Source organism: Gymnodraco acuticeps, unplaced genomic scaffold (assembly GCF_902827175.1).
Source record: "Gymnodraco acuticeps unplaced genomic scaffold, fGymAcu1.1, whole genome shotgun sequence".
Taxonomy (NCBI): domain Eukaryota; kingdom Metazoa; phylum Chordata; class Actinopteri; order Perciformes; family Bathydraconidae; genus Gymnodraco; species Gymnodraco acuticeps.
The window spans coordinates 2,636,992-2,764,587 of record NW_022990335.1 but is presented as its reverse complement, the minus strand read 5'-3'; the positions used below and the strand labels follow the sequence as shown (position 1 = coordinate 2,764,587).

Sequence of the window (127,596 nt, the reverse complement as noted above, 5' to 3'; positions counted from 1 at the left end):
CATCACAGGGAGCAGAGCAAAGCTGCACTGCAGTGAGGAAAGTTAAATATTAAAATGGATGCAGTAGATAATGTGAGGCTCCCTATGGTTTATAGATGAGTTGGATAAGGACAGACTGTGTGCTGCACCTGTTGGTGGCTTCACTAGACCTGGCGTGAACATCCATTAGTAATAAGGCCACTCTGATGTACCTGACATCCTGTATCACACGGTGATCACTGTTCTGTTCTGCCCACAAAGACAGGACATCTCCTTGTGATATATATTCTGGATATTTCACAGTGAATGTTCATAATGGTGCTGGCTGGCTGCCTGCCATGGCCTACCTTCCCTTCTCTCGCTCCACCCATCCATCAGCGCTGCACCGACATGTCCGTCCATACAGTGGCTTGTTTTAATGATTGATGAGGTGAGCTAAAATAGTCCACCTGCACTTCGGCTCTGTGATGTGCCGCACTCTCCCGCCACGCTCCATGTATTAATAAGAGAGTGTCGTCATGCAGTTCAAGTGAGTCATGCTCACTTTTTCACTGTTCCAGTCTTAGTTTATAACAAACAAATATTCAGCAGACTTTGTGTACTATTGTTGACCTGCTCTAATTTGGCTCTTTGCGATCCGAAAAATATTGCAGCGGTTTGGTTTCGAGAGTTAAAAATATATATATATTAGGGCCGGGACTTTAACGCGTTAATTAAGATTAATTAATTACACAAAAATTAACGCGTTAAAAAAATTAACGCATTTTAATCGCACTTATTTTTGCACCGCAGAACGTTTCTCACTGGATGAGTTTCAGGCGTACCGATTATACTGGAGCACCAACTAACGTTCATGACTTCAGACAACAACAAACCACAGTGAACAACAGTGGGAAATGTTGTTTTAAAAAACGGACGGATGGAAGCGTCGATAAGAGCACGGTTGTGTGCAAATTATGCAAAAAAAAATTCGCATATCACCGCAGCACATCAAGCCTCAAGTATCACCTCAATGCAAAACATATAGCAGCTAGCGTGGAAGCTAGCGTGGACGTTAGCCTCTTTTATAGCGTTCACACCAAAAAGAGCCGGTACTAAAATTAGTTCATGAGAACCTTTTTACCCCCACGAAAGTCCCTGCTAGAGAGCAGAGAGCTGCTAGAGAGCAGGGACTTTCGTGCGGCTCTCTTGTGAGAAAAGAGCTATATTTCTGATTGGCTGGGCGGATTGCAAACCACGCCCCGTAAAACTCCCAAAAAGTTTTGTGAAGCCGCCATTTTATTATCCTCGCATTAGCATTATTAGCATTAGCCCAGCGCAGAAACGCAGAGAGACTAACTTATGGCAACACAAAATAAAACATGGGAGCGGTGGAGATGAGGAGGTTTTCGGCGTTCTGGCGATTTACTCGGAAGGCTTCAGTAGAACTCTGGGGACTTCCGGCCGGGGACTTTGGGCGGCAGTATACGCCGTGAAGTGGTTTGCGGCCTGCCAGTAAACCCAAAGCAGAAGAAGAAGAAGTGACGTCAGTGGCTTAATTTGCCTAATCCACCCCCAGGTTCAAAGAGTTCTCATGAACTAAGTTCTCATGAACCTTTGTGGGAAAAGTACTGCGGTGTGAATGCGCCTAATGGTATACTAAAATCCATGTGAAAAAAATTGCTTCTCACTGTTCTCAGGTCAAATATGTATATGTGATTAAAAATGCGATTAATTTCGATTAATTAATTACAAAGCCTCTAATTAATTAGATTAATTTTTTTAATCGAGTCCCGGCCCTAATATATATATATATAGGCCTACTGTATGGTTGAGCAAAGGACAACATAGGAGTTAAATGTTTATCATCTTTTTCATAATAATGTTAGCAATAATGCTAAAAGGCACATCAAATCTGCATTATAAGTCAAAAATATAGACATACCGTTAATTGTTAGTTCTAGCGTCGCTTCAGAAGAATTGTATGTACAGAAAACTTTTACCAAGTAGAAGTGAATGAATCAAATTGAGATTAAAAGTGTGGGAAATGAAGCTATTTACATTCATAAACACTTGAGATTCACAGCTAAATTGTTGTTATTGTTGTTCCTGTTTCCTGCAACCTCCTTCATTTGTGTCCACCTGCTCAATTAAATCTGACAAAACCTTCCCTGACCCTGATATAATTTAACACACTTAACGCAGCTTTCATCACCAATGCCAACCGGTCCATGTTATACAGCTTTACTGAAATGTAAATCCTAATTTGCCTTCAACATCTACATCTGTAGTAAAGCTATTTATTTTTAAATATTTCCATAGTTAGATAACCCTGTGCCCTATAATTACAGCACCCAGATGTGCATGTTTTAGAAACCTCAATACAACCTAATGGGGCAAACTGGACATCACCCCCCTCTTTTCAAACTTCTCAGAAACTGCTTTCTTCCTTCCATGTTTTGTTATCATAGACATAGGGCCACCCATTTGACCCCTTTAATGAAGGCAGAATCACCAAAAATAAAAGGAGAAACGAGTGGGTGAGATTGGTATGAAGATAGATCAAACTCATTTTATTTTTGCGACACAGGCAGATGGTCTTATAATAGGTTAGAAGAAGAGCCACTCTAAAAGCTCCTCAACTGGAGAGCCTGAGAAAATTGATCTTTTATCTTGTCATCAAAACTAATAAAAAATATTTCACAGCTCATTTTGAGTGGAAACTATTTCTGAGACTGACCTTCGACCCCCCTTTATGGTTAAACAATTGGTGAAGGGGCACAGAGAGGAGCAGATAACAGAAGGCAGCACAAATGGGGGAAACACATCTTTGGAATTGGGGAATTTGACGAGCAGATGGTGATGTTTCTTTGCCTTCCAGGCACACGTTAAAGCCCTGAGATGAAGAGGGGAAAACAGGAGAGGAAATAAATGTACAGCACTGTGAAGTTTATATTATGACTGTAATTGCAGTGTTAGAGAGGGAGAGAGAATGAAAGCAGAAGACACAAAAGCGAAGATAAGGCAGCGGAGGGAGAGGAAAAATGTAAATTCTGTGGTGAAAGGAAGCTAAATACATTTATTCAAGTACTGTACTTATTAAGCACATTTTCAAGTTCATATTTGTATGTTGTGCCTCTACTGTGACATGTTAACATGCTTTAATGTTCAAAGAGTGCTTTATTTCTCTCATACTGCCTGTGCTGCAGCACCTCTTTTCACCCTCTGTCTGAAACCAGAGCCCAGCGCTTTTGTGATTGGTCAACTGCTTAGAGATCTCCCGCCTCTTCGCCTATCACATACAATGTGTTGGAGCGCTAGCCAATAGAAACGTGAGTGTTACAGTAATGTCATTATGTCAAGGAAGTAAATAAAGGAGTCCAATGGAGGCATTTTAGGCGGGGGGGGGGGGGGTTGTGTGGGAGAGAACGTTGGGATTTTAGCCTTTACAGACCGTTTACATTTTAAAAGTGCCTTTGTGTGTAATTATTGCTTTTAGCTTGAGCAATTTAAGTAGGCTATATTTCAAAGCCAATCTTTTAGTACATTAAAAAAATGCAATGCAAGACTTTTACTTTGATCAGAGTAAATCTTCACTGATGTATTGTTACTTTGCTTTTAAGTAGAACATCTGAGTATTTATTCTACCTCTGTGTAACTCAGACTGAATGCTTTTGGGAAATGCAGTACAGCCAGATGGCTATGGGCTCCGAGCAGTCTCATGGTCCCACAGCGCGGGACATTCTGCTCCCCCAGGCAAGAAATGACGGGCCGGGCAAAGGCACAGTGGGAGAGGATCAAACTCTGAGGAGGGAAGAGGTTTTATAGGTCAAGGACTACGGAAAACAGAGAGGTGCAGGGTAAGCGAGCAAGAAAAATAGTTGTTTTGAAACTGACCTGCATGCGTGCACTTTTCTTTGTTTTATTTTTATTTGGTTGTTAAACAACAAATGGTAAAAATGGCACTTGAGATTTTTAAAAGCATGTTACGTAACATAATTATGTGAAGTCACAGCATATGAAAACACATGACTTAATATTCCTGCTTCAAGCTTCAGGAACCTTGTGCATCTATCATGTGGAAGGGCAGTGTGGGGAATAAATAATCGTTTTCTCACCACGCTATATGGAACAAGTCCATTAGCTGTTCAAAGTAATGCAGAGAATCCATCAGAGGGAGAATTATTCTGCACACCTCTGCAAGATATTCCTGCCCTCTATGCATTTTATATGGAGGAACGGAACTTTTGCTTCCTCCTCACAAAGAAGGGGCAGTGACGTGTTAGCCGTGTGTTGTTCCCGCTCTTCATTTGATTACATTTTTTGTAGCTATTCAGATTGTAGTTTAAGCAAATATGCCTAAAGTGCGATGTATAAAACATTCGAACAGCATCTACATTATGAGGATTATATAGATGAACAATGCTTGCTGATCAGTGTGGTTTTGGGGATGCAGGAGGTGTTTACCATTTGTATCATCGCAACAAGAATCAGAATAGACCGGAAACTATTATTTTACCGTTTTGTTTTAATTTCACAATAAATGTAGTAGTAATATTTTGTTTTGATATTATTGTTTTTTATTAACTACTAGACCTCTGGGTCATGTTAATCAACTCTCAGCTAGGAGAATCAACTCTCAGCTAGGAGAGCCAACTCTTTCAGTGCAGTCTTTTTATTTCAACAAACAGTAACATGAGACAATCATGTGGTCTTGACCAACGCCTTATTTGTTAGTGTGGATCTTGTGACTGTCAGTCATGTGAATCTGTGTGTGTGTATGTGTGCCATTTTAAACAGACTCTTCTTTGTTCCTCCATTAACACTCCTTGTAACACAGCAATGAGAATACATTATGAAAACACAGTTTATGAAAACACTTTTATCCTTCAATAAACTCTAACATTCCCTCCTGTTTTTCATAATTACTAGCTGGTTACAGTGTCTTTATAGTCATTAGCGTCAGACCCAGCAGGGTCACTACACACAACACCTCTCCCAACATAGTCTAGTTGTGATAGTGGTTCTGTTGTTTTCTTCACCGGGGTTGAGACCAGTATTTCCTAATGAAACACCGCCCTTTGTAGCCGGACTTCCACCACTTATCCGTCGTTAAGTTGGAGAGGTATTATCTTTTTGCAGTGGCTCTGATGTATCCACGTAGTTGTTTCGGCGATTTTTAGTGCAGTCGGTGTTGTCAGCAGTACCGTGTAGGGACCGTCCCACCGTGGACAGTGCCAATGCTTCCTCTTAATCACCTTCACGAGGACCTGGTCACCAGTCTGCACTTGAGTATCCTGTAAGGGAGTAGAAATGTCTGGCAGGTTATTTGTTCGAGCCATCTCATTACTTCTGAAGAGTCTGCTCATCCATTCAGCTAATGTAGTCTCTGCCTCAGCATCATCCTCCTCCCTCACCTCGTCTGTGATTGGTAGTCTGAATTGCCTTCCTGTTATGATCTCAAAGGGAGACAACCCTTTTGCCGTGGGTGTGATTCTCATGCATGTTTCTACTTTCCTCTCTGTGGTCGCTCATTGCCTTGAGCATTGTCTGCAACATACTACACAGGCTCTACAAAAGTTTTTAGAAAATGTAATATATGTATGGAAGTGTTCATTTATTATTGTCACCATCCCCTCCTGTTGAGACATGGCACGGCCCATGACTCAAATGAGCTGCTGTTTAATAGAGACTAACAGGGAGTACTATCTTGTTGTTTATTCTGAATACTTCAGAAAGGTCAATGTGATGTGTGTGGACGTCCTCTTCTTCCTTTCTACGTCTAGTCAGTTGTCATAACTATGTAGGTTATGTGAAGGGGGGGGGCCCCATGTCTTTCGTCTTTGTACTGTCCCTTTTGTCCCCCTTCTTTGTTCTGTGGTATCTGTTCCTCAGTCCCTCACCATGTGCCCCTCCTTTCCGCACCTGTAGCAGAGGAATTTTCCTTCTGCGTTTCTGCCTCCTCCTCTGCCTCTGCCTGTTCCTCTACCATTCCCTCGTCCTCTGTTAAACCCGCCTCTCCCTTGTCCTGGTCCCACAAAGAAAATCTGATTTTCTTCCCCATCTTCTCCTATGAAGAAAGCTGATGCTGACGCTTTCTTATGTCTTTTTTCTTTGATCTGGGCTGCTGCATGTTCTGCATAATTTAGGCACTCTTGTAAGTCGCATGTCCTATGGTTAACATTATGCTTGCGGATAAAGTCAGCAATACCTGGGTGGAACCCATTCATCAGGCTTTGTTTCAGCTGCTGCACATATGGGGAGTCAACAGCATTGCTGGGTGGAATTCCGCTATGGATACGGAAACAATCTTCCATTCTGATTCTGAAAGTCGACAGACTTGCGGCGTGTCTTTTCCCTCCTCCTTCCCGTCACGATGTATTGGAATCCGGCTCCGAAGGACCAATTAATTGGTGTATCTCTATATTACTTTGTAAGGGTAAACCCCAGCTCGGTTCAAATATACCAAAACCCAGTGAACAAAGATAACAGTACTCGAGTTTCAAGTTTACTTGCTGCAAGGAGAATCAGCGAGTGACATGTCATGTCAACTCCTTAACCAACTCCCAGCTAGGAGAACCAACTCTCAGCTCGGAGAACCAACTCTCAGCTAGGAGAATCAACTCTCAGCTAGGAGAACCAACTCTCACCTAGGAGAACCAACTCTCAGCTAGGAGAATCGGCCCTCAGCTAGGAGAACCAACTCTCAGCTAGGAGAACCAACTCTCAGCTAGGAGAACCAACTCTCAGCTAGGAGAATCGGCCCTCAGCTAGGAGAACCAACTCTCAGCTAGGAGAACCAACTCTCAGCTAGGAGAACCAACTCTCAGCTAGGAGAACCAACTCTCAGCTAGGAGAATCTCAGCTAGGAGAACCAACTCTCAGCTAGGAGAACCAACTCTCAGCTAGGAGAATCAACTCTCAGCTAGGAGAATCAACTCTCAGCTAGGAGAATCAACTCTCAGCTAGGAGAATCAACTCTCAGCTAGGAGAACCAACTCTCAGCTAGGAGAACCAACTCTCAGCTAGGAGAATCGGCCCTCAGCTAGGAGAACCAACTCTCACCCGCCTTCTCTCAGTGGAGTCTTTTTATTTCAACAAACAGTAACATGAGACAATCATGTGGTCTTGACCAACGCCTTATTTGTTAGTGTGGATCTTGTGACTGTCAGTCATGTGAATCTGTGTGTGTGTGTATGTGTGCCATTTTAAACAGACTCTTCTTTGTTCCTCCATTAACACTCCTTGTAACACAGCAATGAGAATACATTATGAAAACACAGTTTATGAAAACACTTTTATCCTTCAATAAACTCTAACAGCACTTGACAATCACCTTCACTGAATTTCACTCAGGTGTAACTAAAGTCTGATTTAAGGGTTGTTTATATTTCACATCATTAATCCAGATCTGTAAAGTAACTAAAATAAATTAATAAATGAACCTTAAAGAAAGCCCTCAGAAAGACACCGGACTCAGCCCTCAGAAAGACCCCCATCACCCCAGCCACAAACTGTTCTGTCTGCTGCCGTCTGACAGGTGGTAGGCCTACCGCAGCATCCGGACTAAAACCACCAGACACAGAGACAGCTTCATCCCACAGGCCATAAGATTATTAAACACCTGAATTTAGAAACAACATCCATAACATTCATCTGGCTGCTACTTAGAAATTAGGTATCTAATATATCATTTTCCAATCATTTGTATACTCTTATTGCACTATTTCACTATAGTGTGGGGGGGGGGGGGGGGGGCACGTTCGATTCCTGTTTTGAATAGTGTGCCGTCGATGGGTTTCATTCCAATTTCAAAGTCCTTTTTGACGCTCTGTGTAAACTTAGCGCACTGCCACTCCAACATCCAATCACAGAGGTTGAGGACTGATCACGGGGTTTGTCAAGCTAAGCACATGGTGTAGTCCCAAACGATAGCTGAGGATTATGGGTAGTGTAGTGTCTTCGGCCATCCTAAAACTCCGAAAAAATATTTGTTTCTCCGAATCGAAGGGGGAAAATACAAAAGCATTGTACACAATTCAAACCAATCAATGTTGTGTAATTAACAAGGATAATCTGGTGTTTTTGAGTTGATGAGTAGTGCAGATATCACTGTAAAATCAATCGACAGTAAGGAGAATACTTACTTCCGGGTGTACAATTCTCCGTTATCCAATGGGAATGGACGTTCGTAATACAATAAAGGGGACATGATCATTATCTTTTAAATAACGTTAACTAAAGGGAACAGTCTATTTGACACAGCTGAAGCTCTGGCCTTCCTTAAAAACTAACTAATTTAATAAAAATCACAGTTGTATTGCACACAACGCAGTTTTTTGAGAACACAAATTCGTAACTAATGTAATTTTTACATTCTGACGAAAAATAAAAATAATTATGAATACAAATAAAATAAAAGCAGCCTCCCGTTGTAGTATTGCGTGTGTGCACCACGACAAAGCAGCCTCATTCACTTAACATAGGGGTTGTTTGCGTGGTGCCTGTTACGGTTATCTGAGAGGACCCATTACATATGCTACCCTAGCCCCATCTGTGTGATAAGTACTAGGCTGCTGCTCAAAAACTAACGTACACTGGAACAAAAAGGCTCTACAAATACCCAAATCTCCAGCGTATCGCTCCGGTGTGGGAATGACAGCCTCTCGTAGCTGATGGAGGGGGGGAGGGGCTGTCGGCTGTACAGCGGGCTGCGGGGGAAAAGCCTGTGAAGTGAGCAGTTCTACCTGCGTGCGGATCCTTTGCACATTAGCGGAGAGGTTCCGGAGAGTCTCCACTGCCTCACGGAGAACTGTATCGTGATGCCCAAAGAGAGCGCCTTGATTGGCCAGGGCTTGGCAGAGTTCGTCCGCAGTCTTGGGCTGGTAGCCGGTGTCCGCTGGGTCCATACTGGCCAGATCGTTCTGTTACGGTTATCTGAGAGGACCCAAACGCAGGACACGGCAGAGTGTTACAAAGGTTTTATTTTGAGGAGAAGGAGCGTGGAGAGTAATCCGGTTGCTGGCGGCTGTTGAGGTGGAGGCGCGTGGAGAGTAATCCGGCTGGAGAGTAATCCTGGAGCACAAGAAGAACAGGTAAGAAGAACATTCAAGTGTAGCGGAAATAGCTAACTAATTCTAAGAAGGCTGAGAAGGCTGAGAGTGTTACCACTGGGGTTTAAACAACGATCTGGCGCTGACAGGTTGTGGAGCCTCCGCTGATATGCCATTAGTAATGGCTGATGGAAATCAGGTGTGTAGCAGAGGAGGGTGCCCAACTGATTGCAGCAGGTGGAGGTTGAGCCGGGAGCCAGGAGTGACACAGCCACCACGCCCACACAGACAGGGGAAGGGAAAACACACACAAGGGAGGTGGCTGGAGAATACAACCACCACAGGTGCCGACCAAGCGGCAAACTGTGGGGTAGAGCCGGGAAGCCAATACGGAAGTGCCACACACTGCAGTTCATATATTGGCCGATAGGCGATGGCTGCAGAAAGGAGCAATTTCCATAGACCCCCATGTTAAAATGCCCAACTTTACAGCAGAAAAAAACATGTTTCTACCCCTGGCTCCATACATTTTATTATCGATATAGTTAGATTCCACCTTCATGATTATGGATCTGTGAGTGAATTGTTTTCTAACGCGACCCTTTTATTTATATTAGGTCTTAAAGTTTGTGCATAAATTAGGGCGTGGTCACATTGAGTGACGGCTCTGTCAAGTGCCTGCCGCTGTTAGCTTCTTGTCTCTCTGCTAGCTGCTCCGTGAAGCTACAGGGACTCTGCCTGCTTAGCTCATCCAGGAAACACAACTTGTAGCCGGCCGTGGTTGTTTGTTCTTCATGCTTATATATCGGACTATTGTGACTCGCTCTGCGGTTAAAACAGACGGTGCATGAATGCGGTTTTGCGGTAAGTGAAATTCTAGTGCTTTATTTATGTGTTAATGATTTTAATCAGCTACGTAATGAATGGTAAGGCTTGGGTTAGCATGTAAGCTAGTGGTAGCTACATCGGTGCTAACGATTGTAATCGTAGCCTCCAAGTTAAAATCATAGACTGTATATATAAAGGTTAAAACTAAATAGACAAGTGTTAAGTGGGATAATACTGTTGAACAAACGGCTTCTGTTTGAGGTTGATAAAATAAGGTTACATCCTTGTATCTTAGAGATATTTTATTATGTAGGTAGAACTGTATGCATCTAAGGTTAATTTAAATTGGCTATGCTCAAGTATGTAGACAAGCTAATGTCGAAGTAGTGTATGTGAAATCAACCTCACAATAAGATGTGTGTATATTACAATTATTAATGTCATATTTCAAGATGATTACTTAGATATTACAATATGGTTAGTTGAGCTGGAGTTCATTATTGAGCTTACACGTTAACGTCACAGTCATCTGAAGAACGAACCCAAACCTTGTTTTTATTAATTGTATTACCAAATGGGTAGCAAATAAACAGTAAGCATTGGTAACACAACTTCCAAAGTTACAGTAAAATAAAAAGGCCCCTGACTCGGACAATACACAATCCAACATGTTCAACAGAAGAGAATTAGTTATATTGTTTGTACACATGGTACTTTACATACATATATATATATACACATACATATATATATACATACATATATACATATATATATACATGTATATGTACATATATATATATATACATACATATATATATATATACATACATATATACATATATATATACATATATATACATACATGTATATGTACATATATATATATACATACATATATATATACGTACATATATATATACATACATATATAGACGTACATATATATATATACATATATATATATACACATACATATATACATATATATACATACATATATACATGTATATGTACATATATATATATATATATATATACACATGTATATGTATATATATATATACACATGTATATGTATATATATATATATATATACACATGTATATGTATATATATATACACATGTATATGTATATATATATATATATATATATATATATACATATATATATATATACACATGTATATATATATATATATATATATATAACACATGTATATGTATATGTATATATATATGTATATATATATATATACATGTATATGTATATATATATATACATGTATATGTATATATATGTATATATATATATACATGTATATGTATATATATATGTATATACGTATATATATATATATATGTATATACGTATATATATATATATATATACGTATACGTATATATATATATATATATACGTATATGTATATATATATATATATATACGTATATGTATATATATATATGTATATACGTATATATATATATATATATGTATATACGTATGTATATATATATGTATATACGTATATGTATATATATATATATATATATACATATATACATATATATATACATATACATCTATCTGTTTGTTTAAGGTGTCCAGGTGATGCAGACAGGCTGGACCAGAGAGTGAGAGACAGCACTGGACTCCTCACAGCAGTGAACTTCAGCACAGGTACAAAGACTCTTTTTTTCATACTGTACAAAGAATCAAGAAATATATTGGTTTAAATGAATGAAGTATTGACTTGAATACACTGATATACATTCCATTACACAATACTAAATACTAGATCACCTACATATCAGTTAAGTTGAGGGTTTTTTCCATGCAAAAAGTTACATTTAGATATTTAGCAATATGACTTTGTCAGCTTTCTAATTTAATGTATTGAAGGCAAAGATATTTAACACATAGTGAGAACTGCTACTATTTATCTCTCAATATTGTCTGTAAAAAACATGGTAAACGTTATTATTTCAGTGAGACAAGCTTCTACAGTTGCACTACGTTTTGATAACAGTTAAATATTATTTTGATAAACATATATTTCAATGTTGATGAACTTCATACTGTTCATTCATAATCTGATTGTCTTTGTAGCTCATTGTTGAAATTAAAAAAAAAACATTACAATTACAAAATAATTATATCTACAGCCCCTAAACACACAAACACACTACTTTCATAAATAACACACTTGTTCTGCAATAATATGTTTTATGTTTCCTGTAATTTGTGTTAGGAAAGGACATGCCTGAAAGACACGACATTTTCTCCTTCTCTGAGGGTCAAGAACAACATCCAAGAGGAACATTAAAAGCTGATGTTATGAGATTTTAAGACCAGACCAGGACATTCACTAAGAAACTACTTTTATTGTGAAAACACAGTCAGCTGATCGAATGCAGCTATTTCCACATCTACACTCCATCAGCTGATTATTTCTATTTGCCTCACTTTATGAGCTTCACAACATGTACCTTGTTTTGCAACGTCACAAATAAATGGGGCCAATCTTCAGTCAGATGTGAATGTGTAATCTAACATTTTCAGTAAGAATAATGGACAAAAGGAGTGCAAATACAAATACAATTTATTGAAATGTGAACCAAAAGTTAATCAAATGTTTTAAATAAAAAGCACATATGGACAGAAGGTGTAAACCTATTAAATGTATTAAACACATTTAGTCAAATAAAGTGACCGACTAGGCCTGTGCAGTTGGCATCAGCTTTGCCCAGCATGGGCTCCTCCATCAGGCCTGGTCCTCCTTGCAGAGGAAATACCCTCTGTCCTCTCCAAACCAACAGACAGGACGTCCATCACACGGAGGTTTCTCCCTGAAGTCTCTGCTGCTCTCTGGACACCATGCTGTCTCAATCCGTCCACACTGAATATGAGATTTGGAAAATGAAAATAATAAATGCTTTAGACAATACGAAACATAAAGTTGACTGTTGAGTTGCTCAGTTTTTTTAGATTGTCAATACTATTACTGTATAACTAATATCTCAGGTTAAGAGGCACATTCAAATAAAGATTGGTCTTTAAATACATGTTGTCTTTTGAATTGTTTGTCTAAAGTCAAGGATCTATAACTGGTACTTAGTTTTAATGATAGTCTGGTTATTATGCTGTTTGGAGGAGGCCTCACAGTTAAGAGCGCTAACTAGCTACCATCACATGTACCTTAGCTTGACTTAAATGTATTAAACGTATAGTTAAGTGATATCAAAATATAAATAACTAATGTCATGCAAACATATTAATATTTGCTTGATTCCAGTGTTGAATTGAGCACAATTGCATACAAACGTTAAGGGGCTGTAAGATTCTGAAGTATTATGCTAAAAGCTCAATAACTTAGATTATTATTTATAGTTTTGCTGAATAGTTTCATGTCCGCTTACCTTAGAAACGTAAAATGCGACGGCAGCGTTCAGATGGGGAGCATGTTAGCTTAGCTTGGTAGCTTCAGCTAGCTCTGGAACTTCCAGCTCGGTGGCAGCAGGTCCCGCCTCGGCTCCGCCTCTTTGCCCTTATTTGGAGCAGGCGGGAGTTGAACTCTGGCGTCACTGTCGAGCCGTTAGTGGCCGACTCCGCCTACTAAGGGCTTCACGGCAACTCTGCAGAATCCTATGGGTGACGTCACGGACCCTACGTCCATTTATATATACAGTCTATGGTGCCGACACGTAAATGTAACAAAGTTCGTGACTCCACCACGCATTGTGGTATTAAGGAGTCGTGGTGGAGTCACGCATTCTGGTGAGATCAGGTTGGTACAGTTTCTTAATGCTGTGCATGTATATGTGTTGAGTAGGTGAAGATGTTATATATTGCATCTTTGAAGCTACAATAATAACTAATTTAATAATAACAATAGATCCTTAAATGGTGTACAATTAACACTTTCCAGTTTGGCTTTGGTCTGAGTATGTGACATAATATAGAGCAAGTTGATGGCTAAATGTAATTAGCAACAATTTGCTAATCAAGCAAATATTTCAGGAAAAAATTTCAAAGATTTCGTGATCATGATTCACTTTGGAACTAAATGTTCAAATGTCCAGATTGTCTTAGTCCCCTCTGGGAGAAAAACTAAATATATTTGTTTTCCACTGTTTGTAGTCAAAACAGGAAATTTGTAAATGTCATCTTCGGCTTTTGGATGTTGCGATTTTACAATTGTCTGACATTTCATAGAATTGGGGGGGGGGGGGGGGGGGGGGGGGTCACTAAATATACCAATTTTAGGAAAAGTAACGAAGTTAGAGCAGTGTGGGTTTTATATTAATAGACTAGAGTTACACATATTTCAAAACACGAAGTGTAATAACTGCAGTTGCCTTCCTGTCAGAATGACAAAGATCCTCAGTGAAGCACAAGCCCATGTTTCTCACTAAATTGTAAGTACAAGTTATTAAAAAGATCAGTTCAATGTAACTAATGTCGTCTTAGTGTTATTGCATGCTGTTAAAATTGGTTTGCCATGAATTCAGTGATGGATTGTAAACATTTGAAATGTAGCATTGAAGTGTTTCTCAGTTACAATGTTGTTGTTTTAATAAATCAGACACTGATGGTGCAGCACTGTACCTCTTTATATAGGCTTTTTCCCCTAACAAATAGTTTTTGCGCTGATCAGGGGGTACTTGGTTGAATTTTTTTTTCAAAGGGGGTACATTATTGAAAAAAGTTTGAGAATCACTGCTATAAGGGACATGCATAACACCTGCATAGCAGAAGCTCACCTGAGTTATAGAACAGATGAGATTCTGCTGCAATATGTCCTGCAATCGAAAGGGTGTGTTTAGAGCCACTAACTAAAGTCTCCTTGAGGATAAACAAGCTAAGTTGCCCCTACAAGTCCCCGATGGAGTTGTTCTTTTGCTTTCACAGACCTCTCTCATCTGAAGTCCACAGATGGACAGGCAGCTCTTTCTACATCAGATGGTTCTCCCTCAGGTTTATTTTAGAATCATTAGTTCTCTCTGTCTGTGAAGTTGTGCCAGTTTTTTCTGTCTGGAATGACTGTGAATCACACGTGTGTATATGTGTGGGTGTTTAGGGTGCATGCTGTCTATCATGAAAGAGAATCCAGCACTGCAAAGTGTCATGTAACGTGGGACGAGGACATTAGTTGCTGTTGTCAGAGTGGAGCCAGACGACATGCCCGCAGGCTGGTAAACAGATAAGCAACGACAGAGACTCCACTGTAAGGAAGGATGACAGGAAAATATCCAAGCTATGGTGGAAATAATTCAACTTGCACGGAATATCAGCTCAGCAGGGTTTACTGCATGAGAACAATGTCTTTCACAGAGAAAGTGCAACATTGACTTCAATACACTTTCTTTTTACTCTTTCACACATCCCACAAAACTGTGACTCAGGGCTCCTCCACAAAGCTCAAAACAAAAACTAACACAAAGTCAGGGACTCAAAAAAGGCCAGATTGCAAGATTAATAACAAAACATTGGCACTAAATGGTAAGAATAAATGTCATTGAACATAATTCTGTGTTTTGCAAGATTGCCTAATAAGGATGTTAAATGGGTAGAATAGATGGTTTGAACAATGCTGATGAAACAATTAGTCGATAACTTACAATTGTGATAATTCAGTTTTTTTAAAGGTAACCCCACCAGATTTACACAAAATATAAATGTTATAATCAGGATTTTTTTTTGTTAAAGAGCCCCTATTGTGCTTTTGTTGGTTTTCCCTTTCCTTTAGTGTGTTATGGTTTTAGTGCATGTAAATGGTCTGCAAAAGCGAAAAACCCAAAGTTCACACCAAAGGGAGTTTCTATCCCACACACTCCCCACCTGCCTGAAAAGCGTAGATTGGACTCCTTTGTTTACTTCAGTAACATAGTGACATCACTATGAAACACCTGCGCTTCTTTTGGGTATTGCTCCTAAACATTGTATGTGATAGGCTAAGGGGCGGAACATCTCTGGCGCATTTCCACTGCAGGCCTCGCTCGGCCTCGCTCGGTTTGGTTAGGCCTTATTAGGCCCGGCTCACTTTAATGCTGCGCTTCCATTACAGTTTAGGAACTGGGGTAGTTACTATAGTAACGCAGTGTAGGCGGAGCCGTGACGTCATCTTCAATGAGAGCCCCAGAAAAACAACACAGCCGTTAGCTCTTAGCACTCAGAGCTCACAGCTCTTCATATCTGTTCAGAAACTAGACAAAAGTTAAAGTACAAACCACAGACTGCCTGTGTCATGGCGAATACAGTCGCTGGTTTATTTATGTCTGTATAGGCCGTTGTTGTGAGTGTGGACGGTCGGAGCATATATAACGTTAGCTTAGCCAAGCTCCATTTAGAAAACACATTTTAAAAGGGTTTTTTGCCTGCCGTCTGTCTGCAGACTTGTCAAAGCATTAATTCATGGTTTTTACTAACCGGTATCAGTATGTTGTTACTTCGGCATCATTTTGAAAGGTGTATTACAATTAAATCACGGTCAAATATGTTCATCTTGTTGTAGTTGTAGCCCCCTTGCCAGCGATTCTCTCTCTAGTTTAGCATACTCAGCCCGACTCAGCCTGGTTGTTCCTGGCCCTAGAACCACAATTTTATGGGGCCAGAAAAACTGTGAATTAGGACCCGCTAGCCGGTACTAGGCCAAGTGGAAACGCAACCAAAAACAGGCCCCGCACGGCTCGGCACGCTTAAAGCGAGCTACCCGCTGCAGTGGAAACGCGCCATTATGACAAGTCACAACAGAGCCGGCCAGCTAACCAATCAGAGCAGACTGGACTCTGGTTTCAGACAGAGGGTGAAAAGAGGTGCTGCAGCACAGGCAGTGTGAGAAAAATAAAGACTTTTTTGTGCATTTAAGCATGGAGACATGTCGCAGTAGAGGCACAAAATACAATTATGATCTTTAAAATGAGCATAATATGTCCTCTACAAAAGTTATTTTGTGTAAAAATTAAAACATTAAAAAAATTCCCTTCAACAAATTAATCAAGAAAGGATCCACAATTTATATCATTATGATAATTAAAAAGAATCATCGGCTGTAAAGAGGGACTTTATTATTTGTCAGGCATCTAAAAGTCATCCAAAAAGGTGACACTCACATGATGACAGCTTTTTGTTTCACTTCTTTTACACACTGCCATTTCTCTCTCCACAGCAGCCTTACATCATAAGTTAGTTTAATAAAAGGGAGTGCAGCCCGTGAAAGGGTTTATCCACCTGGTCCTGGCTCGCCCCCAATTCGAAGCAGAATTGCATTTTGTGTTGTTCTCCCATATGTTCCCTGGCTCAGAGAGGTGTGTGTGTTATTGTGTGTGTAAGTGTTTGCAGTGTCCTTTTACCGCTGCAGCACTCTGCTTCTTTCTCTCCTCTGCTCGCTAGTTGGCATGTAAGGTCACGCACGCAACACACTCATATAAACACATCTAGTCATCCACACACACACACACCAGCTGTTTGGTTTTTTTAAAGACAAAGTGCCTCTCGCACAGCCAATTCCTCCATTCCCTCAGCAATTAGCTCAGGATTAGATTGAGGTCAATACTGTCAACTCTATTTCATACCCATTCTGTGTAAAGTTTCAATCAATTCCAATTGCTTTCCTTCTTCCACCTTTCTCAGGTTTTTTTTAATGCCTCATTTTGGACTCAAATGAAACCTTCTCTTATCTGGCAGTTAAACTGAACACTGGGACTTTATCTGAGCTTCTCAGACTATTCATCTTCTGATGGCAGCTATTTTCTGCTCTCGTGGGAGGTAATTATAACGTCTTTACATGGAACAAAGTTTATTACACAAAGGTAACGCACAAACCACTGAATGCCATCACTAGCAACCATCTATTGGACACAGGATTTAAGCAGTTGAGGCTAATAATAATGATGATAGTTATAAACACGACCGTGATGAAGATGATGATGATATGGGTAATAACCCTGATTGGTGACAGCGCCAAACCGATTTCCTCCCACTATTACTCGAGGGATATAAGGCAGAGTGTCCATCGCAACATTTCACAGTCCTAGGGTTTATGAACCATTACTGACTGCCACTGACGGGCATTGAACCAGAGGTCATTTGCATGTTGTGCTACTGCATTAGCTCGATGCTGTCAGGTTTGCATCACATCTCAGAACATGTGGCTGACAGGGATTTAACCAAAGGTCATCTGTGTAATTGATAACATCAACTTGTGCATAGCTTCTTGCCGTTAAGCTGGAAATGAAAGTTGATACACAACAAGCTCACTAATCTCATATTCAAATAAGGTTTCTTTCCGGAACATAAGGAGAGACGCTGTATATCTAACAGCTGGACATTTTACTGCAAAGCTCATAAAGTGCCCAATGCAAGATATACAATCAAGTGACCTAGAAGCGGCAAAACAGTAACAAAGCCTTTAATCCCTTAAAATCAATCTGGTCTGGTTGTGTAATGTCCTGTTTTACTGCAGATAACCATTGACCTCCATTTGAGAGGTTAACTAAATTAATTGATAAAGAATAAGCCGCATGTCTTTCTATCACATCACTAGTGCTATTAACTGTTTTTGGTGAAATGTTATCTTGCCTTCTGATTGGCTAATTTGGCATTTTACATAGTTTTGGTGGGAAATAACCGCTGTACAGAAGTAAATAAATATCACATTGACATACATCTTAATACATTGATATTTCATGAGACAAATTGTCAAGTTTGGCTTGTTACTGTAACATACAGTACGTTACATTGAGATGCTAGTATTGTACAAGTAGCATTACCTGTTCTTTCAGGGGAACTGCTTATTAATCTGAAATCGCCTTAATCAGAGAAATGTCGCATTAGACAATTCATTTTTTTATTCTAGTATTCCAAAAACAAACATCCATTGTTCGAAAGGCACATTGCCCCGATTGTCCAGTACTTATTGCATCCATTATTTGGGTTGGTTTGGTATAGACAGGAGAAGCGTAAGAATATCAATAAGATTATCAGGGTATGTCAATTAGAGACAGACTGGGCGAGACATGTCTTTGCCATGAATCCCTATGCATTATAATAAGCTTTTTGCTTATTTCCGGAAAGTCTGTATTTTGCCCGAACAATGGACATATGTTTACAGGGTAAAAGAGACTATTGACCATTTGGATTAGTGTGCATCAGAAAGATGGCATGACATTTATTTAGGATTGCAATCCTGGCAGAACCATTTTAAAGAGGCCCTGTTATGCTTTTCAGGATTTTCCCTTTCCTGTGGTGTGTTATAAAATTTTTTGTGCATGTCCATCCAGAGGGAGTTTCTCTCTGAAACCCTCCCGAAACTCCTCCATTGTTTTGCTTCCGTAACATAGTGACATCATTAAGTAACGGACAAGCTTCTTTGGTCTATTGCTCCAACACATTGTACATGATAAGCTAAGTGGCGGGACATCTCTAGGCGGTTGTCCAATAACAACAGAGACGGCCAGCTAACCAATCAGAGTATACTTGACTCTGGTTTCAGACAGAGGGTAAACTAAATAAAGACCTTTTGAACATTAAGGTATGGAAACATGTCAAAGTAAAGGCACAAAATACAAACATGAACCTGAAAAGTAGCATAATAGGTCCATTTTTAGCTACTGGACTCTTTACATTCAAGTTATCTAAGGAAAGCTAATTCATATGGTTGAAGTCACTTTGTGTCTTCAAATTCAGTTGCTGAAATCTATTGGGCCAGAACTTGAATGTTATTAGCAACACTAGTTATGGAACTGTGGTCCTTGTCAGTGTTGTCATGTCAGTAGAGAAAAATTGCAGAGAATAATGTAATAATTGGTTGCTTGGAAAGTAAGCGTGACAAGTTGTGAAGCTGACCAAGCAAGGAGGCAGAGGGTCCAAAAATATAACCCGGTGTGGGCATTTATTAAAACTTGAGCACAGGACACAGCCTCAATCTTGCTGTTCCTGTGCACACAGCCACCAGCCTCAATCCTGCTGCTGCTGTTCACGTGAGCCCAGCCTGCAGCCACCAGGATCTCACACACACACTCCCTGCCCGCCTCTCAACAGACAGGGAAACAGAGCCTAAATACACACACTCTAATCAGCACAACAAGACACAGGTGAGGGGGGAGGAGACAACACAGGGCACCAGGTGCACACAATCAACGGCAACAGACATGGGGAAAGGGGAACACATTTCAAAATATAATACAATAAACACTACATCAATAAATAGTATAAATTGTATAAAAATGCCCGAAGCCGTCAGTTCACAGTGACGAAGTTACCTTCGTCACATTTTCTTACCGCTCTCCCCAGGAAGCACAGTGTCTTAAAAGTCTCGTCTCCTCCTGCTTGTCTCGCGTCTCCTGCTGCTTGTGTCTCGTCTCCTGCTGCTTGTGTCTCGTCTCCTGCTGCTTCAGCAGCCGTGGCCCCCCTGGTCAGTTTCCAGGCATAGCCACCCCCAGCCGCGGTTCCTCTCTTTGGTCCCTCTTCTTCCTCTCGTCATTTTCACCTCCTCACTTGGTCGAATCCCACTTCTGACACCAATTGTGAAGCTGACCGTTGAGCGGCCCAGACCAAGCAAGGAGGCAGAGGCAGAACGTCCAAAAATATAACCCGGTGTGGGCATTTATTAAAACTTGAGCACAGGACACAGCCTCAATCTTGCTGTTCCTGTGCACACAGCCACCAGCCTCAATCCTGCTGCTGCTGTTCACGTGAGCCCAGCCTGCAGCCACCAGGATCTCACACACACACTCCCTGCCCACCTCTCAACAGACAGGGAAACAGAGCCTAAATACACACACTCTAATCAGCACAACAAGACACAGGTGAGGGGGGAGGAGACAACACAGGGCACCAAGTTCACACAATCAACGGCAACAGACATGGGGAAAGGGGAACACATTTCAAAATATAATACAATAAACACTACATCAATAAATAGTATAAATTGTATAAAAATGCCCGAAGCCGTCAGTTCACAGTGACGAAGTTACCTTCGTCACATTTTCTTACCGCTCTCCCCAGGAAGCACAGTGTCTTAAAAGTCTCGTCTCCTCCTGCTTGTCTCGCGTCTCCTGCTGCTTGTGTCTCGTCTCCTGCTGCTTGTGTCTCGTCTCCTGCTGCTTCAGCAGCCGTGGCCCCCCTGGTCAGTTCCAGGCATAGCCACCCCCAGCCGCGGTTCCTCTCTTTGGTCCCTCTTCTTCCTCTCGTCATTTTCACCTCCTCACTTGGTCGAATCCCACTTCTGACACCAATTGTGAAGCTGACCGTTGAGCGGCCCAGACCAAGCAAGGAGGCAGAGGCAGAACGTCCAAAAATATAACCCGGTGTGGGCATTTATTAAAACTTGAGCACAGGATACAGCCTCAATCTTGCTGTTCCTGTGCACACAGCCACCAGCCTCAATCCTGCTGCTGCTGTTCACGTGAGCCCAGCCTGCAGCCACCAGGATCTCACACACACACTCCCTGCCCACCTCTCAACAGACAGGGAAACAGAGCCTAAATACACACACTCTAATCAGCACAACAAGACACAGGTGAGGGGGGAGGAGACAACACAGGGCACCAAGTTCACACAATCAACGGCAACAGACATGGGGAAAGGGGAACACATTTCAAAATATAATACAATAAACACTACATCAATAAATAGTATAAATTGTATAAAAATGCCCGAAGCCGTCAGTTCACAGTGACGAAGTTACCTTCGTCACACAAATCAAGATGATAAATGTATACATGCTTGTACCCCGGTATGCTTGTAAGGGCAGGAAGAATTGTAATGTATAGTAATTCAGATATTTAATTTAGCGAAAGATGATTGATTAGGTTGCTAACAGTATATAAATAGCTGCAATGAGATTTATTACGTTTTAAATAGGTTTTGTATCATTACATGCCATGGGCATCATTAGCAAGCTGACCGTCAAGAGCTTTTGAAAGTATTCTGAATGACCTATGTCTTTTTCATGACCATAGCAAATCCATAGCGAAAAATTGCTGAAACCAAATTACAAGTACTATTTATTTCATGGCTATAATCACAGCTTCAGTTTCCATCTGTCTCTGCAGGAGGCAGTGAAGGTGCTATTTAGCTGCAATGATACCGAGTTACACCTGAGCCAGCCGCATCTGCTCACTTGCGCACCGGTGCAATATTAGTCATAAGGTTTAATACTAAATCAAAACACAGTCTCATCCACACATATATCTCTATATTCTACTGTACATTCAGAAACTCTGTTCCATACTTTCTGTTATTTCGCAGTGCAGTGAGTTTGCTGTGTGTGCTCCTCTGTAGGATAGTCAAACTCCAGGCACAGATGTTGAGAGTGCTCTTGAGATACGAAGGCAGCGGTGCCCTCCCCTGCCTCACCCTGAGGGAGATAACTGATGGCTGGAGGGTGAGAGGACAGAGGAGGAGATGAGAAGGGGGGGAGGATGAGTCAAGAGCAGAGCATGGCTGAATGACTGTGAAGTCTTGCAACGAGAGGCTACGTGGCAGGGATGGGAGGACAGGACATATAAGAGGGAAAAGATGATGAAACAAGAAAGTGGGTTTAAAGGTTACAAAAAAAGAGTGTAAGAATATTTCAATGTTTATTCTGGCAGTTTTTACTGCAGCTTGTACCAAAGTCTTTGATGATTTAAATGGTTTTAATGTGATTTACAGTATATGTTAATCATTTCTCCTTAGTGCCACTTTGATGCCAGTTCTTGAATGATTACTGCATCATTTCTGTGTCTACACACTCTGGATAGTCTGCTGAGAGGTGTTTTGTGCAGTCTCATGGATAATCAGGATTCTCACTGATTGACCTTGGATGTGCTGCAGAGGAGCGAGAGAGTTTAAAGGACTGAGTGAGAAAGAGAGTGAGGAAAGGATTTTTGTAAAGGCACTGAAAACCTAGTTTTGCTCTTTCAGCTTTGACGGATGTCGTGCTACATGAAAGCCAAGTTCTCACACCTTTTGGTTATTTCACATAAAATAAGTCTGTCTATGTTGTTCTCACTTCATGTTCCCTCACCTTGAAGGGAATGGTTGTTGTTGTTTTCTGTAAGATGCCGGGAATAAGAAATGTGACGGTAAATTAGTGTTGGGCAAGTTACTTCCAAAATGTAATACAGTACATTACTTATTACTGTCTTTTTTAAGTAATAAGTTACATTACAATATTACCTTCTCTGAAATGTAATGAGTTACACTACTTTTATATTACTTTTGAGTTACTTTCACCAAAATAACCGCAAAAGAATGGCTAAGTATTTTAAATGCTAAAATGTAGTTTAGTGCAGCTCATTATACATCCAGTGAAGGGCAATGTGGTATAGCTACTAACAACTTTTTACATTTTATTACACGGCTTGGTCAGGGTGGAATCGAGGGGTAACACGTTACACCCAACACTGACGGTAACCAAAAACAAAGTTAAAAATATAGTGAGCGTGCATCAGGGGCACAAAATCACGACTGCTGTATGTAAATGAACAATTATTTGCAAACATATTTGCCTCCTGGTTGTGCTAAAAACATTACTTGCAAGTTTTCGGATTTGAAACCCATTTTTTCAATGGATTTAAAAGAAATGGTGATGAGGCTGTAACTGTACAACCTCACCAGCACATAGCAAGCACACAACAACAACAACAACAACAACAACAACAACAACAACAACAACAACAACCTTGAAGCCTTTACACACTGGAAACATGATGACAAAACACGAAAACTGCTAAATACTTGGATTTATTTTTTCATACTTACATCTGTTTATACAGACAGTGATGTTAATTCGCAACAATTTATTTAATGAAATATGTGCGCAATGCTCAATCTTCAGAAGAAATAAGAAGAAATTAAGTTCCCTCAGACATGTATGCAGTGTATATGTCTAGGGCTTTTATTTTGAAAGGTATTCATGTTACAGTTAATGGGCGAGCCTGACCATAAAATAACAGTTTTTCAATTCATGAGGAATATGTATTCCTACTTGTTTCCTCATAAATGAAAAAATACAAATGCATTCTACAGCTTGACTGGAATCCCTCTCACACCACTGTTATTTGAGTGGGGCTGCCAAACTGATCTTGGATCTTCACCAAATCTAATAGTTTTTTTGCTCTGCGACATGCCGATGAATGGGAAGGTAAGCTGAGAATGCTTTTATTGGTAATGGCAACATGAGAGCAGGAAGAAGAAAGGCAGAGAGTACTGGGGAGGTGAAAACTGGCCAAGGATGAAGATGGTATAAAGGAAAACAAAGGGAAGATATGAAGGAACATAATCATTGATTAAAAAAGGTAAAAGGAGATTTAAAAAGCATTTCACTTACTGCGCTCTGCTGCTCCTACAGTTTTGATATACGAGACAATACAGTGATTTTCACATTTTGCTGTCACTTTGAAGTCCATTATGTTAAAATAAATTAAGGAAATATAACTAAATTGAAACGCTATCAGCAAGGCCTTGTTCTCCATTGACAATGCCCTTACCCTGACTAACATGGAGAGTAGGAACCTTCTGCTTTTACTCACCTGCATGCTCTCAATGAGTTGGTAAAGCAGGACAGAAAAAACTTCAGCAGTCCACAGGGAGAGAGGATGTCGCTATCATCATCGACTTTGCAGGATGTAATGGATAACAGTCATGCTGGAGTAAGGTCAAAACAATACATTCATTGTGGTTATTAGCGTAAGGGATTGGTTGGCGTTTACATAGTTTTGTGCACTCAGTGTTTTCAGTTTTCACAGTAAGATTTTAAGATAATAACCAAAAAATCTGTTTAAAAAAGTCCAGTATACCTACAAATTACATACACAATCGACATATCTGAACATCACAATGAATGCCAAAACAAAAGGACAGTGCCAAAGCAGAGCTTGCCTTATATGGTGGGAGATAGAGGCAAGGGTGGAGGGTGGTGAACAAAAAACACAACTTGTTTTTGTTTGAAATAATACATTTCAACGTCACTTCGCCTTTGACTTTTTGTTTGGATGTCATACTACACACTGGTCAAACACAAAAGTAGAACACTTAGTCACCGAGTACACACACACACACACACAAACACACAACACACACACATACAAAAACACACACTATCACAGAAGGGATGCCCATAGCAGGTCCTCTCTGCTGGTAAACAACTCCTCGACCTTTTGCCCCCTTAACATCCTCTGTGTGACTTATCTGCCCACATGGAAAGCGTGCACACACACATGCACACACACACACACACACACACACACACACACACACACACACACACACACACACACACACACACACACACACACACACACACACACACACACACACACACACACACACACACACACACACACACACACACACACACACACACACACACACTGGCTTTGTCTTCTGTCTCTGTTGCTTTCAGATACATGGCATGGAGAGAAAAAGAGCTGGAGACATTTCTCCTCCCACATACCTCTCTTTCTCAAACAGGCGCCTCTCCTCTCCTCTTCTCGTATCATTGCGAGCCTTTCTGGACCTCTTGTTGCCCGTGTGAATTATTGACTATGGCTCTGCAGGCCCAGACAGGCTGGTGGGGAGGAGGGCGTCTCTCAAACACTTAGCTTAAAAGACGAGATCTTCATTTTTGTTTTAAGCTGCGCTGCCCTCTCACTTTGCAGTCAACCATGCAAACACTTGTGGAGAGTCTGCTGCTGAGGGAATCCTCCTGCTCTCTGCCGGCTAACTAACTACTAGCATGCGTAGGAACACGGCTCATGCAGCGTTCTCTGCTTTTAATGTCAATAATGCCAGCGTGTGTTCTTGTGCATGTGTGTGTGTGTGTGTGTGTGCAGTGGTAGGGATTATCCAGTTACTGCTGCACTGCTTTAAAGCATCCCTCTTTGATTCCCCAGCATGCTGAGGTTGAAAGACTTTTGGACTGCTTCTGTCATGCTGTTTTAACTCTGAGTACAAGATAGCAGCTTATTGCTCACTGTGACCGCAGCAAAGCTCCGTAAATGTCTTAAACGCAACAACAAATCCAGTTTTAGGGAAAGGAATGATACCGAAGGCACATGTATCTTTATATGTTCTATTCACATTGCATATTCCAGCTTTAATTAATTCCCGAAATGCATCACCAAGTCTGTCAAGGGAAAATGTATCCGCAGCATGCAAAGAGCAGACTGTATGAAGAGATGAGGGGCCTATAGGAAGAGACATCATGTACAGCTACATGATACATTCTCTGTGGTGGACCCAGACACCATCAAGGCCACAAAGTGCAAACGCTGCGTTTACTGTATATGTCACAGCGAGCCTCTGGTTCATGGAGCGGAAATCATTTGATCATCTGATTACTATGGATCCCCAGTCCCTTTCAACGTGTCATTTCAAGCGTGTGATGTGTGACTCTTTGCCTGTTCACAAATAGCCTGGAATAATCAAAGAGGGATGTGACCCACAGACCAGGACGGGGACGTTGGCTGGTTCTGCTTCAGATTTGTCACTTTGGTTTCACTGAATGTGTCGTGGTTGCTACAGTCTGACATTTCTGCTATCACCCCTATAATACTGGTGGTTGAACTACTTCAGCTTGTTCTTTGGATTATCTAGATACAATTGTGACGTTCTTTCTGGTTCAGATGTGTTTAGATTGAATTGTTCATTTCATGTTTCCATTGTACGCAAAATAAACAATATTTGTCAAAATCTTGTGATTATTGAATACCTTTTACATACAAAAATGTTTACCAAACTCTCCTTGCTCTTTTATGCAAAACAAGAAAAATATGAACACCTTTTTCGGAGAGGTTAAATAATGGAAACATTAATACAAATATAAGCAATATTACGATTGTTTAAGGATATTTTTCTGATAACCTAATTATTAGAATTTGTGAATTCCTTCAAGCCGCTCTAATGTCAGGGTCCTGGTTGTGTGCACTCTCCTAGCTTGTGTGTGGTGTTAAAACATATTTTAATTTCAGATGGCAGTGGTGCAGCACAAAATGAACAGATGATGTCTCTTTGCTTTCTTTTGCATGCCTGCTTAAATCTTGTTTTCCAGAATTTTCCAAATTGTTGCTCTGCCACTACTTGCGATGTATATCATTTAATGCAGACATTGTTACAGATGTAGAAGGAAAGACCTGCTCAAAATGGCAATGTACTGTTATTGTTATTTCATATATACAATTACTCATTCTTTGTGCTTGTGTTTTATATCTCCTGTTTTTCCCGACGGACGCCGGTTATTTCTGCCTCAGGCTAGAAGCTTGTTCAAGGCAGACAGCTCATCATGATGAGTGACAAACACTGGGGCAGAAACCTGACCAACTGAGGGGGCGGAGGGGCAGTGCTAAATATACCTCCTCCCTCAAAGTGAAAAGTTGTGATTCGCACATTAATGGGAACTCCACTGGCACCAAACGTGGCTTTCGGCCAGCTTGTTTATCCTTTATGTAACATCTGCACAACGGCTTTGAAAAGAGGAAGTCTGTAGATTGAACTACAGCGATGCTACGATTTAATTTACAGTTGCATCTTTTGATTGGCTGTGTGATGGTAATTCCTGTTTCTAGAGGCTTTAACTACACCCCTCAAACACCAAGCAGAAGAACACAGATGTAAAGCAGAAAGTTGCAAATAAGCCAATTACAGTGGTCTGCAGGTTTTACTCTGAGATATTGTTTGCTTAATGTGTTTGGAAGAGGAACAAGAGCTAATTTGCTGCGTGAATAAGAATGAAGGGATTAGAAATGATGGGAAAGTGCTGCGAAAGTTGTTGACTCATTAAAACTTTCTTTCCGATATTTCTTTACTAGTTATGTTACAGTATATCCTCCCTTTCTCTCATGAACCAGCTAGCTTGCCTGCAGCACTGCTCCCTTCTTTAGACTCTCGCATGACAATTAGAGAGAACAGTTGGCCTTTTCTGCCTCCCAGAACAGCCCTACCCATCCATATGTTAATTCATCGTGCAACATCGCTGTGTCACTCAACAGTGAACAATGATTGTAGGTTAATTGTAATTGAATCTGCCCCTTTCATTGTTGTGTGCACACTCTAATTTCAGTAATTGAGAACAAGAGTGGCGTGAGTTAAAGGTGGATAAAAAGAGAAAGGAACAACCTTAAAAGCAGGAGAAAAGAAAGAGGTATAGATTAGATGGAAACAACGACAGGAGAGACAGACCGATGAAAGGATTGAGTATGAGTTCACCTTTCACTGTATATCTTTTTTCTAGGCTTGCCTTTTGCCGCGTAAGGAATTCAAGTCATGTTTCATCACTCTCTTTCCTTCTCTCTCTGGCACACACACACACACACACACACACACACACACACACACACACACACACACACACACACACACACACACACACACACACACACACACACACACACACACACACACACACACACACACACACACACACACACACACACACTTCTGTTTATGTCAAAAAGCTCTGGCTAGCTTTGAACAGCTTCCAGTGCCTGAGGTCGAAAGAGCACACTTCAAACAGAGAAAAAAGATCGTGCCCTTTGTAATGCAAGGTACTGTTATGCATATAAACTCACAACAAGAACAATATGGCTAACAATTCTCATAAGGTAGGTGTTTCAATTGAGTGTTTTTGCATTCATTTCCATGTACAAGAAAACAAACACAAATCCCCCCTGAGCTTGAAAAAAAATTATTGATTCGAAAATAATGATGCAGTACAGTACTATTACGTCTGGGTCTCTGTATTTCATCAAAGCTCGGCTCTGTGTGTGTGTGGAACGAGCCATTTTGTGTGCGAGAGAGAGAGAGAGAGAGAGAGAGAGAGAGAGAGAGAGAGAGAGAGAGAGAGAGAGAGAAGAGAGAGGCTGAGGAAGAGAGATAGAGAGGAGAGAGAGAGAGAAGAGAGGAAGGAGCGAGAGTTGAGAGGAGAGAGAGGAGAGAACGGTACCGGAGATCGTTGTTGTTTAGCTTCTGCGTGCTAGCGAGCTACCGCTAACGGATATAAGGAGTTTTTTTCAACAACAAAGTGGAGGAGAGTCCTCTCCTGTCAGAACTGAGAGACTCGGTGAGCCTAAAGGACTCTCTCAGTGTTATCTCAGTGGGTCTCAAATGTTTTGGTCACCATTAATGTAAACAATATTTCCGAGGCACACCATTTATATGATCTTTATAGTTATAAAAAAATAAGAGAATAAATGAAAAACAGCTATGAAATACTATATGACAGTAAAACAAGAATAAAGTTTAAAAGGGTGATTTGTAAAATATCCATAAAGAAAAAGTAAATCTGTTTACAGTTCTGTTTCAAATGGGTGTTGAGAGAGGTATCCATAGATCTCTTCATTTTGCTCTCAAAGTGCACCAGATTGATGCATTTAACTTCAATATTTAAAAAAAATTCTTTCCGGGGAGCTTGCCCCCGGACCCCCCTATGTGAGGTCCACACACCACCTGTAAAAATAGCACTTGACCCCTGCTTACACCTATATGCCGTGAGCTGATTTTCGAGCCTTCATTGTAACAGTTGCGGGAACACTGTGTATATGTGCGTGGTGATTGTTGCAGTAGAAGATTCCACTGTAGCGCCCGGTACATTAATGGGAAACCCTAAATGTTTGAGCACCCTCTATGAAACGTCAAGCTACCCCACAGCACCCCCAAAATAAATCTCTGGCGCCGCCACTGAGCCTGACTTGTGTTGGGGGGGTCCGACTTTTTTTTTTCTCCAAAGGGGGGGCCTCACAAAAAAAATGTGAGAACCACTGGCCTAGCTTAACACAAAGACTGGAGACGGCTAGCCTTACTCTGTCAAAAGACAACATTGTTTTCCACATAATTAGACCAGCTGTTTCTGTTAGGCTTCACATGGAATGACTGGAGATGAGAACCCGCTATGCAAGCACTAAGACTGAAACAGTGGTGAAGTGTCAAAAATTGGCTTTATTTTAGACCAAGGCACAGTCTATGAGTTGGAGAGGACGCTGAAGGAGAATCCTGGAACCGAGGTTCAGACCGGGACGAGGAGCTCAGAGAGGGGAGACGAGGAGCAGGACAGACCAGGGAGGTGGCTGGACGTGGCAGGTGTGTGGATCACTGAAGAATAAATGAAGAACTGGCGAAGACTGAGGATGAGAACCAGGGTTTTAAGCCAACAAGTCCTCCAACTCATACGACCAAATGGGTCGATTGTTCAAGCCCTTATTACGACCAAATATGTCGTTTGTTCAAGCGCTTAATACGACCTATAATTACGTTTTAAAGTTGTCGGCCTCGAGTGCTCCCGTTGAATGCAAACGTTACAGAGGGTTGTTTATTCACAAATAACCCTCTCTGTAAAATCCTAAATTGTAGGATAGTTTGGCCATTAAAACGCTTTATGATTAGATTTCTAGCGAGAAGTGTATATATTGTACTTTTAGAATCCACGTCCAGTCGATATGTAGGATCTATAGTTTGATAGATATTACGAAGATGATTTGAGGTTTCGTCAGGAGAACGTGTATATGCGGCAAGCTTCCATGTAAAGTTACGGGTTGAAAACAGTATTTCCGGTCTCGACGTTTTCATAATAAAACCAATGATCAAATTATTTAACAGTGATATCTGCAGTACTCATCCACTAAAAAACATCAGTTTATCCTAGTTAATTATATGACATTAATTGGTTTAAATTGTGTACAATGCTTTTGTGTTTTTCCCATACGTTTTTCTCTTTCGATTCTGAAAGACACATTTCTTTTTTCAGAGGTTTTGATAGGCTAAAATCACGCCGCAATGCACGTCGGGATATGGTGTTTATGTAATATGAAATCGGAAAACATTTTAAAAAAATAAAATAATAATACTTTATTCAGAGTGTTCTTGCTTTTCTCTTTGAATGTCATCACATAACGGCATTGTAATACACGGTTCGGCTGCATTAAATATTACATATCTGCCGTAGATATTTATTTATAGAGCCCTGATCAGAAGACCTTTTGACAAACTGGAAGAGATGCCGTCAAAACTGAATACGTGACGTGGACCATAAATATATCAACAATTAAACAACATCTTCCATTTCTTTTCACACAATACGTCTCCTTGCAGTATCAACACTAATTCGGCTGACTATATTTGATCCAATTAGTAGGTAGTCTGTATTTACACCATAACGGTGCACAGCTGATAGAAAGGGACTTTTTTGTAGTTTTTAAAGATATTACTGATTTTCTGAACTACCTTTCCAACTCCTCATGCAGTTGACTGTTACAGGTCTATACAAGTTCATGGTACAATGCATAAGCTTCATATCGAGAGACTGAAACTGTATTTTCCTTTACCGTCCTGTTTTAATTTGACAATAAAGTGAATTGTCATATTATGTTTGATATTATTATGTTTTATTAACTAGACCACTGGTTTTTTAAACCGCACCTCCTAGTGGTTACATTTACATTTAGTTGTTGAATAAGTTATATTTGATGAAAACATTTAAATATTAAGAGTAGCCTACATACAAAATAGGGGTCAATGATAGAAATATAGAATAGAAAATATCAAGAAGGTACTGTAGTGATCTCTACAATAAAACAGTTTAGTGCAGGACGTCCAAAGATATTAACAGGAGGATGTGCAAAACAGACAAACTGATAAGGCTGCATTTTACTCAGGTGTAACTAAAGTCTGATTTATGGGTTGTTTATATTTCACATCATTAATCAGAATCTGAAAAGTAACAAAAATAAATGTAGTAGAGTAAAAATACCAGGTTAACCTCTGAATTGTAGTGGAGTAGAACAAAGTAGTACATGCTGCTGTAACAAAAACATTTCCCAACTTGAGATCAATAAAGTATCTTATCTTAAGATGATCGATGGCTACTGCCATATTTGCTAAATGTGCATCTGAACCTTGACAAGTGCATGTTTCAGGCTTATCAATTAATGTAATGTAATGTTATCAATTAACAACAGGAGGGGTCACAGACATAAGACCAGCTGCTAAATAAGGCTCTTCTGACCTTAGCTGTCATGTGGGTATATTAATGCTGTCCATTATGGACACAAGCAATTTTCACCCATGTATTAATTATATGTTTTAAATTTGATAACACCAATGTGTTTCGTATCCCCTAAACCTCCAGGGATGTATACAGTTTAATACTGGCAACTTCTAATTGTGGGAAATACGAAAACGTCTTTTAAAACTACAATTCCCAGTAGAGACGTGCCATAGAACATGTTGGGAAACACACAAGTGCCAGCATGTGTAATTCTGGGGGGGGGGGGGGGGGGGGGCTGGGCTGGACCTGTCCAAGTCCAGTTTTGGATAGTCTGGCGTGGTTCCATTCCATTTCAAAAAACTGTTTGACACTCGGCGTAACCTTGTCGCACTGCCACTCCAACATCCAATCACAGAGCTTGAGGGCTACTCACGAGGTTTGTAAAGCAAGGCGGATGTTGTAGTCCCAAACGATAGCTGGGGATTCTGGGTAGTGCAGTGTCTTCGGAAACTCTGTAGTGTCTAAACTCCGAAAAAATAATTTGTTTCTCCGAATCGAAGGTTAAAAACACAAAAGCATTGTACACAATTTAAACCACTCAATATTGTGTGATTAACAAGGATAAACTGATGTTTTTTAGTGGATGAGTAATGCAGATATCACTGTGTAATCATTTGACAGTGTGGGGAATACTTCCGGTTTTATTATGAAAACTTCGAGACCGGAAATACTGTTTTCACCCACGCTAACTTTACATGGAAGCTGCCCCATATACAGTACACGTTCTCCTGGCGAGACCTCAAATCATCTTCGTATATCTATCAAACTGTAGATCCTACACATCCACTGGACGTAGATTATAAAAGTGCAATATACACTTCTCGCTAGAAATCTAATAAAAAAGTATTTTAATGGCCAAACTATTCCACAATTTAGGATTTTCCAGAGAGGGTTATTTGTGAATAAACGACCCTCCGGAGCGTTTGCAATCGACAGGAGCATGTTGTTTCTTACACGACCACTAGAGGTGCTACACTTTAAAACGTGACTCTGGGTCGTATTTAGCTGCTGAACAATCGACCTATATGCAGGGCTGCACATAACTGGTGCGCAAGTGCGCATGCGCACCTCCGCCAAAAAAAGAGCACCGGGTCATTTGAAACAAAGCGCATTTGCGTACCAACATTGAGAGAGGGAGAGAGGGAGAGAGAGAAGGGAGAAGAGAAAATAGAGGAGAGAGAGAGAAAGAAAGATATTTGCGAGTTGCATATGAACCATGATATTAACTCAGGGCCGGCCCGTAGCACTGGCTAGATGTTCGCCTTGGGCGCCAGATCTGGGGAGTCGCTGCGCTGGCAGTTCTGGGAGGGAAAAAAACATTTTGACCGTTGGGGTTCATCCTAATTTTCGGCCTTGATGTAACAATATTCATAATTAAGTAAATGTAACACCCTTTTCACCCTGGTTACACGTTTCATTTGCCCTATACAATGGGCGCTGTAAGTGATGAAAATGGGGGATGTTGGCTTATCTGGCGCCCGCAGCTCACAGCCAAAATGCGAGGGTGCACCGGTACCAGCGCTGTTGTTATTATAATCTGGTGCCGTGCTAGCTGCTCTAACGGATATAAGAAGAAGATGTTTCTACAATAATGTGGAGGGAGAGTCCTCTCCAGTCAGACTGAGAGGCTGATACTACAGCTCAGTGAGGTAAGCACTCTTAGTCTAAGTTCAAACAGTTTGGTCACAATTTATGTAAACATATATTTCCAAGGCACTCCTTTATAATTATTGGGATAAACAGGTTTTAAATCATTCCAATGTATACTATAGGACAGTAACCAAAAATATCCTTTAAAACTGGAGAGCTAAAAAAAAATGCATAAATAAATAAATGTTAAGGTAAAATAAGATATATGAACAACACAAATAAAATAAGTTACATTCATTTGTTATTGGCTATGGTAGGTTATTGGTTATGTTCACATACTTTTTTGATTACATCCACTTGTCTAAGATGACAACAGAGACTTTCGACCCAAAACCAGCTGTTGACTTGTGGATGCAAGCAGCTAATCACAGACTCAACCAGAGAGAAAGAAGTAGGCCTACATCATCATCTACCATGTCTGACAGAGAGGAAGACAGTGAGGAGAACAGTCAGGAGGGTAGTGATGACAGCTTGTAGGATTACTGGTCGTGCTAATGTTGTCTTGTGTTCACCACTGCATGTGTGTTCTGTGTTCACCTCTGCATGTGTGTTCAGTGCCGTGTGTCTGGCAAATAAAGTCAAGACCCCCTCAAAGGTTACGGTTTATTTCATTTTAAGGATGAGCACCAAGCAACATCTCCAGGTGCTCCTTTGAGAACCAGGGCAAAAAAGTTATGTGCACCCCTGCCTATATGGTCGTTTTTTGTAGGAGGACAGGCTGTTTTAAGCAGGTGCAGGTGAGCAGTGGCAATCAGTGAGATGAACAACAGCAGAAGCGGTGTGGAGTTTATATATACAGTCTATGGTGTGGAGACGGAAATCCAAATGTAGGTCAGCCACGCCCAGCCAGGAAGACAGACAGACAAAAACACAGAGGAGGAAAAAGAGGAAGGCCGCACTGTGGATCCTCACAGTTTCCCTGTTTCCTGTCTTTATGCTACGTAAGCGCCAACAAGCTTCTGATGGTAGCATCAAACACACCCCCCCTGCCTGAAACGTCTCGATTGGACTCATTTAACTTCCGTAAGATAGTTACATCACTAAGCAATTCTCGCATTTCTGTTGGGTAGTGCTCTACCACACTGTACGTGATAGGCTAAGGAGTGGGACAGAGCCAGTTGACCAATCAGAGCAGAGTGGGCTCTCGTTTGAGAAATTAGAAAAATAAAGTTAACATGCTTTTATCACCTCCAGGCTGGATTATTATAATCTCCTTTTATCAGGCTGTCCAAACTCATCATTAAAGACCCTTCAATTCATACAAAATGCTGCAGCACGGGTTTTAACAGGAACGAAAAAGATGGACCACATCACTCCTGTTTTAGCAGCATTGCACTGGCTACCAGTTAAGTCCAGGATTGATTTTAAAATACTTTTACTCACATACAAAGCGCTCAATGGTCAGGGACCATCCTACCTACATGATCTTTTAATCTCCTATTGCCCCTCTAGGGCATTAAGATCCCAGAGTGCAGGTCTGTTGGTGGTTCCCAGAGTCCACAAAAAAAGGTCAGGTGCTAGAGCTTTCGGCTACCAAGCCCCGTTCCTGTGGAATCAACTTCCAGTGACGATTAGGGAGGCAGACAGTGTCCACACACAGAAGACTTTCTTCTTTAGTACAGTATATTGTACAGTTAAGACTGGTTTTAAACCTCCTTTTATACATCCTCATGGACCCTTCGTTTTATGGAATTGTAATTACTGTACTCTAACTGTATTTGTGTCATTGTGTTATGTTCCTTTTTAAATTGTTATTTTCACATTGATCTTGTAAGATAAGTTTGTTGTTTTTACATTGTTTTACATTGCCAATTGTGTTTGTTGACTTGTGAAGCCCTCTGAGACAAATATGATTTGTGATATTGGGCTATATAAATAAACTTGAATTGAATTGAATTGGAGTCGATGCTGATTGAACGATACCCGGTCCGAGACGGAAGTTGCTCTTGTTCGTCTTCTTCACGATGTGATGCATCAAACAGCGCTGTTCTGCCTGCTGGATGGGAGAACAACCAGTGCAAGGGCTGACTGTAAACATATTTAACAGAAATAATACCACAAATTCAAACACATTTGACTAATTTTTAAGTCAAAATGCATCTGACACCCAGTGAAGATTGTAAATCCATTCACAAAAACATAAAAGTACACAAAGGTTAACCAAACAGTCGAGTAGCGAGGGAATTTCTCAGAGGAATAACCTGCTTGCTCAGGAAAATTCTATTGGCAACGCTGGGATCAATTGTTTCCGCTCTGCAGCTTCCTCTCATACATTTAGATACAAGGCTATAGTTTCAAGCTACAATACATTATTGATGGCTTGTTCATGAGAGACTTCAAAACATGAATTGCTCTCAGAAAGAAGCCTGTTATCGTCCATGAACATTGCTTTTGTCGCTGCTCATTAATTGTTGTCCATGTTGATGTCGAGGCTGCTGCTGATCCGACTGATGACATGGTTTGTGTGTGAGGCTGTCAGTGCCGCATGAGAACAATGGAGAGAAAGCAGGCTTCATTGTTCCTTCCCACTTTTCTGCTTCTTTCTTGCCCTTATTATTCTGCTCGCTGCTGACACGGCTCCCCCTGCTCGTTCTCCACTCCTCACGTTGTGTTCTGGAGGGGGATTTAAGTCATGCGCTGCTTGAGTTCGGGATGAGAGTGAGGATGGATAGGGAGCTGGGGATGCTAAGAGGAATTGATGAGAATGTATGGATGTGGATGCTTGTGTGTGTGAGTGTTGTCCATACAACAATAATAGACACTTTATTGAGTCAGGAGGAAAGTGTGTGCGCAATTAAAGATCTTAGCCCTTACTTGGGCCAATCATGCTTACACACACCTTTGATTTGCTAGACTGCTTTGCCTTGATTTTAAAATTGTACTTTGGGAGAAGCATAGGGTTAAAATAGAAGGACAACACAATTATCACGCCTGTAAAGTAGATATGGAACCAGATCGAGCAGCTGCTAGGCTAAGCTTAGCATAAATACTCAATAATACCTTTTGAACATCAAGTTTTCTTTTTTTACAGTGTTTTCTTTTTGATCAATTACTGGTATGTGGATTTTGTTCCATTGAAGGAAGTTTGCTAGTTGTTAGCCCTTGCTACATTACCGTATGGACATGAGAGTGGTATCAGCAGTGGCGGCTGGTGGAATTGTTTCTAGGTAGGGCTGTGCCACATGCAATCAATTTCAGCAAACATCCCAGTATGACTTAATGCAAAAAAAACAGGAGTTTTCAGTGTTAATTTACCAGTCTTACATTTTAATGCCTCCCTGTCCTCACTGTGCAGCTCCTTCAGCGACAGGCTGCTGCACCCCGCTGTCTCACAGAGAGTTACCGCAGGTCCTTTCTTCCTGCAGCGGTCAGACTATACAACCAGCACAACCCTTATAAAAATATTATATATATACATATGTATGGAAATATATATGATATATATATATTTCCATACTGTAAGGGAAACTTCTGTGTAGCAATGCAGTGGGAGTCACAGACTCAGGAAGGAGACACGGTGGAGCAGGAGCTTTGATGTCAAACACTGATGGTTTATTTGGAGTTTCGGCCGAAGAGATTCACATCACAAGTCCAAGAGCCAGAGGTTCTGACTTCACGGTAGAGTTGCCACGTCAATTCTAGAGCGCCTCTCTCTTGTTAGCCCATTTAACTGGTTTCACAGAGAGTAATCAACATATTTTGATAAGATAGCTTTAGACAGTTTGGGCACACTGAGTTACTTGCGTCCGTCATTTATGGCCTCGAAGATGTCATACCTTGGAGTCCACAAACAACAAAGAAGGAAATGTCCCAGTGCACCCACAACAACAGACCATCTGTGACCTAGTGTTGACCGGTCACAGAATGGGAACAATAACATTATGGCTGAAGCAGCCTATGTCCTTAAAGGAGATAAACAGACGTCAGGGTTGGTCCTGTACGTCATATCTAGGAGTCTATGATAATTATTTCCCTAACAGTCTTCTCTTTTTATCATTTATGATAACCTAAAAATATTAGTCTAATAATAATTTGGTCAATACTTAACTCAATAGGCATCTCCAGATTTGAGTGTGGTCTCACCTTACATTAATTACATCACAATGTAGAATAAGATTGAAACATTCAATCACAATGATTGATACAGCCAATCATAATAGGAAAAATCATCTCTCATCAGTGTTTGATCATCTTTTGTCAAAAGCACAATAATGAACTCACATAAAACACAAATGCATAAATAGCTAAATATTTGTTTTAAACTAATATCCTTTATCATTTACCATTAGTTAATTTCATTCATCAAACTATAAAATCAAAACCAGCTTGCCGCTTTAAAGATTTACTTGAAGGCAATCACTAGTCAAAAGCATTTTAAAACTCAGGATCGTAAGAGATCCAGCTAAAAATGTACAGTTAGAGTATAGAATTCACAATGGTGATTTGATCAATCTGTAATCTGCAAAAGTGCAGTGTCCTCAACTTTAGGATTACTTTAAGAGGCAGGCACTTAGTCAAATCAATACATTCATTTTAGTCAAGTACATTGTTCAAAATCTGAAAAGGAAAAGTTAGGCAAATATTCAAAGACTTTTGTAAAAACCTTGAAAGGAAGGATTAAACATTCTTAAAACTTGAATTATTACATTTGTGAATGCTACCACTGATCTGTACCAAATTAAGTCTATCAATTATTCCTATTAGCCATACTTACCTGAGCATCTACTTATGGTACTTGGAAAGGATTCTTCTGTGTTTATCTAATGTTGAATGTATAATATCAATTTCTTTAAATTATACTTCTCTAATTTGAGGATCAAATATGCTACATAATTGTTATATGAAATATTATAAATATTAGTTTTGGGCCAAAACTGAAATTAATCCAGTACTTGAAACATCATTGTAGGTCTTTCTGTGCATGGATAATACATTAAAGAGTAGTGTTGTTAAGCCTGATTGCTGGACGATTAAGGATATTAACATTAACTGTGATAATAGTAGAAATAACTTATGATTTAATACTTTATAATCTGAAAATATTAATTAATTAATTTTGTTAAGTGCGAAAGTGTAATCTGATACGGCAAAAATATATTAATCACCACTATTCAACACATGTCTGGTCATTGGAAATATAAAGACAGTCATTCATTGTACATCTGTAAACATCCAAGATATAAAATCAATTCAAAGTTCATCTTTGTACGAGAGCTGGAAGAACATGTCCTTCAGTCTTTCTGACTCGTTCTCCTCCTCTCTTTATGACAACGAGTGTCTGGTGTGTAAAGGCATCCTGATACTGTAGATTAGCACTGAGGTGCTGATTGGCTCAAAACTCTTCTTCATCAGAGCGCCATATTTAAACCCCCCAATTGCTCTGCTTTTGTGTGGCTCATTCAGTGAGCACTGTAGTTGATCCCCCAGTGAAACGGAGGCTCATCTGCCTGCATTCCTTCTGCTATCTGCTTGAGAGCAGTGCCAGACAAAACTGCGTATTCCAAGTGGCGCATCCAGGTCTCCTCCCGTGATGGGAAAGATTAAGAAGACATCTGCTCCTCCAAGAAACAAGGAACCTTGTATGAAGCCTCTGAAGTCCTCGCTCGTCCCGCAGGGTTGTCTGCCTGAGCCCACCGAGCAGAAAGGTGAAGAAGCATCCCATCTCCTCAGAAAGTTGAAGATTAGAATCCTCTCATCTCGAACGACCTCGTGCCTCCTTGCCCGTGGCTGGGGGTGCCCTCTGCAGCCGGAGAGTGTGATCCTCTCTCTCTGACCCTTGGCCTTCAGAACTGTCCTAGTTATTGGGTAACACTTGATAGGGATGTTTTCCTGAGTGAAGACAACTCAAAGTAATGGATTAGCACATTATCATTTAATTACAAAAATAGGATAGGCCCCTCAGAATTATTTGGGAGCCTTCCTGACACATGCACATGCATAAATGTAAGTTTTGTGTTAGTCATTTTAACATGCAAGAATCATATACTCATCAGTCCAAAGTAGATAAATGTTATTGTAATTTAAAGGTGAGCTAGTCCCTGGATATAACCCCTTCTCAATGATTCTAAATGTTATATTAATTCACCATTTGATAAAATATTAGTTTATCAGAAATATATATTTTTCCTCTTCCAAAAAACAGGTTTGAGTAATAAATGTTCCCAATATAACATCAATTACTCAATATAATTGACTCTTCCCTCCCTTTTCTTACATATGTCACATATGAAATAATAACTTAGGAGTCTATTTAAGCATGGTGTAGTTTATAATCTATTACTCGAGAAGACTCAGTATCACCTGTGTGCAGCTTGCAAAAAAACAAACAATTGTGAGACACATATTATGCAGAAAATGTATACCTTTGTTGAAAAAACAAAGCATATCTGATTTGGGAGGAAAAGCTTCATCCCCCCTAACATCTGAGTTATTACTGATGGCATAGCATGAATGATAGTGGGTGTCTGAGGGTGTTATTACTGAGAAATGTCAAAACAAATTCAAAACCTTATATTTGAAAACAGGTTTGCATTCCTCCACTTAAGGTGACGTTATCATTGGAAACAATAAAAGCTAATTGTTTTGATGTAGAGTCTATCAATTGAATCGTTAAAGCAGAACAGAATGGTCGTATTGTAGCCTGAGTACCGTGCAGCCTTTTGTTTTACCAGGTGGAAACATTGTCCATATAATGTGAATACATGTAGAACTAAGAGGCCCCTGACATTACGCCTATTTTTAAAAATAGTAGAGGCTTTTAACAGCTTGCCAACCTACAGGCATCCTCTGCATAGCAGTATGAATAGCCTTAAAAAAACAACCCACTCTGCGGTAACGAGAGTCATGTGTCTGACCCAAATGCCCTAAGTGAAGCCGTTAGTCCCATCTGACTGACCCAAGGGTTGGTGCTGGTGTGACAGGGAGGCTTCCAGGTGTTCAAAGCAGATGTCAAGCTTTTAGTTCATGGCTCGGTGGGGGGAGCATTGTCTCTGGGAGCAGGGAATGGTGTCCATTCTCGGACCAGACCATTAATGTCATTTCCTGTAGAGCAGCCATAGCATCTCTGTGACTGCACTCAGCCGGACTGTAGCAGGGTAGAACTGGGTGACTCTTAGTGAAGCCGTCCATGGCCATAGACAAAATGGAACCACATACTAACAAAAGGGACACAAGGTCATCAATGTCTCTCTTTACCATTGGCCTAATTGCACAATAAAAACTTCAACAAATATATTGATCCTGGCTTAACCAGCGACCTTTACTCTATTGTCCATAAACTCGGTTTCAGAAAACTTGTCAGTAGTTTAACAACAATTTTAATCTTAGTAATGTCTATGAAGACCAATTGGTTGATACGAGAAATAATTTGAAGCAGTTTAATAAAGAATGTTAAACTATTTTTAAAACTGTAATTGAACTTCAACTTATATTAATTATCTGATTCCAGTGGCCAGTTGGAACAGACAATCAACAAAGTTTCCATTTTGCAACAACAGCGCAAAAGTTTTCAACAACAATTAGTAGTCTGAGTCTAGTTCTGTCTTATCTGCTTTGTTTCGGAATGTGTTCAATACATTACGTTTTTATTCATTATTACCATACAATATATAGATTTAAGAATAAATTAAACAAATAATACAACATTGACCTAAAAAACAAACAGATGTTGCAACCCTGATCTCCTCAGGCAGGTCTCTGAGGGTCTCGGGCGCAGGACGGGGCATAGGGTTTATACAAGGTCACAAAGATATCTTAACATACCAGCAATACCATTTAAGAATGGATTCTTAAAGCAATATAATCTTAGTTTCTTCTTACACCTACAGCGCACACCCTGAACAGTGGGCTTCTTGTTTACATTTTCCTCTGCATACTCAGATGCAGGACATAAAAACACTCTTTTGCTATTTATTTTCATTTTGCAGCACATTTATACGACCAGAATTTTGCTTTACATCTTCATATTATTTATTTTTCTCAAGTCATTTACTTTTGGTGAGATAACTAAAGTTTAGTTCATTTTACCCTGGCTATGGACTGATTCATTATTAGTTGTTACAAAACATACACAAGACGGCGGGACAAACCAATATAGACCCCCCATACAAACAATCAGACAAACAAAACATTAACTCGTAATAAACACCAGCGCGACAGCAAAGCTCATCCAGCTCAATTTAGTCCGAATTAGGAGGTTTCAGAGGGGGTAGGGAATTATAGAAATGGAGCACCTACTCGCGCATCCACCCTTGTACAAGTGCTAAGATCGTGCCTGAAGACTGTCCAAAAGCGATAACTAGCTTATCCTCTTGCGACAACCACTACTATATTCTAGTGGCGCTATGATCCCCCGACCAGGAGAACATAGACTTTTTTTCCGTTACCCTTTCTCTCCAAAAACAGCACAGTTAACTGTAGTCCTACACGACCAACCTATACATCCGCCATTGAGTTCACCCCAACGATGAAAACACAGTTTTGTTTCTATGCTGGCTTGCCACTGCCCACCTGTGATCAATTAGCCTATAATTTTATGTATACACCCCGGACCGCCACCAGCACCTCTAGCCATTTATAGGGAACTGTGGCGCATCGGGTGATGCACGCATCTCATGTTGCCCCGGCCTTGCCAGCAATGTAGAAGACGGTCACAAACAACGAGTGCTTTTAGACCATCTCGCTTTTAATAGAGATGGCGGTGGTGTGAGTTAAAGATATAGACAAAAAGGCTGTGACTTTCTTCCTCTCAGCTGTACGGCTGCAGTCACCCAAACATGGGGAGGTATTTACACACACACCCCCGGCTGCTGCTGGAGCCGTGCTCACAGAGGCAATGGAGGGAAATATCTCTGGCTGCTTATTTTTAACTGCTGTGTTTGGCCGCTGAAACCCCCAGAATTCGGCGATTTGTTCAATACAAATCTTTACATTGCTTTTAAACAGAAGTTCCACTTTACTGATGCCTTTCTTTAAGGTCACTTCTAAACATGAGCTGTGTATGCTTGTATGGCACTTCCGTCCCGAGCAGCACACACAGAGGAAATCAGCCAGGACTGAGTCCCCAGACACTGATCTCCTGGGTTTATTATCCCCAAATGTTCATTAACCAAAAACGAAACACAGCCGCTAGTTTCACAGGTAATTTTAGGATACCGTCAATCACAGATTCTGGTAAGGCAATGTCCAAATGTAGATTTGAAAATCACACTTACCAGTTCTGAAGATTTGTTGGCAATCATTCCCATTCATCCGTCCCAGTGGAACATGTTCGGCATCAGGTGGGAGTCCAAGCTCTACTTCGCCGTCCGCCTCACTTTCGGGTGCAGGAGCAGCCCATGCATCTTCAATTCCTTCTCCGAGGCACTCTGCTGGATCCTGCTGAACGTTGTCAGAATCCCATCCGTCCTTCACCTGCTGGATGATTTCCTTCTCATAGACCCCCCACGGGATAACTCAGGCGCTTCATTGCTTAAATTGAAAAACTGTTTCCAGGAGCTAGGCGTCCCCCTATCCCAGGAGAAAACCATAGGCCCCGACACAAGTCTGGAGTTCCTGGGCATCACACTCAACTCCATAGAGATCAAAGCGTCTCTCCCAAATAACAAACTGCAGCGCATCACCAAGTCCTATTGCGCACAACACATCATTACTAAACAGCAGCTGCTCTCCCTCCTCGGGCATCTCAATTTCGCTATGCGAGTCATCCCACAAGGATGCTCATTCATCTCCCGCCTCCTGGACGCAGCATCAGCTGTTAAAAACCTCCATGATCACGTCCCTCTAGACCAGTGTTTCTCAAACTTTTTCATACCAAGGACCATTTGACCAATAAAAAAACACTCGCGGACCACCTAACTCCACAAATATCCAAAATCACATCGTTTTTCTAGAACAGATTACAAATCGCCTGAAAATGGTACAAACAAGTGGCAACATGTGTGATGAAGGTGTTGCGCTGGGCTATATCATACGATCAAACTTAAGCTCGCTCCATTGCGGAGATATTCCCGCGAGAGTGCGTAAAACTTTAATTTATTAATTTATTTAAAATGTGAAATTGTACCAATATACTCACGGACCACTAGGGGGTGCTCACGGACCACTGCTCTAGACGAAGGATGCCGCTCAGACCTGCGCTTCTGGTCCCTTCTGCTCGACCAATGGAACGGCGTCACCTTCTTCTACAATGACATAGTACACTCCTCAGACTCAATGAGGCTTTTCACGGATGCTGCCCCATCCGCTGGTTTTGGGGGTTTCTTTCAGGGAGAGTGGTTCGCAGGTCCCTGGCCCCTCTCCTTCCCTAATCATATCACATCCTCCGCCCTGCATGAGATCTACCCAATCGCAGTAGCTTGCTACGTGTGGGGCCACCTCTGGCTCCGGAAACGCATATCAGTGCTATGCGATAACCAAGCAGTAGTCGGTATCATTAATAAAGCGCGCTCTCCATGTCCCGATATTATGCCATTCATGAGAAGCATCACGTGGTCCTCCATCATGGCCACAACTTCATAATCTCAGCCCGTCACGTTTCCGGCCACCTCAACGTAATCGCTGACTCCCTCTCTCGCTTTCACTTTCAGACGTTCCGGAACCTCTGCCCAGAAGCCAGGCCGCAACCAGTCGGGATTCCCCCTCTCCATCTCCTCTCCCTCTTCTAAGCACGAGCCCCTTAGTTAGGCACCTCGAGTCCGCCAGGTTATTCATGAGGAATGGCTTAGTCGCTTCCACTCTCAAAACCTATGATTTCATCTGGAGAACCTTCGCCTTATTTTGCTTTTCGCTAGGCATTCCCCTCAAACCTGTTCTCATCCACACCGTGTGTGCCTTCATGAGCTACTGCTTCACCGACCGGCACCTTAAACCCCAATACATTCGGGGCTTGGTAGCCGGGGTCCAGTTTAACGTTAGTTGCTATGATCCCAGTTTTCCTAGTTTATTCTCTAACCAGGCAGTCAAGCTCATTTTCAAAGGACTAACTAAAGCTTCTCCTCCTGCTCCAGACTGCAGACGACCCATTACCCTCTCCATTCTGCGCCTCATGCTTTCTAAACTTAGAGAAGGGATATTTTCTCCATATATAGACTCACTACTCGATGCACTATTTCTTTTAGCTTTTTACGCTTTCCTCAGGCCCGGCGAATTCTCCACAGCTTCCCTCTCGTCTCGTTCGACCCCCACCGAGACATTTGCTTTTCCGACTTGTCTTTCTACGCCAGTCACTATAGCCTTAAGCACAGGCGCTTGCTCCGTCATTGCGGCTTGCATCGATTCCCCGTTTTGCCCCCACAAATCTATGATCAATTACCTGCGCTTCAGATCTTCCTCTAGCCCCCTCTCACCATTATTCCTAATTTCAGAGAATATTCCCCTGTCCCAATCCCGGTTCAAATACTATTTAAAGCAAGTTATCAAAAGTGGATTATCACCCCAATTTTATTCAGGGCACTCTTTTAGAATAGGCGCAGCTACTTCTGCGGCTAATCAAGGCATATCATCCTCATCCCTGCAAAGACTCGGGCGGTGGTCCTCCGCTGCCATCACATCCTACATCCGCCCCGACATCAACTCCGTTCTGGCAATTCAAAAATCTCTCAAGCCTTAATTGGGTAAATATGCATATAACTGGTGGCGGTGTTTTAATATGACTCATCATATCACTGCTTGTTCATAAACATGCGTGACATTTCATGTCGTTACCCATGCTCACATTCATGTGCATTTCAATCCTATTCATGTCATCATCTCCTTCCCTGTTAAACCCCCGGTGCATCCCATGTCATGCATGCCGAGTCTCCTTCCCCGTTAAAAACCCCGGTGCATCCCATGTCATGCACGTCGAGTCTCCTTCCCTGTTAAAAACCCCGGTGCATCCCATGTCATGCACGTTGAGTCTCCTTCCCTGTTAAAAACCCCGGTGCATCCCATGTCATGCACGTCGAGTCTCCTTCCCCGTTAAAAACCCCAGTGCATCCCATGTCATGCACGTCGAGTCTCCTTTCCTTGTAAAACCCCTACGTGCATTTTAGGCACCTCAGCGTCTTATACATTCATGTGTCTCCCCCTGTATAACTCATCATTTCCCATATATCTCTGCATCCAGCCCACATGGTACGAAACCTGTACATTTCATTTCTTAATACTATTTCGTTTTGGGGGGTTTCATCGGATCGGTTCTACCCTCCCGAATGATACTTCCTGCACAACGGGGCCTAAATCGCCAAAATTACCACTACATTCATTTGTTCATCCGTGCAATAAATATGCATCACTCAAAACCGTCTCTCCTGATTGAAATGAAGCTTAGCGCAAATTCAACCAGGAAGACCGTCTTTCTCATTCATGTATACGTTATTACTCTCTCTCCTCTCAATAAGTGACTGGGGGCGTCACTCTTCAGTCTAACCAATCACTTCGCTCTATTACAAGAGCCTATCATAGCGCTCTGTAAAAACCTTTTTAATCTGCTCTTTCCCCCTCTGAAAGCTGTAATTTCAGGTGACTCGACACAACCCTCCTCCACCTCCTTTTCTCCTCCCGTCCCTCTGAATCCAGGTTCAAGCTAAACCACTCCTCTTCGGACCGACCCCAACTATCCATTCACCACCACCAGTGTCTAGACCCCAGGGGGGTTTCATCGGATCGGTTCTACCCTCCCGAATGATACTTCCTGCACAACGGGGCCTAAATCGCCAAAATTACCACTACATTCATTTGTTCATCCGTGCAATAAATATGCATCACTCCAGCTAAACCTGTTCGGTTTGGACTGCAACATCGAATAGGGGAGAAATAAAAGGCCAGTGTGTGTGATCAGTCTCATACCAACCAGCTGTGGGCATACTGTAGGCCACTGTGTCGTGATAGAGGGCTTCAATAATTTAAAACTGTCTCCGTCCTCACCTCCTGTTCTTCTTCTCTGTTTCTCCCTCTGTCATTGAGACTGATTGTCCGCATACCTCTGGCACTGATAGTATTGCTACATTCAGTCACCATCCGGAAACCCAGGGGCAGCTGGGGTAAGAAATGACAACTCAAAACGAGTTAGCATGCTGACATGTACCGAGTGGATGCTCTGATTAACAATGAGGGCAGCTGACTCTAACACACCAAGCAGCCATGATTAAACAGGCAAAAAAGCAAACAGACCATTGGCAAGACACCGCAGCACGCACCAGAGCCACTGGCCAACATGCTGGACCATTAGCATAACACAATATGTGCAGACAGAGAGGGCCTTTCACACTGTAGGTCCATGGAAAAAACAAATAAAGGCTATGAACAAATCAGAACTGGAATGTGTTAAAAAATATATTATCACGCTTCAATGGACACACATACAACTACATCAATTCCCAACAGCAAATTAGACTCAAATTCTGCATGAAAATTTAAATAAAATATTGATATGAATCTCTTACATTGTCTTTCCAAGTCTCCCTTTCTTTCTCTGCACTCCCATACTGTACTTGGGTGTTTGTATGTGCGGCTAAATCAGTATGTTCCCCCATAAACAAACTCAGACCTCTCAAATGTTACCTGTTGCAGTTTAAGGTATAAATACTATTTATAAGTATATGTTGTATGATCCCACAGAGGGTAACATGCCCCCTCTGGGCACTGAGCTTAACTTAGCATAAATTCCAGTAAAAAACAGTGAAGAAATGTCAGAATGAAAACAAAAAAACCATTAGGTAAGGTGATAAATTATATATATGCATAATATATATATTTTTTCTAATGTGTTCACTTACTAAATTAAATATACTAAGGCAACAATTTGCCAATCAAGGTCTTACCAAACCCCACCGGTTTAAAAAATACCGACTTCTTACTTTTTGAATCTGAGAGTCCCCAATTTGTATGTCCCAGCTCTGAGTCTAAGTGAAGCTACCATAAGGGATTCACCTAAAGAGAGCAATTTGATTTCACAAAGATGGAATTCAAATGTATCCTTTACTTTAAAACCATGTTGCCACAAGGACTAGGATAAGGGAAAAGCAGACTATTATGCATCTCACAATAACTGAAAATATTGTGACATGATGCTAGTGTAGAGGAAGCCCACAGACACCCAGGATGGGGCAGGCTATTACACTGTAGGCAGAGGCCAGCTGCCTTATATCACTTGATGGCCCAGCTCCAAACAACCAGGAACAATACAACTAAAGCCCTGGCAGAGGCCTGAGGGGAGTCACAATTCATGAAAACTGTTTTACTTTTCTCACTTGCGTTGTTTAGTTTATTTACATTTGGTCATTAGGACACAAGAAGTGAGGTTAAAAATATGTGGTCAGGTGTGCTTTTGAGAAAAATGCACCATACAAGATAGTAGTTCACTATCTTTGAATGTCAATGGTTGGGTAATTTACATTCATTTCCAGGGTGTTTCTGAATGAGTTTTGAATTAAAAATAAGGAAATAACTGGTATAATTCACAATTCTACCCATTAAGCATTTCCATTATATATTTATAATCCCAGTTCAATTGAATTGTATGGAATTGGCTTTGAATACGCAGATTGTATCACTTCAAACTCACCTTTATTGTTTAATGTCATACACTAGATTACACATAATATACCAAGTCTGAGAGGTTGAGATATAAACCCTTAATAAAGAAATTGCAGGAACATACCTGACACACACTTGCACAAACAGAGGAACTCACATGTATGGGAATGTTAAGTAACAGGAGCAACGTGCTGGCCTGCAGAGTCGTGCCACTAAATGTAACCCGCTCCTCCAAGATAATCGATAACTATCCAATTAAGGTAATGCAGAGGGATATTTGGTGACTGATGTCAGGCTGGCCAGATTAGGTCCTTCTCCTTCTCGCCACAGACATTATCACTCTATCAGGAGCTCTATTTTGATCCCACGGCCCGATACTGTGTATTCTGTTACCCGTAATAAGATGGAGAGAAGAGAAATATACCTGAGTGAGAACTTGAGAGCGTAATAAGAGTAAGCAAGGATAGTGTTTCCAAATGTTGGGCTACTGTTTCCTTTGTCTAGGCAAGGCAAGGCAAGGCAAGTTTATTTATATAGCACTTTTCAAAACAAGGCAATTCAAATTGCTTTACTCATATAAAGGACATTTCCAGGATCAAATCAGGGCAGGGAGGAAAAAACACTTGTGATCACTATTCACCAAACGGCTGAACTACACCCACTAGCCCTTTTGATACAGTCCCATTGATGGAAACTGTTTTTTTATATCTCTGGTTTTGGGTTCAAGAGCATGAGAGTTCTGGCTGCTGCTGTACAGAATTCACATTTACACTGCCTTAATGAATAATGAGTTCCCAACCCTTTTGCATGGGATTTGTCTTCATCTAAGCAGTCTGGACTTAAGCAAATAACTATATGTAATACTGTTCCAAATTTCATGAAAAGGTCAAGAGTATTTTCTCAGCTTCGCCTTCTTTAGCTGAGAAATATCTCCAGAATGAGATTATTCATTGCACTTGGCGGAGTACAAAAACGTTTCAACCCTTTTTTATCTTCTATTTGGGTGATGGCAGCTGCCTTCATTCCTGCCATAGTCAAAAGCTCCTCACATCTTTAGGACTCTTAGCAAAAAAGCTTTCAGCCAAAAGCTGAGACACAAATGGAGCGTTGAGTGTTTTTCCAGTGGTTGGCTGCTGATAGTTTCGGAGCAGTCTTCTTAAAGATATCTGGCGTCTGAGAGGGAAAGAAAGGAAAGGGATGGCTTTTTGATGGGTTGCTTATTATTTTTCCATTAATTTTAAGTGGTTTTAAAGAGGCCAGCCCCTCCAAACAATACAGTTAAGAGCTGAAGACACACATTTGAAACCATTTAAGTATAAGTTATAAAGAAAAAAATGTTTTAGTTGAGTTTGTAAAACATGGACTTAGATGCGTTCATAGTATGAAAAGAAAAAACATCTCATAAATGACAGAAAATACCAAATTGAAGGGACTACCAGGTGGACAGCACTGACTGCAGCCTGTATAAGATTCCCGTATTCCAAAAGGGATTTTGAAGTCACCAGGGAGCTTTGTTGAAAAGCTGTGAACCTGCTTTGGATATGAATTGTGTACGCCCCTATACGATATTTTCCTGAATCGATGACGCCATAGCCCCGCCTCTCCCCACCTCTGCTTACCCCCGCGTCATTGCTGATGCGTTTCGCCAACAACAACAACAGAGTTGCGTTCGTGCTCCAGACGCTACTGACCATGATACAGATTTTAGTGCAAGATCTACAGCTCCTCTACCACAACCATCAGCAACAAGTAGACATGGAGAACTACATGAACTACCTTGTTTGTTTGTTTTTGCCTTATGCCTATGCTCAGGGGGTCTTATTAGCTGCTTTTGGTGTATTTTGTGGCGGAAGTACAGCGTACGGCATATGTACTACAGCGTCTCCAGCGGTTTCGAGCGGTTTTGTTTGGACGGACACATTTCTTGAGCCGATTCTATGGGCTTAGATATGTCTCATAATTATTTGTGTGAACATACAAATAATTTGTGTGTAAATATGTGATTTGTAAATGTAAAACAACATCCATAAATGCATTTAAAAGATTTGCAAACTCACAAATAAATTTGCAAATGTAAAACGGATCTGCATAATACGCAAAATATTTTTACAAATACACACTTACAAATGATACTTTCGATCAGGCATTTGTGAATCCATTTTGTATTTGTCGACCAAAAATGCGCTTGTGGATCTCACATTTCTTGATTTGTATTTAATGTTATTATGTTTATACTTGTTTCCACATATTTCACAATTTGGGATGAATGAACTATCTATCTATCTATCTATTGGGACTACGGATGGAAATTAGCTCAAAGCTCAAATCCGGCATGTTTACGTTTTAAAGCATTATTTGTTTTGTTCATCAATATGCATTGTCCCTCTTCAAATAAACGATTAAATAAAAAATCTACCTACCTACCTACCTACCTACCTACCTACCTACCTACCTACCTACCTACCTACCTACCTACCTACCTACCTACCTACCTACCTACCTACCTACCTACCTACCTACCTACCTACCTACCTACCTACCTACAGATAGATAGATAGATACTTCATTCATCCCAAATTGTGATATGTGTGGAAACAAGTATAAACATAATAACATTAAATACAAATGAAAGCAATAGAAAGGAATATATGCATTTACATTAAAAAGGACACGATGAATATTATAACATTTAATGTAGCCTTACTATGAAGGCTAACCTAAATACGGTGCTTTTCTACAGATTACTTTACCACTGCACTGCTAAGGTAAAACTAGGCCGATTAATAAGATGTGAAGTGCTTTGTAACTTTGACCCGCTTGACTGAATACACAAAAAACAATGAAGAAAGTTAAACTAATAAACTAACACAAACTAACTGTATCACTATAACATGATGATGATGATGATGATGATGATGATGATGATGATGATGATGATGATGATGATGATGATGATGATGATGATGATGATGATGATGATGGTGATAAAGAATGCATCTAACGTTCCGCTGGTCATTAAAAAAACAGCGCATTAAACAAATCATCATGCTCTTACTTTGAAAACCATGCGGACATGTCGTCATCAGCAGGCTATCACGTGGTTTCCGAAAATAACCGATTGACACGAGTAGATTTTAGCCGAGACCGGGGGAAAGTTTGTCTCAAAACTCTGTGTGTGTAAAAAGACGATCCACGAGCAGAGATTTGAGATCCACAAGCGCATTTTTGGTCGACAAATACAAAATGGATTCACAAATGCCTGATCGAAAGTTGTAAATGTTAAAGAGATATTCACAGATCTTTTTTTTATTTGTAAAAATAGTTTGCGCATTTGCAGATCCGTTTTACATTTGCAAATTTATTTGTGTGTTTGCAAATCTTTTAAATGCATTTGTGGATGTTGTTTTACATTTACAAATCACATATTTACACACAAATTATTTGTATGTTCACACAAATAATTATGAGACATATCTAAGCCCATACAATTCCGTGTGGACGGAAGACTTTTTTTAAAATCGACTTCGGTTCGAAATCGGTTTTGTCTCCGTATGGACGGGGCCTAAAACAGCCATCATTATAAAGACAGAGGTTACTTACGATTATAAAGACCCCGCATCCAGTCTAGTTTTGTCCAGTTTAAACACAGCCAGGATTCCAGTTATAATACAATATATAAAGTATAATAATTCATAAAATAAAGCTTGGAAAATGCAGTGTTGTTTAAGTTTTGTCGGAATGTACATCTCTGGAAACTGTCATGACATCTACTGAACACAGGATCAGTGCACTCAGTCTCTTATTTCCACACCGCCTTCAGTAATACTCATGAGCATGCAGTCTTTCTCCATGTCCTTCGACAAGTCTCTAACACCACTGGCCCTTGTCAACATTTAAACATTCAACATTGAAACTGGAGTTGCATACCATTCCTATTAGCCAGGGCCGTTTCTTCCTATATGCGGACTATGCGGGGGCATAGGGCCCCCGCGGCCACTAGGGGGCCCCCAAGCTGAAAGTATTTTGTTGTTGTTGTTGTTGTATTCATCCGAAAAACAAAAAAAGTTTAATTCATACACACAAAGATGAACAAAATTAGTAGAAGCGGGAGGGCTGAAGCATAGCTTGTGGAAAGTAGCCCTCCCGTGCATCATTCTAATACAGCGGCATTATTGCGTCAAAAATGTATAGAAATGAAGGAGTACAAAAAAGTAAAGAAAACAGGAGAAAAAATTAAATAAAAGTTAGGGCAGGTAAACAATAAATGCATATATATATATATATATACGAAAACTAGATATAGGGTCATTTTCTGCACATGTCAATAGCAGTTTCAACTATCTTTTTTTGGAAATTAAAATACTATATATAAATATATACATAGGTACACATGCACTTGGCAAATGAATAATAATAATAATATATGCATAATTGCATATAAACATTGTGAACACTTATTTTCAAGTGACTTTTTTTACATTCATATGTCCACGCTGTGGTTTGGAACTGCTTTTGAATGTTATTAGGCATTTTGTTATGGAAAATGTTGTGCATAATCAGTACTGTTTTAAGCTCAACACATTTTAATAGATTGAGTGTTTTAAAATATGGGAGTTGTGTGTTCATATTTACCAACACCACAGACTATTCGTAATACTTTTTTTTGGGATGTTATTATTTTTTGTAGATTTGTTGAGTAAGTGTTTCCCCATATTTCGGAGCAGTATTAAAGGTAAGGGAGAAATAGACTGTTATAAAGAATATATTTTCTTCAAGAATGTTCTTAGTATGATACAAAATACCTATTGTTTTTGACAGTTTAGTCTGTACATAATTTATATAGTGCTTCCAATTGAGTTTTTCGTCAACAAGCAGTCCTAAAAATGTACATGCACCAACTTGTTCTATCTCTGTATTGCAAATCCGTATAATGCAGTCATTTCTACTCTCAGACTTTGTATTGAATAACATGTCATTTGTTTTGTCCACATTAAGGGATAATTTATTAACTGCAAACCAGTTACATAGTATTTTTAATTCTGCATTAACAATTTTAACAAGATCGCCAAGATTATGATGGGAGCAGAGAATTCAAAGTTCAGGTTCAGCCTCAATATATTTGGGGAGAATTCAAATGAGCCGTCTTTATTTGTAGACAGCCAAGCCCCCTCCTGTGAGTGTTCGGTGAAGCATTATATGCTTACAAATCCAATGTAGGATATAAACATGACTAAACTGCAATGGGAGGAACAATGCGGATTCCGTCCTGGTCCTGGAACGACGGATTAGCTTTTTACTCTCGCAAGGATCCTGGAGGGGGCCTGGGAGTACGCTTATCCGGTTTACATGTGTTTTGTAGACTTGGAGAAGGCGTATGACCGAGTTCCCAGGGAGTTACTGTGGGAGGTGCTGCAGGAGTATGGGGTGAGGGGGTCTCTACTCAGGGCCATCCAATCTCTGTACTCCCAAAGCGAGAGCTGTAAGTCGGACCCATTTCCGGTGAGGGTTGGCCTCCGCCAGGGCTGCGCTTTGTCACCAATCCTGTTTGTAATATACATGGATCGGATTTCGAGGCGTAGTCATGGGGGAGGGGGTCTGCAGTTCGGTGGACTAAGGATTGCACCACTGCTTTTTGCAGATGATGTGGTTCTAATGGCTTCATCGGTCTGCGACCTTCAGCACTCACTGGATCGGTTCGCAACCGAGTGTGAAGCGGCTGGGATGAAGATCAGCACCTCCAAATCTGAGGCCATGGTTCTCAGCAGGAAACCGATGGACTGTCCACTCCAAGTCGGGAATGAGTCCTTACCCCAAGTGAAAGAGTTCAAGTATCTCGGGGTCTTGTTCTCGAGTGAGGGAACAATGGAGCATGAGATGGGCCGGAGAATCGGAGCAGCGGGAGCGGTACTGCAGTCGCTTTACCGCACCGTTGTGACGAAAAGGGAGCTGAGCCAGAAGGCAAAGCTCTCTGTCTACTGGGCCATTTTCGTTCCTACCCTCACCTACAGTATGGTCATGAAGGATGGGTCATGACCGAAAGAACGAGATCGCGGATACAAGCGGCCGAGATGGGTTTTCTCCGCAGGGTGGCTGGTGTCTCCCTTAGGGATAAGGTGAGAAGTTCGGTTATCAGGGAGGGACTCGGAGTTGAGCCGCTCCTCCTTCGCGTCGAAAGGAGCCAGTTGAGGTGGTTCGGGCACCTAGTTAGGATGCCACCTGGGCGCCTCCCTAGGGAGGTGTTCCAGGCACGTCCAGCTGGGAAGAGACCAAGGGGTAGACCTAGGACCAGGTGGAGGGATTATATCTCTTCGCTGGCCTGGGAGCGCCTTGGGATCCCCCAGTCAGAGCTGGTTGATGTCGCCAGGGAAAATAAAGTTTGGGGCTCTCTGCTGGAACTGCTACCCCCGCGACCCGACCACGGATAAGCGGGAGAAGATGGATGGATGGATGGATAAACTGCAATGATAGCAAAGCTGTGGCTTGGGTTTTTGGGGTAATAAAGTCCAAATCATTGTTGGGCTGACAGCTGAGAAAATGCTGCATCTCTTGCATTTATTGACATAGAGGAGCCTTATTGTTTACCTTTTTAATATCATTTTTTGTAATTTTCAATTGCTTGGTTTTCGTGAAATTAGCCTGTTTTCCTCAGGTGTAACAGATTGATGCATCTCCACAGATCATCTTAAAGGCTTCGGAATCCCCTCCATTGTAGTTAAAAAACTGTCAAAACTAGGGCCCCCAAACAGCATCTTGCATAGGGCCCCCAAAAAGCTAGAAACGGCCCTGCTATTAGCCATTTACTTATTACTTCCTTTTTGGCTTCGGATCGCCCAAAATATATTCAGAAGTTTATCTAAAGCTAATGATAATCTGTAACAGAAGTGTGAGTTAGACACAAGAAGTGAGTATCTATAACAAATATATTTGATTTATTTATGTTGAATTGAACATATCTACAGAGCAATGGAAGGCAGGTCATTTATAGCACATTTCAACAACAAGGTAATTGAAAGTTACAAAATAAAACAATTATAACAGCATCAACACATACTGCTAAAGAAACTCAACCTAGAAAGTTTCACACAGACCAAATATGTATTAAATCACAGTAGGTTACTAAAAGTATGAAAGACAACTTTTCTTAAAATTCATTTAATATTTTGTATGAATTTTGGCTACAAACATCAAGGCTACATACTAAAGCCTGGAGGCATGCTGACTCAGCTTCAAGATGGTACCCAGTATCCTGCGGTTCATTGAACCTACATGCTGTGTTATGGTGTTTTGCTGCCCAGAAATAACGTAAGGGGTTTGAAAAGAGCGAGACTCCCCCCTCAAATTTTCAGTTGTTTTGTAGAATATCTTCAATTAGATAACACAACATAAATTAATCTGACCATAGAAAACATAAAACACAAAAGACCTATCAGACAACAACCCAAAATCAAACATCTTCTTCTCCATAGGTCTGTCTCTTTGACTTGATTTTCTAAGATCTTCACCTGCCCTTCAAGATATATAATTCTAGCAGCCATGGTCCAATCCCTCCATGACCTGATGGCAAATAGGATGCAGATACACCCCAGGCACATAACCCTAAACACCATGGTTTTTGTGTCGATACTGTGGTCGTTGAGGATTATTCCGAAACAGGCCAAAGCCAATGCCACTTTCAGCAGCCACCACAGTTTTCTCAGAAAGAAGGTGAACATTACAAAGGCAAGGGCGATCACCGCGTAGCATATGAGAAGCAGAAGAACCCACTGGACGACAAAGAAGACCCCATCTGGTGTCACTGGGTTTACAGGAAGGTCAACTGTGGAGCCATAGGAGATCATCACATCATTACAGGGAATTAAAACAATTATTTCAGATGAAGCTCAAAGATGATTGATATTTGCAATGAATCAAAAACCAACATCTACCGACATGCTATTAACCTGGAGGTTTATGGCCCTGGGACGGTTATCAAATATGTCATGTTCCTGATACAAAGGTATAAAGCACCCACTTCAAACACTATCAGCTGATTAAATGGCCGTTATTAAAAGGCTGTGGGAGCATAAGAAACAATAAGTCAAACACTGTTCATCCCGGATACCAGTGTTTGTTTACTGTGTGAAACCAAAAGTTCATGCTGACTGACTGACATTGCTTATGTGAACAAAGTTAGGCAACACATGTAATTCACCTGATTGGAAGTTATGTTAGGTACCAAATGTAGGAATACATATTTATTGCAAACCATTATCTCTTCTTACCATGTAGATTTGGCAATACAACTGTGACTCTTTCATAAAGTTTCATATTCAATTTCTGGCTCACTGGTGGGTGAAGTATGCATTTTCTGAAGCATTGAGGTGGTACAAGTGATCCCTACCATTAGAACCAGGTGCATAATATGTTTTGAATAGCTTATGTTGCGCATCTACCCAAATGCAGCTCAAACTTAAAGGGGCTCTATTATGCTAGTATTCAGGTTCATAATTGTATGTTGTGCCTCTACTGTGACATGTTTACCTGCTTTAGTGTTAAAAAGTTTTTTTCTGAGCCTATCATGTACAATGAGCACTAGCCAATAGAGGTATGAAGTAAACAAAGGACAATCAAGGCTTTTCAGGTATGGTGCGGAGTGTGTGGGAGAGAAACTCCCTCTGGAGGGAACTTTGCGATTTTAGCCTTTTCAGACCATTTACATGCACAAAAACCTTAAGAAAACACTTCTGGAAGGGAAACCCAATAAAGCAGAATAGGGCCGCCTTTACGTTAACTTGAAGTCTCTAAAGTCAATTAAGACTATTAGCAACCTGTGAGAGGTGGAAATACAATTGTATTTTCACCACAGAGATGTAATCTTAATCCCCTCAACCAAATGGAGCTGTTGGCATGTAGTAGATCACAATAGGACTGACTGTGCAGCTAAAAGGACTGCCATGCAGGGCCTTATATAATATTACATTGTTACATAACTATGACATATATATTAATGAAACATATATAATGTCCAATTTTTGTGTCTCTTGGGATTATTGTCATTTTAAACCACAATGGTACAAAAGTTGATTTGCAAAACATGTACTTTACCCGTTTTACACTGAGAAATAATCTCATTGGAATTCATTCAAATAAATTACATTATACTTTAAAGGATTTGTTTTACCTTTGATTCCAGTAGCATGCAGGAAGTCTGTTACATACTGTAAGGGCGCGTTCAGGCCATTGGCCAAACTTCCTGCAACAGCATCCAGAAACCAGTAGAAAGCCTGGGGTGTTTGGTGCATGGATACAAAAACTTGATTTAATGGAGTTGTCTGAACCAGGAAGTAGCCACTCAACATTGCTAATCTTTTCACTTACCTTTTACACTGACATAGCAGGATGTACCAAGACTATACAAATACAATACCATGTGTGTATGTAGGGACAATAAAGCACAACAGACTGACATATATTTCCACATTCTATGAAAAATATATCATTAATAATAGTGTGTAATAGTTTGACCTTACCTAGACACAATGAAACAAACATTGTTTTATACCATTAAATCTCAGTTGGAACTAAGTTAAAAACCAGATTTATTTGCTACCTATATTTTAAAAGTTTATCCAAGATACAAGTTTTTGATCCAATACATTAAATAGTTTAGAATACCTGCAAAAGCAATCATATTCTGCATAAATATTAGCCTATTTCTATCTCTTACCTGTTTCTGGGAGAGCCACAACTGCTCTCTTTTCTCCTCTTCTGCCTCCTGGTCTGTGAAAAAATATGAAATCATTGCAGCTAAACCTAAGACGAAAGCCATGATAAACAATTCTGCTATTTGTTTATCACTTGGAACCTCGTAAGTAGCCATTATGATCAAAATAACTGTTTCTAAAACATATATGACGAGATATTCCTCTGAGTACAAAAGTAATAAAGCACACAGGCTGAATTGGAAAGTTTTCCTTGTGTTGGCAACCTTACTAAAGAGAGGCGTATGCCATGTCTTTATTGCCAAAACCCAGTGACTCATTGATGTGATATTTCCCGACCGATACTCAGCTGGCCAATAATAAAACCACACATCGGATTATCACAAATATAATGTATCCACATACTCTCTATGCCGGCAGGTATATAATTGATTATGAGTTTTTGAACTTTTTATGTAAACCTGTTTTTCAGACAGTTGAAGAACTTAATAAGTAAAAGATCAAAGTTTAGTTGATGTTGTGTCACAACATGTGAGAGCAAATAATGACACAGTGATGAACTGCCCCAAGGGAAGGAGCTGAGCAGGGTAGAAATGTGATCAGAGACTGGTTTCATTCAATCAGTCACATTAATTCTAGTAAATAGATCTATAAAAATAAGGGCTGCAGTTTATATGAGTTCTCACTCTGCAGGCACCTCACACCATAGAGGGAAACAACATATCTATCAACTCCCCCCAATGAGTAATTCAAATATACTCCGCAGTCTATCTGACATGCAGGACAAGTTAAGACGCAGTAAAAGAAGTGCAGAGAGAAGAGGAAAAATAAAACCACAAAGTCTGTGCAGTAATATGTTGCGTGGGAGAGTCCCTGTCAGGTCACTCAGCTGAGAGAAACATATCATGGAAGCACGTGGTTCTAAAAGTATCCACTAGTAGGCTTATTACGGTAGAATAGGTTAGACCTAGGGGTACTCAAACTTTTTTGTTAAAGGTCCACTTGTGAATTTTATACAAGGTCAATGGTCCGGATCAATGCCAGTAAAGTCTGTAACCAATGCCTTGAACCTCGGCAAAAATGACATTAGAAGCATTAGAAAGTCAAGGTAAACTTGCGGTTAACTTGCGGTCTGCAATGTGTGTCACGCTCGCGCACACAAGTAAATATATATGCACGTTCATTCTCACAACGCGTCAGACACAAGAAAATATACATTAAAGGGGACCTATCATGCAAAATGCACTTTGTGATGTCTTTTATACATAAATATGTGTCCCCGGTGTTATGGAAATAATTATCATAAGACGCCAATTTGTAACATACAGGACAAACCTCGATGTCTGTTTACCTTCTTTAAGGACACAGGCGGCTTAGCCAATAATGTTATTGTTCCCATTCTGTGACCGGTCAATACTGGGATACAGATGGTCTGTGTTGTGGGTACACTGGGACACTTCCTTCTCTGTATTTGTGGACTCCAAGGTAAAATCTTCGAGGTCATAAGTGTCCGAGGCAAGTAGCTCTGTGTTCCCACACTGTTTAGGCTATCTCCTCAAATATGTTGTTTACTCTCTGCGAAACCAGTTAGATGGGCTGGCAAGAGAGAGGCTCTCCAGAATTGACGTGGCAACTCTACCGTGGAGTCAGAACCTCTGACTCTTGGATTTGTGATGTGAATACTCTGGTACCAACTCCAAATAAATCACAGTGGTTTGACATCAAAGCTCCGACTCTTCCCGTGTCTCCTTCCTGAGTCGGTGACTCCACTGCATGCTACACAGAAGTTTCCTCTACACCCGGTATGTCGGGGAACTCACGCAGCGTCAGAAAATAAAACCCTCTCTCTTTTCCTCCGTACCCAAATCTTTTAAAAACAGGGGTACAACGAGCGGATACAGATTTGCTGCCAATCTGACATCGGCAGCGGACCCACAGAAAATTGCTATCAGAAACAATGCCTGACGTGTTTTGGGCGTAATCTTGTCTTTGTTTACATTAGCAGGCCTCGCTAACACTCAGAGCTAACCTGTACTGGAGAGCACATGTGTTTAAAAAGCAGGAAATAAAAAAGGAACTCACCTTGTGATAAACCTGCAAGAGAAAAAGCATTTGAGCTCCGTACTGTTTCAGAAATAATCCTTGATGTGGTTTAGAACAGGATGGCGTTTTATCACAGCAGAATTTAACTTTATGTAACCGCGGCCGCGCACACGGCCTAAAGTGTAGCTGTTCTACTGATCAAAGTTGCCCTCTGACTCAACTTGATCAAACAGAAAAAACTCCACAGATTCAATTTAAAGAAAACACGATACAGTTGGCAGTCAACAACAAGGCTTAAGACAAGGATTTTCTCCCAAGAGTATGACATTTATTATCAAATAGACACATTTACAAACAATATTTTAACCAGTAAAAAACAACAACAATTTATTAGGAATTCATCTACTATGCTATTTAAAATGGTATCCAGCGTATAAAAACCGACTAAATGAGCGCAGACAGTTACTGTTGGGAGGGGGAAACAAGCAGGTCAAATCTGAATAGGCTACTACTCACCGCCACCCTCACGTGCACTTCACTGCCTCTTAAATGTGTGTGTGTGTTTAGTTAATTTTGCACTTTTCTTAATTTATCACTTTCTTTTCAGTTGCTGTGTCTGTACAGGGCACGTGTGAGTGGCGGTGAGTAGTATTCAGATTTGACCTGCTTGTTTCCCCCTCCCAACAGTAACTGTCTGCGCTCATTTAGTCGGTTTTTATACGCTTTATACCAGACTGCTGGGTAGCCTGGAAAAAAGGTCGGCCTCTTCAGCCAAGGCACGGGGCTCCGTAATGGACGTGTTGGCTAGCGCCGTCTGAACCCGGGAAGGCAAGTGGCGCATTAACTATGCCATGAATTAATGCTTGACAAGTCTGCAGATAAGACGGCAGGCGAAAAACCTTTTAAAATGCTTTTTTTCTGAATGGAGATCGGGTCGACCAAGCTAACGTTGTATATACTCCGTCCACACTCACAACAACAGCCTACAGACATACATAAACCAGCGACTGTATTCGCCATGACACAGAAAGTCTGTGGTTTGTACTTGTTTAACTTTTGTCCCGTTTCTGAACAGATATGAGGAGCTGTGAGCTCTGTGTGCTAACAGCTAACGGCTGATGTTTTCTGGTTGAACGTCAGTGACGGTCACCGCTGATTGGCTACCGCGAGTGAATACGGCGCTCGAGTTGAAAACATTTAACTCGAGCGTTTGTCACGGCCCCCTTCAATCGCCTCAATCGCGCCGCGGAATTCGCGTCCACCGCTTCATGCTTGCCGTCGGAGCGAATTCGCGTCTGTCCGCGTCACTGCATTGACTTTACATGTAATCACGCCGCCCCCAAACATCGCATCACGTCCGGTGTGAACGCACCATAAACTCAACATGTACTGTAGGCCTACTAATAAATGTGGCACAAGTCCTGGCACAGTCATCCTCTGTGCCCAGGGCCCAGGAGTTCAAAACTTTTAATCTCAATCAGATCCGATCAGATTTTGAAATCCCATTTTTTGTGATCCAGGATCAGACAAATCGGCCAAATGTTGTCCCTGGAGTTCAAAGCAATTCAGGATAGGATCACCCTGATCCAGATTACGACTTTTCAAGATGACTATCCTGAATATCAGTGCTTTAATCCTACCGATCGCCATCTAGTGGATATGAAAAATAATACAAGGAAGACAAGAGACCACATTGCAGAGACATCTATTGTCCGCAATAGGCTACATGCACTAGGGTCTGAGACGTACTTCCGCCTTAGCCGTTATACTGCTCGGACGCTTCCGGGTTGCTTCTGGTCTGCGTAGCTGAGCGTCCACAAATGTTTTACTGTTTAAATCTGTGGTTTAAATATGAGTCGACGGAAGATTTTCAAAACGGAGCATTTGCAAAGACAAGTAAAGAACTACTCCGAACACTGCTGTGTCCCACTTTGTACGGCGTCAGCTAAATTCAACGGCGTCCTAAGTTTCCATGGCTTTCCGACCGAACTCGAGCTGCGAAGACAGTGGCTGGTTAAAATACGACGCGATAACTTTACAATCTCCTCTCACTCCAAGGTCTGCAGTCGTCACTTCGCTACGGATCAACTAATAGAGCCAAAAACCCTTGATGGCCGTAGGAGGCTTGTGAAAGGTGCTGTCCCAACTCTGTTTGAGTGGAATCACTTCACTGCTCAAACACCGCGGGCTAGTGTTTGGGAGAGAAGGGAGCGGCCCACTGAACCAGTCTCTCGGGAGGAGCAGGAAGAGCACATCGATGTCCGTGACCATGATTACTGCTCAACCCCTGAACCAGCTTCACTGGACATGTCCTCTCAAGCTACAGAAGACAACTCCAAAACAGTGGAGGATCTGCAGAAGCAACTGCAGGAGTTAAGAGTCCAGCGAGAGTTTTGCTTACAGCGGTTTTCTGGCTCCGACGACAACATCCGATTCTATACCAGGTAATGTTTTGGCTAAATTCTATCCAAGTTTTTGAGATGGGTTAGCTTATAAAGAATCCTCTTTACCTGCCGTTTGACTGCTGACTATTTGCATGCAGTGTTGGAATAAGTAGGCTACTCAACTTAACTGAAGTATAAGTACAAATACTATGGTTTGAAAATACTCCTGAACTGAACATGTAGAATCATAAATCATGTGTTTTCATAAGTAACTAGAAACTATGAAGGTTAACTAAATGTGGTGGAGTAAAACATACTAATACTAACAACATACTGATAATACTTTACTACAAGTGGAAATCTTCAAAACCTTACCAAAGTAAAAGTACATGTCAATATCCACTGCGTTTCTCCCAGTTGCACACTTAAGAATGAAGAGTAAAAGTAGTCATTCTGTGTAAAATGTTCCCTGTATGTTTTAGATTATTATTACTGCTGCTTTAATGTAGTTGTTACATGTTACTGCTGTATATTACTATACCTGCACCAAGTGCCTTCTTAATCAGTCTATTTGAATTGTAATGTATTATAGCAAACAAGAGGAAAGCATTAGCCCATGTGTTACAGTTAACGAGTCAATTAATGACTGACATGTGTCTTTTGTGTACAGATTCCCGAGCTATAACCACCTGATGGCCTTCTGGTTTTTGATTGAGCCTTCCATTTATAAAATGGTTCGTGTTACAAGAGCGATATCAGCTGCCAAGAGGAATGAAGAAGTGGTTACACACGCACGTCCATCAACGGTAGGCTACGTTTCTTTTAACACACAATCTAAACACAAACTGAAGGGAAAATGTTTCTCCAACATTTCATTGCTTTCGTGTAGGCTAAAAGGCTATAGTACTCAATCCTTTTTGAATACATCAGAGAACTAAAACAACTTAATGTTTTTCCCATGGTGTGCTACACTCAGGGGCGGACTGGCCATCGGGAATACCGGGAGTTTCCCCGGTGGGCCGGTGCTGTGCATGGGCCGGAGGGCCAAAACAATAAATACATTTTTTTTTAAATATTTTTTTTTTTAAATTTTTTTTTTTGCCTAAATCCTACCGGCCCATATTTGTGAGTATACCGGCCACTCCCTTTTTTTTTTTTGCTTAACTAAATCCTACCGGCCCACATTTGTAAGTGCCCACATTTGTAAGCGTTCCGGGCCGGCCACTCCCCATCAGGCCCGTAGCCGCTGTCACTGCGCAGTGAAAGATCAGGAGTGAGTTACTGATGGATAAACAAGCTCCAAAGCGTAAAGGAGGTGCACAAAAACTTAGGGATAAAAAAATGAAAGCACTTGAGGAAGGTTCAGCAAAATAAAAATAAATTACAGACTTTTCGTTTGGTCCTGCAGCTGGTTGTAGTTGTAGTACAACCACCACCGGAGAAGCTGATGTAACGTTAGCCGACACAGCGGCCATTCCCAGTGGCAGTGAGTCCAGCAATGAAACTGACACAGTACAGCGGCATCTAGAGCCCAGTACCAGCAGTGATATGATGGTAAGTTAATGTTATGATTGATGCTGAAAGTGAAAATCCTCATTTGGCTAATGCTAGCTTGCTTTTTAATGTAGCAGATGAGGTAATATTAGCTAGCTAGCCTATTTCTAGCTAGCTAGGCTATTGCCTACAGTACATTGTGTGTTCACAGGGACAGCTAATGCATTAGCTAGCTAGCCTATTGCCTACAGTACATTGTGTGTTCACAGGGACAGGGTAAAATTAACAACATTCACTGACCAAATTCTGGTGAAATATGCAAGCTGCTGGTAGATTTGCTTCACTCATTGACAACGGTAATCTATTTGAACATTATAGCCACTTGACTTGGGCTGGTGAATCAATGAGACTACGATGATTGCTTATACTGTCTTTTGTTTGATTAGCTTAGACGTTAGGTTACCTTATTAATACTACAAATAATAAAGGGTCCATTATTTGTCAACCTGCAACTAAAGTTACTGTCTGGTGGAAATTAGCCTGTTACTGTCTTTAAGACTTTACTTGGTTTACATACATAATAATAACATGGTGGTAACATAATAACGTAACATACTAATCAATACTAATCATTTATGTAGGCTGAAGATGATCCTGCTGCTGACACTGACAGAGTTAGTCAAGGCCAGGATGTCAGTGCCACCCCAGTTGATTATTTCACCAGGCCGATGTCAGGCACATTAGACCTATTCTTCCGTTTTCACCCCCAGCAGAAGGCAGACAAGGCTGTAGTGTAGAGGGCTTTTTTTTGCAAAGACGGCACAAACAGGAAATAGCTATCATACAGTGAAGCCAGAGAAGTACTCTTCTGCTCCCTTTGTATGGCTTTTGCTAATCCTAGAGATAGCAACTCCTTCATCACTGGCATGACCAACTTCACACACATACATCAGAGAGTCGAGGAGCATGATCAGAGCCATGCTCACAGAGGTTGCGCTGAGGCATATTTCCTCAGATTCTCAAAAAACACAATTCAGGACCTTCTCATGGGACCTCAGATGTCACGTCACAGAGAGGAAGTCCGCAGGAAGCGTCAAGTGTTGGAGTGCATCATAGATGTGTTGAAGCTCATTGGTCAAAGTGGTTTGAGCTACAGGGGCACGCAGGCGGAGGTATTATATACACAAGATGATGACACCATTGATCATGGTAACTTTTTAGAGATGATTGTTTTGCTGGGAAAATATGATGTGTGTCTCAAGGAACACCTCACTCTCTGTACAGAGAGGGGTTCAGGTGGAGTGGCTGCACCCGTAGGATAGAAAATGGGGAAGTGACGTCTGACTCAGAGGTCGCACGGCTGTGGAGAAGAACGTTCATTCAGAACCCACATTCTGTTACTGAGTTTAGGCTAGTTAGCTAGCAGGTTTATTGTTCTGGGTGCAGTCACTTTTGCCTCCACTTGCTGTTCAAATAAATGTTGAAAGAAAAAGTAAATCTGTTTACAGTTCTGTTTCATATTGGTGTTGAGAGATGTATCCATAGCTTTAGTCCCTAATTTTGCTCTCCAAATGCACCAGATTGATGCATTTAACTTCAACATTTTAAAACAAATCTTCCCGGGGGAGCTTGCCCCCGGACCCCCCTAGAGGAGGTGAGGTCCACCACCTGCCCACACCCCCTGTCAAATTGTCTCACCCACATTGAGGATGCTTCCTACCCCCATGTTTTATTCCATGCGTCAAGTCAGGCAAATTGGGTCCAAATGTTATTGCATCAATGATCTGTTAACATTAAAATCACTAAATATATGCTGTAACTATTTTGCTTAGGCAACTCAAGGGCTCAGGTAATGTGATGACTATATGAATAATGGTCCAAAATAACATAAAATGCATAGGGTTTTTTGTTAAGTAACATACTTTCGTCGCCGGCCGGCCGATACATGCCGCGCATTAAGTGGGCCTGTCTGTCAATTAATCCCCGGGCCACTTTTTCCCCCCAGTCCGCCCCTGGCTACACTCATGACATTAATATAGTACCCTTTTTTTGTTTATCTTCCAGAGACAGCTGCTTCAGCCAATTGACGAGTTCTTCCTTTTTCTCTGCTTCCTGTCGGTGGGTTTGAAAGAGAGGGACCTTGCAAACCGCTTCAACGTACACCATCCACTGTGAGCCGCATCATTGCAACATGGACGAGTTTTCTTACAACTTTATTGGGGTCACAGTGCATCTGGCTTACACCTGCAGAAGTTCAAGCCCACCTCCCAGAGGCATTCAAAGATTTCCCAGACACACAGGTGATCCTGGATTGCACAGAGCTGAGGTGTCAAACACCATCCTCACTCCTCCTCCAAAGTGAAATGTATTCTACATACAAATCTCACTGCACCATGAAAGCCCTGGTTGGCATAGCCCCACATGGCGCAGTGACATTTGTTTCCAGTCTGTATGGTGGTTCTGTCAGCGACAAGGAGATTTTCAAACAATCTGGAATAGCTGCGTTGTTGACTGACAACATGGCAGTGATGGTAGATAAGGGCTTCCTGATCAGCGATTGCTGCAAATGCAAGGTGTACTGCCCACCTTTTCTGTCAAAGCAGAAGCAAATGCCAGCCTATCAGGTGAGGGAGACACAGGCCATTGCCAGACTGAGGGTTCATGTGGAGCGTGTCATTAGGAGGATAAAAGAGAACAAACTTTTTGATGGTGTCATCCTCCTGTCCCATGCCTACAACATCAACCAACTGTTTGCAGTAGCATGTATGCTGTCAGACTATCAGAACAAAGCACTGGTCAAGAAATGGGTGAAATAAGACAAGATGATGACACCTGTGCAGGTAGCTGTGATTAAGCTGGGTGAGCACACCGTAATCCCGTGTTGCCTGACACACGCTAGTGTTTTGTTTGAATAAATGGTAAATAGCAAATTACAATGTGTTGATTTCTTACAAATGCACTGATTTACTATTCATTACACAAATCACTTCACTTTATTGTCTTTTTAAATACAATTGTATAGGTATTTACATATATGAAATGTGACAAACAATATATATCAAAAACAAAATATTGAAATCACATTTTGTTGTCATTCAGAACACATGATTGAGGGATTGCCTCCTAAAAACAATGACGGCTGAGCCAGGGTCTAGCAGCTAACTGCTTACAGAGTTAACAATGGCTACAGTGCCCACTACTTTTTTAATGACAGGTACTTCGGCATGTATGTGTAAAAAAAAAAAAAGTCTACTTTTTCTCTGATTGCTCTTTGCACTTCTGGATCTGTGTATATTCTTTGCACCAGGTAGTCCTCTTGTGCCCACACTACAAAATCACACCACTGCATCCCAGATACAAGAAGTTGACCCTGTACTTGCCAGTAATAGGCATGGCTTTTCTTGAGCTTAGGGGAGCCACATTCCATCTGCACATATTTGCAGTCGACATAATTTGGGACATTTGAATTCAACAAGGCCAAATTGGGGATATTCTGTTGGGTCAAAAACAACTCCATCAGGGGAGGCACCAAGCCAGGGCGTAGAGGGGTGAATGACAAGGCCACAAGGGGAGTAGTTCACGTTTGCCAGTCTACTGTATTCAGCTGCTACTGTGGCCTCCATCTCGGCACCTCTCCTCATTTCTGCAGTCTGCCTTGTACCTTTGAGTATTCGCTCTGCAAGAGAGTTAGCAGAGCTCTCACCTCTGACGTGACAAATCTCTCTAAACCTAGAGGCAGTAACCCTGGGTTTGCGGAGCAGATGCCACTCTGAGCTAGAGCTTTGCTCACGGGTAGCCTCCTCAATTTTGTGAGACATTTCCAAATCAACAGATAAGCTGTTCATATGTAGTTGCTCCTCTTCTGAGCACACCAGCGGTAAATCACATGGCAAGATCACATACCCCTCTATGGGCAAACTGGGGTGTTGGTGGTGTGTCAGTGTGAAGTGTGGTGTACCGAGACGTCAAAGCAGGCATCTGATAGGACAGAACACTGCCCTCCTGAACAATCCCGAAGGCACTTTCCACAAGGGGCTTGTCAGGTCTCATGTTCATTGTGGTCACAAGCGGCCTGTCTTCAATGCTGAATGCTGAGTATGCCTCCGTAACTCTGAACAGGCAGGGATCTGGTAATGGCCCCACCATGCCTCTGTAGAATCCACTCCTACAAAGAATGGCAAAGACAATATAGCGCATTAATGTGACAATAAAGGTTAGGAATACAGCACCAGAATTATGAATTTTAAAAACACAGGAAAATCCAGCTAAAATTACCTTACTCCAGTCTGCACCATCCTATTTGGTACAGGCTTGGTGAAGACCATGGAGTTGATGGGCCCTGGCTTCACACCCTTAAGGAAAAGACAATTACTGTTCGTTGAGTCACTTTAACACAAAAACTCTGTGAAAGATTACAAGTATTTGAACCTCATTGAAATTACCATTGTTCGCGGCTTGTGCCATTGCTGTTCCGATTCAGTACAGCTATGCACAGGTGGCACAACTGGCATGTTCAGTTCAGTGTAGTGTGCTGTTTGGAACAGCAATGCTACTGTGTGATTGCACAAAACAGTTCCTGCAACACAGGAGCACTGGTTGTGCGTGAGCACCACTGGTGATGAATCACGAAGCGTTATCTAAAAAAGAGAGAAGAAATACTAGTGATTAGTAACCTCACTTGTTACTATGAGCCAGGAGGTTATTATGAGTAGAATTATTGGTTATTTTTACTGACCCATTATCCTAGAAGAAGCATGTATTCCTGAATGCTTAGTGTTACCCTCTTACCCTACAATACCACAATGAACTTTCTTTGGAAACTAAGATGCCTTGAAAATTGTATTAAAGCAGTTTTTACTATATATTTTAACCCCCAAACTTACACATCCATAATCAATGTAATAATATCTGACCAATCAGCTGTGATAAAGCAGGGAGAAGTAGGACACTGTTGAGATTCCCTTAAGGTAAACTAATGTTTAACTGAACTGAAACTCAATAAACAGGGGGGAACAGTGTCAATGCTGCCTGCCTACACTCAAACTGTGTGCTGTCTCGCTCTTCCGCATTGACCTGTAGCACAAGGCTCTCACGCTGACCTGCCCTGTCAGCCTGTCTTTATTGGACACTGAATGAAGAAAAACAGAGCAACAGCGTTAGATCTATACTCACGTCAACACATCTATGGCAACATTGCTTTACAAAAGCTGATACCATTATGCAGTGTGGCTAACAACAAGATAACCTTGGCTAGGCTATAAGGCTATTAAACGATAGTATTTGTTAGCAAAATGGCTAATGTTTTAAAGAATTAACACCAGAAACAGTACATAGCGTTACCCAGAGCCCTATAGTAGTCTACTATAGTAGTAGTATAATAATAATAATAGTAGTTATACTATAGGGCTCTGGCGTTACCTAGCTTTTGACAGCTAATGTTAGCGTAACCCGGAGCATAAGCTAGCTGGTTAGTACCGGTTACCTTCTTACCTTCATAGTTGTGTATATATGACGCAGCATATAATTTGAAGACTTTATCGAGTTTGCTGGCTGGGGTTTTAGTCGTCCGGCAAATCCGATGAACATCTGACATTTTTAATTTCGGAAGCTCTTGTAGGCAGCGGGTGTAGAAGGTCGTCATTTTCAAACAGGAAATGAATCGGCCGCTATGAGTAGAATGCGGAAGTGACTGTGCATGTAGCCTATTACTTTTGAAAGGTGATGACAGATGATGGACTTTTTTTATGTTGAAGATATTTTTAATTGAATCTAAATTACATTTGTGATTGACAATCTTTGTTGTGATACTTTTATGAGCATAAACATTTATGTCATCAACATTTGGTTGAAAACAAAATAGGCCACCACAAACGTGAGCAAAAAATGGAAAAATAAAATGTATTTCCCATGAAGGCTAAAAATTGTGTATTATTTCAGTTAACAAACTTTGCCATCTAATTTAAATTGAAACATATTTTAAAATAAATTGTACAGTACATTTTGCCCTGGTAATCTACTGGAAATCCACCCCTCTGGTGGGATCAGGATAATCCAGTTTTTTGGGATCAAACTGATCCCAATCCTGTGTTGTCGGTTTGAACTACCCGTTTTGAAGATTTGATCCAGATTAAAGCTTGGATTGGATTTCCTGATCTGATCGGATATCAAAGTGATCCTAATCCTGTTTTTTGGTTTTGAACTCCCCAAAATCCAAATCTGATTTGATCAGATAGGGATTCAAAGTTGTTGAACTCCTGGGCCCAGACGATGTATTTCAATGTAATTCTATTGATTTTGGTGATCCCCTGACACTTCAGTTACAGGATGGGTTGCTGTGACTTTTGCTACATACATTCAGTGAATTGTTATCACTTTGATTCCCTGGAGTTGCACATATACCCAAATGATCTAATCACATGTTTAGTTAGTGCTGATCAGTGAATGTAAGCATGCTATCACACAAAACTAAGATGGTGAACATGGTAAACATTACTATCTTAACATCAGCATGTTTTATTATCATTGTGAGCATGTTAGCAACATGTATCTCAAATAGCTGTAGCAGAAGCATAGCTGTAGGCTCTTATTTTTCTTGAAATCCTGTTCAAATTCCAGCAAGGTGATTGTTAATCGGTCTATTTATTCAGTAAAGATAGCCACTCATACCAAGACCATCCAGTTAGACTGTGTCTTTAAGCTGTTTGTCAAGGTCATTGTGGCTGAATGTGTTAAAAACTGTGTTTTTGTCACCTTTGCTGTGAATCCTCATCTGTACAGCCTCGTAGTTGCTCGATACTGTGGCTTTTACAGTTTGGCCTGGCATTGTACCAGATCAGTCTTCTGTAAACCGAGGGATTTGGTTTTAGTCTCATGTTTTTTTTGTCTACAGTGACAGTTTCAGGTGAAACACAGATCAGACAGCGTTTGGACGTTTAATTAACATGAATATTAATTAATTAATAATTATCTTGTTGTCAGAGACATATAGTCTTCTTGTATCACCATAGTGTTTTATCAACCTGTCCTGTCCTTTTAATTTCACTCCTGCGATGTTCCCCCGTTGTCATCCTTTTCCCAAACAAATCCCTTATCCCCTTCACCTCCTGTATTCCATGTTCTGCACTCTCTTTTTGCCTGAGCCCCCTCCCGTTGCTCTTTATTCCATCCCGTCCGTCTACTCACAGCGTCCTCCGAGAGAGCAATTAACCTGATCAAAACTTCCAAGTGCTGAGATCAAACATATCCCAGCACGGGAGGGCGGTAAAAGAATCACACAGAGGGATGAGACACTGGGAAATGTGAGGAGAGGCAAAACAGAGAGTTTTAAGGTGGAAAAACCATCGAGGGGGACCTTAAGGTGGCCATTGGAGTGAAAGTGTGTGTGGAAACAGCTGAGTAAGTCATTGCTCGTCTCCTGCACGCACCTCACACCCTGCTCATCTGACTCGGCTGCATGCCGGCTGCTGCAATCTCATCTCAGCCCCTCTTGCCTGTGAGGGATTAAACTCTTAATCCGCTAGATTGAGGCTCGCTATTAGTAGCAACAGGGCTGCGGCTATCTTTGTGTGTTTTTTTGTGTGTGCTGGTTTCCGGAGTGTGTACCTTTATACCTGCAGCTGCCATCTCACACACACACACACACACACACACACACACACACACACACACACACACACACACACACACACACACACATACACACATACACACATACACACACACACACACACACACGTGTGTGTGAGATGGCAGCTGCAGGTATGGGTGTGTGAGAGATTAATACAAAACAATGAGGCAGGGAAACAGAGAGAGTGCTGGGGGTGGTGCTACACATAAACCAGTTAGCCGGTTCAATGTTGGAGGAGCGGGATGTTCCCTATCTGCCACCTGTGCAAAATCCAGATTGAAGAAAATAACTGTCTTTGTGTGAGTGTTTCTTTCTTTCTGCCTGTGGGTAAATTTGTTTTAAAGTGTAGGAAAATGACAGACAGAATCAAAAAGGTGTATGTCATTACTGTCTCAGTGAGGGGGATTAATGGGCTCCTAAATCCCCTTTGTCAAAAGCAAAAAAAAACTAAGAGCCCAGCGTGTGTGATCTGTCTCACATTGCATACACTAACTAGCCCAGGGCATATGCTGCACATAGGTTAATGAATAGTGATGGAGGGATTCAATAACTCTATCACACACACACACACACACACACACACACACACACACACACACACACACACACACACACACACACACACACACACACACACACACACACACACACACACACACACACACACACACACACACACAGAGACCCCCACCTCTTCAGTTTCCATCTCTACCCTCACTAATGTGTTGTCTGCTCCGTTAGCAGCCATAAGGGCCTGGACAAAGTGTTTGCTTGTTTTAGCGGTTCCCTCAGGCGCATGGAACCTAATGAGCTGCCTCTCAAGAACAAAGTGTGTGTGAGTGTGTGTGTGTGTGTGAGGCCAGCAACGTAGACAAATCTGCAAGCATATTGATAAGTTATTCTCAACTGTTAGCTATTTTTTGTATTCAGGGTCAGCCTTGCAGAGGTTGGCATGATATAGAGCAGGTGCTGATCTGGAACTGACTGTGTTTTTCAAAGTCAGCATTGTACACTGAGGTCTATTGACTTGAGGCACAGCCAAAAGTTTGACCAGCTGTTCAGTGTCACTTTGATATATCACTGCCCTGATGATTCTGTGTGGACAGAGATCTGTGCATCTGTGATCCAACACTGTATCTGTGGCAGCTTATATTTCTGTGCCATTGGGCGCAGCAAATATGACACAAGACAGTATGTTGCAACTGTACATACATGAATTTTCACATACTACATTTACAGAAGCTAGAGATGATTTAGTAGCATAAAGTAAAGGTATTATATTTACTTTGGAAAATGTCCAGACAAAGAATACAATGAAAAGAACTGCTGGAAGTAGATGTTTTATTCTGACTAAGGACATTAATATGGTGGCTGACCATTGCAAATGTGCAACAATGGCCCAAAACATATATTGGAAGTAATCATAAGCCAATTTTAGGTCAGTTTCCAGTGACAGTTGGCCAACTTCATAATCCCCGAACGTCGACAAGCGCTCTGGTGCCAGCGGTGTGCATCACTTTTTAGTGTGCCCGTTTCCGTTGTGTTTTGAGCTTCTTGCAGCGTTTTGTTTATACAGCACTTTTAGTATATCCCAGCGCATGTATCAGCAAGTTGGTGAATGTTTTCTAAATGCTGCACATCTCTCGTCTCTTCATTTGCATGTTTTTGCACATTTGTGTTTTTATATTTGCATCGTTTTTAATAGTGCAGTGTGTTTAATGGAATTGTTTTGGGTTGTTGTAACACATGTGCCCCTGTCATCCAATGTATATTGTCTCCTCAGATAAGATAAAATAAGCCTTTACTGATTCACAGAGAGGAAATGCAGGTGTTGCAACAACAAATAAAGACAAGTAAAAACTTAAAAAGTATAATCACAAATGAAACACAAAGAAAACAAGAGCAAGTCAACCCCATAATTGAAAGGGAGTTAATACATAGGACAGAACACATCTCATAGAGAATAACCAACTCAGTTTACAAAATCCATTTATTTTAGTACTGTGCAAGTCCCAGGGAAAATGACAATGTGGACACTTTATTACTGCATACTTTTTTCAGACTAAAATATTAGAATTAAGTTTAAGAGTTATACAACGAGACATTAACTGACATGGTGTTTTTAGACATGTTTCCACTATTTATTTATATTTCTACTTTCAATTGTAACGCTGTAATGCCCAAGTGTATATGTAACACTTGCTTGTACGTAATGGGGAGGTAACCGCGCCCCCTGATCAGGGCAGGAAACATGGTTGAGAGCATCTCCTCAGTGTCCTTGAATTTCAGATTTTCTAAAAGGAAAGGAGAGAAATCGAGTGCACGCTCTCTGCCCATTTTTGGTAAAATGCCACCTTTGTCTAATCTGGAGCTCAGACACTCACATAGGCTACTCCTGGTCATTTGTGTCACCTTTACGCAAACTTGAACTCTCCTGTGTTGTGCCCCGCGGCTCCGGCTCCCCCCTCCCCTGCTGCTCCCCCTCCTCCTCCTCCTCCTCCTCCTCCTCCTCCTCCTCCTCCTGCAGCGCCACTAACCGAGCTGTAACGGGACACTTTTCAGCGCACCAGACCTGTACCCGCTTCCATCTCTGGTATGTTCAGACTCCGTGCGCACCCTGCACCGGCTCGGATAATGGGGAAGCCGGAGAGGTATAGCTGTTATTATTACAACATGTGGCGGTTGGGAATGATCGCGGACACCCTGATTTAGTGTTGAATGATCGGAGGGGACTGCAAGGCGGCACAGGGATTTCACAGCGAGCTGATTTGGCCGTTATGAGGGACGTGTGCCGGGCTCAGGATGGTAAGATGCACTTCATAAGTTACTGGGGGTTTGAAGGTATTTGTCTGAAGTTGTAATGTTGTCCCACTACTTAAAATAAGGAATGCTGTTTTCTTTTCATCTCCACAAATACAGTAGAATAATAAAGATACAGATAGACATTTGATTTAGCAAAATGAGAAAGCAATAATGGTAATAGGAAGGGGTTTAATGATGCCCTTTAATAACATGTGACTACTGTCCCATTTTATGTTTTCTATTCACTTCATCATAAACACAATTAGTTCATGAAAAGCACATTCATTGCCCATTATTAACCAATCGTATTAAGGTCCAAGCTTGATAATGGAAAATAGTCCCTGTGTGTGTGTGTGCGCGCGTGCGTGTGCATGGGTGTGTGTGTGTGCGTGTGCGTGTGCATGTATGCGTGTGTGTGTGTGAGAGTTGAGAGAGAGAGGGAGACGGAGAATCCATAAGAGACGATGCTCTCTAGCTTCTGACAAATGCAGTTTGCCTATGAATATAACATAAGCTCTCAGACTGAATGCATGATTCAATCACAAACTAAATATGTACATAGAAACATAAATACATGTAGGAAAGATAATTGATTTGATATTTGTATTTGCCCATACAAAACTTAAAATGTGATTTTATTTGAGATTCCAATCAAATTAATATAAACTGCTGAGGGGGCAATTTGCAGAGGACAGTATAATATAACAAAAACATATTAAAAAAGCAAAGAAGCAAAGTTTAGTTCCATACTATTTTGACTGGTTCTTCTGTATACTCAACTGTAAATGAAAAGTGGGCTGGATGCTTTTGGAAAAAGTGGAAAAAGCAGGATGGCGATCAACAATGAAGATGGGTATTTAAAGAACCTTTATTTTAGTGGTTAAATCATTAACAAGTCAACATCTTTCAACCACTCTTCTCTGTCAGGACTAACTGAGTACTTTTTAAATGTATATATGTTCGAAGTAAATGAATCTTGCAAAACGTTCCACCTTCACATGTTATAACAACTCCAATTATAAAATAAAAAAGCAAGTTTACTCTCCACTTCCTCTGTTATCCTCGCTTCACAGTCTATTACTTGTGTCCAGCGGAGAACAGGGGGAGGTATAGCAAAGCTGATAACTCAATTAAATGTCCCACCGCGAAAAAACGGCCACATTTACAGGGAATACAAATCGATTAATACATTCTTTATCATGCTCTCTCCTCCACCCGGTGAGATGGAAATTAAGCACAGCTCTTGTGACAAAGGTGATTTATTGGTTCCTCCAGTACAGGATCCTATTCTCCTGGATCTGAATAAGTGAAGCCTGTTGGTGCGGCCCAATGCTTCAAACTGTCGCTGCTGTCCAATCACACATTCAATAAGCCTGTGGGTACAACTGTAAATAGTCAATGAGCAGAATAATCGCAATACTGATGATAATATTCCTGCTCTATATAAGCTGTTGTGAACAGAATATGTAGTGCTACTGTACTTATGACACGCACAGGCCTGTTAGACTCTGTATTCGTCTTACAGGACACCTTCAGGGCTGTGAGTCACAGCTGGCAGTGACAGATGAGTGTTGTATGGGTGCCTGCCAGTGGTGGAATGTAACTTTACATTATATTCAAATACTCTACTTAGGTTCAATTGAGATGTGCTATGACTTTACTTGAGCATTTTATATGTTATACAACTTTTTACCACTATTCCACTACATCTTAAAGATTAATATTGTCCTTTTTACTCAACACCATTGATCTTAATCAATTGATCAATAAAATGCTGTTTATTTAGGCCACTATTACAAATTACACATTTGTTCGGAGGGGCTTTACAAAGTGTACATATGTCACCCCCTGTCCTTAGATCCTTGCAGTGGACCAGGCAAAACTTTTAGAGAAACCTATCAATTACTTAGGAAAAAATGGAACATCGACATCGACAATTCAAATGAAAAAAAAATAAAATGTGAATGTTATATTTATATTTACTTATTTAAAACTCAGGGCATTATGCGCTAGATGCTGAGTTAGTACAATTATTTTATGGAAAATAAGTGCTTATAAGAGCCGAGGTTTTGTAAAAGTACTCTGATTTTGTACTTCAGAAAAACTAAGTATCAAAGTCTAGGAATACTCTGTTACAAGTAAAAGTCCTGCATTCAAAATGTGACTAAAGTAAAAGTACAAAAGTATTAGCATCAAAATGTACTTAAAGTGGACCTATCATGCTATATTTGAATAATATATTGTAGGGCCATACCTATATAAAATATATCTGTGAAGTTTTTTTTTTTCAAAATACCAAACAGATCATGCATTTTAGCCATGCCTCATTTTGCTCTTTCCAGCCCTGTTTTTGCAAGGGCTGATTCTGTGGCAAATGAGCTGCAGCTGATCTCGCCCCCCTGCAAAGGAGGCACGAGCGTCATGTTACCATGCTGTTACCATGCCACACAACCTCTCATTCCCCTGATAGGTGGAGAGTTGCCCATATAGGCGGAGCTCCTTGTTTCTGACTTCAGAGATATTTCAAATCTGTATCAGTCTGTATCAGCTCTGTTGCAGCCCCGTTTTTAGAGATTTGGGCAGTGCTGGAATTGGGCCGGTACTCACCGGTACGCAGTACCGGCACTTCTGGTTCTGACCCATGGAGTACCGGCACTTCTTGCTCAGTACCGGCATGCTGGCGGTACTCCGGTACTCATGCACCGTGCCAGTACTCAACACTCTCCCGCCGTTCTTATTATACATCCATATATATATATACAGCCGCCCGGTACTCAGTAGATGCGTCATGAGGTGCCGAACGGACATTCTCATCGCTCTAACCGCTGGAGTTTCACAGCGGCTGTCAGCTGTTTACTCCTGTCATTCAAACAGAACGTGCTGGAGAGGGGGCGGGGCTTATCTTCTCCATGTATATACTGTGGTGGAAACGACTATGTCAAAATTAACCTATTTGACCGTGATTTAATAGTAATACACGTTTCAAAATAATAATAATAATAATAATAATAATGCCGAAGTAACAACATACTAAAAACTGTTAGTAAAACCATGTTTTAATGCTTTACAATTTACATACCTAGATGCACGTGTGTTGTGTTTATGCAGTGCAACTCCCACCCAGTGGGTGGCTATGTAGAGTGATAGAACAGAGCAGGCACGCCCCCGAGAGAAGGAAAGCAAGTCACGTCACAAATTAGCATTTCTAAAATGTTAGCGTGGATTAATAAAAGTGCAAAAAGACAGCGGTTGTCGCCGGAAGAAACTTCAAATACAGAGAATGCTGTGCCTGTGTTGGAAATTGTGTCTGATGGGGAGCTTTCTTTGGTTGATCCTCCTGCTCCAAGTTCTAGTGCATTAGCATTAGCACTAGCTCCGCCGCCTCCTCCAGAGCCTCTAACGTTAGCTGCTGCTGGCTCAACTGCCACCACCAACACCGGGCAAAGCGATGCACCTGACTGCTGGACAACGGACCAGGTGCAATATTTTTGCAAGACCAATGCATGGCTCCTTCTTAAAGATAAGAAGCTAGGATGTCGGATATGCAGAGATGTCAAATCTTTGGGAATACACACTGGACAAGGACTGAAACTGTCAACTGAATGGGGTGAGTGTGCAGTGTCTCATTTCGGTGTTGACAAGGGCAAACAACAAGCTAGCCTGAGAAAAAAAATCAACATAAAGAATCACAAGCCCATGTAAAAGCTGCTGACATCCTTACATCTGCTTCATGTGAAACTATTCAACATCAAGTGCAGTCTATGCATAAATCTGAATTAGACACCACTATCAGAGTTTTTCGAACGGCATATAAAATTGGCAAACATAGCCGGCCATTCACAGACATGCCAATTGATTTGAATGTACAGAAATAGAATGGGCTGAACGTGGGCAGGGTTTTGCACTCCAATAAAACCTGTGGCGAAATCATCGACCACATAGCTCATGAGCTGAAGAAAAAGATGGCAAAAGACATTACAGAAAACCAAAGAAAACTCTGTGTTTTGGTCGATGAATCTACCACTATTAGTGGTAAAACGGTGCTTGTTGTGTGTCTACGCTCAGCATTAGCTGATGCTGAGCCCGAAACGTTTTTTTGGGAGCTGATCGAGTTGGATGGAACAACGGCTGATGACATCGAGGACTTTTTAGGTCAGTGTTTCGTTTCTTTTGCATGTGATGGGGCTTCAGTCATGCTAGGGAAGAGAACAGGCGTTGCTACCCAGTTGTGTAGTAAATTCCCAAGCCTGTTTGTGTGGCACTGCTCCAATCATCGTCTAGAGCTGGCAGTTGGGGATGTGGTCAAGGAGGTCTCAGGGCTCAATCATTTCCAGATCTTTTTTGACAAACTCTATTCCTTGTTCCATGCCTCCCCCAAAAATCAGAGGCAGTTAGCGCAGTGTGCGCAAGCAGTCGGACAGCGTCTCCTGGTGATAGGGCGTGTTTTGTCCATCCGCTGGGTGGCTTCAAGTGAAAGGAGCGTCAGAGCAGTCTGGGAAAACTACAGAGTGCTTCATGATCACTTCACAAATGCTGCAAACGACACGAGCAGGGATTCCAGAGACAGAGCAAAGTACAAGGGCCTGGATGATGTGCTCACATCTGCAACGTTTGTCAGCAATCTGGGACTGATGTACGATGCGCTCACAGAGCTCAGCGACCTCTCTCGGCAACTCCAAAAAAGAGAGATGACACTGCCTACAGCAGATAGGCTCTTAACTCGAGAAATACGAGTTTTTGAATCCATGGTCACCATGCCTGGCCCACACATGACTACAGTTCATACAGCTCTAGCTGAGAAGTCCTTCAAGGGTGTTGCCCTGCGTGAGAATGGCAGGCTTGTACAGATTCATGCAGGTCAGTTTTTCCGCAGTATGGTAGAGAATCTGAGACACAGAATGACTTCCACAACCTCCTCTCATGTCAGCACAAGAGAAATCCCATTACATGGCCGGGAGGCCCGGGACAATCAGCTAATCCAGGACATGAAAGTTATCCATCCTGGAAGTTGGCCTGAAGAGGAGTTAGACGTACAGTATGGGGACGTAGAGGTGCTACGTTTGTGCGAAGTGCTGAAAGTGGACAGAAGAGAGACTGTTCAGGGCTTTCGCGAATACAAGGAAACCAGGGCATCCCGTACACCTGCTGCCATGGAGCCTCTACTGAAAGCAGTCCGAACCATCGCTGTCTCCACTAGTGAGTGTGAGCGGGCATTCAGCTGCATGAACGATATCCTTACTGCAAAAAGGAATGCTCTCTCTGTCAGCCGACTGTCCAGCCTGGTTTTCATTAAATGTAATGGACCATCACTAGGACAGTTCAATCCGGAACAGTATGTGAGGTCCTGGCTGGCAAAGGGAAGGAGCAGTGCTGATGAAAGAGCCTGTCCAGCTCCAGCCCCTGATACTGATGTCCCCAAGGCCTTCTGGAGCCTTTTCTAACAATGTGAAGTATATTGCAAAGCAGCTCACCCAGTGAGAAGACTTTTGGCATAATGTGCCGATTTGTACAGATCCTGGAGATAGAAGGACTTCAGACCAACCAGGGAGTTATCTGATCAGCTTGGTGTTCAATGTAACTCTTTACCATGGCTCAGACTTTGTTACTTGCAGTTACAGTTTCTCATTTTAGATTGTGCAAATTTTGCATTTGTTTTTACATGTTCTTTGTTCATGCTCTTTATCATTTTTCTGAGTTGGAAAGTTAAATTGCATCATAGTTTACTTTATACATATTTGTATTCTTCAGTGGTGAAATATATTGCAAAGCAGCTCAGCCATGTGAGAAGACTTTTGGCACTTTTTCGTTTTTCGTTTTCTGAGTTGGAAAGTTAGATTGCATTCAAAATGTACAGAAATACTTAATTTTGTTAAAGCTTTTTATAAAAAATGCTTCTGACCAGAGCTTTGTTTCCTTGTCATTAATGTTGAACACCACCAGAGGGGCTCTCACCTGAAAGGTCTCTGCTTCATGTGTCTTCAGCAGAAGATCTAGACTTTGATTGCTATATTTTCAGTTAATATTGACCTTACTGAGCTTTAGCCATATCCGCTGCCTATCATAAAAAATGTTAAGTACAGTGAACCTTTCTAAAATATACAGTAGTAAAGAGACAAACCCACCAGCATTATAGTAGCCAAATTCTTGTTTGTGGGCTGTATATATAAAATTGACTTGAAAAAGTTGCTGATTTTAGAGTACTGGCACCTTTTTCATTCCAATTCAAGCACTGGATTTGGGTATGGAGGAAAAGAGAGAGGGTTGTGTTTTCTGACACTTGGTGAGTTCCCTGACACACCGGGGACACATATTCATGTATAAAAGACCTACAAAAGTGCATTTTGCATGATATGTCCCCTTTAAAGTACCAAATGTAAAAGTACTCATTATGCAGATTGGCCCATTTCAGAATCATTTATATCATGTTTTTTTATTATAATTATTGATGCATCAATGCTGCAAGGTATAGCTAGTTTTAATGACTTGGTATGCTGCAGGGAAGCTTTTGAATTGACTCCAGGTGGAACTAAAGTCTTATTTAAGTTTAGATTATATTTCACATAATAAATCCATATCTGCAAAATATAGGTATTAAATCAAGTTAAAGTACACGATTTACCTCTGAATTGTAGTGGGGTAGAAGTACAAACTAGAAACAAATGGAAATACTCAAGTAAAGTACAAGTACCTCAAAATTGTACTTAAGTACAGTACTTGAGTAAATCTACTTAGTTACTTTACACCACTGACTGTCACGGTGTGTGAAGCAGGTAGGACCCAAATGCAGATTAAAGTGACACTTCCTTTATTTCAAGGTGAACAACAAAGACAAAACAGAACACTCACCGACGAACTAGTCATGACAAAAGACGAACCGACAAAGATAGACAGAAAAACCAGAACTTAAATACACACAAGACTAATCACAGAAACAAGACACAGGTGAGGAGGGAGGAGAAAACACAGGGATACCAGGTGAACACAATCGGGTAAATTAGAAACACCAGGGAAACTAACGACCGGGAACCACAGACAGATTTAAACAAGACACAACGCAGACAGAAACAGGCAAGACATGAAGTGAATACCTTTCAACATAAAACATGAAACAAGACAAGACAAAACACCATAAAGACAGATCGTGACACTGATAAAGTAGAGAGGAGAAAGGTGAGCTTCCCAACAGTCTAAGCCTATAGCAGCACACAGCATAACTAGGCATCATAACAAAGCTGAAACTATGGCTGTATTTCTTAGCTCATGAAAAGTTAAATATTAAAGTTGGGGTAGGTCCTTTTGGAGAAACCAGCTCGAGTGCGCTAGAATTTGAAAATACACAGCCGGAAAAAATCTGCCACTTCCTTACAGAGTCCCTCCTCCAACACACAGGAACGCGCACATGACCAATGAGGGCACGAGATAAGTTTGTGCACAGATGGAAGGCTGACAGGCAGGTAGGCCATCCAGTTATTTTAGCCGTGCCGGCTCAGATGATTGGTCGTGCTTTTTACAGTACTACGGCTTCCAGAGATGACTTTTTTGTATGGATTTTTTGTCAAAGCACTTCAGATATTCATTGCTATCGGGATGTTAAGAGCATTCCATGGAATATAACAAAAAGTGTATCTTGAGCCGGTTTTTCAAACTTACCTACCCCACCTTTAAGTGATATAAGGTTCTCATTGGATTTTCTGACGATACAGAAATATGAGGATTTTTTTAGAATACGATACATGGCCGTAGATTTAACTCCTCAAAAATAACTACAGCAGCAACATTCAACAAAAACAGGAATTCAGCAGTATTATTGCAAGAAAAACTCAATGACATACTTTTATATAAGTGAGGTTTTGAATGCAAGACTGTATTTTCACAGTGTGGTATTGGTACTTGGACCTCAGGTACCTGAATATGTATTTACAAACAAGTAGAAAAGTCTGTAATTGTCCTTAGAGATTCTTGTGTAGAAAATCTATCATTGCTTTTTTTTCACAAAAAAAGCTGGCAAGAGAAAATCACAGGGTAGCCACCCAAATGTTAGTCAGCTTTATCGGGAGAAGCTATATACAAGAAGAAAGGAACAATGAGTCTCTAAGGATAATTCCAGCTGTTTCAACTGGGGTCTTATTCTTTCATCCTTTGCCACCAAACCACTCAATACTAAAACAATTCTCACCCACTGCCTCACAGAGTGGCTTTTATCTCAGATGGTTGTCGAGCTGGTCGATTGTACTGCCACTCGCACAAAGTATTATATCTATAGATCAAAACACACCTCAAAAAGGTATGCATTGACATGTCATAGCAGCCCAGACACAAGTGAAATTGATAGCATCAACAATGGCTTCCTGGAATGCAGCCTGTGCTTTTTCTACTATGACCATTACAATGTCAGCTGTGGAAAAGGTCTATTGTCCTTTTTTTGTTGTTGCAGTTCTTACTTCTTTATATGCTGGCAGCTGGTATTTTTGTATGTAACTCTGCAATAGGAACATAACGAACTATGAGTTATTCACATAATAAATGACAAATACTGTGATAAGAGGACCCAGCTTGATATTAGCCACAACTATTTAAGGCTTTGATACTCAGCGGACCATTCTGGGCAACTGTAACATCTAATGATGCCAACAAGTTTCAGGGCAATTGTAGTGCCAAGAAAAATATTTTGGACCCTCTGTTGCTTGGATCTCTGCCCATTTACAGCGACCAAAACTCAGTCTGAGCGTGAATAACACCACAGACCTGAATGTTCTTTTCTGCTTAATCTTTAGACTTTTAAATACCCATACTAAATAAACCATCCATGCTGGCTGTATTGGATGTTGAGTCTAAATACCATAACTATCTGATCAAGTTGTGTGCGTACCATACTGGCCATTTATAGCAGCAGATCTGATGTGTGACTGGGATCAAGTGAAAGAGGAGGGTGGAGCCTACAGTACTGCAGTCTCATTGAGGTGTACTATTTCTTCCTCACCCTTTTTTGTCTTTGCACACATCTCTTTCCTAGTCTTTGTCACGTCTTAACCTCAGTCATTCTCATAGCTCCATTCTGACATTTCTCTTTCTCTCTCAGTAGCTGCGTGCTGCCACTACGTCTCCAGGTCCTCCCTAATCCTGCTGCAGCAACACTGAGGATCCTGCACAGTCCCAGGACACCTCATTGACTCATCCAGCTCATCCTCTGCAGCTTTCAGCCACTGATCAATCCTAACCCACTCTCTATCGGAGCTCTCCTTTTCCAGACTCTCACTACAGACCGGGATTACCCACTGATCTGATGCTGAAACGTGATACGCTGTCTATTGAAGACCTCTGATGGAAATGTCAAAACTCACCCACGTTCAAATGTGACAAAAGGATTCCTGGTACTCTTCGTTCCTCTCCTTTTCTGTGTTTTTCCTTTTTTGGTTGGAAGCCAAAGCCATATCGTATATGTCATTGGAGAACATCTTGTTATGAAGGGCTCTGAGGCTAAAAGGACTGAAAGATACAGAAATGTTTATGATCTGCTCGTCTACAATAGACCTGGGCTGTGGCAGGATCTCTTTTCTCTTGTGCAAGCTTTGACGTGAGCTGTTGGAGGTTGTGATTAAGGAAAGGACTGCTGTTTCCTGAGGCCAGAAAGTTGGCCTGGATCAATCTGTAGACTCGTTCTGCCGTCGTTACCTGGTCTGAGCTGCCCAGTCCGGAGCAGCGAGCTTTCCAGATGCTGCAATGCCCATCATCAGCAACGCCAACCATGACTTCAGTAATCTGTCCCTCAGTGATGACAGCAGTTTTGACCGGATCTTCACAGAGATCCCCGAGACTGAGACCATCAAGGTATGAGTACGACTTTTACTACAATCAAATATTTAAAAAAATTGAAGAATTGTTTCAAATAAGTTGTCAAAATGTCACCTTTTCATTGTCCACTCTCCAGGGTGTGTACTACCAGAGGGCTCAATTAATCCGTCGGCCGGAGGACCTGGTGTCCATCGACCACGCCCTGTTGGCGGTGATCAACGTAGGGGGACACCGCTACACCTTCCCCTGGACCACCCTGGAGCAGTTCCCCCTCACACGCCTTGGACGCCTCTGTGGCTGCCGGTCTCCTGAGGACATCGCCAGCATCTGCGACGACTATGACGAAGCCTGCAAGGAGTTCTTCTTCGATCGCTCGCCATCTGCCTTCAGGGTCATCCTCAACTTCCTGGCTGCGGGTAAATTGCGCATTCTGCGGGAGATGTGCGTCCTCTCCCTGCACGATGAGCTCACCTACTGGGGGGTGGAATTGACGTACATGGAGCGCTGCTGCAAGAGGAAGATGTACACGCGCATTGAGGAGATGAACGAGCTGGAGCGCCACGAGGAGGAGTGCAGGCAGAGGAACGCCATGCAGCGTATACCGGTGGAAGAGACCAGATACCGGAAGGTGATGAACTGGCTGAGAGATATGGTGGAGAATCCGCAGTCTGGCATACCAGGAAAGATCTTTGCCTGCCTGTCGGTCATCATGGTCGCAGTGACGGTCATCAGCTTGTGTATCAGCACCATGCCGGACCTCAGAGAGGAGGAGGAAAGGGTGAGTGAAATAGTGTTTTAATGTTCTGAAAGGAGCACAGGGCTCTGAACCAAAGTCAAACAGATACTAAAAATGTAATTATAATCCTTAAACTGTAATAGGGCCTATAAATATAGGTTTCTTTACTGGGATGCCTACAGCGACTGTCAGCGAGATTTATCATGAGTGGTGTGACGGATTACAGCTGTCAATTCTTACAGTTCTCCCTTGCTCAAAGACAAAGTCACCATTAAGCAACAGAGGTGCTCATAACTTAACATGACAAACTGGATGCTCATCATCTCCAACACTAACTTTGTTTCCTGGAAATTAACATTGAATCGTATCACCCTTAGGTGTTTGTTATGAGTTAGACAAAAAACAAATGTGCGAGAGTCATGTTTTATTCATTTTAGATCGTGGGAGACATTCTGATGCTGCAAAAATGTGGTCTTAAATATTCGCAAATATTAAACTCCCTGTTGTGGCACCCTCTTAAATATCCCTGTGGGATGCTGCTGTGTGTGTGTGTGTGTGTGTGTGCGTGTTGTTGTTGTGCATGTCCTTTTCTTTCTCTACCCGTAGCAGCGTGGGATAATGAAGCTAGAACTGCTCACTGAGGCCTGTCCAGTATCTGTCAGTAAACACTAGGGAATAATGAAACTGGCTTACTGTACCTCAAAGCCAGTGGCGAGCCGTCAGGGCCCGGCTAAGATATTCTACAAAATAATATTTAAAAACATTAAAAAAAAAAATATATACATTTATAAATATTTTTTTATAAATATTTTTCATTAGTTTTAACAACAAAATAACTTGATTTAATTGTATTTAAAATAACATTTCCAAATAAATAAATCCTTCGAATCTGCCTGTTCAGTTTCTGTTTGAATGTGAAGGGTTAAATGAAAGAAGCTCCTTTAGCCGTCTCTGCGAGTTACTGTGAAGACGGGAGAGCTTGGTGGTCCTGCTGTAAATTCACAGAGGGCCCGCTATAGTAACTGAACGAGAGAGTAATGTCAAATGACAGTACAATTGACCAATCATATATTTCCTCTAAATGGGTAGGTTTTGTTATCGCAGACTTTATGACAAGTTCCGCCCGCTGTGAAGCTTTTCTTGTTTCCTTAGCAACAACAACTTCCTGTCAACAGCGTAAACTCGCCTTCAAAATAAAAGCATGCCAAATTACACTTAAGACATACAACTGCAACGAAAGTAACAAACACAATGCAATATCCTTTTCAATTTCAAAGAACACAAATTGGGTTATTTACAGGTGTTGTTGTGTGTGGTAGAGGGTGGCTTTCATTGATGCGTTTTGCACCCCGGGCCGTTGTTTTTATATTCCACTGAAGTATATGCTGTGACGTAATAACTATAATAATTTTTCGAGGGAAGGGGGGTGGGGGTCAGAGGGCCTAGGTATAAAAGTCACGGCTCGCCACTGCTCAAACCAAAAACTTGCGCACACACACAATTGTACAAATCAGTCAGACGCACTCACACTAGCAATACATTGCACACACATAGAAGCACTGGCAGTCACATGCATACAATAGTAATGATCTCATCCACTATAACCGACATGGCTCTCTCAGAATTTTGCACACATTTACTCTGGAGTTTTATTTATCTTTTGAACTAATATCTTACTTCAGAACAAACACTTTTCATTTATGATGCGTTTCCTTATTACTTTTTCACCTGCAGGGGAACATTTTATCTTCACACAACTAAAACGTTTTCCATCTTATCGAATTGTGCCCTTGAATAATAAATAGTATGTATATGTGTTCTATGTTTGTGCTGGATGAAAACTGCACATACCTGTTCAACAGATGTTGAGAAGTCATCAGCAGCAGCGCCCCTGTATTGATTTTATTATGAGCAATCACAGTCAGCCAAAGGATATTGTGTAGGAGGGTGATGTTGGAGAGTTTAGTGAGGCTGAGGAGTGCCGGTTGCAGAATGCTTGATGAGTGGAGCTCGCTGCCAGGGGGGAGGCCAGCCATTGGTGTCAGTCAGAGGAACACAGATGGACAGGATCAGACAGAGACTCTGGTTCTGATTCATTCTGTCTGTGCAGGACTTAGATATGGACCTTTTACAGCCTTTATCATATCTCTAAGAATGGTCCTATAGTTAAAGTGGAGTCAGAAGCTCCTGTAGATGTATGTTCTGTTTGCTGTCAGCAGTGACAAGGTTCATAACAAAAGGATCAGATCTACAGCGGGAGGCAGAAAGCGCCCAGATATTCAGACAGAGACACAATACAAGTGTTGCGGGATTGCAAAGAGATTGTATTTCTTGATGGAAATGTGGCTTGTAAATCACCCAGGAACACTGTAGCAGTCATGGGACTCCTCTCACTTTTACACACACACACACACACACACACACACACACACACACACACACACACACACACACACACACACACACACACACACACACACACACACACACACACACACACACACACACACACAAATTATATTTAACCAACATATTGTTGTTGCGTGGGTCCTTGCTAGTGAACTAGTTATTATTTTTTGAATATTGCAAAGTAGCTAAATAGCTTTCCAGTAAGATGACTTCCCAATTTCTTCCCCTTTTTCCAATCTGTGATGTTCACATAATGACCTGTGGACATTTTAGTTTTGGTAACTCACTTGATGACATTCACGGAATACTACTCTATTCAAACTGTGATTTTGAGGTCATAATGCTGTTTAAAATGTTAACACATGCTAACAAACCTTTTAATCAGGAACATTAACGCCAACAATCTCCCCAGGCAGTTTCTAGCAGACGGCTTGGTGTGTGTGTGTGTGTGTGTGTGTGTGTGTGTGTGTGTGTGTGGTGTGTGTGTGTGTGTGTTGTGTGTGTGTGGTGTGTGTGTGTGTGTGTGTGTGGTGTGTGTGTGTGTGTGTGTGTGTGTGTGTGTGTGGGTGTTGTTTTTGTGTGTGTGTGTTGTGTGTGTTGTGTGTGTGTGTGTGTGTGTGTGTGTGTGTGTGTGTGTGTGTGTGTGTGTGTGTGTGTGTGTGTGTGTGTGTTGTGGTGTTTGTGTGTTGTGGTGTGATGTGTGTGTTGTGTGTGTGTGTGTGTGTGTGTGTTTGTGTGTGTGTGTGTGTGTGTGTGTGTGTGTGTGCCAGTTGTCTCCCAACCTTTCAAGGACATTGCAGGTTGTAAGGACATTTGGGGTAATTCTTGGAAATAGGATGGCAGCTCCTTCGAAAATTAAACAACTCCATCTGCTGTGTTCATGTGTTGTCTCTGCATGCTCCTGAGTGTCAGACCAGCCTTGTGTATTCGGCTCCTGAACTCCATCCACACTGTCTGGCTAGCCCAGCCATGCAGGAGCTGCAGGACTCCTATCTTCTTTAATTCACATGGCCCCTGTGTGTTTCTGTCTCTTATCGGTTTGTGCCAAAATCCCCTGGTCCACTCATCATTCATCTCCTCCTCTGCCTGCCTTGGTTAGACTTCTGAGTGTTAAAGGAAAAACCAAATAAGTGGAAGACAGAGGAAGACAACACATACTGGAAATGTCTGAGAGAGCATTAGAGATGAAGTGAAGTTAATGTTTTGGTAAGATAATTAAAAAGGGGAAATGGATGAGATGCTGGTGAAAAAAAAGGCAAGAGATAAACAGTGCTTCATTTCCCCCTCCTCCTGCTCCCCTCTGTGTATATCTTTGTAATGTGTTTCTGCCGTCCTCAGTCGATCCTTACTATCCGCAGACCCATTCTCACAGCGTTAGAATATATCCTCACAGATAAGGATGTGGTAGGAAGGGGAATGGGTGAATAGAAGGGAAAAGGGAAGGGTGGTTTGTGAGAACTGGGACAAACGAGGCCGGATGTCTTGACGGTATATGTATCTTAGCAGGTGATAAGAGGTGTGGTTGAGGCGTGGCCCTGCTCCTGAAGTTAATTGTGAGAACAAAATAAAATTGCTGTGGAAAATATTTCTGCATGGCATCAATAATATGGAATAATACTGAAGTCAGATGTATGCAACTATCCGCTGCTGTGATACCATTGACCTTGATTTCATTATTTCCATGTCTTTTCCCTTTATAGTCAAGGCTTCTTAATGTAATCCCTGTGTGTGTGTGTGTGTGTGTGTGTGTGTGTGTGTGTGTGTGTGTGTGTGTGTGTGTGTGTGTGTGTGTGTGTGTGTGTGTGTGTGTGTGCACTCTAAAAACGAATTCAGGCGACCTTTCACCTCCACTTAATTAAATGCATGATAGTTGCAAGATAAAAATGTGAGTTAATTGATTTAGATAAACATTTTAAGTTGCAAACATTAATTTATAAGTTGTGTTGACGTAATAATGTTGGTAATTACATCAACTTAATATTGTGTGTAATTTGAACTCTGATTTCTGCGTTAATTGACTTCAAACAAAATTCAAGTTGTAGTAAGTAATGCAATTGGCTTGATAACTTCATTGTTCTACACCTTGAGTTAAGGATTTCAAGTCCACTCCCACTTAACATGCCTGGACAAGTTCCCACAGTTAAGACAAATAGAAATATACAAAGGACATTTTAAGGTGAGTGTCATCTGTTGTCATTCAAATACAGTAGACAGCCTTGTAGTTGCACTGTATAGGCAAATTGCTGTTTGACCAAAACTAGCAGCCTTTGAACTGTGAATAGCTCCGTGAGAGGATACAAAGTAGTAGAGGCTACTGTGAGCGTAAAAATACTGGTTACTATTGTGATATCGCTTTTTATTAAAAATGAATCTCGGTGAAGCAGATCAAGGACATGCTTCTTGAGGTAGGATCGTTATTTAGAGTTGTCATTGAAATGCAAGTTGTTGGCAGTCATCCATTCAGAATATATTCATTTAGGTCATTTCTCTTGTTTTCCTTTTTAAAAAATAGCACAATACAATTGAAGTACGCAGAGAACTATAGCCATCCGCTGCCTTGTCGTGTACCTTGGAGAAAAGGAAGAGGACCTTTTCAAGGAGTTTAGCGACGTACATTTTGAAGCATATTGCACTTTTGGCCACACCCCAATCAATAATATCTTAGCAACGTTCAGCATGGATAGGTGTTGACAGCAATGGCATGGGAAAAGGATAGTGTAACATTTGAAAAGTGGCTTCTTCACTTAACCAGTTCAAATATTGTATGGAACCTGCAAAAAAGATGAGAAGGTACACTAAAACTTGCATGGTTGTGATTGACAAAATCTGTCCACATGCATTTAAACACTAGGCAAAGTACTCAAAAGCACCTCTGTGTGTCTTCAGGACCACATTGCCATGACGACACACACATGCAGACTCAATAGGTGAAAACAATACCAGCGTTGCTTTAGCAGCTGGTAATAATGGCTCTGAATTCGCTAAGAGTGACAGTTTAAAAAGAATGCAATTACCTAATTCATTATCTCTTATGCGCTAACCTATTATTTAATGTGCTTCAAAACGACATGAATATCGCCTTCATCAGTGACCGGCCCACCCCAGGATCTGACCATACGATGGCAACCATCGTGGTCGAGGGAAACAAATGAATGAGCAAGCATTCTGCGTTAAATGTGTTCATACTGTTTGAAATAATGACTGTCAGCAGTGCAAACATCTTTGTTACATCTTTTATAAAATTGATGTGTGTGATCTGCAGATTGGTGGCCATTGAGAGTTTGTTTGATTTGACATATTTGGCACTGGTTTTAAATATGCAAAGGCCTCTAGCTTCGTTGTGATGGCAGCATGTATTTGCTGTGTCCCCATGTCCCATGGTAATATGGCTAATGTGTTTATTTATTATTTGTGGGGCAATTTCAATTTGTGTTATTTATCTTTTTTTTCAAGATTTAAATGAAGCTCAGCGCAAGTTCTTTCAGGAAGACTGGGTGTATATACATTCACTCCGCAGCTGCATATAACCAGCTCATCACAGGCGTTCTCTTTAACCTATTACATTTCACCTCATTCTCCAGCAGCCAATCAACGTGCTGCAGCCAAACTATAAAATGGTTCTCCTCTCTCCTGCAGTCAGCTGTGATTTCAGGTGTTCATGCACCTTATCATATGACATGTGTCAATAAATGTTCAAACAAAATGAATTCTCTCCTGATTGAAACATCATGTGTTGAAATAAACAACTGCAGTTCAAAATAAAAAGTGAATTGCCTAATATTTTTGTTGTGGAATCAATTAATTTCTTTCTTTAAAAGCAAACACATGAAAAAGCTAAGAAAAAAAACTATTGAAAACAATATATTTGGAGCAACTTAATTTATAAATGGTTGTCAACTTAAAAACGTGTGTTCACAATGATGGTAATTAAGTACATACAACTTAAAATTCCTTTTAAATCATACGGTAAAACAAGTTAGAACAACTTAATCTTTTGAGTAATCAACTTCAAAACTTGTGTTTATGCTACCAATTATTAAGTAAGTGGTAATTAAAAACACCTCTGATTGTAGAGGAAAAGCCTTCTCCCCTAACTCAAATAACTTTGTTGCTTTAAGACAATTTCATTAGAAGTTGTCTTAACTCAATAAACATCGATGCAAACTGTTGCGTTGATTTTCTTTGTTGAGCCAAGGCATTTGTTTTTAGAGTGTGTGTGTTCTCTCTTTACCATGAACATCTCACATTGCGATAGCAATATCCAATAGTTGATGAGACACATTTCCACAGTGACTACTGTCCTGACCCAGCGCTGACCGTGGTAATCTCTGGGAGGATAGCATCAGTGTTTAGATTGGAAAGAACAGGGTATATACAGTATTTTAAATCTCTCCGGAAAGCAGCAGGTCTCAGCACACATTGGTACCCTGCCTGAGTCTACAGTACATACTGTTTCTGTTCCAATGACATACACCAAAGGACATTGACTTTCTATCTACATTATTTCAGATTATAACTTTTCAGCAAAGCAGACATTTTCTCTGAATTAATTTTCATGCATTTACTGCGGACACTATAAATCAAAGTATCGCTCAGATTCATGCCTCTTATATTCACGCCGGATGATGGAGTATTTTTAGACAGCCTCATCAGATTTGCTCTCCCTTCCTTAATTTAGTCATAGTCTGGCCTGGGGAGTAATTCAAGTGGCCGTTTTATGCTCTTAATGCTATGAATTGGAGAGAGATTTGCTGTTCAATAATTACGTCCCAGGGCATCAATCACAAGTCACTAGAAAGCGACTGTCGAGTAGAAGATTGTATGACTTCAGCTTCAGTTTGTGGGTTTTGATACGTTTTCTGATTGACCTTGTTCTCAAGTATAGCCTGGACATCTAACTGCCTGGACAAGTGATTAAAGAGAGGGCTGATTGCTGTTCTTTTATGAGACAAAAAAAGTGAGTGAGACAGAGATAATGTGTCTCTTGTGACGCCTGAAGCGGAGATAAGGTGTTTCTTTATGCATTAGAGCGGTAGCATGAGAAGTCTGGGTCATGGAGAAGGAGTGTAAGATAACAAGAGAACACAGTAAGAGGGAAGGAAGTACACAATAAACCAGCCCTGAGGACTTTCTATCCTCCCTGTCCTTCATCTTTCCTCCCAGAGGAGATGCTCCAAGTTTTAAGACGAGCCAATATCACCTGGGTACAGAAGGAGGAGGTGACTCACATACTGTACAGTAAGCAGAGCATACATGCATTCATAACTTATTTGAGAAACTAGTCATATTATTTTTAAAGACAGCAATTAGCACAGAATTATTGTTGAATAAATATATAGGATGTTATGCAACTAAACAAAGAATTGACTATTAAATAGATTCATTATAACATTTATTTTCTCTTAGAGAGATCAAACTGTCTATTAATAACTATAAGGCCAGATAGATCATAAATAAAGATATATTTTTTTAGATTTCTCTTCATGTTTTTCCCTCATCTGAACAAATAAATAGATGCTCAGCAAAGCATGAGGAAAACAGTTTAATTCTGTGATCTTAACAAGCTGTAAAAACAACCTTTTTTGTTGTCATATTTTCTGCCGATCACTGGAAAACAAGGTTTTGTTGGATCAGGATTAAACCAAGCATGCATGTCTTCTGCTGCTGTCTAAACAACAGGCAGAAGTCTCTTGCACTTTATGTATTGATGCTGCTGTATTGTATTGCCATGTCATAAATACTTGGGTATTCTACTCTTACTCTTGCGCTTTTCTTGCATTTTATGTATTTGTATTTGCTATGTTTGTAAATTTCATTTTCTTAATGTTTTATGTGAGGGACTGCAGATGGAAAGTAGCTCAAAGCTAAATCTGGCCTATTTACACTTGGCGCATTTATTGTTTTAAGTGTTCATTAATGTGCAATTTCCCGACCACATAAACGATTGAAATAAATAAATAAACAACATGAACACTGGGAAACCTAATAGTTATTTGTGATAGTGACAGCTAATTCACTGCAGAGGTTAAAGAGGATGGGTGAGATAAATTGTCCATGGCACAGCATACACCATATTACATTACAAAAGCTAATTTCATTAAGATAAAGTCATTTTGTAATAATGTGTAACACCAAGTCCGTCAAATGATCTTCAATCACCGTCTTGTTCAACAGAGCTGCAGTGATAATAATAACCTGAAACCAATCACTATCTGGAATCCAATTCTCAGTGTAATTGAAATGCAAAACTAAGGATAGTCATTAATGATATGATCACCGAGTTATTTATAAAGAATGGGGACTGCAATTTTCCTGGGTGTTTGACAAGTAAGGAAGATATGTTTTGGACATAGTACAATCTTTATTCACTCTCCATGTGAGGTCATTTACAGACAGACTGCAGAGCTGTTTAATAATAAAGATAATCTAATGACCCCAGGGAGTTTTCTCATTTGCCGTATACAGTATACATTATTCTGATAAAGGCAGGAAAATATTTTCCATTATAGTTCTGCTTGTCATATCTCCAGCACCCAAATTCAGGCAGAGTTTGTTCTCTTATCTGTTGTGTTGCACTAATGTCCAGCTCCAGAGAGATTCAGTTTGAAAAGATCAAAGTGTTGGTTGAGATAAAATCTCAGTAGAATTTCAGCTTATGCGTGCGTGTATGCTGCTTCTGAAACTGCAGAATTATATTATGTGAATCCACAAAGCAAGTGTCCACATTTTGTGTCTCTGAGGGGGAGTTGTGATTTGGTGTCCAACACTTTTTACTATCTGGATTTTGAAAACATGAATGAATTTCCCCTGCAGCTCAAAACAACACTGCCAACAGTATGAAAGAAGTGAATACTGTTGGCGTGATACAATTGTATTGTAGGTCCTCCCAGCATATCATTTTATTTATTCAATTCCTGGGATGTGTAGTGACATAGCAGGAGATGCAAAGAACTGTGTGTGTGTGTGTGTGTGTGCACGCACGAGTGCTCTCTTTGTCTTTCCATACACAGAGTCAGCTGGCTACATCTGCTGAGCCGAAAAGACAAAGCACCATCATCAATCATGAGCCTCGTTGGAGTGTGTTACATCAGGGGCAAAATTAAAAATGCATTCTTCATGTGCCATCTTCCCCTCCTCATAATTTCACCTCCCTTTAAAGAACACAAAGGGAGCTACGTGTCCAAGTCTGTAAACGATGTTGGCTCAGCGGGGCGGTACTAAAGCTGGCAGTCGGTCAGAGCCACTACATGTATAAGTCAAATCAAGTAAATAGGATTTTAGGCATGCTGGCAGCTGGAGCGGGAGTGTAAAATGAGAGGAAAGATAATGCAGAGATGCATAAAGCAAGAGAGGGGTGGTGAACCCATTGGAGGCCATTGGGGTTTTCATAATGTCTCACAAGGGGCTGACCTTACAGCTGCATATGACCTTATCATCAGGAATGTGAAATAGACCATTCAAGGTGATCAAGAGTCATAAAAAAAGTCCAAGATGTTTACAATTCTGCTCAGGTTTCGACTGCATAGAAGAGATACCATCTTTAACAGCCTCAAACCACAAGAGATTCTATATGATTGAACTATATGCTAATTACCAATATCCATTAAATCACTAAATCCATGTGTGTGAATGTACATGCTCTAATAATTAGTATTCACATGTATTTCCTGTGTTTATGTCTGTGGGCCGTTCGACCATATCAGTGTGGAGCAGATACCATGCCTATTGCGGCCTATCTGGTTACAAGCTGTATTCCCCCTGTCTGATGTGCTGCATGGCTGCCAAGTGGGATTATGGGAGAGAACAGCAAAGTATGAGGTGTTTATCCGGACCTTGCCAGAAAGGGATTGAACAGCACAGCACAGCATAGAGGAGCACAATATGGAGGATAACCATCTTACATCTGATGTTTTAGTGATGGCTGTTTGTGTTACAGTGAAATAGTGATTGCGCAGTTTACATTGTGGTTGATAAATTACCGTTATGACCTTTTAAGCAAAATGGACATACCCAAATATTCATCCTTTTTTTTTACAAGTTACTTTGTGCTTTTTTAAAGATCATCATTAAAAATAAAGCAAACATTTATCAAGGACACAAAGTTCCATAAATGTCAGCCATCATTCGTAGTCGTGAAGTTCTGCCAAAAAGGAAAGAAAGGTGTAGGAAAAGTGTGTCTTTATAAGGACTTAAGGCCAGTGGGCTGAATCTGCACCCTATTGATGAAGCCAAAATAAGACTTAACACAATAAACCTATAGGTTACTTACGTAACCCCAGTTCTCAGAGTAACATGAAGTGAGCTGTCTCACTATGGGATGCGCCTCATCGTGGAGCAAACAGAAGCATCAATCTCATTACGCCAATCCTGATTGGCTGGTGATCTTGACGTCAGCGTCAGGGAATTCACCCCCTATAAGTAGCTTGCGCCACGACGCATGCGCCATTCAAAATAAGCACCTCTTCTCGCTTCACCATAGCAAGGAGGGCCGTCTGGTGAGACATCTCACTTCATGTTACTCTGAGAACTGGGGTTACGTAAGTAACCTATAGTTCTCATTCATAACACTCCATTCGATGTCTCACTATGGGAAATTGTAGCTCCCGTATTGTCAGACGAGCTTATCTCGAAAATCACCAAACCAACCAGAACTTAACAGGTAGAGCTCTGACTCAACCAGGTGCCCAGCACTGCTTGAGTCACACTGGGAGCAGAACGTCCAGCCTGTTAAGAGGCGGACAAAAGTGAGCGGCGAGGACCAGCTCGCCGCTGCACCAATGTCTTGGATGGGAGACATCCTGGACAGAGCCCAGGATGCAGCCAGACCCTGAGTCGAAAGAGCTCGCGGACCCGAGGGTGCCTGCGAACTCTGACAGCTTCATGTCACACTGTATTCAGATTGTACCACTCACGGGCCAGGCCCATAGAGCCAAGCGTTCTGGGTGTGGGTGAAAGATCGCCCCCCCCCCCCGCTTGGGACAGTATGTCCCTGCGTAGTGGGAGCTGCCATGGCTGCCCGCACAGCAGCTGATATATCTCCGCTAGCCAGTACATAGCTGGCCAGTGCGGAGCTATCAGGATAAGTGTGTGGCGTTGTTCTCTCACTCTGGCCAGAGTTGGGGGTATCAGAGCCAGGGGTGGGAACGCGTACAGAAGGCCTGGGGGCCAATCGTGTGCGAGTGCATCCACGCCTAACGGTGCATTTAGATCGTGCATCGAAAAGAACAGCTGACACTGAGCGTTGTCTTTCGATGCGAACAGATCCACCGCGGCTCTGCCGTAACGCAACCACAGCTGGCTCACAATCCTTGGATGTAGAGTCCAGTCTGCATAAAGTGGTATACCTCTGGACAGTAGATCTGCCCCGAGGTTCATCACTCCCGGTACGTGCGTCGCTCTCAGAGAGAGGAGACGTCTACCGCTCCATAGGATCAGTTTGCGCGCCAGTGTGTGTAACTGGAGAGAACGCAAACCCCCTTGGCGGTTAATATACGATATTGTGGTCGTATTGTCTGTCCTCACGAGGACGTGATGTCCCCTGAGGAAAGGCAGAAAGCGTTTTAGGGTGAGAAACACCGCTAAAAGCTCCAGGTAATTTATGTGCACCCGCTGGAGGTCTCTGCTCCAGAGAACCCTCACCGGGCGACCTTCATAAATACCTCCCCAACCTGTCAGACATGCGTCCGTGGTGACCACTTTCCGTGAAAGGACAGCACCCATAGGCACACCTCGTACTAGAAAAGTCGGGTGCAGCCAGTGGCGCAGTGCCATTACGCATTTCACAGTAACCATCACTCGGGTTTAGTTTTAGGGCGGCCACCCAGCGCTGAAACTCCCTCATGTGTAAGCGTCCCAGTCGTACGACCAGGATGGCTGACGCCATGAGCCCCAGCAATCGCAGGCATGATCTGAAGAGAACATGTTTGCGCAGCTGGAAAAGAGCGAGACAAGCTCTGAAAGCTTTCACTCTTTCCGCTGACAAGCGAGCTGAAAAGGGCACCGAGTTCAGGCGTAAACCCAGGAAGAGTATAGTCTGCGCGGGGCACAACATGCTCTTCTCTGTGTTTATTATGAAACCCAGGTTGAGCAGGTGCTTTACGAGGACATTTGTCTGCGTAACAGCCTCCTGCTCCGACTGTGCGAGAAGCAGCCAGTCGTCCAGGTAGGTCGCCAGGCGAATACCCTGTTGTCTTAACGGGGCTATCGCGGCTTCCGTACATCGTACAAACACCCTTGGACTGAGAGACAGACCGAAGGGGAGTACTCTGTATTCATAACAGATCCCCTGAAATGCGAATCTCAGATATTTCCTGTGTGGGTAATATACTGGGATGTGAAAATACGCATCTTTCAGGTCGACTGATGTAAACCAGTCGTCTTGTCGCACGAGCCGCAGCAGAGATGTGTGAGTGAGCATTCTGAACTTATATCTTTTTAGATATTTGTTCAGAGCCCTCAAATCAAGTATTGGCCGAATTCCGTTCCCTCCCCGTTTGGGAACGAGGAAGTACTTGGAAGAGAAGCCGCCCTGACTCTGCTCGGCGGGTACAATAGATATAGCCCTCTTTTCTAGGAGTGAGAGAATCTCTCTCTCCAGAATATGGGCTGACTCTCCTCGGGCCTGCGAATGCAGAATGCCCGAGAAGCGAGGGGGGGTGACGGGGACTTGGAGTCTGTAGCTCCGTGTAAATGTCTTGAGAAACCCAAGCAGATGTCGTGAGCATCTCCCGCTGTATGCTCCTTAGAGCCAGCTGAGATGTCACGTCTCTTCCCCTCTGAGTCTATATTTGTTGTGTTATGGGGCCCTCCAGTGTCTGAGCACTGTGGTGCCCCATTTCGACAATCCCCACCAACACAGCGCATGCGTGTGGTGCCTTCACAACCCCAGCCGGCACTGCGCATGCGCGTGACGGTGGTGCCTTTACAGCTCCAGCCGGCACTGCGCATGCGCGTGACGGTGGTGCCTTCACGACCCCAGCCGGCACTGCGCATGCGCGTGACGGTGGTGCCTTTACAGCCCCAGCCGGCACTGCGCATGCGCGTGACGGTGGTGCCTTTACAGCCCCAGCCGGCACTGCGCATGCGCGTGACGGTGGTGCCTTCACAGACCCGTCAATTGTCCGCCCTTTGAGAGAGGCCGTAGCTGCTCTCAGAAGGGGAACAGTTGACGGACTGTTTATTGTTTTTATTGTTTTTCTTTTAATTTTTTCGAGCTGCGCCCTTGGCTCGAAGACTGGATGCGTCAGCGGAAAATGTTTTATGACAGAAAAATCAATAAGTGTGTGACATGTGTTTATGCGGACTTGAGGATGGTGTTGAGGCATCTCTCGAGGCGGCGGGAACACATTTAGAGCTGGGGAACCGTAGACTTCCAGCTCTGTCACAGAGGGGAGAAGGAGGGGCTGTCACGCCGCTCGCTTCTTCTTCCTCGACTGCTGGCCGAAATTCTGGGTTGGCTGCGCCTGGGCTGTAGCCGGAACCGGAGATTTTCTAGGCCAGCTCGCCCTCGTCCCCTGCCTGGGCTGGGGACGAGGGGCGGACTGCGACCTCTGCGTTTTCGGTATTTTGAACCGAGCAGGGTTCGGGGCAGCTTGGACGAAGGGCTGCCTTCGAGGGAGGCAGAGGTGGAGGGCCTCGTCCTCCTTCTTTTTCGACTCGCATCTCCTCTGCATGGAGGCAAGAGCGGAGCCGAAAATCCCCTCGGGAACGATGGGCATGTCAAGCACATCCTCCTTTTCCCGGTCTGGGAGGTTGCTGAGGTTGAGCCATCTAGCTCTTTCCTGCACCACCATGATCCCCATTGTTTTGCCCGTGGCCTGGACGGCGCAGCGTTGGACACGGAGACAAATGTCTGTGACCGCGGCCAACTCATCCAGAACGGCCGGTCCAGGATTACTCAACATATCCTCACAGAGCTCCGCTTGGTATGCGGTTAGCAGTGAGGAAACGTTCAGAGCCCTGGCGGACAACGCTGCGGCTCTGTAGGACCGTTCAGTCATGGTCGACTGGAAATGGTCCACCTTCGCTGGCAGCGTGGGGTTCCTGCTTGGTGACGGGCCCATCCTCGGTAGGAGGTGGGCTGCCACCAGCAGTTCCATCGGCGGTATGCGGAGCAGGTCGAGCCTCTGCGGGCGAGACCATGGTGAGGTGTCGCCGGGAGCTCCCGCCTGGTGAGGCGTGGGGCTCCGTTCCCGCGTCTCTTGCCGCCACCGGGTCCCGGCCTGACACGGCGTGGGATCCCGGTTCCGCAGCTGCCGCTGTTAGTGAGCCCCAGACCGACACAGTGAGGGGCTCAGTCTCTGCGGCGGACGCCCCCGTGCCTTGATTGCCAAACGGCGAATCAGTGGACATGAGGGAGTCCTGTTCCAACAAGCTAGCTTGGTGTACTAGCCGTCGGTGGAGGCTCTTTCGGGTGAAACGGGCACAATGCCCGCACGAGCCGGGGTTGTCGATAGCCTCCTGGGCGTGTTCCAGCCCGAGGCAGGACGAGCAGACCTGGTGTGAGTCTGTGCCTGCTATCTTCAACCCGCAGCCGCATGACCGAGCCTCCGAGTCCCTGACTCCTCTGGTGTGAGGGGGAGAGGCGTCCATCTTGTTCGCTTCGTGGCGTGGAGAGGACCCGTAACAGGTCTCAACGTCGTTGAGAGAAAAAGTGTTACCAACCCGTCCTTAATCCGGAGAAAAAGGGACGGTGTGGGTCCTTTGTTCTCAAAGAATATTGACTGGTGTGTCAATATACTTCTAATCCTTTTCTCCTCCGTGAGAGAGAAAAAGAAAAGCGTCCTCGCTACCGTGGTGTCGGTAGTAAGGGGAAGCTAGCTAGCAACAGGTGCGTAGCTAGCTTGAGAAAAATCAAAACCTTACCTTACTTTCCGGGGAAAGAAACAGCGAGGTCGATTTTAATACTAACTGGCGTTAGTATTACCGTCTTCTTGCGAAGCAGAAGGAGTAGCCGGCGAGCGCCCGTCGACCGAAATGGTTATATTTGGGTTCAGTCTGTGGACCGTTAAGCTTGTCCGGCTACTATAGAGATGTGCTCTGAAGCGAGAAGAGGTGTTTGAATGACGCATGCGTCGTGGCGCAAGCTACTTATAGGGGGTGAATTCCCTGACGCTGACGTCAAGATCACCAGCCAATCAGGATTGGCGTAATGAGATTGATGCTTCTGTTTGCTCCGCGATGAGGCGCATCCCATAGTGAGACATCGAACGGAGTGTTATGAATGAGAACAGTGACGCTGTTCGCCCACAAAGAAAAACATTCAGTTGCATGCATTCGTCTAAATGTTGTGTGTATTTTATATTTGGCCAACGTTAATGTAGAAGGAGTAGCCGGCGAGCGCCCGTCGACCGAAATGGTTATATTTGGGTTCAGTCTGTGGACCGTTAAGCTTGTCCGGCTACTATAGAGATGTGCTCTGAAGCGAGAAGAGGTGTTTGAATGACGCATGCGTCGTGGCGCAAGCTACTTATAGGGGGTGAATTCCCTGACGCTGACGTCAAGATCACCAGCCAATCAGGATTGGCGTAATGAGATTGATGCTTCTGTTTGCTCCGCGATGAGGCGCATCCCATAGTGAGACATCGAACGGAGTGTTATGAATGAGAACAGTGACGCTGTTCGCCCACAAAGAAAAACATTCAGTTGCATGCATTCGTCTAAATGTTGTGTGTATTTTATATTTGGCCAACGTTAATGTAGATATTGTGAATCTTAAAAGCTCAAGCATGCGGCATCCTCTTTGTTAACCTTTTATTACACCCTGGGCGTAAGTTATTCCATCAGTTAAAGTTTAGGTGCTTTCACACTGGGGTACTTTTCCCACAAAGGTTCATGTGAACTTAGTTCATGTGAACTCTTTTATCGCGTTCACACCAAAAAGAGCCGGTACTAAAATTAGTTCATGTGAACCTTTTTACCCCCTCGAAAGTCCTTGCTAGAGAGCAGGGACTTTCGAGCGGCTCTTTTGTGAGAAAAGAGCTATATTTCTGATTGGCTGGAAGGATTGCAAACCACGCCCCGCAAAACTCCCAAAAAGTTTTGTGAAGCCGCCATTTTATTATCCTCGCATTAGCATTATTATTAGCCCAGCGCAGAAACGCAGAGAGACTAACTTATGGCAACACAAAATAAAACATGGGAGCGGTGGAGATGAGGAGGTGTCGGCGTTCTGGCGATTTACTCGGAAGGCTTCAGTAGAAGCTACTGGGAGTCCCAGCAGCTTCTACTGAAGCCAGTCCCCAACTCCGGGGACTTTGGGCGGCAGTATACGCCGTGAAATGGTTTGCGGCCTGCCAGTAAACCCAAAGCAGAAGAAGAACAAGTGACGCCAGCGGCTTCATTTGCCTAATCCACCCCCAGGGACTTTTTCCAGTGTGAACGCGATCTGTACTTAGTTCATGCGAACTAAAGAGTTCACATGAACTAAGTTCACATGAACCTTTGTGGGAAAAGTACCGCAGTGTGAAAGCGCCTTTTGAAGAAATGCTGGTTAAACGAAAATGTGCATAAAGAGCTCAGAATGCCTGCGACAGAATACCTTAAATCCCTCCATGTTTTGACAGTTGGACAGCCTCGATTTTTGAGGTCTCCAAGTGTAGAGGTCTGTGATTGTTGACATTTAGCTCTCTGTGGACACTATGAGTGATTGGAAGCAGCTGTGGAGCAGTGGCGCCTCCAGAAATTGTTCATAGGGGTGGCCAAATGGGGCCACTGAAAATCTTGGGGTGGCCCACCAAAACCAAGCATTTAATTGTTGTAAAAGTATAGACTAGATGAAAACAATGGCAAAGAGAATCACCTACTGATATACTTTGGTTTCTTATTTTACATTTTCTGATACTATTCATCTGAAGTGAATATAATACGGATAGTTAACATTTTACTTCAAACAACTTTTAAAAGAACCTTGTTTTGTGTTATGTATACATGTGTTGGTGATTTTTTGTTTTGTTTTTTATATACTAGTTGTTCTTTCCTTTTAAAAAGACAAATACAGCTTAATTTAAATACGTTCCTTTATTGTAAGGCACAACATGTTCAGCATTCTCAACACATACAATACACAACAGCAACACAACATGTTCTTCAGTTATATTATGTCTCTAGGTTATAAATTGTTTTAGACTGAACAAAGCTGTTTGTGTCACACTGGGATCAAAGATGATTGACATGACTTTATTGAATCAAGTTATAAAACATGACTATTTTATTTCAACAGTACCCAAAAACACAAGGGGTATAAAATGGTAAATACATACTGTGATTGAACACAAAAACACCATCTATTATTGACGTTTATAGCTAATTCAAAACATTATAAATGATACAAAACACCACCTTTTAGTATTAGACAGAAAATAGGTGACGAGACATATTTCTATTTTTTTTAGATTAGGCCACTGTGGTGAGAGTAATACATATAGCTTGTATTCCATTTGTTTTGTATATGTATTGTTATACTTTATAAACAAACTGGTTACCCTTTTTTAAAATTAGCATACAGAACATTATGAAAACAAACTTGACTAATAGTCGGCTCATAACCTCAGAACACAGAAGAGGAAAAACTGCATAGATTCTCGTTTCATTTTGAAGGAGCTGCAGACCTAAAGTGTGTAGAAGACTTAAATGATTAAAAAGGTCACAATCACATTAATAAAACTGTATTTAGGTTTTAGTTTCACTTTTACAAAACTGAGTTCCACATGTACTTTCTAGATGTATGGCCATCTCCTCACTAGCCCTATGCTGCTGCTCCCCTGCCAGCTCTGTCTCTCCTTTACTCATCTTCTTCTTAAAATAAGAAGAGATGTCTGTTGTCTTTCTCTTCATTTTCTGCAAATTGATATTACACACAGCAGTGATTAAAAGTAGCCTACGCATTACACCAGCCCAACATACCGACATCAGCTGACGTTAGCTTAGCAAGCTAAACTAACGCTAACTAGGATAGCTGCGTGTGTTTACAGACGAATTATACCTGAAGTCAAGCCAGCCTTTACTGAGCCCCGAGCCTGTTTTCCAGGTCTTCCAGCGTTTTTCTCGTTTTAATGCCATTGAACACACATTTTGATCAGAATAACAGCTAAAGGTAAGCATATCTCCGTTTTTTGCTACCTAAAGCTAACACACTAAAGCCTAAAGTGTTGTGGGGCTTAACAGGCAACGAACGTATACGACTTACCTTACGGCCCGTCCACACTACAGCGTCTGCAGCGTCGACAGCTTCAATCTGCCCATTCACTTTGAATGGGGTGACGTCACGTTGCCGCTTTTTTTTTCGCCGAACTGAATTGTGGGTAGCAAAGCGGTCCGTCTCCGGCGTCTCCGGCGTCAGAAGTTGAACATTGTTCAACTTCTGACGCGAGACAACGGAGACGGACCGGGTAGCCAGCGCCAGCCAATCAAATCCCGTTTCGGAAAATCTGACAGATCAAGCCGTAGCCAATCAAACCGCGTCTAAGCTGGGAGAGATATCCCGCCGTTCATTTCTATATTTCAAAAAAAGATGGAGGAGAAACTAATTATCGCCGTAGCAAATCACCCGGTTTTGTATGACCAGACCCTCTTCACCTACCGGGATACAAACCGGAGGAACCAGGCATGGAGGGAGGTGGCAGAGACAGTGGGTGAAACTGGTAGGTTTTCGCCTGTTTGGGGAGTTTATATATATATTGCTCCCATAAAATCCCCGGGGGTTTTTGCTTTCTATGTCGGGGGCGGGAGATACATGTGATTGGTTGTTGGTCGCGATGCTTGAATACAATCCCCAAGCTTCAGACACGCCCAGCTCCAAGCTTTTTTTGAAGCTGTAGTGTGGACGCTCCGTTACAAATCTCAGAGTGGTGCGCGCAAGTATCAGTAGTAGGGAGAGGGAGGGGCTGCAGTATGAGCGTTGGAAGCTCGAATCAAGCGACTCGCTGGCTGTGTATTTGTTGTTAAATATCAGAAACTACTACGCATACGTGACTGGCGAGGCGGTGTGTGTGGTGGGGGGGGCCAACACATATATCAGGGTGGCCATGGCCCCCCCTGCTGGCGCCACTGCTGTGGAGGCAGCAACAGATCAGGGCTGATTACACAGGTGTGCTGGACAGTTAGCACAGTGAGGACACCTATTGGGCAGGTGATAGGAAACTCAGCCTCATATGGAAATGAAACTCCACACTCTGCTCAGTGTACAGTGTCAGTGGAGTCATTGGACATGTCTTTAATCATGACACAGTTCATATCAAGTTATTGAATGGCTGCAACTGAGCTCTTAAATAAATACTTTAAGGAATGCACCAAAATGATCCATTGTAAATGTTATTGTTTTTACATGTGTTTTAATAGAAAATCCAAGTCTTAATTATAGAGGCTTTTGCTCAATACGTACCAAAAACAGGAATTTTACTGAAACTTGAAACACAATCTACTAACGCACCCTACTTCTCTGGTTTTAGCGAAAATGTATGTGTTTATTAAGTAGTGAACACACAACTCTATAATTGAGTATTTGATGATACTGCACGTTGTGTGAGAGTTTCATGTTTTGATATAGTTTTGCTGTTGTTTTTCACGATAGCGAATGGAAACCACTATGAATTCTGGGTCGCCGCGGCCATCTTTGGAGGATAGCGTCTATAGGCATCAGCCTTCAATATCTATCAGTTTTCCCTGGTCATCTGTCAGCTGTTTTGAAAGTACGTGCAACATATAAATTCCCTTACCAAGAGAAGCTCCGGGCAGAAACACAGGAGCATTATTTAAAAAATAAATAAAGTTATTAATGACATCTGTACTTATGAATTAAGAGAACAATGTAAAGTACTGTTATTGATGTCGTCGCCTTTCTTGTGTCTACACCTGACAGCAATTTCAAATTGCCCATGTCAAGTTAACAAATGGTTTGATACAGGACCTTCAAATCTAAAGGTTTATAATTGTATAGTATATGATAATATTTAGAGTCATCCAGACAGAGGTAACATGGCTAACTGAACTGAATGCTGACAAAAGGTCAGCCTATCATTGATAATAAGTCTACCACTATATTCATATAAACTACAATATTTAATGCTTTAAATCCTTTCACTACCGTGGTTTGTGTAAATGTAAATAAGCAAATCTCTGCACCTGCAGTAAACAGTCAGCAGATGTTTGCCATTCAACACATTCAGCATCTATTGCTGATGTTTGCTACGTCTACCTCGTTTCCATGTTAGCATAAAATAATTAAATGTAATCCCATGGTCCTTTATTTGTTTTCCTCGTTGTTTATAGGAGTGGCTGTAAAAGCCAGCGACATGACAGTGCCTACCGACAATGTTTAAAAAGTTTAAAGTGGAAAAGTTTGTCGCTAGTCGAACAGGTAATTGTTTGCGGTCGCTGGTATCCTCCAATGATGGTCAACTTGCTGTTCATGATGTCTTACATAATTCCCATTCCCTATTCTCATTTACTTAAATTCATCAAGATTTGTTTTGTGTTTTGGCATTGTTCGGAGTGTGGAGGCATACAAGACAAACATAATTTTCTTCCCAAATTCAGGATAACATATAGTGAGTAATTGATACAAATGGTCATATTGTGACTGAAGTATGTACTTTTTCAACATGCACTGAGCAATCGTTCATACATGCATCCATCAGGTTACAGGAGACTGTCTTAATGATAGATGGAAGTGTGAAATGATACGACCCCTTTAATAATCCATGACTAGTGAACACACTGCTGGATGTACAGTATTTCAGCGAAGGCCAGGTGGCGTTCATCCACACCCCCTGAGTCTTTCTCCGGGTTCCTTTGTCTCTGTCACTGCCAGCCGCCCCTTCACTCCTCCCTCTCCTCTTTTTCCTAGAAGCTTAAAAGTGAGTGCAAGGTCAGTGCAGCAGCATTGAGAATCAGACATTAGTTGTGGAAAGTATGTTGAAGGTCTACTGCAAGGTAAAGCTTATTGATGGGCTGAATCTTTTGTTCCCTTTTCTACCCAAACCCTCTCATGCGGTAGGATCATCATGGGGGGCTTTTTTTTTACCTGATTGGGAGAGAAACTAGAGACAGCTGTTGAGTTAGAAACATGCTGAGACGGAGCGAGGGACTGAAATAAAAAGTTAGAACGAAACCCCAGGGAGCATTTTTCTAAAGTACGATAACAACATTTTGCATATACTGGGGGTCATGTAGGGGTTAGAAAAGCACACATCCACATAGCTGCATATACTGAGAGTCGTCCTAATTACCAGACAGTGAGAAGAAGAGCTTTATCTGATCCAGAAGTAGAAAAAAAACACATTCATAATTCAAAGTTTTAGAAGCCTTATCTTGTCTAACAATAAAGCGACACATTTACACTTCAAACCCCTGGAACACAGTGACCCTGCTGTGGAAGCATCAAGCAGCTGTTAGTAATGGGTCACTCTCACAGGGCAGATGGGAGGCTGTCAACAACAATGATAAACTCAATTAGTTCTGGCAAAAACGCAAGATGCAAGTATGCTCGGATAATAATAATTTTAAAGACACCGAAAAAAGCTGTGCATTTATTTCTTTGTCAGCACTGAATTATGAACTGCTACATCAGTAAAGTCATGTTTTTGTTTATGTTTCAATAGATGTTATTGTAATCCAATTTTATAGAAGTCTATGGGGAAATGACCCTAACGGCCCGTCTACACTACAGGCGTCGAAAAAGCTTGAAGCTGGGCGTGTCTGAGGCTTGGCGATTTTTTGCGAGCAACGCGACCAACAACCAATCACATGAATCTCCCGCCCCCGACATACAAAGCAATAGCAATGTTAAAACGAAGTAAACTGGATATAAAATCCCCAAACAGGCGAAAACCTACCAGTTTCATCCACTGTCTCTGCCTCCTCCCTCCATGCCTCGCTCCTCCGGTTTGTATCCCGGTAGATGAACAGAGACTGATCATACAGCACCGGGTGATTCACTACCGCTATAATGAATTTTCCCTCCATTTTTTTGAATATGAGGAAATGACCTGCGTAGTCTCTCCCAGCATACACGCGGTTTGATTGGCTAGCGCTTGTGAGCAAGCATCGACCCTCAAAAGTTGAACATTGTTCAACTTTTGACGCCGATTGACGCTCGCGATGCTTGCAACGCCTTGCCATGCTACCCACAATGCAGTTCGGCGAAGTTTGAAAATATCCTACGTCACCCCATTCAAATGAATGGGCGAAGCGTTGAAAGCATTTTGTGACGCCTGTAGTGTAGACGGGCCGTTAGTCACACTTGATTCATTACCTCAGCAAATATTTTCCGAATGAGTTTGGTTTCTCCATCACTATTTTTAAGTCTTTTTCAATAAAGCTATATTCACATTTTGTAAATAATGGTCCCCTTTAGAGTAAAATAGTCAATTAATATTAAGGAAGTGGTTACCTTTTCTTTGAAAATGGACATTTACAATGTAGTCTAGTCTTTGTGTTGTCAGTATTTTTGCCTGCGTTTCATCCTCTCCTGTGACTTCTAGTTTCAGAAAAACAAGATGGCGGGTTTTGTGTCAGTTTGTGTGTGTTTGTATGTGAAAGACAAGTATACTTTGAGGCACTAATTTCATCGCTCTGACCATCTGCCCAGCCATTAACGCAAACATCAATGTAACACCCTGAAAAGGATCCTAATCATGCAAATAATGCCAGATGGTTAATCAGGGTGGTGACTGCAAAAAAACATCCAATTACACTGCAGAGTTAGAGCCAACATTAGCTTGTCAATATGGGGATTATTCAGTGTCTGCTGCAATACTGTAAACTGCAAACTGGAGGTATATACATCTTTCTGTGTGTGTGTGTATCAGTTGTCCTTTATGGTCTTGCTTGGTCTCATTTTTTAAATAGTTTGTCAGCCTGTTTAATTATTCTGGCTTGAGGTTTCGTTAATTTACAGGCAGGTTAATGGTAGATTGACCACCTCCCTTTTTGTGGGATTCTGCAGTAGTCGTTTTTTGGCATGGGTCACTTCATATGTTCCTAGAAAGCTCTGTACGCTCCTTGTCTTTTGTCCTAATTTGACATTGAGAGGTTTTAATGCACGGCCGGTAATATGAAACACCATGTGAGACAGCTGCTTGGGTGAACAGTTTAAATGAGCTTCGCTGACTTCGGTTCCAGAGGGAGTCGTACAGAGGAGATAAGGTCATGGAGATGGTGGGTATTATTGGAAGTGTTGTGTGAGTCTGTGTGTGTCTGAAAGAGTGAGAGACAGAAGTCGAAATCTAAAAGAAATGGCCTATCAAGCAGAGGGGAAGGATGGTGTCGCAATGCCCTGATGGGGCTAATGTCAGAGAAAGAGCAGGAGGAAGGTCATAAATGAGATAGCGCACTTGAGAGACAGAACATGTGAGCTATGGGGAGGAACTGTCTGAAAGATTGATACAGGATAAACTAGAATACTCAGCAGGACTGGACATCAGAGAAAAAAGGAAAGATTACGGCGTGATAGCAGTGTAAAGGGTCATTTTGAGTCACAGATGTATTTTAGTGGTAATTCTAAGGGAGAGATCCTCTAACTATTGCTTTGTCCTTTTGTAAATATCATCTGCTTGAGGAACAAATTCCCCAGTCTCTATTTCAGGTTATTTGGAGAACATGTGGATCCCAGGTTTTACTTTGTGGGCTGCTTCACTGCTGTCCTGGAGCCAAATTCAATGATTTAAGTTTAATACGCATTACAAACCAACTGTGAGTGATGAATTCATAACATTGATATTTCCTCTTTCATTATCATGTCAAACTGAATGTGGAATCTTTAGAATTTGATTTGTCTTTAGTGTGTTTGTTTTAAAGCTGTACTAACCAATATTTGTTGTATATAATATACTGTATAAATCCCTATTTTTCATTTGCCATGTCCCTTGAGAGAATTATCTTTTGACTCTGCCATTAGCCTACAATTTATTTATAGCCATTTATAGTTTATGCTCGGCTGTTTTAAACCCTGTTTTCAGGTGCTGCCAGACGCTGTTATTAGTTAAAAAAGCTGATAAAATCACTGTTTGTAACCTTCACTGCATCAAGTGGTAGAGGGTGGAAATAGTGGAGCACTTAGCAGACAAACAGCCTGTTATTTCCCTCAGGAGTCAGTGGATGGGAGGATTAAAAGAGTTTAAGAACCTGAACGTGAGTGGATTTACCTTCATATGTCAGGTGGTCAGAAGCATGACTCCAAAGGAATGCTAATGTTGCTTCAAGACTGCCGAATCTTAACAACTTCAATACTGTATAATGTCAGATGTGCAAGAGTGAGACTAGTTTGTAGTATTCCTTGCCTGTATGGCAAGGAATTACACAATAAATATATTTTTCAAATATAGTTCTTTATCATTAACTTTTAGAATGTTAGCCATTTACAAGTGTTCATTTACAAGAGTTTGTTGTAATGATGGATTAGAAACTGAGGTGGTGCTGATTCATGAAACCCTAGCAGCACAAACCACACCTTATTATTTTAATTGACCTTTCTCTTACCCTAACCCAATTAGAAGGATGAAAAAAATGTAATGAAGCACTGAGAAATATCTGCTTTGTTTGCTTGTGTTCAACATTTAGCTCACACCGCATACTTCAGGGGCAAACACAAGTGCACTTTAATTGACCTTTTAATATTACCAGAAGGCTTTTTTGTTTGGTCATAAAAAGCCACTTGGAATATTATTATGCAAAATGGTAGCCACATTTGAGACATGTACATTAGCTTTTATGTTGTGTTCCAGTCAATACAAAGACTTGCTGTTTAGCAGAGTATATTCCAAATTGAAATACTAATGAAGATCCAAAGTGTTGCATATGCAAGGCAGACTAATTAGAAAATGTGAAAAAAATGATGCACATAACTAAATATTTTCGGGAGATGGATTGTATAGATATAGAACCAGGGGCCTTGGGTTTGAATATTTAACTAAAAATCATATAAATCTTCATGCTTTCATAAAAACTGTTTCAAGATGGAGAAGGTTCAGGTTCAGGTTCAGGTTCAGGTTATTTATTTGTACCCGTAGGTAGATTCTGTTTGCAGAGAAAAAGACAAGGGTTCCATCCTGACACTAAAAACAAACACAAACCACAGACACATAAGACTATAAAAGTACAAGTATACCCTGCTCAACCAAATCTCAAAATATTTTAAAAAACATTTTAAGAAGGAAAACACTAGTACAAACATGGACATTAAAAATTCACAATTAAATAAATAAATAAAAATAGGCATCTGTGTGACGCTCCTATGATGTGTTAATTTGTGCAATAGCTCCTTGGGACAAGTAACCTCCGGCCCGAAGGAAGAAGCTTGAATTCTGAGTGCAGAGGGTGGGAGTCATCGTCTAATATGGAGCTGGATAACCGCTGTAACTGCCTGAGGTACAGGGTCTCCAGGTTTAGCTGTGGCTCACCAATCAGTCTGCTGGACCACTTTATGATCTGACTCAGAGAGTGTCTGCTCTTTAAAGTCAGGTTCCCAAACCATGACATTAGTGAAAAAGACAGAATTGACTCGATAAAAGCACGATAAAACATAATCATCATGGTTTTGTCAATGTTAAAATAGGACAATTTCCTAAGACAGTACAAACGCTGGTGCCCCCTTTTGCACACAGCTTCACAGTTTTGATCAGAGCTCAATTTTGAGTCAATAATTGTCCCGAGATATTTGTATGATTGCACAAATTCTACTTTCTGATTCTGGATTGTTAAGACTTCATGTATGTGGGGATGTATTCTAAAATCAATGATCATGTCCTTGGTTTTGCTTATGTTCAGTTGTAAATAGGACTCCTCACATCTCCTGACAAAGTTGTCAATGACAGGGCCGTGGCTGATGCATTGTCCTGGAGCCTACTAACAATTACAGAGTCATCTGCATACTTTAAAATAGTCCTATTTTCCCACCTACTTTGACACATATTAGTGTAAAGTATAAATAATAGTGGTGAAAGGACACATCCTTGTGGGGAGCCAGTGGAGGAACTGACTTGATCAGATAAGGTCCCATTCACCCTCACTCTTTGTGTCCTATTGGTTAAAAAATCAAGAATCCAGCCCATAAGATTATTGCTTATTTAAAATTGTTCTAAAAGTCTGCCAATTAGAATATGAGGTTGAATTGTGTTAAAAGCAGAGGAAAAATCAACAAATAAAAGTCTAGCATGAGATCCAATTCCCTCCAAGTGTTTAAAAAGTAAGTCAGATAAGGTGACCGTGGCATCCTCCACTCCTCTGTGTGGCCTGTAAGATTTCTGCTCTGACTAGTTTTTCCAATGTCTTCATTAGAATTGATGTAAGTGCAACTGGTCTAAAATCGTTAAGAGTTTTGGGGCCTCTGGATTTGGGAACAGGGACTACCAAAAAAAGTGATTTAGGGCATTTGCAAACTCAACATCTGAATTAAAGCCATCCAGAGTCACATGGCAGCTATTATTTGTTTCCCGGAGGCCTGTTATGGTTTTCATGCTACTCCAGACTGAGCCAAGGTTGTTTGCAGCCATTTTGTTTTGTAGTTCAGATTTAAAATTCTGTTTAGCTTTCAGAATTTCTATTTTAAGTTCCCTATTAGCATCAAGATCAGAGGCACTTCCCTGTTTAAAAGCTTGTTTCTTTTTCTGAATGCTGGACTTAACCGCCTTGGTCACCCATGGTTTGTTATTAGGGTATATTATTTTGATATATATATAAAGGTCAATGTTTTGTAGCACAAAAGTTCTGAAAAAACCTCTAAACCCTCAGAACCGGCAATCTTACAAAGTTAATAACCCACTGTTGACTGAGTGGAGCTTTCAGCATCTTTAGAGCGAGATAGTTTCTTCAAGAGTTGGTGGATTGCAAAACAGAATTAACGGTGCTTTTTACCCTGACCTGTTCGCCTCACTTAAAAAAAAACTCTGTTGCGGACCACACAAAAGAAACGAGGGTGCCCCAAAAGGTCGGTTTTGCTTTCAAGCGGACTCTGTTTGGGTTTGTTTGTGGTGTGAAAGTAAACAAACCAACCAGGCTTCTTTAATAGCAGTAATGATTTTGGCAGAGTCTATAATGGGCTATAAAAGATGCTGCCATGACCAGTGCAGTTTTAATACTGTAAATATGGATGCAGAGTATAGACAGCCCAGTACTTCTGCTATTATCACTACTACCGGCATCACCTTAAACTCGCAAACAGTGGAAAAAAGCAATTTATTTAAAAAAGAAAATGTTCTTAATCTTCTAAAGTCTACAGTAAATGTCAAATCTAACTTAATAAAAGGAGAGCATATACTCTGCAACCCTATAAATAACGCAGATACACATCAATCCGTAGGAATGAAGTGAAGGCTAAGAGTCACACTGGGAGGAGAGTCAGTGAGGAAGTCAGAGAGGACACGGGTGATAAATGAGAGCGTGAGGAATAGGACACGTGTGTGAAGGATGCATCATGCATAGAGGGACAATGGAGGGGGATGTGTTTCACTTAGAGGAACGCTGGCTGAATGAAGGAATTCAAGTAGAAAGAGAGCAGGGTGGGGGCCAAGTAGAAAATGAAGGATGAGAGGGAAGGAGTTCAGGGAGGGTGATGAAGGAGGAAACAGAATGAGTGATGAGAAGGTGGAGACAGAGGCAGGAAGTGGAAAAGAAGGGTTGGAGGAGAGAGAATAGATAAGAATGGAAAATAGATGAGTGGCAGTGTCTTAGAGATAAAGGAAGAGTGAACGATGAGGAAATGGGGAGAAGCTAGATAATGAAAGAAGAAGCCCTAAATCAAACTTGAATAATGTTCATCTTAATGATACATCAAGGCATCTGGTCTCATATTCATTTTTAGAGGAATAATATGTAAAAACATTCTTGATACGACTGAGAGAAATGCATGCACATGTACTGGGTGTTGACTGAAATGAGGTTCTAACCAAGAAAAATTACAGCATCAGTTCTTTAAGCAATAATGAAATACCTCTAAGTCAGGGGTGTCAAACTCAAACTCAAAACCGGCCCGCGAGAGCTTGCAAAGAATATAATACGTTTATTATACGGTTACATGCCGCTTTACAGAAGCACGTTGTCCATAAACTACATGTCCCACAATGCATCTCATTTGCAATTATTTTCCCTAGACTTCTGCTTTCAGACGTAGTTAATTATTAAGTTATTACCTTATCCGATAATAATCCAATGCAGAGGCAATCATGTATAATACATTATTTTATATATATAATATATTTATATATGTATATTTATATAATCTTAAAGTCACAACCTGCCCTTTGAGTGCAACCATAATGCTGATGTGGCCCGCGATGAAATTGAGTTTGACACCCCTGCTCTGAGTGATAAAGACCCCCAGCAGATCTGACAATTATGACCCCTCTATATCAGAATCAAAAGAGGGGAAGATGAAAGTGGACGGGGCCGACCTGACACTAGTATCTGGACACAACTGATCTTAGTTTTTGCACTGAACTTCTATTAATCGTCAGTCAGTGCTGGGTTCTGTTAACCATGTCCGCAACTAGTCATCAGCCTTAGCCAAGTAATTATCATTTTTAACACAACAAGAAAATTCATTTTTTACCAAACCACAATGTTACCCTACAACCCCAACGATTTAAATGATTTGTCCTTAGTGCACTCTCATGTCGCGGCATCATATTATAAAAGCTTATATGTGTTATTCTGGAGACAAGTGGGAATAAAATGTTGTTACATTTGGAGGAAACTGAACCTCAGACCTCCTTCTCTATGATAAAAGTTTTAGACCATCGTTTCCATATTGCTTTTTGAAACAGCTATAAGCTATTTGAGTTGTGTGGCAAACTAGTTTATTTCAAGCACAACCAGGCCTTAAGAGATTAAGTTAAATTCTGTAAACATTTTGTCAAGTCCTTTCTAAGCCTGAGTGTTCCTTTAATGGCAACCCAATTAAATATTGACAACAATACACAAAAGAAGAATTATATTATACAACAAGTTTTGGAATACATTTTGTTTTCTGAAGGATTTTTCCCCACTGAGTTTTCTTGGGTGTAATTATTTGTGAAAATGTCTATTAAAGCACTTTGTATTTGCTTCAGTGCTAGTCTCCAGTAATAGTTACTGCTTTATAGAAATTCAATCTTTTTTCTTAAGTATGAAAAAGACTCAATAATACATTCGGTGATTGCAGCAAGATTTGAAATGTGAGGTGGAATAAAGGCCTAATTTGTCAAAAAAATAATTATGTTTACAGCAAACTTTTCAGCTCCTAAATCTCTTTTGTATATTGACACAAATGTTGCGTTGCTTTTCCTTGATATTGTAGTTAGAGGGCATGCAAACCTGATTGCTTTCTGTCACGGTTCCCACAAAGTGTCACATTAGTCTTTGAAACCTGCCCTAATGAAATAATTGATTTATAGTGTCAGTGCATTATCTGTCTGTGCTGCTGCAGTAGCTTCATCCAACTGAGTGTCTGTAACTCATGATTTATGAATGATTACAAAGGGTGATTATCTGACCTCAGGATTTTTGTCTTCTCTCCATCTCACCCGATCTGTCTTGCCCCCTGTCAAACTCCATCTCTCATCCTCAATCTCTCTGTCTCTCGCTTTCCCTCTTTCTCCTCACTCTCTCTACCTCAGGGTGAGTGTTCGTCTAAGTGCTACAACATGTTCATCATAGAGACGGTGTGTGTGGCCTGGTTCTCCCTGGAATTCTGCCTGCGCTTCATCCAGGCCCCCAGCAAGCTGGACTTCCTCCGCGGGCCGCTCAACATCATCGACGCCATGGCCATCCTTCCCTACTACGTCTCCCTGGTGGTGACGGAGGAGGACCCCAACCTGGACCACGAGAGGCCTGGAGGAGGTAAGGGTTACTTGGACAAGCTGGGCCTTGTGTTGAGAATCCTGCGGGCGCTGAGGATTCTCTACGTAATGCGGCTGGCTCGTCACTCCCTCGGCCTGCAGACGCTGGGGCTGACGGTCAGGCGCAGCACCCGTGAGTTTGGCCTCCTCTTGCTTTTTCTCTGCGTGGGCGTCACCCTCTTCTCCCCGCTGGTCCACTTTGCTGAGAGCGAACTCACAGGCACCCATGACTTCAGCAGCATCCCTGCCTCCTACTGGTGGGCCATCATCTCTATGACGACAGTGGGCTACGGCGACATGGTCCCCAGGTCTATTCCAGGACAGGTTGTAGCGCTGAGCAGCATCCTCAGTGGCATCCTCATTATGGCCTTTCCTGCTACCTCCATCTTCCACATGTTCTCCCGCTCCTACCAAGAGCTGAAAATGGAGCACGACCGGTTGTTCAAAGAGGAGTGCGCGGCCGCTGCGGCTGCTGCGGCTGCTGCTGCTGCTGCCTCAGGGGAACAGCAGGAGGCAGGAGGGGGTGAATGGAAGGAGAACCCTACTCCACCTGGGCTGGGGTTACATCCAGACAAGGAGAGTGTGCACTCACTGGAGCCCCTCACTCTGTTAGGGAAAGGTGGTGACGCTGCAGGAAATAACAACCACAGCCTGCCAGCAGCAGCTTTCTGAACAGAACTCACACTAACTGACTCAATCCTAAACTTCCAAGAAGATACCAGCCCACTAATCTCTGTGTTGCACACAAAAAGAACTGCAAATGACTTTTGCTCCAAAGGATAGATAAGAAGATATACATTGTATTGGTTAAGGGAGATTAAACAGACAGCCTTTCTTTTGCTCTTTGGTCTGCTGGTAAGGAGCTCAAATGTGCACATTGTAGACTGCACGGAAACTGATAGACTTAAAACCCTTTAACTTGGACGGTCCAGTTTGTTTGACCGGAAAGCCTCTGCAGCAATATTAGTAACCCGCTGCCTCCATGAACATGCAATATTCAATCCAAAGTTGCTTTTCCTTCCACTGTGAAAATACTTAGAAACCCAACTGCAACTCCTTAGTTTCATTCTCATTCAATTATTTAAAATAAGTTGCCTACAGTATGCCCTGGAAAAGTATCTCATACTGAACACTCTACTTTACTGTCATGAATTCAAAGAAGTACTCCTCCTAAGTTTATTTTTTAATAAGCTTAAAATTCATGTTCTGAGAAGAAATATAAGCAAACATATAGTTTGGCCCATATATATGATATATGATATCCATCACTATCTTTCTTAAGTACTGTATGTTTGGATGCTTGGACTCAGAGATGACGGTTTCTCCCTACTCTTCTTTGACTTCCAGGATAACTGTGTGCAAATATTATAGAAGTATGATCCAACTTGTTTGTTTTTTTAATCAGATGAGGAAGTGAAAGCATGAAGAGAAAGAAAAGTGTTTGTGGTGGGGAGAAAGAGTATGAGTGAGAGAGAGAATGAGCGCTAACTACCATGACTTGTACTTTGCATCGCTCCAAATAAAAGCTCTCCTAGTAATCCATTTTCTGGGCTGCAGTTTTTTGGTTGGTTCTGAGTATGAAAGTATAATCTCCTTGGCTAGTTCGGGATGCTCAGTCAGAGTCCTGTCGCTGAATCTTTCTGAGAGAAGAAGAGAGAGAAACAGCTGTGCCAGCCAAACCGACAGATAAATACTCTGTGAACAAACGTTCTCTGACAATCCGCTTCTTACATCACTTCCTTGTCACACCACCCTGGCAAGGAGCCTGGCTACAAATCTTAGTTATGGAATCCTGGGATAAACAGGTCGTCTCATCCTCTCAATTTCCTTCCCAAGTGGTCGGATCATTCTCCCTTTTCTGAGAAAAGTGGTCACTGCTTGGGGTCCAACAATGATGTGGAAGCATGCAGGGACATGCCAGATGTGGATGTAATCTAGATTAAAGTTAGGATTAAAAAAACCCAGCGGCCACTACACTTCATCCAGTTGTTTAGGATTTGATTTTGGCGTATTGTGGCATCTCACTCCCATATGGCATCCCACCGGCTGTAGGTCTAGTAAGATTTATGGTAATAGGAATTTGTAATTGGAGCTGCCGTGAAAATATATGGCATACCAACCCAGTCGCATACAGCACTACCAATCTGCCTGGGGCTATACAACTTTGTATGACGAGATGTGATGGATTACACAGTCTAATCTGTATATCAAATAGTTTAAGAGACATCAATATCATGAGCAACAGCAAATGCATGATATTTCACAGTACTGATCATAACTCACATGGATCATAACTCTAAAATCGGTTATAGGGATAATGCATCCTCACATAAACAATAACAATGCACATCAGGTAGTAAATGTGTTTTTAGTGTTAAGATGGTAGAATTGCCTCAGTGGGTTTATTGATGAAAATCCACAGGAATAAAAAAAAGTCTGTCACAAGTCATTTCAATGCTGATGTAAAAGGAAGTGAACAAAGCACCCCTTTATTGTCATTCTCGGAAATAGCACAAAGAATATCATTATATATTATTTTGCTGTGGCAAAATGTAGGACCCAACTAGCTTGGCTTAGTAAGACTGAAAGCAGTGGGACTCAGCTTGCCTGTCTGTTAAACGTTAAAAAGTACTTTTAAAGCTCAGAAAGGATCCAATATGATTGTATTTTTTTAGTTGTACACAAAGAGAAATGTATAAACAACGAGTTGTGCTTTTACCAGTATCAGGTCAGGGTCAGACTTTTTGACCAAAAGAGTGAGGCCATAACTTAGAGGCAAAATCAGTAAGATGAGAAAATCGGACTACCTGAATCACAATGCCATTTAAGTCATAACCCTTTTTTCTCAATGTAACCCTTTAACACTGTGATAAAATACTCATCATGAATATAAATCAAAGGGTGGATAACACCTCTTTCATTTTTTTAAGCGTTTCCCCACAAACCTCTTATTATAGGCTGGATAAATGACTCACATTAATTGTGTTAATTGACTATTCTCGAACTGCAGCTCCTGGAAATAAATTGAGTTTTTAAGGCACTTATTCAGTCCATTGTTGCTCTTTCGAAACTAATAAAGTGATATCAGTGACGAGACCATTAAACAAAACCACTGGATGTAATTAGCTAAAATGTTGGGATTGTTTCCCAAATTACCAAAACAGCCAAAGACCAGAAAAGCCGGAACATTTACATGCACTTTTAAATGATACTAGGATAATTTCCTATTGTTTAAGTAAAGATTTACGAGCTTATAGTAAATTGAGCTTTCCCAAACATATACATTATTTTACTTCGCACTGACTTTCAGCATCTTGCAGGCAGGTAAAGCAGAGGTTGTTTCTCAGGATCTCATTTGGATGGATCTCCTGTCTGGTCCCTCTTTCACTCCTCTCTTTGCATCGTGTCTGCATGCTCATCTTATACTTTGTTTGTGCCAAAGAAATCTGCATTTGCCCGTTTTCAATGCATGACTAGAATATGGCCCCTTTACCTGTGGAGTCAGCACAATACTTGATTCTTTGCTTCTGTACAGTTCTTTTCTTTTCTTTTCTTTGTTTCATCTTTCTTCATTCTCTCCTTTATCAAATCGACTTTTTAACGGTATTGACGTGACTGCTCGGCTGAAACAATAGGACCCCACCATTGCGTTTTGCCTACTGTAAAATGTTATCGCATGTAAACAGACAACAGCTTTTAATGAGATCTGGCAATTCTCTCTCACTCATACTGTATACACATAAACACACAGACAATGCTCTCTCGCGCACGTCTACTCACGTTGCAGACTGAGTATTTAGTGGGTGTTTTACTTGCTCAATAAGAGTCTTAAGGTTGAAGGGGTCACCGTATGCATTCATTGTTCCCATAATGTAGGCGTTGGGAAGTCCTTCGAGACTTTGACTGTGATTAAGAAGGCTGAACAAATAAACTTAACTTGCAAATGTGTGTGTCTTGCTGCTGTAAGGAGGGAGGTTCTGATGGATAGGGTGGAAAAGTGCTATGTGTTTTGATGGTATAAGGGGATGAGGAAGACTCGGCAGACACACCAGATGGATCGACTGACATGTATGTCATCTGCCTCCCTGCTAGCCCTTTGATGTTAAAGAAAATCCTCGCAAACCTCATAACAAATATGGTAAGAAACAGTTTAATGGTATTCTCACATTATTATTCTCTCTCCTGCCTCTCTGATTTCGCACAAAAAACTATTCAGCTTGGGGGGAAATGTTTCAAGTAGTGAGTAACTCAGTACTTTTTAAAACTCAAATATTAATGAAATTACCATGTTTCTCTCATCAGAGGATTCCTGAGGCAATGTGAGTCAACGACTAGCCTTTTAAAGGAAATGTACTCACATCTGGTGAGCCATATACTTTAGCTAAATAATGTTTTTGAGTTATTCAGTGGTCCATTTCATTTTTTTTAATAGGGAAAATGCACATTAATGAATACTGAAGATGAATAATGCTTCAAGTGTAAATATGCCAGATTTGAGCTTTGAGCTAATTTCCATCTGACATACAACATATAAGAACATGACATTTATAAAGCAACAAATAAATACATGATATGCAAAAGAGCAAGAGCAGCATACACAAGTATTTACCACATGGCCGTACAATAGCAGCAACGACATATAGAAATATTAAATATAATATTAAACATTGTAGCTTTATATATTTTAACATTCTGGTAAAGTGCATATGATGACCCTGATTATGATTGCTACTATCTCTGCTTTATCACTGTTTTTATGGATGTGTTCTTATTTATGTTATGTATTGCATTGAGAGATGCCAACTGAATTTCGTTGCACTGATGTGTGATGACAATAAAGATATATTCTATTCTATTCTATTCTAGAGTGCAAGAGAAGATAAAAGAGCTACATAAAGTGCAAGAGGCGATACCCCTGTGTTAAAGTGCATTTAGCGGTGATTGCACATCTGTTTGTTTCTCAACCATTCTTTGAGTTGACCTTTGAAGCTATTGAGAGTGGGACAATCCCGTATCTCAGTTGGGAGGCTATTCCACAATGAGCTGCCTTTAATGGAGAGGACATTTTGTCCAAAAGTGGTCCGTCTACGGCAGACTTCACAGTCTCCTCTGGTGTCTGACCTAGTGCAGCGTCCAGTGTGTTTTTTGTGGATGAATTCCCCTAAGGGAGGGGGGGGGGGGGCAGTCCATGTAAACATTTATAAATAAAGCACATACTTTTAAAAGACTTACAATTGTCAAAACTCAAGAAATTGTGTTTATCAAGGATGGTACAGTGGTGGTATGAATTTGGCTTTCTGTCAAACACCTTGATAGCTCTCTTGTACAGCTGTTCTATGGGTTTCAGGCTTGAAACTACCAGTTTGTAAAACAGTATTCAATGTGGGATAGAATCATACAGTGGAGGTATGACTTTGCAGCATTGACAGTTAAGAAGGGTCTGATTTGTTTAACATTTTGCAAGTTGAATTTAATGGTATTGGATACTTTCTTGATATGTTTCTTAAAATTCAAATTTGAGCCCAATATGACTCCAAGATACTTGAACAGGGAGACTAGTTCCATTTCTTCTCCGTTTAAAAACACATTGGATCCTTCGATTTTCACTGGTCGTTTACTGAACATCATGGATACTGTTTTTTTGACGTTTAACTCTATAAGGAAATCTTGTTCAGCCAGTGTTGAACCTTGTCCAAAGCATTGAGATTGAGAGATGAGATTATTTCTGTATTTTTCCCATGTATAAAGATGACCGCATCATCGGCATACATTTGCACATTCAACTCAGGACATACCCGATGTTTTGGTATGTTTACCTAATACAAGTCATTAATGTACAGTGAAAAAAGTAACGGTCCAAGAATGGAACCCCAACAGGGTTGACAAGGTAGGGCGATTTTGCACCGTTGACCCGAACACACTGTTTTCTGTTCGATAAGTACTTGAGCCAATGTATAGAAACTGCAGAAAAATTGAAATAAGTAAGCTTTGTAAGGAGCACTTTGTGGTCAACAGTGTCAAATGGCTTCCTGAGATCAAGGAAGATAGCACCTACATATGGGCTCGTGTCCAACATACATTTAACCTTTTCCACAAAGACACAGTTAGCTGTCTCAGTGGAGTGGTGAGCACGAAAACCAAACTGCATTGGGTGGAGTGGAGCGAAACCTTTATCTAAATGTTTGGTGATTAGTTTTGACACCAATTTCTCAGATATCTTAGAGACACAGGGGAGGATGCTGATAGGTCTATAATTGGATATCATTGCCTTATTCCCAGATTTAAAAATCGGTGTCACTGTGGCCACCTTCCAGGATGATGGGACTTCCCTCTTGCTAATAGATTGATTCACTAGCATAGTAATTGGTTTTATTAGACCGTCGATATGTGTCTTTATAAAGTTGGTGTCTAAATCATATGCATCCCTATAGCCTTAGAACCTCTTAACCCTAAGATTATATTTTTTACATCAGCCCCTGTGATTTCCTTCAAAAACGGGGTGTTTTTATGCACAGTCGGGCTACGTGAGACCTCAGATGGCGGGAAGATCTTTGTAATGTCCAAAGCACTAGTTAAGAAATACTCATTGAGAGAGCTGGCCAACACTACAGGGTCTTTTATCAGGGCATCATTTATTTTTAATTCTAGTACATTATTTTCCTGTTTGGTATGTTTACCTAATAGTTTATTTTTATTTGCCAAACGTTTTTACCGTTACCTTTCGCATTTATTGTTTGTGTTACCTTGTCACGAGCATGAGTGAATTTCTGTCTATCAGTGGATAGTCCGGATTTCAAGCTCTGCTTCAGTAGTTGGTCTCTAGATTTCATAAAATTCCTGCATTGTAGATTCAGCCAGGGAAGATGATGTTCCTTCCTGTCCCTAATGCACCCTCTTCTTGAGAAGGAAGACATTGTATCAATAATTTTAGATATAAACAGATTACTGTTTTCACCAATATCTTCAGAGGACAGAGTGTCCCCCCAATCAATCATTTTCACTGCATCCATAAAACGTTGTTGCAGGTTTTTGGGGATGAAGCGAGAAACCAAGGCAGGGGTTTTAGGTGTGGCCATGAACCTTTTTTGAAGGTTTTACCTCGGTGCCGTTGTTGACAGTGGAGCAGTAAAAGCTAGCTGATGGTTTATGGATCCATAAAGAGCAGAGTTGCCAACTTAGGGTACCTGGCTGGAGTGAGATTTTGATACCATGGGTCTAATTACACATATGCGCACAAAATGACTGCTATCGTGTCAGTAGCGGGACCTTAGCATATATATTGGATATAGGCTATATACAAAACACAATATTGTACACAGACTATAAAGGGCACACAGTTGCATTCACTAATGAAAGTCAAACACATTTGTTTCCACTGTTTTATTGTGTGCATAGGCCTGTCGCGATAAGCACTTAATTGACTTATCGTACGATAAATAAAAATGTACTCGATACATTGCCATTTCCATGAGGATGTGACTAGCAGTTTGAAAGGATGTACTTGAATTATTATTATACATTATCATTGATTCAGTGGTCTAAAATGGTCATACAACGTTGCCGACAATATTATCGTTTATCGCAATAATTTCCGGGAAAATGTATCCAACTAAATTAATTATCGTGAGAGGCCTATACATGAAACACACACACACAAACAAATCTACAGATTTACTCCAAACTGCCAAATATATTAATTAACACACTCTCACTCTCATATACTCGTTGACTCTATGTTGGCCTAGTAGAACAATAAGCAGCAGACTTGTACTTCTTTATCATTTCTACTGGATCTTAGATCTGCGAATGCGCAGTACGGGTCGGGGATTGACCAACCGGCTAAACTGCTCTGCTGTCTGTTAATGTTGTTAAGAGTTGTGGGGGCGGGGAGGAAGCAGATCGACAGCTTGAGCAGCTATCAACTCAACATTGTAAATAACCAACCAAAAACGATCGCCGGTTCATCTTGTTTTTGGCGTGAGAATAGTTTGGGCAGCGTGAGAGCGTGAGATTGAGAGTGAAAGCGTGTGTCACACGCCAGATGCGTGAGAGTTGACAACCCTGATAAAGAGATCCTCCGGTGGAGCTAGCTGTACAGCTAGCCGGCCTAGTCTGAAGCTAGCCGATGATAGGTGGATCGCCGCTGCTATGCCTTTAGCCTCCGTTGCGGGCCCCCCGTCCTCCGATGGTGTGGATGTTGGTCCTGCAGCTAGGCCAGCAGCCGTCAGCGTGAGACCACCGAGACCCGCGGGCAGAGCTACTTGTTCAGCTAACCGGCCTCCTCTGAAGCCAGTCCGGTGGTGTCCGGTGGTGCATACATCTCCGGTGCTTGGCCGTTTGCCCTCGGCGCGGACCCGCAGTCCTCAGATGGCGTGGAAGCCATCCAGTCTCCTCTGAAGCGAGCCGGCGGTGTGTGGATATCCGCTGCTCTGCCACTAGCCCTCGGCGCGGACCCGTAGTCCTCCAATGGTGTGGATAGAGCCGAGGTCCGGCTGCTAGGTTGGCAGTTGTTGTTACAATTGTTACTCTTAGAAACAAAATTAATGACCTCTTGCCTTTGACCAGTATAGTGTTATCAACAGCTCCCGGAAACGTAAGTTCTAATATTATTATAATTAAATTCAATGATTCTCTCTTCTAAACCATCAACGTGTATGTTAGACCCAATTCCAACTAAGCTGTTGAAGGAAGTTTTTCCATTAATTAGCACTTATTTATTAAATATTATGAATATGTCTTTATTATCAGGCTATGTTCCACAATCATTCAAAGTAGCAGTGATAAAACCACTTCTTAAAAAGCACAACCTCGATCCAGAGGTTTTAGCCAATTATAGACCTATTTCCAATCTTCCGTTCCTCTCAAAAATTCTTGAGAAAGCGGTCGCAAAACAGTTGTGTGATTACTTAAAAAACAATGATTTATTTGAAGATTTTCAGTCTGGCTTTAGAACATATCATAGCACAGAGACTGCTCTGGTTAAAGTCACAAATGACATTCTAATAGCCTCTGACAAGGGTAGGGATGGGTATCGTTTGAAATTTATCGATTCCGATTTCGATTCCGGTTCTGCTTATCGATTCCGGTTCTTATCGATTCCCCGTTTCGATTCCAAAATTGTAAAATAAAGAGGTCAAACGTTTAGATAACAAAAATATATTTATTCTTAAAAGCTTTAACTGAAATTGTTACTAAAAAATATACATGCAATACAAATGTATTGCACAATAGCTGTGCTTTATTTTAACTGAGCTACAGTATGCCTGTGGCAAGCTATTAACAGGCATTACACTTTGCCTTTTATTTTTTAGTGTAGTGGAGCCTCACTTCAGAGCGTTTACCCGCGACCTATCTTTGGTGTTATGAAGTGACTGAGCTCGTGAACTGTCTACGGGAGGGCGGGGGGAGCATCGCTGCAGGGCAACTGTGGACCTCTGTCGCCTGTCAGCGCAATTTATATGATGCCGTTTAAAAAAATGAAGGGCGGTGCCGGCCGTCAGCGTACCGAGCCGGCCGTCAACGGCCCGCTGACGACCGGCCGTTCTGTGATTCTCCAGGTCCGCCCTGTATTCCACCGGGTCACCGCAGCACCGCGGTGCAGACGGACCCGCTGGAATACAGGGTCTACCGCGTTTAGGAACCGTTAAGCAGAACCGAAATTGTGTATTTTGTATGGGTACCCGGTACCCGGCATTTTCTTATCGGTTCTCATCTGGAACCGAGTTTCGGTTCCCAACCCTAGACAAGGGACGTGTCTCTATTCTTGTTTTGCTCGATCTCAGTGCTGCATTTGATACTATCGACCATGATATCTTATTGCAAAGACTAGAGCACCTAGTTGGCATTCAGGGAACTGCTTTAGACTGGTTTAGGTCCTATCTATCTGAACGCTCTCAGTTTGTACGTGTCAATGATGAATCTTCCACGCAAACCAAAGTTAGCCATGGAGTGCCACAGGGCTCAGTGCTCGGACCTATTTTGTTCACATTATATATGCTTCCGTTAGGCAATATTATAAGGAATCATTCTGTACATTTGCATTGTTATGCGGATGATACTCAACTATATTTATCAATCAAGCCTGATGAAATTAATCATCTAAATAAAATTCAAGACTGCCTTAAGGACTTAAAAACGTGGATGACCTTAAACTTTTTGATGTTAAACACGACCAAAACTGAAGTTATTGTACTTGGCCCGAAGAATCTACGAAACAAATTATCTAAGGATATACTAACTATGGATGGCATTAATTTGGCCTCCAGTGAGACTGTAAGGAATCTTGGTGTTATATTTGATCAGGATTTATCCTTTAACGCCCACATAAAATCAATTTCAAGGACCGCCTACTTCCATCTACGTAACATTGCAAAAATCAGGCATATCTTGCCTCAAAACGATGCAGAGAAACTAGTCCATGCATTTGTTACTTCAAGGCTGGATTATTGTAACTCTTTATTATCAGGGTGTACCAAGAAGTCAGTCAAGTCGCTTCAGCTGATTCAAAATGCTGCAGCTCGTGTACTAACCAGAGTTAGGAAAAGGGACCACATTACTCCTGTTCTGGCTGCCTTACACTGGCTCCCTATAGAACACAGGATAGAATTTAAAATTCTTCTTCTCGCCTACAAAGCCCTTAATGGGCAGGCGCCATCTTACCTTAAAGAACTCATTATACCCTACTGTCCTACTAGGGCATTGCGTTCCAAGAATGCAGGGTTGTTGGTTGTTCCTAGAGTCTCTAAAAGTACAATGGGAGCCAGAGCCTTTTCTTATCAAGCTCCACATTTGTGGAATCAGCTTCCAGTTTGTGTTCGGGCGGCAGACACCCTATCCGTTTTTAAGAGTGCGCTTAAGACCTTCCTTTTTGATAAAGCTTATAGTTAGGGATGATTAGATTCAGCCCCTAGTTTTGCTGATATAGGCTTAGTTTGTCGGGGGACATCTTACTTCTTCCTTCTCTCTGTCTATACCTGTGTACTCTCATGTTCCAATTAACCCAGCTTCCCCAAATGTCTTTCTTTTTGGTGTCTATATACGCCGGGATCCGGAGTCATGGATGATCCTGCGCTCCTCTGTCCTGGATCGTGAGCCCTGGATCTTGAGTCGTGGCTGTGGTCCTGGATCATAGGTCCTGGATGGATATCCTCGTGGATTCATCTTCCTATTATACACACATGCATTTCCAAACATTTGGACTACCTATGTTGCAAATGTATTATCTTTTCAATTTACACACGGCATCTATTGCACGTCTGTCCGTCCTGGGAGAGGGATCCCTCCTCTGTTGCTCTCCCTGAGGTTTCTCCCATTTTTCCCTTTAAACTGTGGGTTTTCTTCGGAAGTTTTTCCTTGTACGATGTGAGGGTCTAAGGACAGAGGGTGTCGTATTGTCATACTGATATTTTGTACAAACTGTAAAGTCCACTGAGACAAATGTAACATTTGTGATATTGGGCTATATAAATAAACATTGATTGATTGATTGATTGATTAACGGAAATAATCTCAGCTAACTGACGATACAAACCATTTTTACCAAAACAAAACACAAGTCTCATAAGAAGCATCTAAATGACCCCTGAGCGAAAAATGCTAACGCACTTTGGCACAGAACTCAAGATAAAAGTACCCTTATTATTACTTATCGTAGCTGCACTTACAAGATATCCGATTAAAGCTGAGGTTCCACAGATTATTTAGGTATATAGTATCATCACTGAGTGATCTGAACTCGGACAGGGGAAGCAAACACAGACATCACAACACGTACCTTTACGTAGCTTCTAGGGGAGATGTCTCACCGTAGCTGTCAATCTGATCAAAAGACGTGTTCAATGGCATTAAAACGAGAAAGAAAAAACGCGGCTGAATCGGTTAATCCATAGGTTTTTAATGTCTCTGTTTAAAAAAAAGATTTAATTTATAATCCATAATTCCATTTGTATGTAAATATCGCAGAGCAAAAGTTAGCTGCTAATGGTAGCCACCAGAGTGGCTGCTGCTTCCGGTCTTGGCTATGCGGAAGTCTCACACACACACACATTACCAAATAAGGACTGTGTGGTTTCCCCTCGATTCCATTGGCTCTGACGGTCAGAAAGAGATGTCACATGTCAAAATCCAGCAAGGTGGGCCAGAGATATGGAAAATCCACCCAAATGGCCCCAAAAGAGGGTTTTTTTTGTGCTAAATCTGTCTAAAAAGGTCAAATATCACTTGTTTTGCATCAATCTTGATACAGAATGATTGTGATTGGTGGTTTGCTGTGCATGCAGGGGAAGTTCTACACACACCAACACATGAACAAATAAGGAGTGAAAGTGACGCGTAGCCAAAACCGGAAGCTGCATACACTCTGGTGGCTACCATTAGCAGCAAACTTTTGTGTTCCGATTTTTACATAAAAATGGAATTATGGATTATAAACAATTGCTTCAAAGCCACAGATACATTATCAACCTATGGATCAACCGATTCAGCCGCGTTTTTTCTTTCTCGTTTTAATGCCATTGAACACGTCTTTTGATCAGATTGACAGCTACGGTGAGACGATCTCCCGTAAAAGCTCCGTAAAAGGTACGTGTTGTGATGTCTGTGTTTGCTTCCCCTGTTGCGAGATCGGATCGCTTAGATACTATACTTACATAATCTGTGGAGTCTCAGCTTTAATTGGATATATTGTATGTGCAGTTTCGATAAGTAATAAGGGTATCTTTATTTTGAATTCTGTGCTAAAGTGCGTTAGCATTTTTTTTTTTAAT

At 41.6% G+C, this 127,596-nt stretch overlaps 3 protein-coding genes across 5 annotated transcripts; 2 read left to right on the top strand and 1 right to left on the bottom strand.

Moving 5' to 3' along the window:
- Positions 1-43,476: 43,476 nt before the first annotated feature.
- On the bottom strand, positions 43,477-57,991 carry LOC117550788. Of its 2 annotated transcripts, none has more exons than XM_034223324.1 (3): positions 57,742-57,991; positions 57,196-57,298; positions 43,477-43,699 (listed from the first exon to the last, which is right to left on the bottom strand). In XM_034223324.1, exons 1-3 carry the CDS (start codon positions 57,892-57,894, stop codon positions 43,644-43,646), a joined length of 312 nt encoding a protein of 103 aa, XP_034079215.1. In that variant the 5' UTR covers positions 57,895-57,991; the 3' UTR covers positions 43,477-43,643. The 2 variants fall into 2 exon arrangements, with proteins under 2 accessions (XP_034079215.1, XP_034079214.1); XM_034223323.1 differs by lacking the exon at positions 43,477-43,699 and adding an exon at positions 54,991-55,851.
- A 3,510-nt stretch (positions 57,992-61,501) lies between these two features.
- Positions 61,502-66,590, top strand: LOC117550787 (THAP domain-containing protein 2-like). The gene is made up of 3 exons (XM_034223322.1): positions 61,502-62,223; positions 62,834-62,969; positions 65,722-66,590. Exons 1-3 carry the CDS (start codon positions 61,631-61,633, stop codon positions 65,830-65,832), a joined length of 840 nt encoding a protein of 279 aa, XP_034079213.1. The 5' UTR covers positions 61,502-61,630; the 3' UTR covers positions 65,833-66,590.
- A 7,254-nt stretch (positions 66,591-73,844) lies between these two features.
- Positions 73,845-116,361, top strand: kcng4a (potassium voltage-gated channel, subfamily G, member 4a). 2 transcript variants are annotated; one of them, XM_034223307.1, is made up of 4 exons: positions 73,845-74,089; positions 83,169-83,914; positions 84,015-84,656; positions 114,611-116,361. In XM_034223307.1, exons 2-4 carry the CDS (start codon positions 83,807-83,809, stop codon positions 115,502-115,504), a joined length of 1,644 nt encoding a protein of 547 aa, XP_034079198.1. In that variant the 5' UTR covers positions 73,845-74,089; positions 83,169-83,806; the 3' UTR covers positions 115,505-116,361. The 2 variants fall into 2 exon arrangements, with proteins under 2 accessions (XP_034079198.1, XP_034079197.1); XM_034223306.1 differs by having other exon boundaries at positions 83,166-83,914; positions 114,611-115,504.
- Positions 116,362-127,596: the final 11,235 nt, after the last annotated feature.

What these genes read in the sequence shown, in the direction of transcription:
- kcng4a (XM_034223307.1), top strand. Translation starts at nt 83,807, where the DNA reads ATGCCCATCATCAGCAACGCCAACCATGACTTCAGTAATCTGTCCCTC. An exon ending in CCGAGACTGAGACCATCAAG is followed by an intron (nt 83,915 to 84,014) that starts GTATGAGTACGA and finishes TCCACTCTCCAG; the next exon opens with GGTGTGTACTACCAGAGGGC. An exon ending in TCAGAGAGGAGGAGGAAAGG is followed by an intron (nt 84,657 to 114,610) that starts GTGAGTGAAATA and finishes TCTCTACCTCAG; the next exon opens with GGTGAGTGTTCGTCTAAGTG.
- LOC117550787 (XM_034223322.1), top strand. Translation starts at nt 61,631, where the DNA reads ATGAGTCGACGGAAGATTTTCAAAACGGAGCATTTGCAAAGACAAGTA. An exon ending in AACATCCGATTCTATACCAG is followed by an intron (nt 62,224 to 62,833) that starts GTAATGTTTTGG and finishes TTTTGTGTACAG; the next exon opens with ATTCCCGAGCTATAACCACC. An exon ending in CACACGCACGTCCATCAACG is followed by an intron (nt 62,970 to 65,721) that starts GTAGGCTACGTT and finishes TTTATCTTCCAG; the next exon opens with AGACAGCTGCTTCAGCCAAT.
- LOC117550788 (XM_034223323.1), bottom strand. Translation starts at nt 57,894, where the DNA reads ATGGCTACTTACGAGGTTCCAAGTGATAAACAAATAGCAGAATTGTTT. An exon ending in TGTGGCTCTCCCAGAAACAG is followed by an intron (nt 57,299 to 57,741) that starts GTAAGAGATAGA and finishes CAAACACCCCAG; the next exon opens with GCTTTCTACTGGTTTCTGGA. An exon ending in GCATGCTACTGGAATCAAAG is followed by an intron (nt 55,852 to 57,195) that starts GTAAAACAAATC and finishes ATGGCTCCACAG; the next exon opens with TTGACCTTCCTGTAAACCCA.